This window comes from Aythya fuligula, chromosome 10 (assembly GCF_009819795.1).
Source record: "Aythya fuligula isolate bAytFul2 chromosome 10, bAytFul2.pri, whole genome shotgun sequence".
NCBI classification, from domain to species: domain Eukaryota; kingdom Metazoa; phylum Chordata; class Aves; order Anseriformes; family Anatidae; genus Aythya; species Aythya fuligula.
Genome location: NC_045568.1, coordinates 5191269 through 5335447, shown reverse-complemented (window position 1 = coordinate 5335447; position 144179 = coordinate 5191269). Strand labels below are relative to the sequence as shown.

The window sequence follows — 144179 nt, the reverse complement described above, 5'->3', positions numbered from 1 at the left end:
TAGTTGTGTTCCCCAGGGGTTGGTGTTGGGGCCCATCCTCTTTAATATCTTTATTGATTATTTGAATGAGGGAATTGAGTGCACCCTCAGTAACTTTGCAGACAACACCAAGCTAGGGGCAAGTGTTGATCTGCTAGAGGGTAGGAAGACCCCGCAGAGGGACCTGGACAGGATGGATCGATGGGCAGAGGCCAATGGGATGAGGTTCAACACGGCTAAGTGCTGGGTCCTGCACTTTGTCCACAACAACCCCAGCTCTACAGGCCTAGGACAGGGTGGCAGGTGCAGAGGAAAAGAATCTGGGGTGCTGGTTGATGCTCACCTGAACATGAGCCAGCAGTGTGCCCAGGTGGCCAAGAAGGCCAATGGCATCCTGGCTTGTATCATGAGTAGTGTGGCCAGCAGGAGCAAGGAGGTGATCATGCCCCTGTACTTTGCTCTGGTGAGGCCACACCTCAAGTGCTGTGTTCAGCTTTGGGCCCCTCACTACAAGAAGGACATCGAGGCCCTGGAGCATGTCCAGAGAAGGGCTACAAAGCTGGTGAAGGGCCTGGAACACAAGCCCTATGGGGAGCAGCTGAGGGCACTGGGGGTGTTTAGTCTGGAGAAGAGGAGGTTCAGGGGAGACCTTACTACTCTCTGCAACGACCTGAAAGGAAGTGGTGGGGAGTTGGGGGTCGGCCTCTTCTCACAGGTAACTAGTGATAGGACTAGAGGGAATGGCCTCAGGTTGCATCAGGGAAAGTTTAGGTTAGAATTTAGGAGACATTTCTTAGAAAGAGTAGTCAGGCATTGGAATGGGTTGCCCAGGGAAGTGGTAGAGTCACCGTCCCTGGGGGCGTATAAGGAAAGGTGGGACCTGGTGCTTAGGGACATGGTTTAGTGGGTGACATTGGTAGTAGGGGGATGGTTGGAACAGATGATCTTGGAGGGCTTTTCCAACCTTAATTATTCTGCGATTCTCAGATAATGACTGGTGTTGTCAGCTATAAGCAAAAGGTTACATGGAAATTGGATCTCGTGGAAAAATTTTAAATCTTTCTATTTTGTTTTTGAGTTTCCTATTCTTAAGTCACTCACTGCCTATTAGGTGTTAAGTTTTTAAAAGATGTGTGGTTGTGAAGCCCTAATTCTCAGAACACTTAATTAACCTACACACCGGAAGGTTTCTGTAGAATCAACCCCTAGGAAATATTTCCTTTACTAACTCCTATGTAAAGGAAACTGTTCCTACTGTAAATTTAACGTGTCTTACTTTCAAAGCTTTCACTGCTGCTGCCTGCCTTCTAAGCTGTTCTGGTTTTGCTTCCAGCTCTCTCCATCTTGCATCTTTAATGCTTAAGCTTCCCTAATTCTTTCCTCTGATATTCTGGCCTTCCTGGCAGTACTCATCTGCATGGGAGGGAAGCTGCCCCAAAGGCTCAGGAATCATAAAGAGTAGGCAATCCCTTAAAAGAGCAGGTTTTACTAAGGAGCTAACCTTATAGCTGTCAGGCAGGAGTCAGAGGTTTCCTTCCCCTCATTACTTCTGACATCACCAAAAGCAAGTGCAATTAAAAAGTCAAAAGAACAGAAAAAAACTGAAGCAACAACATATTTTGACTGTAAACTGTCAGACATAAAGGTGTGTGGGACTTCTGTCATACTGCACCCCAAGAAGACAAGATTTTCTGCGATGAAGGATGGGTCAAATATTTCCTTCTTCAGCTTGACATTTTCATATACTGATTAAGTCCTTGTCAGTTGTCCCTTTTCCTTGGTCACTTCTGACTGCTGAAAGTACTGAAGAATGAAAAAAGCTACCAAAAAAAATAAAAATCTCCAATTCTGTCTCACATGGTTTTCAAATGCTTCAACTTTGATTCTTGCAATAACAATAGTTTATAATTATGGAGTTATTTCAGCCAAACACATTAGTCTGCATTAAATCCTCCAATCTCTTATGGGCCCTTAGGGGATGCCACAGACAATGTGTTTCATGGATGGGTAAACTGAAGCAGGGGAAAAAGAAAGCAAGCTGTACAGCTGAGATTATAATGCCAGTATCCTAGGTTCCTGCTCCTTTCTGTGACTTTCAATCCTTCACAGAGCATGAAGTAGATAGAGGGAAAAAGCCTTGCCTTTCACACTTTTAGACATAGTTTATATTTGCAATACTTAAGACTACAAACAATGGGGAAACGGGGGGCAAAATGCAATGAGAAGCAGAGGCACTGGACACTGACTAAAATGATTGCAGCACCATGAAAGAAGAATATATCATTACTGCTTCATTCTGACGTGATTTGGCAACCTCATTTCACCCTAATGTCACTGGAAATCACAGTCCAATTTGTCTACAGCACAGTGTTAGTTATAAAGAGCCCTATCTATGTTTTGCATGTTTCACTTCAGAATAGAACAGAGTTAACATTTATAGGCTTTGTGTAGCAGGGACTGCCTAGAGCACCAAAACTGCCTGCTGTGTCCCCTCCCAATTAAAACAAAAATGGATAGGTTTTACTATTCCTGTGTTCTTTTGCCTTTTCACTTGACTGAGCATTACTGGATGCTGTCTCTCTGTCAGTCACATTTCATCTTATCCTCTTGCCTCTAGCCATTTTGGTCTAGAATTGATTTTCTCACCACTTTGAGCAGGAGCTGTGAGATCTGTATATCGGCACATTTCTTAGAGCTTTATGCAGTAGTGGCAGTGGGCTGCATCCTACATGCAGCTGCTGAATATCTTTATTTCCCTCTTGAAGGCAACGGAAGTTACAGACATTCAATAATTTCAGCAGATGTTGAGAATTTTCCATAATCAAATCCGTTTTTCATGCTTCTAACAAATGTTTCCATGAATGTGTATGCGTATGTATGTATAAATACACACAAATGTGCACAGGCTTGTGTGTAGCTGCATTTCTATACACGCATGTTTTCTGACTGGATAATCTTGCTTTTTAAGTAGTTTGTCTCTCAGCCATGGGGAAAATATTAAAAGCTCTCAGTCCTTTAAAGAAAACTTAACAAAACCACATTCCAATTATGTTCTAAATAACTAAAATAAACTCTGATTTAATTTGAGATGTGAATAGAGTAAGTCACTTCTATGTCATTCTTTGTGTGAGTAGCTTTGAGCTACCCCATATTGTGGCTGTTAGGTTGCTCAGGTAATCTGTACCTCATACGAGGTACACTTAGGATGCTTAAGTTTCTGCTGCAGCCCATTCCCTTCTCTAAGAGGAGATTGTACTGTTTTCATTTCTCTTTGACATGTTAGAAAAGCTGTGGTGCTGCAGTGGGATTTAAAGTGGTTTCAGCACTGCAAAGGAAAGTAGAAGATAGAGGGTAAAGGGCAGAAATGGACTGATATCCCTCCTCAGATTGAGTTAAATAGCCAAGGACACTACACCCTTACACTCACAGTCAGGTTGCATCCATCCCTATGTAAAGATACAGGGATTTATTCACACAGAACCCTCTAAAGAAGTGGGTCCTAGATAGGGTGAGGATTTTTGGACTATATCCACTTCAGAATCATGTTGACTTACTCAAATATTTGAACTAAAGGAAATGGGATAACCATTTTTTTCTCTATTTGAAATCTCACAAGAGTAAGCACAGGTCCCAGAAGTGTGGAGTACCTCATATGACAGTGGTTCCTCAAGGAAACAAAAGGGTGCACACGCAGTCCAAAGTGGGTCAGAGACCAGAAGCAACTCTGAGTAACAGAGAGCGCCTCACCTGGACATGCATTTCAGCAGGGCATGCCAAAGGTCTAGTCTTTATTCGGAGAGCACCCTTAGGATGATGTCCTGAGTCCTGCCTCTGTTACACCTTAGCTTAGCAAATAAAAAGAAGGGAGAAAAACAAGCAAGAATCATATCTTCCTATCATTACACACTGCAAACTGGTGTGTCAAATGCAAGGAATCCTGAGAAAATAATAAGCAGGAAGAATCTATTTCTCCAATAAATTGCAGTGATTTTTGCACTGACATACATTGTATCAAACAAGAGTGGTGGCTGTGCCTTGAGCTTTCAAGATCTGTCTCATTCTTGCTGCCAGAAGCAGTTAGGCCCCACTCCAGCTCAATGCTAATTCAGACCTTCTAGCCACAGCAATAGTAGCAGAACGAGCAGCTCCTGGCTGGACCTCGTGTGTGTATGTATGAAACAGCATCTGCGCACCTGCATAAAACAGAGGTGGTGTGTGCATGCATGTATTTATTTATTTATTTTTAATTTCACAAACATTTTGTGGAGCTTGCAAATATCAGCAACAGAGCAGGCAGGAATCTTTGTTATTCTGGTGTGAAAAGAACAATTTGAGTAGCTCTCAGATGCCACTTCACCTGCTTAATATTGGACTCCAGCCAGAACCGTTTGCTGCATTTGGCAGCTTATTCACCTGTGTATTCCAGTTTGACAGCACTCATCCAAGTTAGAACATTTTCCCATGTATATGTTCTAGATTCATTATTTTGGCATGCAATGGTATCCTTCAAGTGGTATTTGGAGTATTCTTTTGAGTTAAGATTTCTGTGGGCAGCTGGAGAGTCTTCCAGAGGGGATCATTTTTATACGTTGACTTCTCAGGGTACTGATACTTAGCAATGCCAAAGGAAAAATATTGCCATGTGTAGAGAAGGTTTTATGAACATGTATTTCGCTTGATTTAATGTCCTGTTCTTTAGTTTTATGTGTAATCGTCTTCATTTATTTTGTTCACAGTTAATGCCATGTAGGGGTGGGCATTATACTGCTATTGCAGTGTAAACCTGGTCACTCTAATGACATTTTGATGTTGTACATTAATTTCAAGCATCTCTTTGAATTGCAGACAAAAAGACAGCACACTGTCTTTTCCTGGTAAAGATCAGTAAAAATACAGTTTTTCTAGAATCAAATATGTTCACTGCAATGAAATTATCTTATGATGGTCAGTTCTAGTTACAATTCCTCTGCTTACCAAATTCTTACGCTGATTTGAAGATAGGAAGGACATATTTGGGAATAAAGTCTAATAAATAATGATAGAATGTGAAGGCTGCAGTTTAGAATGTTTTTATGCTTCCAACTGTTTCCATGTGTTAATCTCATTCAAAATGCATTCTCCAAAGAAAGCTATAACTTTGATATATATATATATTATATATATTTTTTCTCATTCACTACAAACATGTACTTTATACTCCACAAGGTTGTTATTCAGCTGGAAAACATGAAATGCCCAAGTAGGCTGTTCTAGTCCTGAAGAATTTTTTTTGAACAGTTTTCCCTACTTACTATCCAAAGTCAGAATACCTTCTGAATTCTGGGGAGAAAATTGTCTCTATGCTGTAAGTGGAGACATGCATTGTCTCCCACAGTGTCAGTATTTTAAAATGTTTATTAAATAGATGTGTAGATGGTGTAATAGTCCTAGAGCTTTTCTTTTCTTTCTTTCTTTTTTTTTTTTTTTTTTTTTTTTTTTTAATAGTATACTTAAGCAAACCAAAATCTCTTATATCTTAGCACTATATAGAAAAGTTTTGAGAGTTTAGGTGCAGCACCTTTTGCAGTTGGTTATGGCAATATTTTACTGGAATAAATTCTTTAATAGATTCTCTCAACCAGACTGTTTAAGTAATATGTGTCTCAATTTTACGATATGGATGTTTCTACATGAGATAGTGAACCAAGTTATCTTTGCAAGGAATAGATGGTCTTTTTCAGGACAGGTTTTCCCAGAACCTATTTTAGACATGAATCAATGTGTTATAATTTGCCTCCTGGACTTTATTGACTACTTAGACTAAGCTTCCACTGACTGTAAAGGGATCCCGAGTAATTCGTTCATGTGGAGATACCAACAGTTAAAAAGACCAATCCCATCATTTGTCTCAATAGTCATGAAAGATAAAGTAGCATCTTATATTCCATTTGCTTCATTTATGAATGAGAAATACCTTTGGTGTGGATGAAGTCAAAACTGAGCTGCCATGACTGATACATTGTTTTTCCCAAAGTCAATTCTTTCTTTGTGATTTCTATGATCCCCAGATGATATGAAGATAGAAACAAACAACTAGCAGGCAGCACTAAAGCATAATTGATCTACAGATGCATGAGTAATAACCTGCTGCCTTTAGTATTTTGGCTGATGAAACCTGCCTATGCAATTGCCATGAATTGTACAGCCTGCTCCCACAGAACAAAGGTCACTAACTTAATCCAAAATCCTGCCTTCCAGGAAATGTACAGCCTGCTCCCACAGAACAAAGGTCACTAACTTAATCCAAAATCCTGCCCTCTGTTACTCCATTTCACGACTTTACTCGGAGCCTGACTGTGCTCATGAGAACCTTTTTATAGAAGAACAGAAAATTGTACTCAAAAAGAGGAACCATGAGAATGATTGTTTCATGCCATGAGAAAGAGCCTTGCCCCAGGCAGCATTCATTCTATTATCTCTGACCTCATCCAAAGTTCAGCCTATATTACAATATCTCTTAAAATACTCCAGACTCACTAGCAGTTCAATTAAAGTTCATCTTGTGGCAACTTGAACAATATATTACAACATAAATTGAAAAAAGGCTCCCATCCTTTCACAGTTTATAGTCCTTAAGGGACACTACTATTTGAACACCAGTTTCAGACACAAATTTTTCAAATATTCTTTTTTGTTTAGCTGATGTATTCTGTATAATACATAATACATGTATATTTCCTGTATTCTCCTTCATTTTACACACAAAATATCATTTTTTACTATTCCTAAGTACAATGTCCCCAAATTAGAAAGTTTCATTTTGGAATTATATCATGCTTTCATTTAAAGTAACATTTTGATTTTCATTTAAGTAGTGTATTTACAATAAATTCTTCCTAAGCCACACAGAGAAAGAAGAGAGACTCCTCCCTGTGCTGAGGCCCTTTAAGCCTTAATGGCCCTAGCCAGCCTTACTTGGAACCTCCACCTGTATCCTTTGCCCACGGGCCCACGAGCCCTATTTAAGCTCAACTTAGTGGTAGCACCTGTAGCTTGTTAGAGTGCTAGTCTCTAATAGTTCAGTCCTATGCTCATACCAGGGCATGGATGTGTTGATCTTTACTTGTAGGCTCACTTTGCAGCTTGATCTCAGACCTGTCTTGTCACCACAAACTTACCTGGTGATCTGTTCTCCTGGTTGAGCCTGGCTGCTTTCCCTGGGTACTGTGAGGCTGGGCTTCTGACTATCTGACCAGCTGAACCTTGCTGTGACCTGTTGTTTTGGATGTCGTCTGTTTTATCTCTGTAACAACAGAAGGAGACAGGTAAGAGCTATAAGGAAAGCTTTCTAATAGAAGCTTTAATAAAACTTTTTTCCTAGTGAAACTATGTGAAGGCTAGATAGTTTCAGTTTAGTGTATATATAATCGAAAACAACAAAAACTGCTTCTTTTTTGTTCTGTCTTTTAGAGATTTTTCTATGTTCCGCAATAGAATAAACCAGAAACTCTAGCAATTCTTCTGGGTAATGTTGCCTTTGCAGATGCCTATAATGTACCCAGGCTGGCTCCCAACTTCTGGAGTATAAGCTTCTGGTGAACATGGCCTCTGCTGTAGGCTAGGCCTAAAAAGGGAATCTCAGTAGCAGAATAGGTTTGATCACATATAAACACGTGAACTTACTATGAGGTTTAAAATTTAAAAAAAAAAAAAAAAGGTTTCTCAGTGAAAATGATGACTGTAGTGGATGTATTTATCCAGTTAAAGCTTATCGTGCCTCTGTGCTTCTTGAGCATGAGTTCCCTGTGCTTGAAGGAGATCAACAGCTCTGCTTGAGGCAGCTCTTTGGCCTTTTTTCAGTACAGGGATTTGCAAGATGCTTGCTGGCATCCTTAGTATACCAAAACTGTTAACCAATGCATTCAAAATGGGTCTATTTAGTGCATATATGCTGAATGGTTCCACCTGAATGGTTCCACCTAGGTCTGTTTTGCTTCCTGGACACTTGTCATCAGCTATTATGAAGGATGTTCTTGGCAAGTAGAACAAAAGTGAAAGGTTGAAGAAGAGGAAGCCTGCTGGGAACGATTTTGATTGGAAGTCTGTTACTAACTCCTCAGATTTCTCTGTACAGCTTGAGAACTTCTCAGATCTTTCAGCTTATTGTGAACAAGCCAAAAGGCTGATCACCTATGATAGTTTTCTACTTTCCTTCCCTTTAGCATACATGGCTCATTTGAACCTCCATGGTGTTTTTGTGTTGTGATATCTGTAACAGTTTTTCAGTATTCAATTTCTCTGAACTTATACAAAAGGAGACCAAAACCAGATCTGTTTGAAGTATTTGAGGGTTTTTTTGTTGTTCCTGGTGATGTTGTGTCCTGGTTTGCTTGTGTGTGTGTTTTTTTTTTTTGTTTTGTTTTGTTTTGTTTTCCCCAGTAGAAAAGAAATAAAACAAGAAAGGGATGGAATTAATAAAGGAGAGAGAAGCAGGGGACAAGAAGTTAGAGACCCACTGTAAAGAATACTGTACTGAATTTGAAATTGTGCTGTTTCAGAAGTTTTCTTGAAAGAAATATGTTTTGAGCAAGAATAACTTTGTTGTGTTTAATAGATGAGAGCTGGCGTGTTTCAGTAGTACCTGTTTATTGAGTGTACACACTATTCTGGGGATGCAGTCTGAAGCCACAACGCTCATTGCAGAACAGCTCACTTGCTCCTGTCCTGGGAGCAGGCAGCTTTCCAGTGCAAACAAGGAGCTGTAAGTAGTGGAGATTAATTCATCAACCCAACAAACTGGAATGCTGGAACTCACTGAATGGCTCATTAACCTAAACCATATTAAGCTGCTAGCGCTAGTTAAAGTCACATATAATAATGACTGACACTAAAGGGAACAACCAACTGGTACATTCACCCCTTATTCATTCCTTAAATACATGTGCCTGAACCATCTAGTGGAGCGTGGAGTGGTGCATAGGCTAGCTTGGAGAGGCTGCTCAGGAATGCCTTGAAACAAAAGTTCAGGCTTTCATTTCTGCAAAGCAGAGCAATATCAGGTATTCTATGAATAGTAACACCAGTTTGACTCTAGATGGGCATGTAATTCCCAGGAGATCAAGAAAAAAGAAAGAGGAAAAAGAAAAAAGCCAAGTATATCTCTACTCTTAGGGTAGGCATATCTCAATTAGGGTTTGATCTAGAAACCTGGAAGACTTATTCAGAATGCCAGTTTTTCTGCACCTATTTCTCTACCATTCCTGTTTGCAGCTGAGTTTAAGTTGACAAGAGGTATATACTTCTGGTACTTAATTGAGCTGAAATGCAGTTTAAAATAAGCCCTTTTAGAACACCTCTCTCAGAATACAAACTATATTCATTTTCCATACTTGACTTTCCATAGACGTGACTGTTCAGGATAGTTAATTCTCTTTATTTAAACCCAGAGTCCATTACCTTTGTCTTGTGACTCTTTTGATAAATGTGGTTTCCGTGTCATGTGGGAAGCTTAAAAATATTCCTTTTTTTTTTTTTTTTTTTCCCTTTTTCTTTTTATTTTGCTTCAACATTTTTTATCGCTATTAGGAAAACCCAGTCACAAGTAATATTTCTTCAACTGTACAGTATCGGTGTGTGCAGAATTAGTCATGTGAGTCCCATTAAAGCTAATGGAAAACTTACACCGTGATGTCTTCTCCCATCAAGGTGCAATTTGCCCTTTGAATCTTTCTGGCCATAAACACTTAGCATTCCTAAACCCAGCTTCCTGAAGCTTAGTGGCTTTTCAGCTATAGTTAAATTGAATTTACAACTACATATGCTTGTAGTCAGCTGAACTGCAGGCTTGCACACAGATTTCTGCTATCTTCTTTTGACACAATATGCTGCTTACATTAGCAAAATCCCTGCTGTCATAATGTCAGTTATTCTTTCTAATACTGCATATTCTCCCCTTCTTATTCCCTCCCCACCCCTCTTGGTTTTATGTCCTATATCCTTCCTTTTGAAAAAAGCCATGTTTGCCCACCAGCAGAACTCATTTATATGGGTAAGATATCAGGATTGTTCACATTTTCAGCTACCTTTTAAAATAAATATAAACAGCTAAATTATTACCTGACTGTAAATGATTGCAATTAGTTCTGGACTGTGTTTCGGCTATCAGTACCCTTCCTCGCTGCCTTCTAATGGAGCACAGCAGTCTTTCCACAGTGAGGCTCTTTGGATGGCCACTTGTGAGCACTATTTGCCTAAATTCAACCCCAGCTCTCTAATTTGCAGCCAGTGTTGGAAGTGGCTCAAGAGGATACCTTACTATTTTACCTATTAAGGACCGATCTAGCACCTACCATTGTCCTGTGGTTTTCTGTTCTTGACAGCAATTTCAAGCCAGTATAAATTTCTAGGGAAGTGATTCTCAAGCTAAACCTGTGGAGGTTCTCAGATGCTGTTCTCCAGCTAGAATTCTTTGGCCTTTGAGATAGTAGAAGTGGACAAGGAAGCTCTCTGTACATCGCACCTCATGTTGGGGGTTGTGGGAAAATAAATCGCAGGCTCACTTTGAAATTGATGGTAAAAGGCTGATAAAATATGAACTTCCCTTTGTCAGTTATCAAAATACTTTGAGCAAGACTAAAATGTAAAAGGATGAACACAAACAACATCTGTATCTAATTACTGCATGGAAGCAAGAAGGGTTTAAAAAAACACTGCACAGGAACAGCAGCAGAGCTATTGGCAGAATGCTGCTTTTCTGTCCCTGTTTGCCCAGCATGGAGAAAGTTTCCTGGTAATTTCAGTCACTGTGGGAATGCTATTGCTTGTCAACAGTGAATGGAAAATGCAAACACTGTTTTCCACCAGAATCTGTATTTTTGTTTGTTTTTATAGGTGACTTACTGCAGTTTCCATTTAATAACATCCCCTTCGTCATGTAGGATTTAAGGGTATTTTTGTCAGGTTGTCTTACAAAAGTGCTTTGTTCTCTGATAACTCCAGACATGTCTCTGTAAACTTCGTATGTAATGAGGAGAAGGAAATAGTGCAATTCAAAGGGTTTTCTCTCTTACTTTCCATCTGCTGTTCTTATGGTACAGAGGACAATGCAGGACGCCGTACTGCATCCCAGAACCCCCATATCTCAAACGTATTCCCAGTAGAGTACAATTTGCCAGTAGGATTCTTTACAAACACACTCTGAGAGGTCAATATGACAACTCTGCTAAAGTGACCTGAGCTTGTAACTGTGTGGTGGTTGGAATGAAACCTGCAAATCACCTGTAGGTTTTAGCAAGGTGTGTTCAGGATTAAGGAGAAGGGTGAACGATCACTGAGGAAGGATTTGGGAAGGAAATGTCATCAAGAAACATTCACAAGCAAAATACAAAGTAAATAAAAGGACTACTGAGCACTGCTGATGGCAGATGCTGGTTGAGCAGGATGCAAATTGCAATCAACCCTTTACAAAAATAACTGGAACAGACTTTGTCTTCTATTTGGAGAATTATCCTTTCGCATTTGCTGCCATCCTTTTTTTTTTTTTTTTTCCCCCCTTCCTAGGATTTTCACTTTTAAATTTTTCTTACCAGTACTTCAGAATGTTCCATGCTGTCACAGATCAATCAATAGGTACATGTAGACAAAACTGCTCTCTTTCTGAGAAGGGCAAGCAGAGTGACTATTTTTTCATCTTGATATTCATTATAGAGTGGAAGAACCACACCTGCTTTTTTTCTGGTACCAAATAAACTAGCCCAACAACAAAGTTTGGAAGCATTGACCACAGGTCAACAAGTACTGAACAGAAGGCCATGAAAAATGTAATGCTTCCAGCAGAAAAGGCATTTTAAATTAATATCTCATCAATTAAAAAAAAAAAAAAAAAAGGAATTATTGACTTTAAATGACTTAAACCCATGTTTTTTATAAAGAGGAATGTATGCAGCTTGCCAAGTTGCTAATTAAGAATTCTCAGTTGCTAATTGAGAATTAAGAGGATAGTTAGACTTCTGATTTCAACTGTATAAGATGATGATCTAGTGTCAGAGCATCCTCCAAAGTCACATTGTTAGTAAACCTTCACAGGCCCTAGTGTAGCTTTTTTATTATTTTATTATTATTATTTGCAGGGGAATTGTGACTACTTCAGGGTTCTATGAACAAGAACTCAAAGCCCCTTTGGTCTCAACTCTTTGCAGAGCGCAGACAGCATCATTTAATTTGTAATTATGATTTTTATTTTTATTTTTTTTTAATAAGGAAGACAACTCTCTCTACAGGCTAAAGTATAAAGTAAATCTGGCACAGTATCATAATGTGACTGTTGCAAAAGGGACCAAGTTCAGGTCAGTACTCAAGGTAGCTGCTAGCAGAACAGTGTGGGGAACTGCTGAGCTCTCCCACAAGACTAGCTATTACAGATCCAGCTTCTCAGCAGTTGCTGTTGTCTGGAACAGATAGATAGCCTCTGTCTGAGTTCCTTGTCATCCCTAGGAGTGGTTCTGCTCTAGCTGTGGCCGTACCACATCTGGCAGAGTAAAAGAGCTGTTGAGAGGGAGCACATGTTAAGTAGCTGATCTGCTTGTTGGCATTTTGCTCATTCTAAAGCTACTTGCAGATTTGACATAAAATTTGGTAATCACAGAATCATCTAGGTTGGAAGAGACCTCTGATATTTTGTCCAACCCTAGGCTTGGAGGAAGTAAATTGTGGACAAGTCATAATGTTTACTTTTGGCCTTTTCTTTTCAAAGGCTTCAATTAGAAGCTTTAATTGGATTCTTAAAGGGTGTTTAAAAGGGAAAGAAAATGACCTGCCCAGGTCAAATAAAACTAGTTTGACCCCAAACAAGCATCCTTTGCTGAACAGTGTAGGTATGTGGCTCTGAAGTGATTTGTGATTACAGAGTCTGTAAGCAGGGAAGATCTCTCCATATTCATAGTGCTTTATATAGCACCATTTTAGAAGACACTAACTTCTGTTTATTAAAAGCATTGATGAAAATGAATAGCAACAAACAGCAATTTCCACTAAGTGAAAGCAACTGTCTAGCATGGTGGGGGAGAGGGACAAAAAGCCCCCCAAAACAAGGGAAAAATAGAACATCAAACTCCTTCCCCAAGTCCTGTCACAGTCTCCTTGCAAACAACTCTCCCCACTACTGTAACCTGGACTGTTTGTGTTCTGTTTCCTTCTTGCTTTTGCATGGCTCCTCATTTAGATGTTTTTGTAAGCATACAGGAAGGTAAAAGCACAGGTTGAATTTGCACTAAGTAGGAACCAGGTCCCTGAACTTCGTGGGCATTCTAGGAAAGGTATTTCCTACCACATAGCTTCTGAACTGGCACAGAAATGGAAGAGCTTTGTATCATCTCTTAATGAAATGTATGGTTAGCTTGGAACTTGAATATGAACAGGTGGTTATAAATGCACTGCAAGTAATGTCAGGTATATTCATTTATAATATTCATTTTAAGGAGTTGTATCTGATCTTAGTGCCTTCTGCAGCACCTCAGCCCCTCAGCATATCTGATGGGATGCTATAAGGATTATCATCTCCACTTTCTGTACAGCCAAGCTAGCCAAAACTAAGCGACTTGACTAGCAGCTTGTGAAACCTGGAAACAGGATAAGGGACTCCAAAGGCGAAATCCTGCAGACTTTATTTATGTGAGTAACTCTAACTGGTCTGGATCCTAATTTCATGCCTTACTGCCTTAATCACAAAATAAGCCTTTCTCTGGGTAACAAAGCAGCTCCAGAGAGAAAAGAGAGACATAAAGAGAGAAAAGAGAAACATAAAGCCTATCTCACAGAAGTCATAGCTTGCTTACTGAGCCCTCTGAGGGAGAGGGCTTTTAGCCTTGCTTTCCTAAGCAGCCATTTTGGGACTGCAGTTGGTAAACACTCCGACAGCTACTTCTGTCTTCAGCAGGGACTGTTTTATCTTTTGGCTGTTGGTTTTACTGTGATTGTGCACAGTTTGCTTTCAAATCAAGTTCACAATGTGGAATTAAGATACAGTGTGTTCAGAATGTAGGACAGAATAGTAATTTAAAAGGCAAGAAAAGGTCTGGAAAGCCTGTAAGGGATATCAGAGAGCAGAAGTGGTTTCCATGACAACAAATCCACCAAAATCTTTGCATTCATATTGATTCTAGTGATGGATGAGCCAATTTGGGGGCAGGGAGAGGAAAAAAAAAAAAAAAAAAAAAGAGAGAGAGAAATGTTTAACCCTGATGAAGAACTCATTTTATTGGGGGGGGGGGGGGGGTGGAAAACTACAGAAGTCTTTCTTCCTAAAGTCCTTAAGTCAGATCCCAACTAAAAGTGACTTAGTATGAAGTGTGGCTATGCTGGCTTATTCCCCTATCTTGGGCTGGTTCAGTATGTAAGGTGGTTTGTTAATTGTGACCCCTGGTTGAGCCACGTGGGGGGGAATGTCACTGCACAAAAAGGGACTGAAACAGTCCAAATAAACTTATAGGGATCAAGGAGGCTGCATCTCTTTGGAGAGTCACAGAGCTCAAAGCTGTGTGGCTCCTATGAGCAGCGAGCAGTGGTGCAGTCATGGAGCAGGGCAGCAATAAGCCATTTGCCACGCTGGAGCAGCTTTAAGATAGCTCTCTGCTGTGCTCAAATGTTCACAGAAGGCTTTTTGCCTTTTATCTGCATCTTAGCTGTTTTTGCAGCTCATGCCAGGCAGTGACACACATTTACCCCCATGCCAGTACGAGCATTTATGTGGCTTTTGGGGCTTTCTATTGGGCAGGTAGTCAGAAGTGCCTGAGGAGCAGATACAGCTGTTTTACTAGCTTTTACAGTCCTGGGCAATTATCTCCTCGTAAACTATTACTTAAATCGGTGCTTTTAAAAATGTGTGCAGGGAAGATTTTCAGTGTGCTGCTGTTGGTCTTAGTTGTGTATATGAGAAAAATAAAGGAAAATGGAACAGTGAGTCTCAAGGCTTCAGTGAGAAATGTATGAAGGGATGGAAAAAAAGTACTTTTATTTTGTGCCATATCATCTAATTTGGGTGCCATACATACTTCAGACACAGCATGCTTCTTGTAGTCATTGACACAAAGCAGCCTGGGTTTCATCAGTTAGTACTGATGCTCCATGGGCTAAATGCATGCTAGCTATGCAGTAAATCTGCAAACAACTTCTAAAATAATTATGACCACAAACTCTTCAACATCATACATCCTTTACATGCCTCAGACACCATTGTTCTTTAAAGAAATGGCTACATCTTTCTTCAATGTATTAAATGCTGTCTCAACGGGACTGAAACCTTACAGTAGTGGAGCTTTAGGGAAGGCTACATGGTCTATCATTTCCACCCCATGTGGAAAAGACAGGAAGAGAAGCCTTATTGTGCTGCAGTACTGAAAGCAGGAAAGCAGAAATTAGTACTAATATTGCTCAAGGCATCCAGCCTTGACACCTTAGTCCAATGCTTTCCAAAAATCAGTGTCTACATGTAGGTTGTGATCTTACTCTGCTTGTTAATATCCATTTCTAATAATTCTCCTGTAACAAAGGGATATAGATTAATGGAACTAACTTGTGTCCACTGGCTGCTGCGTCAGCAAGAAATGATGTACATGTACACACACAAGAATTTGGGCTGCAAGTAAGCAGGTTTTCTGGAAGGAAGATTGTTAGGGTGTAACCAGATTTCTGGTAAGTGAGAGCAAGGGAGAGGCATAAGAACTTCTGCCCAGAAGAGATTTGCTGAAGACTGGATTAGCAGGAGTTGAGCAACTAGCAGCTGTTGGGATAGAGGAAAGGTTTGGCTTTGGATGGCATAGGGGCTGCGAGACATGCTGACCCAGGCATAAAAACCTATCTTGCTTGCAAGGTAGTTAAATCATAAATCCTATTGTCTTGAGACTTTTAATTTCCAGGCTGAATTAATTTCAGTCCATAAGCAGATAATGAGCTGAGACACCAATATGGCTTATTGTGAAGTGATTGATTCAAAATGATGTTGAGGAAAAAAAAAAGGGGACATGAAAGGTCTTTAGTGTAGGATGTTGTTCTTTTTGCCATAATATATGTTGTCATGTTTGCAGTCAAGACTGAGACGGTACAAAGAGCCACTTTGGTCCAGTAATGACTGTGGAACAGCCTGTGGAAGTGCACGGTGGAGTTGCCCTGAGCTCTTTGTTAGCAGCAGCACAAACGGACCAATGATGCATCATATGAGACTGCTTCTTCAGGCAGTGAAGCTCAATTTACTCAAAACTGAAGATCAGTTTTGTCTGGCTTCTAATGGAAATATGTGGACACTTAGCAAATTCTTACACTCTTGCCCTGCACAAGGTAGCAAGTACTTTGGTTTCATCTAGTTCTTGCCACATGTATCTCTAGATTGAGCAAAGGATTGGCTTCAAATGAAGGTACTTTATCCATGAAAGTCATGGTTAAACTCACGCCATTTAACAGAGCCAACCATAACCACCAAAAATGAGAGGGACAAGGATGGTGAAAAATGTGGTTTGGCTTCCATGCAGGAGCACGCCATACAGACAAGGGCTTGGAAATTCTTGGGGAGTGAAGGGGAGGGAAAGGGACAGAGGAGAGGAAGTATGATTAACCAATAAAATCTTTAGCAGTATGGAAATAAACAGAGAGAACAAACATGCAGTTCCTTAATGTAAACAGAGAGCAACCAAGGAGAATAGCAGGAGGCAAACTTAAAAGCTAGTGAAAAGCACCTTTGTTACAGTGCATAATTAGACTTTGAAATTCCTTGCTAGTGCAAGTTAGTAGTAATAATTAAAAAGGTGGCTCTGAAACAGGAGGACATTCTTAGAGAGTGCTTATAGCCAGGCTGTGAATGCACAACCTGGAGCCACCATGTCCCACAGGAAGCATTGTTTCCCTCGTCTGGCTTAGCAGCTCAGGCTAGGTAGCAGCGTCTTGGTCCTACCAAGCTAACTGCCAAACCTCTTCTGGTCGCTTTGTCTCCCACCCCGTTTCAGGCAGTGCTGTCTGGGGGTTAAAAAAGCATTGTACCATGAATCACTGGATGAAAACACTATTATTCTGTAAGAGTGTTAACTTCCCATTTTCATTTATATATTTTGGAGGTCACATATGCTTGCAGTCTTACCACTTACACAGTAAAGAAAGCTTCAGTTGCATTTATCAAGTCTCTGATTTTAAATTCATAAGTTTTATTCCTATGGTGGGCTTATTGGGTGAATTTGTGATTTTTTTAAAATGCAAATGTGATTTATTTAACTTTTAAAAGTCCCAATATCCACTGAAAGAGCTGAACATGATGATACATAAACAGTTAGTGTTGCATCTACTCTGTGTAGTACAGAAATGGTTAATGTTATTTAGATTTCAGTACAGAATGTGTGTTAAGTAGCTGTCTAGTCAAAAGTCTCTAGAAATTCTCTGTGGATTAAGTAATTGAGTTTCATTTCACCTCCTCTTATAATAATGGAAGGGAAACAAAGCAGGTAGATGAGGGTACTTGTCACTGAGTTATTTAACAAGTCAGTGTTCTGCTTACACCATTTGGATCGCTTTTAGGAGGAAAAAAGTCTTTCTCTTCAAAGAGAGAGAGATAGACAAGTCATTCAGATCTAGGAAGAAGAGAATTCAGTGCCTGGACATCCAGATTCTAAGTTGTATATAGGCTTTTTACTGTCTCCCTGCATACAGAGATGTTGACCTTTAAAGAGCAATTTATCAAAGTTTCTGATTAAACAGGGCAGAACTCTCATCTGCTGTAACTTGACATAATTTCCTTGATGTCAATGGATTTAACTAGGAGAGAATCTAAATCATATTAGTTAATTTATGAGTATCGAAACAGGGCTAAGTTCTGGAAATGTATATAAAAACCCCAATTGTCCCTTATGAGAATAAACCAGGGCTCTCAAAACTCAGCAGGCACTATGCAGTGTGTTAGAGTGGTTTCAAATACAGTGTTGAACCTAGCAATGAACTGACTCAGAGTCATTTTTCACAGGAGCCCTGGAAAAACTTATGGAAGAGGTTTGTCTCATAGCTAAGTGGAGCAGGCCATTTTAGCCTGTGGTTTTGCACCATAATAATCTTTTAGTGTTAGTGGAGCTGACTCTAGAAAGTGATAATCATACTAATCCCCGCTTACAGGAATTAATACTTTGTGGGTATATACTTTATAGTTATAGTCCTCAGGGGTTTGGGCTCTATAATGTGATCTTCAATTAGTCCCCAACTATACCATCTCTACCATCCTAATTTTATTTATTTTACCAAAACATCCTTCTGCAGAGAGAAAACGCATATTCTATTTGTTTGGGTATCTACAAATTAGACATATACTAGGAAACCTAAAGACAAATCTTTGTCTTAATAGTCAATGTGGGAAAGATTTGGCCCTAGGGAATTCTGTGTCGTCATAAAGACAATACAGCTGTGTCCTTCTCCAGCTGCTCTGTGGGAAATTGCATCTGAGGGAGGGGAGCTGGGGGAGAATGAAAGGTAAAATAAGAAAAAAAATATAAACAGAATAATTTGAGACAACCTTAAACTGGTAAAAACCAGGCATCAGAACCAGGAGCTGGGAGCCTGACATCCTTTGTTAATCCTGGTGATCTAGTAAGTGATCGTGTATGATTGTAAATGATTGTCTCTCTTCACTGTGTAGACTAGAAGCCTGGACTCAGGCTCTCAGATCTTTCCTTTGCATATCATTGACTACAGGGGAAATGTTCTCATCGGTAATGTTGCAGAAACACTAAGGAGAGACTGGCAGTTACACACCTTCAAGAATTTCCAACTATGATGAAAATACATATTAAAATACCTCCATGTAGGTTCTGCCATATCGAATGTGTTTTTACATTTGTATATCTATGTAATACTGAGTGATAATGTGATATTCATGGTAAAATCTTTGATATTAATCCTATTAAATATGTAATTTCAAAAACTAAAGAAAAAATTGACCTTGACAAACTTTGTGGGTTTGTAAGTTAATGTAGATATATTGTTCCTAAAAGAGAAATGATAGCAAATAATTTTTATTCTTTTGTACAAAACATGACAACATAAAAAGCAACCCCTCAAACACTGTACAAGTGTCTGACATTAAATTCAAAATGTAAATACAATGCCAAGTCCAACCTAATTAAAACACATCAGGTATTAAAACATTTTTTCTAAGTTGAGTGCTAGTGGATATGGGATTTTTGCTAGAGGATAATGGTAAATGGATTTTGGTCCACTGTGCTCACTGTTTTGTTTTTCTTTGTTAGTTTCAATAAAAAAAGGGGGGGGGGGGGGAGGGACAGGAGAGAAAATGTGGTTAAGCAAAGCATTACTGAGATGGTCTCGATGTGTATGTTCATGCATGTTTGTGTGTGTTAAATAACGTATTGGTTGGTGTTTTTATTTTCCAAATAGCTAAGAAAAACTTAGGAGGAATAAGTCTGAACATATTCCATTATTAAAAGGAGTCATGCGCATGACTTTCATGTCATGAAATATAATCTTGATATATAAAATAGTTTAAGTTTGAAAATTACGGATACAGAGCCGTGGATATTAGCAATGATAATTGGAGGCTGTGAGATAATACATTGTATCACTATATTTACAAATAACTTGCATTTCCTTCAAAGAAGTCAGCTCTATTGTTTTTGTACATTATTGTTGGTATATCCCAGAATAACTCAGCAGGTGATATGTTGACTATTTATGATTTCCATGGAGCCATTAGGAGTAGAGTGCGTATGTCAATATACGTGTTGATTAGATTAGCACAGAACATAATGGTTTTAGGGGAAGAATAACCAGGATTTGTGTTATTTTCAAGCATATCTAAATTGCTTACAGTAAAGGAAAAGGGAATAGTAAGTCATGAAATTTCAAGGAGAGTTGAAATCAGAATATGATAATGGTATCAGTGCTGATAGCTTTCAGGAAATGGCTATTAAGCAGTGTGCTGTGCAGCTTTCTGCAATAACACTGTCTAAAACCCCCAGGCAATGAGCACCCTGTGAGGGTATGTAATTGCTACCTTCTGTGGTCCCTGAGGTTTTGATATCAGTTGAGCAGTCATGTGTGCTTCAGCCTATTGCCAGGGACTTAAAATTACATTATAGACCCAGAAATGTGCAGTACTTCAAGTAAATCCACACCCAAACCCCAGAAGACTATTTGAGTGTAGAAGCTTTCCAGATGGGAATTTAAATGCTAAATTTCATGTCATATTATTTAGCAGGTTAGTTTATCCCTCATTTGTTTGCCATCTGTCATTATTGCAGCAAAAATGCTTGTAATTCACCAGCACACACTCACACACACACACACACAAAAAAAAAAAAAAAAACCTACCTGAAACCAAACATGATTGCTCTAAGATGCAATTTCATAGTACTTGCAAATGATAATGACACGATTAGGGGAAAATTTGCTTGGCAGTTGTTTTTTGTTTGTAAAGTCATGACTGCTGTTCCAGCTTTGGTTTTCTTTTCTTTTGTTGGGTTGTTTTTTGTTTCTGCATACACAGCTGATCAGGTGTGAGAAAAGGTATGTGTCTAACAAATTTGTTTGGTGGAATGGATCAGAACCAATAGACAAAAAAATGGACTCAGATTACAGTCTTTAATGGCAGAGCTTTTACAGCTGAATTTATGGTTTAATTTCTGTCACTACCATTCTAAGAATAAAATTCTGTACATAAATCCCTAGCAGATCTGAAAAAGGGCAGTGATTTATGTACCAAAAGACAATGAGCTGATCTTTGCTCACATTAATTTCATTTTGGAGGCGAAAGACGGTGACTTTTCCCTATAGAAAAAAAAAAAAATGGCAAAAGCCCAATAACAATATAAAAGAAATAGCATGAAAAATAATTCAGTTTTTATTTACAGACATTCCTCTACTAACAAAAATGAAATGTGTAAACCTCAAAAATTAATGCTGCTTTCAAAAATCTAATTAAACAAAATAAGCATCATTTTAGTCTCCCTGTTTATGAGTGAAATAGACATTGAAGAACCCCATTTCTCAGATTTAGGTGTCAGTACACTTTTTTACATTTTTCTTTCCACAAATCAAATGTGAGAATCCCGCTGCATTGAGTTATGTTCTTGTCATTGATTCTATTACGCTGTAAATTCTATTACATTTATTGGACCAGAGGGAGTATTGTGATAATCTCCCATCCAGTTTTGGATTTCATGAGCTGCTTCTTATTATTTCATGGTCTGCTAGATTAAAAAAATTCTCTTTTCAGATATGTCATGGTCAAACTGCCAGCATCAGTGTTGCAGCTGCATGGTATCACTTGTTCTTCCTGACACAATGTGTGAAAATGCTTCGGCATAATTTCTTTTTTTCAGTGATGTGTGCTTGTTCACAGAAAGTAAATATCAAAGCTCTCAGGAGTAACATATGATAGTAGTAGAGGAGATGATGAATTCATCGTAAGACAATGTTGTCTCTAGAAAGCTGTGAGAGTTTCTGGAACTGCAGGTGCACCTGGGGAAACGTATTGCAAATGCCTAAAATGAATTCAGAACTATTCCAAAAAGCAGCTGGGGAAGCATAAAATGAAAGAAACAGCAAGAGTTTTTGTTGTTGTTGTTGTTGTTGCTTTAGAGAAACACAAGCAATGGATTATCCTTTGAAGAGACCTGTACCTTCAGTGTTACTAGCTAGCAATGCTGAGTGGATTACTTTGAGATCTATTTGATCTTTGCTCTCATTTGCTCTAGCTTACTTTGCCTGCCCATGTCTCTGTTTCCAATCTGGGAGAATTATATTGTCTAACTTCGGCATTTCTGACCTGTGTTTAGAACAGATAGGATTTACCTCGAGCTGTAAAACCTGCATGGATTTACCAATGCAACAAACAAAATCTGAAAATTGCTCTTGCTGGTAGAATGGAAGGAAATCAAAATGATGGCTTTATTATTAAAATCTGACTCTAGCTCTGTCTCCAATGGATAAAGATTTCATGCATCAGTTTATGGCAATGTGAAGGGTGCAGAAACTTACTGCTTCCAAAAGAACTAATAGGTAGAAGTAATTCAGTCACTTCATGCTAATGACCATGTCCTTCTGGGTATACAGCATTTCAGGGAAGAGGAAAACAACCCAAGTAGTCTGAATTACACGTTATTCCAACTAACAGAATTGTTTTACTCATTTTCCTCTTTGAATCATCTAATCTGGTGCTCTGAGGGTTCAGGAGGAAATAGAGGAAGAGTTCTGATCCATGCATGGAAAGCAGTCCCTTCAGGACCTTGGGATCTCAGATCTGCAGATATGCGTGTGTCTAAGGCTTAGAACTGAGCACACATACAACCAGGGGATCTTGCCCTCTGTGTGAGGAACTCTCTGGTGCATGGACACAGGGATCCCTGCACTATAACCGCACCCTGGAAGCCCCTGGCTGTTGTAATTTCCCTCACAATTTGGCAGAGACACCATAGCTTCATGTAGAGCTGACCCCGTATATAATATGCCATCTAGCAGGGCTGTATGATTAGGGACAGATGGTTTGGCATCCTGGCTTGTGTCAGCAAGTGTGTGGCAAGCAGGACATGGTGGAGATTGTCCCCCTCGTATGTGGCACTGGTGATAACACACCTTGAATACGGTGTTCAGTTTGGGGCCTTACTACAAGGACATTGAGTTAATTGAATGCATGCAGAGAAGAGCAGCAAAGCTGGTGAAGGGAGTAGAAAACAAGGCTTATGAGGACTGGCTGAGGGAATTGGGGTCGTTTAGTCTGGAGAAGAGGAAGCTAAAGGGAGACTGCAATCACTCTCTACAACTACCTGAAAGGAGATTGCAGCAGGGAAGCTGTCAGTGTCTTTTCTCAGGTGACTAGGGATAAAACTCAAAGAAATGATCTCAAGTTGCACCAGAAGAGGTTTAGAGTGGAAGAATTTCTTCACAGAGAACATGGTGAAGCATTGGAACAGGCTGCCCAGAGAAGTGGTGTTTGTCCCCATTCCTTGAGGTGTTGGAGACGTGTGAGTGTGTCACTAAGGGTCATGGTTTAGTGATGGGATTCTGTAGAGCAGGTTGCTGGTTGAACTTAGTGATCTTGAAGGTCTTTTCCACCCTGGATGATTCTATGATTCTCCTGCCTTCCCAGCTGTGCCCAGAACACAGCTTCTCCCCCATACAGATGCTTAAATTCCAACTCCTCCTCCTCATGTTCTTTTCCAGGATCCTGGTCTTTACGTTTGCAATGACTTAATTTCTTTACCCTGTGCAAATTCATAGCTTGTTGGCTCCTTAAACTGAACTTTTATGCTACTTAAAAATCCAAGGACAGATCTAAGGTGAAGAGGTTATTTTAAAAGGGTAAGTGAAAGTTTTTTTTTAAACCATAATTAACAAGAAAAGGTTGATGTTACATTTGCTGGAGAACTCATGTAAGAACGTGGAGATTCTGTCATTTCTATCCAGACAGAACTCAAGCATGTCGTCACGTAGCTGGGAAAGAGACGTGGTCATAAGAATCTGAGTAAGAATTAAGCCAGGGACTCTGCTGTAGATTTTGCCATGTCTTTTTAATTCCTTGTTGCCTCCTTTTCCCAGTCTGTACAACACAGGGTTATAAAATTTAGCTGGATTGAGCCTAAGGAATGGGATCTGAATAGGATGACATACCAAAATAGGCAAAATATAAATCTATTATGAGGGTTTCATCTATCCATCTGGTAGCCTGATCAAGTGGAAGGTATCCCTGCCTGTGGCTGGGAGTTTGGAAGTAGAGGATCTTTAAAGGTTCCTTCCAACTCAAACCATTCTGTGATTCTATATATATCAAAGTAACTTCTGAATTAAGTCCTTGAAGAGGGAGAAACCTGCTGATAATAGTAAGACATCATAAATGTCGTGTCAATCGATTATGCTTATGGCAAAAAAAAATTAAAGGACCAGAAGACTGCGTAAGACATACTGATATTGATTTCATGAGATTAAGCTATTGCACGGAGGGATACAGAATTAGGGTGTTGTGTTATTGTGCAAATAAAAAGGCAAAGAGGCGGTCTAAGCAGTAATGGAAACAGTGCTTCAGGGCCAAGGACTGCTGTGACTCCAGATGCCAGCAGTTTGTTAAACATAATACAAAACAACATAAAATGTAAAAAATGCAACTGGAACAAAAGGTTAGACCTTCTCACTCCATGTCTCAGTAAAAAGAATGAGAACAAAAACAAAGTCACTTAGCAGCTGGGGTTTCTTAAATCTTACCAGCACTTTTCAGTCTCCTCCACTATCAAAACAGTCATATCACTACACAAGCAGCACCCTACCGTTAAGCAAATAGGGTCCCTCTCATCCTCCTATTGCATAAACAGTCCCCTACTATGGCAAAAGTATCCTTTCATCGCCATGCAGCATCTCATTATTTCAAAGGCAACATCCCACTACTGCATTACAACTCCGTTACACAACGGGAACATCAGATAACTTTCTCATTAAGTGCTAAATTTAAAAAAGTGTTGCTGAACTAAACAGGCCTACTACATATTCTTTCTCTTTAAAGCTCCTCCAACTTTCTTCCATTTTCATGTTCTGCTTCAAAGGGTCAAGCTGATTTTGTGTAATACTGCTGTTAGGGGAATAACTTTATGGACCAACTTGGGTCACTGCATTCAAAGGTCTTACCTGGTACCTTGGGATTAACAGACTGTGTGGCCTAACTGTCCGCTTTGCTTTTCCTACCATTCCTCCAGGACAAATTTGATTGCCCCAAGTAAGAACATTACTTCTAGATGCGTGAAGGTCACTCCATCTCCCTGCTGTTGGACTCAACTCTTTTAACAGAGCTAATACTGCTATCTACAGACTAGACTCTTAGCATCCTTTACTGGACCTAGTTCCAGTATGTTCAGTTCTAGTTCTAGTGATGCATATTTATGCATCAAAGATGGTCTTAGAAATTATCTCACTAAGACATCAGGTAATGATGTGAAAGGAAAAGGAATTACAATTTATGTTCTGAAGGATAATGAGATTTCAAATTTTGGCTATATTTCTAAATAGAACAAAATCCTTACATTTTGAAAATCACGTTTTGAATCTGACATTTTATAAATGCCCATTATCTTCTACCTTCCCTGGAAAAAATAGTAAGAACTCAAAGCAGCAAGTCATTGCAAATTGCAAAATAAAAATCTAAGCAAGGTTTGGAAGAAAAAGCAGTAAATTTTATTATACCAGCTGCTATTATTGGTAAACAAGTCAGGTTTGGGGGCATGCAGCTTCTGCTTCAGGTCTGAAACAGCAACATTCTTTGACTCCTTTCCAGATGCATCATCTGGTCTAATAAAAGATATTGTCTCCCAGCATGCCTTGCCTTATTCATGTGTTTAGGCCTCTTCTGCTACAACAAACAGTAATAAAAGGATATTTCTGTACAAAAATGACATTTCCACAGAGTTAGTACTTTCATCAAAACATCATTCAAGAAAAGTGGGTTGATTTTGTCAAACTATCTTTTTCAGCAGGCACAGTCTTTCATATTCTGTATAACAATTCAATTTAGCAAAAATTATCAGTGTTCCAAAATAATGCATAAACATTGGTAAAATGTGATGATAGCTTTCATTTGGAAGAAGCTTAAACAAGCTAGAAATGGATCTAAGGAGAATAAAAACAGATACAGCAAAGGCATTGCATAGTCTGAGATCCTATGGCAGTCACAGCCTCAGGACATAGCTAAGACATGATATTGTAAGAGTCGAGTGGCAATTTTTAATTTGTCAACAATAGAACCACCTACTGCTGAATTAAAGAGCTTTGTATCTTTGAGAACAATCAAATCACCAGCTGTGATCAGAGAATGTTAGTGCTGCGGTATATCACAGGGAAATCTTTTCCTCTCTCTTGAGCAATATCGAGTATGAGTGAATGAGTACTTTTAGCATGGGGCCTTTTTACTGAGGTATGTTGCTATGAACTGCAATGCATATGTACATAAGCATTTCCTTTCCTCTTCTGTCATTCACATGCTCACAAAGGTGAAGGGCATGCTTTTGGGCAGTTCTCGTAGTATTTAAGATTTTGTGACTAAACATTTATACATGTATTTATAAATATCTAATGGCATTTCCCAGTTTCTGATGGAGCTCTATAAAATTTAGAAAGGTCTACATTCATTTTTCCTGGGCTTCTACATAGATTTAGCAGGGAATCTCTGTTAATGTCTGCTTGTTCTTCCTGGCTTTGTTTTTTTGTTCCCCCACTAGCAGCAGTCACATCTCATCTTCAGACATCAAACCCTTCCACACTGCTGCTTTCCATCTGAGCCAAAGAGACAAACCTCTTTGGTGAGGTTGAGTCTCCTGAGTGAGGGGTTGCAGTACTGGATCAAAGCTAAATATTCTGTTAAATTTTAATGGAAATGCATGTCCCTGTGGCCAAACTCCATACAGCTGCTACACTTACTCATCCTAGTAGCTAGGGCCTGTTGTGAGAGGTACACCTCCCCAGAAGAGGCAGAAGAGACTCCCAGTTAAAATATGATGTAAATGTCTTCTTGCTATTATATTCTCAACTCTCCATCCAACATGAGATGGAAAGAGAGCCAGAGCTGATAGCAACTCTGTTACTTTCCCAAACAGAAAGCCAGAGATTGTGTGGAAATATTAAATGCAATGAAGTTTCGGCTGCTGATAGGATGGCCCTTGTAGCCAAGCCTGTGCTCTCACTGAAGTTTGTATTCATAGGCCTTTTCCTATAGTTTTTCCCCATAGTGACCAGCCCCAGTTATGGTACCTTAGGTATACCAGAAACATTATCAGAGGCAAAATTGACAGATCAGTTACTCTAGTTCAGTCTAATTCCAAAACTAACCTTATTTTTAACCTTATATAAGTTGTTCATCATTTGTCAATATAGATAGTATATGGAAATTGTAAGATTTTTTTCATATAAAAGCATAAGTTTACATCTTCCTGATGAACAATAGGACAATACTGACAGCATGAAGCTAGACCTGGAAAAGAAAATACATTTGGGAGAGAGCTTATTGATTGATTCTATTGAAAAACACTTCCAAACAATGTACTATTTAGGTCATTTTCTCTCATGCTAGTCAGCAGAAAATTAGGACTAGGTGTTTTTCTTCAAATCGTAGATATTAAAACCACATCTGCACCCCAAAGCATTTCATAGTAAAATTCTAGAATTGTGCTTGGCTGCTTTGTTATTGGCATATCAGGGGGAAAAAAAATATTTCTTGTCTGATTAAAGAAATTCCTGTCTTTCTTACACTGTGGCACCCAAAACTACACATAGTGCTTGAGGTGAGGCCACACCAGAGCAGAGCAGGACTGTCCTCTCCCTTGACTGGCTAGCAGTGCAGTGCCTGATGCACCCCAGGGTACAGTCGGCCTCTTTTGCTGCTGACTCATATTCAGCTTGCCATTGACCAAAAGTCTTGGATCCCTTTCTTCAGGGCTGCTGTCCAGCCTGTCATCCCCCTGTCTGTATGCATAGCTTGGGTTGCCCCTTCCCAGGTACAGAATCCAACACTTGCTCTTGGTGAACTTAATATGCTTGGTGATTCCCCAGCCCACTGATTTGTCCAGATCTCTCTGCAAGGTCTCTCTGCCCCCGCTGGAATCAACCACTTATCCCAGTTGAGTGTTGTGTGCAAATTTACTTAGTATAGCTTCAAGTTCTTCATTCCAGTAATCTATGAAAACACTGAAGAGAACTGGCCCTCAAAGGGAGCCCTGGGGAGCCCCACCAATGACTCCACCAGCCTGATGTAACCCCGTTTACTACAACCCTTTGAACCTGACCCATCAGCTAATTGTTCACCCATTGTATTGTGTATTTGTCTAGCTGTACACTGGACATTTCATCCAGAATGATACTGTGAGAAACAGTATTGAAAACTTGCTGAAATGCAAAAGGCTACAACTGGCTTCCCTTGGTCAACTAGATGGGTGGCATAAAAGGAAATTTAGGTAGTTAAGCAGTACCTTCCTCTCATGAACCTGTGTTGTCTGAGACCAATGACCACCTTTCTTTCCGAGGTCTTCAATAACTCCCAGAACAATCCTTTTTTTTTTTTTTTTTTTTTAACTTCTTTTTCCCTGTCTCAAGTGTATGTAAAAGCAAATTAGACTTTACACAAAGTGTGAAATTTCATGAATTTTAGCTGATAACTCAGCGTGCTACAATGTCAGAACTACCTACCTAGGTCATCCTGGTCTTAACTAATATGCCCCACTGCTGACCAGTACCTGGGCTTTCCAACTGTACCATTATTATATGCTGTACTTATAATGTAAACAATTTGATGAAGGAAGCAGACTTTAAAAACTAACTTAGGTAAATTTGAATGCAGATCTCTTAAAATAAGACTACAAATTTAATTAGACCACACTTTCACCTTCCCTCCAGCAAGGGCATATCTTTGAAGATCATCACTTGCCATAAAAGCACTGCCACACAAGCTATTTTTTAAATGCAATTAACCAATATAAAATATTTGTCATTGGAGAAATAACACTTGCACTTCTTTGAGTACAGTTATTGAAAGGTACAGTCTAACTTTTTCTTCTATAGAGATGATCATGAAAGCAAACTTCTACGCGATACATGGTGTGTTTTAAAACACATTTCTTCAGTTATCAAAATTTACATTAATGACATTGTGATTAGATTTTAAGGTTTTTATTCTATAAATATTCTACTTTCCATTTAAAGCAGGAAAAAAATCTTCTTCTTAGTCTCCTACATACAAGGGGACATTTAGATGAATGTTCAACAGCAAATACAGCAGAATTTTGTTTTCTAACTTGCTTTAAGCATGGTTATAACCCCCAGAGCTTACATGTATGTTACTGATTCTAGGAGCCCTTTAAAAGACCTGAAATACCGCTTGTGATGAAAAAGTGGGGGAAAACCTATCATAACGCATCTTTTAATATGCCAGTCACCATCCTAGCTTTCACTGTCTCTTCAGCTAGCTGAGGAACTCTCAGCCAGCCCAAAATTGCAGAGGTATTAAAAATAAAAATTAGATTACATTAAAAAAAAAAAAAAAAAAAGTCAAGCAAGGTAAATACCCACATTACCCCTTTCTACTTTCCATATTGGCCTGCAGGACTGCCCAGTGTAGAAGGAGCAAGGAAGAACAAACAAATGAGCAGTTCATGAGCTGTCTCATCAGTGTCTCAAGGTCCTCCTGTGCATAAATTGCGCCTCTCTACTTGAATGGTGCAATTAAAATCAGGTATCTTTATTTCAGTGGTGATGTCTGGTATCTCTAATGTAATAGGCAGCTTCATCTGATATGGTTTGTGCCTGGTGTAACATTTGGTATTTCAGAGATGGATATGACTAATAATTTTATAATCTTTCTCATTTTCTCAAGCATCCTTCCCTTTCTTCTGTTGGGTATGGTGAGGCCCTGCATCTTTAGTGTATTGATCGTATGCTTGCACAGCAAACAAAGGCCTAAGCCCTTGTTGGCATGAACCTCATTCAGCCTAATCTAGCAAGCATGGATGGCAGTGGCAGGAAAGATAAGACATGGTTTCTGGCACTCATGCTGACAGCTTCCTAGATACCCCAAGCATACCTTGATTGCTTCTGCCTTGATAGTATTCTTGAGTCTGCTACACATGCTGCTAGATTTACTCCTTTTTCCTAAACAATTAGGAAAAGAAGAAAGCACAAAGCACAACCCACTGCTTATTTTCAATTAACATGCTTTCATATCTTCAAGTCTCTCCAATACTTCTGTGTCCCAACAGCTAAAGAATCTGAGTACCTGAATATATGTCTCTAAACTTCTAATAACATGGCAGTACGTTTTCCTGGAGAGCTAATTTGTGAGGTCAGGGGAGCAACAACTCCTAAAGAAGCAATTCACAAGAATAACATTAAAGCAGCATTGACTGCTGTAAACATCCCATTGGAACAGGTAAGATTTCCACTAATTATGCATTTTACTACCCATTGTTACTCATCACCTATCTTAGAGGTTATCTTAGAGCCTAAGTTCCACACAGATTCACGTTCAGTACTCTCAGTGCCCATAATGAGCATTTTGGGGTCCGAAGGGCTGCTGAGACTGGCCCTATGCACTGGGTGTTGAGGACTCCATGTGGTATTGATACCTTGCTGGCGTGTACACAATTTGCATTTTACTTGTATGGGTCTCTTGGTAATGGAGAGAAACAAGGTCATTTAGACTGGCAGCTCAAAAATATTGAGCTTAAGGAATGTTTCCTTTTTTAGACAAAATATCCCCAAACTTGCCTTGCTTGAAATAAAGCCAGAGCTCTCTCCTTTCTGAAAGATTTTCAGACCATATAATTGAGCGCTAACTTGGTATTTAGATATAAAATTGGATTTTGTAATGGATTTCAAATGACAAATCACTATTAGGCATTTGATCCTACATTTAAAGAGACAGGTGAAGCACCACTAGCTTTCTTATTTATGTGATGTACTCCAGTCAAAACTTTCAAGGTAGAAAATTATGCAATCTGCTTTAAAAATAAAAGAATAATAATAATAAAAAAATCCATTAACATTAATGTGAACAGTAGGTGGCCAACTGGTCTTCCTAGACACCTTTGAAAAAATCCAATTTTGATTTCAGCATTTGGAACTTACTTAGTGGAAAAGTGTCTCGCATATCTCACCAAACCTGAATCAGAATGCCTTCACCAGTTCTGCAAGAGACACTTAGAAACTGTAATTCTCTAACCTGTTTGCGTTATCTAATTGCATAGCTCTATGTTTCTTCCAGGAGATGCTAACTAGGGAATGATCCCTCAAGAGAAGCCATGTAATGCTGAAGCATCTGAATAAGGAGCATCATTTCTAATACTCTGTGCAATCAGGACATCATCATCCTGAACGGGTAAGTACTTCCATGCTCTTGGGCATTTCTCTTTTGCTTCAGGAATATTGTCCAACTGCAATTGTCAGGACAGCTTCCAAGGCATCTCTAGAGGTATAATACAGAATGTACAACAAATACAGATGTGACCTTTGCATTGGTAAAACATCTTTAGTTATAAGTTTATGATTGCTATTGTTTCAAATGACAGTGACTGTCAGTACTACATAATAGCTCTTTATTATTATGTCTTGTGATTCTAGATGTCCTCCTCCACATGATATTTTCTTACTCTGGTAATTCTAAGTATTTTAAGCTTTTGCATACAACCCTCAGATGGGTCACATTGAGGCCACATTTTTCCCCCTCTGGTACTGTTCTTGCAGTCTACTGTTCCAGCCACGTACTTTGCTTAAAACATTTCTTACCTGTCAGCACCTGGAGAGGAATTCACAAGCTTCTGACATCCAGTAAAAACACTATCAACCTCAATGATGTTTCTTTGAAACTACCACCTTACTATATTTATTTTCCCATCACAATTCCTGTATGAGTGCTTTTCTGCATGCAACTACTGAGGTCAGAGAAGGGGAAATAGAATTAAGTAGGTCCAGTTCCAAATTTCTTATCTAAAGCCAGTTAATTCATATGATGGCAAAATAAAGGAAGCTAAAGCAGAGTATTAAAACTGCAACTGCTGCTTAACATCAATAGGAACGGCAGGATATTTGTGGAAACCTTATTTAAAATGTGATTTCACTAACTCACTCAGTGGAGACTGCCATTCCTTACCACAGATGGTGCTGTTGGATGGACCTAGCTGCATTCAGCAACTCTATCTAAAAGCCTCTGGTTTCTTTCATCAAATAGTTAAGGTTTCGTTAATGCCCAAATGATTCTTTAATCTGAGGTGAACTGAGGATACTTTCTAGCAAAAAAATAGATATGAAAATTCTCCTTTTCCTATCATGAATTCCATTTGACACTTCAAATAGTCTAGTACACAAGAGAGAGCTCAAATCACAAGTAGAAATATTAGCTGCCTGTCACTAATTGCTGATATTTGCAAATGTTTCCAGGGTACTTACATCTCTCACCTCCAGGTCCAGAGCTCAAGTTAAAAATATAAGAAGCACTAAGAATTGAATAAAAGCTCCTTCACTGACACCTCTTACAAATGAGATTATGAATCTTGCTACAATTTTTTTTTTTAAGAAACTGCCATCATCTATGTCTTGACAGACATTATTTGCCACACAATAATGCTCACATAGAAAAGTGTGCCCTTCTGAGCAAAAAAAGCTCATGTGCTGTTTTATGTGATGGCTTCTTCTGAGCCTGGAAGTAAAATTAAACAGCTGCTAGCAACAGTTCAGAATGATTAACCTATGTCAGGACTGTGAATTGTGGCTCCGGGCAGAAGGTTAGATGTGGTTCTTAGGGACATGGTTTAGTGGGTAATATTGGTGGTAGGGGGATGATTGGACTACATGATCTTGCAGGTCTTTTCCAACCTTAATGATTCTATGACTCTCTGAGTACTGTGGCTGCTAATGCAATCTCAGTGATGTTCTTTGTCTAATGCTGCCACTCTGAAGTCAGTGCCAAAAGTCTTATGAACACTACAGTAGAAACTTAGTTAATACTTGTGCTCTGTGAAATATCATTGTCCAAAGCATAAAAGAAAAGTACAATACTTCTTTAGCCTGTTGATCTCAGCAGAAACTAAAAGTAAAGTTGCCAGGTTAGCCACTGGAAAAGGGGAGACTGACTCACTTGTTTGATTTTGGAGGAGGCTGAATAGGATTCATCATTATTATGTTATGGGATTAGACATCTTGACAGCTGGAATTTGACATCACCCACCAGAAACACACTGAACAGTCTTTTTAGAAAGTGTTAATAAACTTCTCCAGACAGTAACCAAGAGGAGCAGGTGCTTAACATTACTTAATCTTATCAGAGAGCATTTGCAATTGCCAAGTCTTGCTTTTATGACTGATGAAGAGGAAAGCAAACAGGAGAATGGAGGAAAGTCACTAGAAAATTAAGATCACATCAAACCAAAACAATTTTAAAAAAGCTAAAATGCTTCTGAACTCCAGCCATCACTGGATAGTGGAAGCCAGATATGTTATATATAATATAATTTACGTTCAGTTGAATCTGTTCTGTGCTGCCACATGAAGCAAGCATGTGTTAGCATAAACACCTTTGCTATCTTCTCTCCCTTCACTCATCCTTCTAAGGATGTAATTGCAGTTACAAGATCTTTTGGAGTCACAAGACTATTGTATTTCCCTACCCGCTATAAAGGGTACACACAATTACAGTTAAGATGTACCATGTTAAACATCTGAGGATAGGATCAATCTTAAATTATTTGACTTTCAAAAACAGAACCTCATTGTTCTACCTCGGTTATCAATCTTCAAACAAATTGATCTCATATGAGAATTTTAAGCCATCCCATCAACACCTGAGAACAGTCTGGAATCTCAAGCATATTTCTATGTTCTTGTTATGATTATTTTTGTTTACATGAATAGCTAATTTATATTATCAACTTAGGTTTTAGCTTATCTCGTACTCACCTTTATTTTAACAGTTCTTATCAGAGCAAAACAGAAATGATCTTCACATTGGCAGTCTCTTTAGTATGGTGACAACACTTCTATTTTCCTACTATAAATGAATTTTAGTAAGTTGCACTCTGAATTCTTCAAATAATTTCTAACAGCTACATTAAATCTGAATTTGTGGAAGTCATCAAATATGTCCTGCAAGAGAGAGGTAAATGGATACTCTACACTTGTCACTTGTCACACTGACTACAACTCTTTGTTGCTCTTTCTAAAAACAACACAGGAAAGTTTTTCAAAAGAACATAGTGATCTTGGGTCTCCAACTTAAAAGACTAAATTGGTTTTCAGAGCACAGCTGCTCAGTATTTCCTAGAAAGAAATTATTTTCTGATTTGCAGCCATGGATAGCTGAGACTGCTGGAAAGCAATGTCACATCTCACTTGTGACCTTCTCTTGAAGTCTCCTTCCACACGGACCTTGAGATATCTAAGAAGTTATATGTGGTTGATAGCCATGTAAAAACTGTGCTGTCATAGCTCACAAGATCAAGAAATCTGGCCAGCCTGCAGTGTGGAAATTAATAAATATTCAGGCATTTTCATTGGTATTGTAAAAGCATAGTTTAGAGAGTGGCAAGTGAACATATGATTGTTAATAACAAGAGAGAGGAATGTCAACCAGCATCACTTTGATAAAAATGCACACCATAATTTCTAGGAATCTGTAGTATTAGTAGCACAGTGTTGGAAATCTGTAACACAAGTGGCTTGGCTGTTGTGGGTGAGGGTGATGTGGTTGTATCATGGGCAAACGAGGGAGGTCAGAGGACATATTTAAAATGTTTATGGATGAACTTGGAAGGATTTTAAGACTGCTTAAACGAGGTTGACTTTACAGCTTTATTCATTCATAGAAGTGTGGTGGATTGAGAGGATGCTACAGCTGTGCCACTGCTGTATGGTACTGGCTACCCTGCAAAGGGCAAGAAAATTAAAGAGTTTGTGTTCATGTCTCTGTGAAGGACTAAGAGAAGCCACTGTCTGGTTGTGAGAAAGCAGGGCTTTCTGGGATCGTGAGACTACCCCTCTCCTCTAGGCTGTCTACAGGAGACAAAGACTGGCGAGTGCTGAAAGGTACTTTACTCGTTGAAGAAAGAGTAAGAGAAAGCACATTAAGATCTACTGCGTCATTTTCCTAACAGACTGGAAAAGTCTACCAAGTTTAGCAAAGAGCATTGTACCAAAACAACCTGACAGCTCCCAGGGTATTTTATGGGTTCTGCTCAGACAAGCTGCCTTACCTGGGATTTGAGGACACTTTTTGAATGGGATTTCAAGGGTTATTGGTGGAAGGAGATACAAGTTGTCTTCATCCTGAACTCCTCACACGTTAGAAGGATACACAGAAATCCATGCAGGCATTGGCTGTTTCCTAGCACTAGAAATGTGTGTCCAGAATGCCCTGCGCTGCTGCCACATACCTATACACAAGAACTAGTGCTTTCCAGAAGCACCAGGCAAAATTACTGTGCATGTGTAAGCCAGTCAGACAGCTGTCAAACAGATGGGCCGTATTCCAAAAGTCTACGCAGGCACAGACCCACACATTTCTTTTTACAAAACTTGGTTAAAATACTCTTACCCTCAAATAAGATACTGGTGCCACTTTAGAAAAATTAGTCACATTTCTGTACTGGACATTCTTCTTATACCACTAGCTTGTTCCCAAGTTGGGCTGACAAAGCAGCAGGGGGAAGAGAGATGTCCTTTACTGCTGCTTTACCAGCCACTGCTAGAAGATAGGAGTGTGTGACCATGAGGAAATTATAAACAGACTTTTAAAATTTGATTTTCTCACACATAAGAAAAGCAGTGCTGTCTTCCAATGTGCTTTCAACACTAACATTTACTGGGAAGTGTATGTGTCTGTGTGCACACATACGGTTTTTAGTTTGGTTTCTCTTCTTTTGACACATGAAATGTCTTTTGGATAAATTTATATAGATATCAGTGAAACACTGTGCTAATAGGAGCATGCAATCATCATCATCAGTAGAACCCAAGTCAAAACAGGAATAAATAATGTCTACTTGTTTTCCTAGAGAAAAACTTTTTTTTTTATCTGCTTAATTGATTTCTTCCTTCTCCCTACAGTTCTGCCAGCTAAGACTGACTTAGAAATGCTTTTGCAAGGGGTCTCCTATTTGTCAGGCACCCTTGGCCAATTGAAAAGAACATCATCACAGTTAAGCTATTTATAAAAATGTTTTGTTAGTGGGCTACAAATATCAAATTTGGAGTTAGAGTTAGGTGATAAAATAAATTGCAACTGAAAATTCATTATGGAGGACTTTTATGTATTTTCAAAGATACAGCTTTGAAAACTTCAGAAGAGGACAAAAAAATCTGGAGTACATTTTTCCAAAATGATAGTGTATTACCCTCTCCCCAGGAAATTAATCAGAATGCAATCAAAATACTTTTCCAGCTGCTGAAGTCTCTTCCTCCCTTGTGGATCTGTCTCACATAAATCAAATCTCAAATTCAAAGTCATGTTAACTGGACAGCTGTTCTCTTAAGCTACGTGAAGTGGCAAGTATCTGCTGTTATCTTTGTTGTGCTTTCTATAGCCCTACTTTATGGGACTTCCTTACAGAGATCACACAAGGGAGGAAAAAAACCAAACCCATAGCTAGTATTTTCTATGAATCAAGCAGAAACTTTGTAAGTGCCAGTGGAAAGTGGTTCTCACTTATTCAGAATTGTGACTTTTGCTGTGGCATTTCCACCCTACAAACTGGGATCAATGGAGCTTACCAATCTTTCCTCTCATGCCTTACTCATAAGGCTTTCCTCAGAGCAAAGCACCCATGCCCTGGTTATTTACTTACATCTATACGTATGTCTCTACCATTCCTCATCTTGCAAGAGCCCAGCATGGTTCGACAACTCCGAGACACTGTAGAGTTGGATTATCTTAACCTCTACACTAAGGCTGCCCACCCTGGAGAGTGAAATGAGGCAATTTTCAATAGCATAGAGCAATACCACACAACAATTTGGGTAGGAAATGAAGAACAATTACAGCTGCAGGGGAAATATAGGGCAGGCAAAATGTAATTACGCAGGCTGGAATATGGCCAGAATACTGGGGCTTAACGGTCCTTCTTATTCTTGTGAAAGGAACAACAAGGATACTTGTACCACAACAGCCAGACTCTAGTTTTGCTTTATCTGAGCCACAGCACATCCCATGGCATAGTTCCAGCACTGTAGTAGCCATGGGCTGGTGCTGCTCCGAAGGAACTAGTTGCCTTTTGATGTTCATTACATTAGGTATAAAGACTGAGGAAAGAGCCAAATTGATTTAGAAGTGACAGCAAAATCTTCTAGGTAGTTTAAAGGGACATGCTTTCAAACTGCAAAGCACAGCACCACTGAAACAAGTGGCTGTTGGGAATCCAGATTCTTCAGGTGACTTTCTTTTTCTGTATTGATGTCTAACTTCTTGAGGTATAAAATCTGAAGGCAGACCAGTCAAGTAATACTGATGTATTGGACAAAGACTACCTTTGTCTTTAAGGAACACTATGAATAAATGAAGGCTCGGCTATGTAGAAGTATATGAAATGTAAGAAGTTCTCCTCACAGGGAAGAAAATATTGACAGAGGAAAACTAAAGTGGTGCTACTTTGCTATTGGACCTTTCTAAGCCTGTTCAAGGGTGTGTGAAGGATGGACCTTATGCTTATACAGTCATCTTTACAGAGCTTGATTCCCCTCTGTATTAATAAGAAAACAAACCTCTTTCAAACCAAGCAGTATGCACACAGAGCTTAAGATTCTGCTCAACAACTCACACTGCTTCAACACAGCAAGATGTCAGTTGCACAAACAGGAGAAACATGCTAATGAGATTCAATTAAGCAGTATAAAAGAACTCATTCAATTGACCTAGTGCATTTCTAAGCACATTTCCCACAAAAAAAAAAAAAAAAAAAAAAAATCCAGAAACCCTCAAGAGTGCAGTGATCAATGAATTGAGTACAAAATCCTCTGGATATCTCAAATCCTCAAAATCCAATCAATTCTGAAAGATATTTGGTAAAGGACAAACAATATTTGGAATAGACTAGAACATTATGCACATGCCAAAGTCCTTGCACAAGTGTCCGGCAATCAGCAATCCACATATTTCAAGCAATGTGTTTTGCATGCCTCTACTGAGAAGTAAGGTGTAAGGTCTCACTTGTTCCTTTGTGCTCTTCACTGATAACTTAAGTAGCAGTTTAGATGTGAAAAAGCCCTAAGGAACTGCTTTTTTCTTCCCATAGAGTAGGGGAGTGAGTTCCCACTGTACTGCACCCATACCGTCTGTGAACTCCTATCTCGTCCTGGGATTTGTGCTGTTGCAGCAAAGTGGCACAGGAGCCTTATGAAATATCACCATGTGTTAGATAATATCACCATAGATGAAATATCACCATGTTGTGTAAGATAATGTGTTTCTGTGTGAAGAGAGGTTTTCTTAGACAGCAAGGTACTGTTCTTTCCAGAAAAGCATCCAGTACATTGCTCTGGAATGGGGGGAAAAAAAAATCATGGCTCCTCTCAGATGAATTTAACATGGTTTGCAGTATGAAAACGATGTTAATTGCAATTTTAAAATGATCTCTCTTTAGCTGTTATCAATGAACTCTAAAGATTGGTATTAATGGTAGGATCCCTGATGGTTTGAAGCACAGTGTGTTGAAGAAAGAGATTTTAAAACTTTTTTGGATGACAGGAGATGTTGGCACTGCCACCATCTTCACTTCTATTGTCCCTGATGAAACTGGCTTTTGGTACTTCCTCAGCCATACAAGGCTTCTATAGTCTCTTTTCTCCTTTATTTGAATGCTGTGATGAGAGACTCAAATCTTTTTGTCCCTGCTATACTTAGTATCTGTCCTTGTATTCAATAGTTTTCTTTCTCTTCCAGATGTTATCAAAGTCCAACAACTGGTCTTGAGAGCCAAGACAGATGTAGGCTATTTTTTAAAACACAGTTCAAGCCAACTTTCTTTCTTTGTGATGTAAAAATATAATGAAACGTTATGAATGCCTTTTAATGCTATAGAAATACAAAAATAAGTGCTATAATAATCATTAGATTATTTATCATCATCTGTCAAGGCCAAATCCTAGCTCTAATAGCAATCACTATGGCTAGGCTCCAATGTAATTATTATCAGGGACCTGCTCCAAAGACCATCATCAAAGTCAATGAGAAAGTTTTTTCCCACTGAGTTCAGGGTACTTTGGATGAGGCCCTAAACTGTCTAAGCCTGCAGAAGCCGTCTGCTCCTTCAAAGCCAACACTCACGGCGCTGAGGTTGCTGGTGGTAGAGATACTTCAAGGCAGCAATCTCCATAGTACTACCTAGGGAAGTTTGACCAACCAGATTTAGAAAGCAGTTCAGTCCTTTCCTTCACTACATCAGGTTGCTGTATGCCTTACTGTCACCTTAACAGTTGTGGTGATGCTGATCAGTTTTGTGGTTTGCACGAGAGGATCTTTCAGACTATTGATTTGCAGGCCAGAAATGCATTGCAGCTTGGACAGCAGCTTACTGAACAGTGGCAGCAAGACCTTCCTGTTTTCACAGCTTCTCCACTTCATTCTTGAATAAGACATAAGGAGCACAAATTAAATTGTAACATCTAAGTATTTCCAAATCAAAACCAATTTTGTTGAAATGCTATAAAGTTTTCTCTGCACTTTGACCCCATGAAAAGGTGGATAGGGGTAGTTTCAGTAGTCACACACGTTCCTGCTTGTTTTAATCAACAGATGATTAATAGCAAATTATGATCATAATAGCATGTTTTATCCCAAAGACTCCAAGACCTCTCGATAAAACATTGGCTGAGTGCTGCGCAAAATTACACTCAAGCAATTGAATTTCAATGAGGGTGGCCCTCCTTTAACCTCTGCAATGTGACCACTTTCAAGAGGGAGCACAGCACCTGTTCATCAGAACGCGTTGTTCCATGCAATGAGAAACAGCAAGAAGATTCTCTGAAAAAGTCAACTGGAACACTGGTGAGTACTTGAAAATTACTACTTAGATGAGTGGGTGAGGAAAATACGAGTTAGACTTAGGTTAGCTAGTACAGATAGGATGCTATGGGATCTTGCATTAAAAAATCTAGCCAGAACCTGAATTCAGCTGATCTGGTACCAACGTTCCGCACACCTTTCTGTTCAGTAAGTAAGGTCACACTGCACAACACCTGTGTAATTACATTTTTTATCCTAGTCCTGGCTAGACATAACCTTTTTCAAGCTTTTGAGAACTGGTGACTTATAGCCAAAAATGTAATAACTGGAAGCCTTCTCTCTATTTGCTATAAGTTAGTTGCTATCTGATATCTAGCTGTCAAAAGCTCTAATATAAAAAATAACAAGGAAAGGAAAGGAAAATGCTGACAACAGGGATGTATTTTTTGGGGGAGGGGAAAAAAAAAGTATAAATGTTACATTTTTGAAAGATTACACTCTGGAATTGTTTAAGCAGTTGACAAATAGAATGATCAGAGCAACGGTCTGTTCTTTGTGTCTTCTAGAACAGCATTAAAAATATAACACTGTAGCTTGTAAGGTTTAGCAGTATTAAAACTGGTGCGAGCACAGTGACAGCAATAGCTCTTAAACCTGCCAAAACAAGTACTGACTTGCTTTGTACTTACCAATGCAACTGTCTTCTTCCTTCAGGACTGCAGATAGCAGCTTCCAGTTTAAACTCATTTTCCTCAATTGAACTATCATATGTTCGAGGTTTCAGCCTTCAACCCCCTGTCCCCCTAATACTGGCTTTATTAGATTGCTAAGACACTGCCTCATAACATTTCTTGCCAAATGCACACTTAGACCCTCCAGATCATCCAGGTTATGCCAAATTCCAGGAAGTGGCAGTTCAGTCCCACTGGAATACTTGTCCCGCATGTAAAACTCTGGCCTGTTTTCTGAATTGAGTAGGCACCAGGACACTCCAGATTTAAAAAGCAGTTCAGTCCTTTCCTTCACTACATCAGGTTGCTGTATGCTTTACTGTCACTTTAACAGTTGTGGTGATGCTGATCAATTTAACCCTTCCTCCTCCCAGAAATGCCTATGTTAGAACATGTTTTCCCATGCCCACCCAATGCATACTTCAGGGGTGTCAGTGGTCAGTCACACCCCTGTGGGGACAGGTCTGTGCATCCAGAAACCAGGCATTCAATGGATTCCTCTAGCTATTTGCTTCTGAATCGCCAGCTTGCCAACAAAGCAGGTGAAGCCTAGCACATTTATAAATAATCTGTAGGAAACTCAGGGAAAACCTCACAGTTTTCCTCCCCCACAAGATCTTTAAACAGAAGCTCCCTTTTCTTAGATGTTTATAAGGCATTCTGCAGGATACAACAGAATTACAAATCAGATAGTAAGTTCAGTGGAGAGATGGACGTTTTTATGTGTAGGTACCAAGGGCAGGATAGCTACCAAGTGTCAATAGCACCACAAGCTTGTGCAGTCTGAACTGAAATCCATGGTGTATACTGGCTGGTTAGGCTAGACTTGATACTTCAATGTTAAATTGGACAAGTCTGTGTGCCTTGTGAGTCAGTATAACTGCAGCCCCCCAAATTTCTGGGTTATGATGACAGAGCAGTAGCAGATCTTTTTCAAGTCAATGAACTGTGTAGCATGACATACAGTATTGAGCAGAACTTTCCACCTGACTCTGTCACAGCTTTCCTAGCAACTAAATCTTAAATAGTTAGAGATTATGACTGCCTCCAAAACAAATTACATTCCTTTCAAGGAATGCAGTCAGGAAAGCAGTAGATTGGAAGGATGGGTCAGAAGGGAAGGCAGTATGGGCTAGCATTTTGGCTCTGTGATACTACAGTACATAAGCACATTTGTTTAGTAGGGTACTTGTAACTTTCCAAAAGTCTCAGGGATCATAACCTGAGCAAACTGAATCAAGGTGATCTTGAGATCTCCCATTCTAATAACTTGCACTGAAATGCAGATCACATGCAGTGACCAGCTCACGAACAACAATTTGGAAACAACTGTGCAAGGTCGCTCTGTACAGAATTGGCTGTTAATGGAATTTGCCGCAGAATTTATTTCCCTAATGCTGAGTTATTCTGCAAAGTTGGAACTTTCATGCAAAAAAGAAATGTATAGCCATAGCATAAGTATTCCCTGTAATTAATGAGTGTTAAACTCTGCTAACATATTTTCTACATTAAAATTCACAAGAAAATCATTCACGATCCTGAGCAATCTGGCAACCTATCCATATCTAGTTGGGTTTCAAAATGGCAATTAGCTGTTTTGTGAGATGTATCCTCTCTACCTGCACTTTCTAGTAGTAAACATAAGTGTTTGTGTGTATTGCTATGTGACGAGCACGTGTTAAACGTTATTTCACGCATAATACTTAACTTCACAAGAGCGATGTAGAAACAAAGAAAACGGAAAAAAACGGTGTGGGTTCATAATCCACATAAATGGTAAACGATAAATAAATAAAATAAATAACGACCCTCCAGGGCCTGCTTGGGAGGAAAAGAGGGCCAGGTCTTCCTGACTTGCTAAATGCACAACACTACAGTGCATGCTGCTGTTTCTGTTACCATCTTTGGATGCCAACAGTTCTGTGTAACAAACATGTTAGCAGGTACTCACAGAAGCCGTGTTTTAGTGCAGAAACTGTACAGGGCAGGATATGGGATTGACTCCTCTAAGACAAAGATGAGTACTTTAATCCTGCAGCCAGAGAAACCAGTTTGTCTTGAAAAACTCTCTAGAGAATGTTTTTTTGGGTTCATTTCTCTGAGCATTGGTCACCACCACTACTCACTCACTTCAGACAGCTACCTGGGGAAGTCCAATGTCTTTTCTTCTAGCTGTTAACACTTAGAGGCTATCTGGACTGTGGCTGTCCTTGGTGGGACACAGGAGAGCGTCTGCTCTGCCAGCTGTGGGACAAGGCAGCATCGATCCAGTGCGTCCCCACCGCGGGGACCTTGCCAGCTTGCGTCCCCGCCGGTGAAGATGCCCTCAGGGATGAGCTGGCCGGGGACTTGTGACTGGAAATCCTCCAGTGACAAGGTGTCATGCTGAAAGGGATGCTTTCAGCTTCACTGAAACTGAGGTTTTCTTTCTCCCCTTCCTCCTAGGAAGGGGGTGATCCTGCCTGACCATTTCTTTTCGTACACTTCGGGGTTTGGGGAGAAGTTTGGAAACGTGGCTGTCTCAGCATTTCCAAAAGACGGTTCTAAGCTCTCCTGTTTGATACAACTTTCCACGTAGAAACACTGAAAAACTCGGTCGGAGAGCGGTCAGCGCGCCAAGCAGACCCCAGAGTCGCGCTTCTTGACTTCTCTGTCCAACTTTCGGAAACTCAGCCGGGGGCTATCCGGCAACCCCGAGCCGTGCGGGAGCGGAGGTCCGCGGCGGCTCTGCCTGAGGCGCCCCGCCCGCCTCACCTGGGGCTGGTGAAGGGGCAGGGGCGAATGGATGAGCGGGGCCACCTCCACCCAGGGGATGAGGGGGCTGAGGGGGGCCGTCGGCGGCCGCTGCCCCCCCAGCGCCCCCTCTCCTCAGGGGCGGAGTGAGGGCGGGCAGGGGCGGCGCGGGCCCGGCCCCGCTGCTGCGCGGCCGCTGCTGCGCGGGGAGGGAGCGGCGGGCGCCGAGCTTCAAATGAACATTACCGGCGCTCGGCGAGGGCAGCGCCGGCGGCTCGGCCCGGTTGGCGGCGTTAGCGGCGGCACCTCGTCCTCACCCTCACCTTCCTCCGCCACGGCGGCAGGTAGGCTGTGCGCGTCTGGCGTGCCACCTTCCAGCCTCGCAGCCTTCCCCGCCGCGGCGGCTCCCCGAGGCGAGGCGAGGCGGGGGGCGCGGGGAGGGAGCCGGGTGGCGGCGGCGGGCGGCCGCCTGTTGCCGGTGGCGGTCGGGGAGCTTCGTTTCTCGCCGCTGCCCGACAGCTTTGAGCCCTCGGAGCTCCCCCAGCTGCGGGTGCGCCCCTGCCCGCGGACGGGAGGAGAAAGGCGGGGCCGGGGGCTGGGGGCTGCGGGGCGCTCCCCGCGGCTCCGCGCCCTCGTTCCAGCGGAGGGCTTCGCCTCGTCCCAATAAAAGTTGTTTCCAGGGCGGGGAGTGTTTTCTTTTCTTTCGTTTAGCCCTAATTGTGCCGGTGTGCTCCTAGCCCCGAACGGAGCCTGGGTTTGCAAACGCCAAGCGCCGGTCCGCGTTTCCAGCTTGTTGAGAGCGTATTTAAAGGTTGAGTTACAATTTCAGCTCACGTATTACGTTTGCACAGCTCCTTTGGAACTTGTCTAAAAGGCTTTTTCAACAGAGGAGGGTGAACTTAAAAGAAAACGGGGTCAGGCGAAGATCCCGGGCATCAAACCCTCCTCGGGTCCCAGACACGGGCTGGGGCGCAGCGCGGTTCCTGCTCCCCGCGCACGGCTCGTTTCGTGTCTCGCTGGCGTTTCTGACAGCCCCTGCAGCCCCTCAGCCGGATGGTTTTAGCTTAGTTTTCTGCAACAAACATGGTTTCTAAGCCTGTGTCCTTACGCAATTGTATTAGTCGTCCTTGACTCCAAGGGGCTTGAGGTTCTGGTAGGGGTTGTGGTTGGTCTTAAAATAGTAAACTCTGTTTAGCGCAAGCTTTTTCTCTTCACAGTTTTAGGGTTTAGATTTGTAGAAAAGACTGTGACTGTGAGGGAGCATGCTGGGGAGAAATGATGAGCTTGGATATTAATTGAAAATTGAAGAAGGTTAAGGGGTATGTTTTATTTTCAGTGTTCTGGGCTGGACACAATGGAGTTCTTAAGTTATTGTCTGTCTTGTGAAGTCTGCAACCAAGAACTGACAAATATTTCTCGCCCAGTAAGTGGGTCAGATGATAACATCTTCTATTGGACCTTGTACTTCTGTATTGGACAGCTTTGGTTGCTAAGTAGCTATGAATTTCTAATCCCAAAGTAAATGATGTCATAATGACATCACCACGTCCTTTCACTTGATTGATTCTCATAAGAGAACAGTAATGAGATTTGATATACATGTCCCATCTCCTTAATATTCTTCCTCTGCTTCAGGGGATTTCCTGACCTGCCTGGCAAATTCCAATGAATCGCAGTGAGCTCTAGTAAAAAGACATTGCTCTGGAGACCGGGTGGAACATTAAAGGGACAGTGGCTGATCCTGGTCGCCTCCAAACCCGAGGAACTTGGCAGCTAATATTTTCCGTGTGGAAATCTAGAAATGAAGGACAGCAATATAAAACTTGGAGTTTTTAAATTGACATGCAGGTGCTAAGGGGACTTGAATTTCAAAGACGCTCAGCTTGTTCCAATTGGCTTTAATTGGGTATGTGGAGCTTCAGCACTTCTCAGGACCAAGTCACTTAATGTGTGTGAATCTGAATGTTTTGGATGGGGCAGGGGGACAGGGAAAACATAAGCTGATATCTTCAGTTGCTAAAATAAATTTAGTCATAAGGGTAAGTAGGTGAAATCAGTCAGAAATTGCCATGTTGCTATACTGTTAGGATTTTTTCTTTTCTTTCTTTCTTTTTTTTTTTTTTTTTTTTTTTTTTTTTTTTTTTTTAAGCTAACATTGTTTAAGCATTGGTAAGCTTGGGGCATTTTGATATGATCATTGCCATCGTAAGAAACTCCTTGTAGAGTTCTAAATTTCTGGAGTATGTGGAATGCGTAACAACCTGATGTTCTGTGTTTCTTCAGAGGCTAAAGGTATGAACGATGTCATTTGGTGATGATCAGGTGTTTTTACAGCTTATCTTTATTGTGTGTTTGTTCATATGAGCTGGGGTCTGCATAATTACTAGGCGCTTGTGTTCATGATAAATAGCTGTGTTGTGATAATTGACTTATTCATACCCAAAGAGTCTGCAATATTCCAGATAGGGCTGTGCAGGTTTTATGGGTGTAAATCTTCCTATTTCACAGGAACGTGGAAATGGGGGAAAAACAAAGCAATTCTCATGTCTGCCTTGTTCAATAAGTAGTTTTGTTTGGTGAAGTTAAATGCTGAGTCTGCCTCTGGCATTTGGGGGCTGCATGCTCTGATCTTGTTTGATTCCTGAATATTGTGGGTCACTACAAATGCATTGCGAAAGTAAGCACCAATTTCATAGCAAGCAAATCAGTGGTTAACGTATTTGCTTAAGGTTCTGGCTGCTGATGTGATGCTTCTATTATTGCTAAAGTACCGCAGCGCTGATGGCACTATTAAGTATAGCACAGTAGTAATTGAACATGAGGACTGTGAACAAGTGAAGTAGGGAGGTGGTGGGGGAAGTGGTTTTTGACTATATTTGAATCTATTCATTGTGTAAGGGCAATCTGAGCTACAGATGCCAAAAGGAAATTTCTAAATAATCTGTAAGAATTCTGCAGTCATTGTCCTATCTGCAGTGACAAATTTCCACAAGCTTTAGATGCTTTCTGAGATGATTCAAGTATGAACAAGTGATTTGGAAAAAAATACTATCCCTGAAGAGAATCCTTGGTGACAATTTCTTTTCATGTTATCTTAGGATTTTCTACTTACCATGACTACTTCTAACTCAGGCTTGCATTGAATGTTGGAAGTGAAAAATGAATTTGGACTTGGGGACATATCTGTGCCTTTCAACTGCATGTTAGATGGTCATCTGTGACATTTGCATGGTTGTGCTTTTAATACGGTGACACATTTGGTTACATAAAATGCAGGAAGAGGTTCACCTCAAAGCCTTTGCGAACGTTTGTAATGCAAGGTTGATGCTGCAGTCCTGACCTCTTTGAACAGGCGATGACAGCACAGACGTGGCCAAGCAGAGAGATGGTGAGCACTTCCACTGTCATGACAGATCTTGCCTTAAAAGACAAGGTCAATTGTTGCAGTGGTTCGGTAAAGCAATGGACAAGGCGACGAAGTCTTTTGTTGTACAAATAGCAATAAGAAATGCAGACTTCAGACTTGTGCTATCAGCTCTAAGGTTAAGCTGTGTTCAAATCGCAGGTGAATTATCTGGTATCTGGCTTTAGGAAACAACAGTTCATTTGATATTAGTGAAATTCTAGCGCCTGAGATGTGTTGTTCCTTTGCTTCCAGAGGTATGTCCTTTGGCTGTCGGTGTAAGGATAGCTCATGCCTCAGCTTCGTCTTTTGTAGTATGCTTTGTGTCTGAATGGACTGAAGTACCAAGTGGATTATTGACCTTTTTTACTTGTATTTTAAAGGGGAAAATAACGTGCACATATCTGAGACTTTCACAGGTCACTTGTGAGTGTTTTATAAAAGAAATGCCAGAAGTTACATATTTGAAATGCAATTTGCTCAGTCAAATTGAAAGAGATCGTGAAAAGCAAATCCATCCACACCTGGGACTCCTTTACCATTGAAAAATCTCTGCTAGCTGTATAGAGTGCTGTTTCAACAACGCAGGCAGGATTTGGTCCCTGACATAAGAGCAAACAAACAAGAAAAAATTATCTTTGTACCTGTACTCTCCTTTCAGTTATGAGGGAATTTGAAGAAAGAAAATCCAATGGTGTAGCATGAAGAACAAACTGCTTCCAAGAAGAAACCCTTTGGCTTTCCCCCAAGTGTATTTTGAAGTAGTCTCAACTGCTCAAAATCTGTCCGACAGTCCAGGTAGAGAATGCAGAAGATGATGTCCACGTCCCCTGCAGGCCAAGTGCTAAAGGCTGCCCTCAGTTGCACTGGTGGAGCTGGAGCAACATTGGTGTGAGTGGTCATGCTCTGGCTTTACCCCAGAAAGAGACCCATCCCATTCATATTTAAATTCTGGTATTTCCATGGTACTACTCTAATCAGACTTAAATGTGCAGAAAATACCACTTCCTCGACAATAATTCTGCTTTGTGCTGGGTTAATTACAGCTTTTCACTACAAAAGATGCTACAGGGAACCCACGAGGCATAGCAGGTGCGAGTCCTTTGACTTCAGCTGTAATTGCTGATCTGCTTTGAGTAATCACTTCGGTGTCTCAGAAGTCCTGTGTTTGTCTTACTCTGTAGGAATTCTGATGTGCCACTGTTATCTGCAGAAATCTAAAAGAAATAAAATCAAATCCAGATGTCAGCCTTATATGCTGTAGCTAAACCTCCATATTAAATATGACAAGGTTTAAGTTAGGCTTGCTGAGGCATCAATTGTTCCAAAAATCACTTCACATCATGAAATCGCTTCTGAAAATTCATTGTCTAGAAATAGAAGTATTACTTAAGGATGATCAAGAGAGATTTATTATTTTTTTTTAAGCTAGAAAAATCCTGATTTATATCTTTATTCACATTTCTATATTTTAAGAGAGATGTTGTTAGCAAACTTAATGCTGATTTTAGTCTGAAGTGCCATCTTAAAATTGTCTTTGCATAAATTAAATCTTTACTTTGTACAGAAACTTAAAGTATGCTTAATTATTTTAATGTTTAATTAGCGATGTTATAATTATCCCTGCCCAGGGCAAGGGCGTTGGAATTAGATGGTATTTAAATCCCTTCCAACACAAATCATTCCATGGTTCTGTAATGGAAAGCACACAGTGAAAAATCAGCCCTTCTGATACCAAGTGTTTTCATATGCCTTCCAAGCAATGCCTACACAAACTGAGGTTCATTCTGGAACTTTGCAAAACTGTGTAATGAGACCAAAATCTAGGGCAGGAGATGGGAAGGAAAAATCATGGCAGCTGTGAATAAATACACAACATTTTCGTGTAAAAATATACCTTTTCAGTTACTGATCAGTGTATTTCTTTCAACAGGAACTACAATTTCTTAATATAGACAGATAATTCCCTTGAATTCTGCTTGTGCAAGGAATTACTCCCCCCTAAGTAGGATAGATACAGCTAAGCTCAAGATACAAGCTATTTTCTCAAGGAAGTTCGCTCAGCATATTCATCACTTCTGAGTAGTTTTTGGAGGGGAGGGAGAAAGTTTGTGCGGTCGCTTTTCTCCTTATATCACCTTTCTCATTCAATTTGCCCTTGAAAGTGAAGGACCCACACCAGCATCTCTTCATCAACCTGAGTCCTGGAATTGGTTAGTTTGGGGTTCAGTGGTGGAGTTTAGGGGAAGGGGCTTGTTTCTCGTGGTGGTTTGGGTTATTTATTTGTTTGTTTTGAGCCTGACAACCGATACGCTGCTTAAAGAAAATATTTTTCTCTGTCTAGGTGATATTGCTATTTAACACATCTTAATTTCAGGCTCTGCCAACTGTTTCCCCACTGCACGACTATTTTCTCAGTGAAGCTGAGATGAAATGAGGCAGCTGTTTTAAAACAAGTGTCACACGAATAAAACATGGCCTCCAGTTGTGGTTACAACAAGGGGGCACTGTTTAGTATTCTTTTCTCTACCTCTTTTGTTTTTAAAGGCTAATGAAAGCCTAAGGAGATGTTCACAAAACCACACGAGCACAAATCCTTATTATTGCACTGATGATGAGCCGTGATGCTGGAGGTTTTGCGTGCTGCATCTTTGCCTTCTGTAAATGCTACACATAGCAGGAAGGGAAAGATAAAGTGACACAGATGCTTTAATTATGATTTGATTACAGAACAGCCAGAGGAGTCTATTCTGAGGAATGTGCAATTAGATAAAATTCTTAGGACCAGTTAACCTCTGAAAATAAAACTATCTGGGATAATCTGAAATGTGCTTTTACATTCAGAAAGATTATCGTTCTGCAGGAATCTTGCCTTTAGTGTGATAGATCATGTCTAGCTTACCAGATGTGTCTCAAGGTAACACAACGTCATCTTCTTCCTCAATTGCACCTGGCTTGCTTCACCCAGCAGTCCCAGCTTAGAGTCCACTGCCGGTCATGTGTGCGAGTGTGGCACAGAGCCTGCATTTGAACTGGGAGCAAGCAGCCATCTCTGGGCCGAAGCACAAGACAAGAGGAGCATTTTAAGCATTCTTGGAGCACCTCTTCTTTTCCTTTTAAGGACTAAAAGCTTCCCAATCTCACGAGCAAGAGAACTGGGGCTGTGTAAACTTGTTATGCGTGTTCTGAAGGGAAGACATAGCAGGAAAACTCCCCCCCCCCCTCCCCCCCCCCCCCTTTGCTCTTGCAAACTACATAATAACAGCAAACCACATGGTTAAAATATTCAGCTTCTTTGTGGGTTTAAACGATACAAGTTCCATTGATTTCACTAACTGTCAAACATAAGTAAACAATTCAAAATCTGTCCAGAGCTAAATAGCAGCATGTCTTCAGCCTAAAACATAAAGGCAGTTAAACCTTACGTTACATCCTTGGATGGTGATTGTGTTGCCTTCACTTTTCAGAAAGGAGCTTGCCTGTATCAGGCGTGCAGTTGATTAAATGGTGGCATGCACCTGCCAGCTGGGAAACAGGGAGGTGAGAGCATGAGCTGTGGTGCAGGTCAGGAGGCTTTCAGGTGGCAAACAGTGGAAGTTTTTCTTCTATTTTCTGTAGAATGTATACCGCTTCTGCTTTAAAATCCTTCTTCAAGAGTAACATCAGTTGCTCTCCCTGAACTACTCACCAGCCCAAAAGAGCAGGCCCTGCTGGAGCCCTCCAGGCTCCAGGTGGAGATGTGGTGAATATGTGGTTGGAGTCTCCAGCATGTGCGAGACCTGCTCTTCCCTCTGTTCACAGAGGCCACGTGAGACTGGGCTTTGCAGATCTTGATGCTTGGATGCTTTCTTGGTTGCTCTTACAACCCTCCACCCAGTATTGCCTGGTTTCATTCATCTCACTGACATGTCTGTTCAAAAGCCTGACCTTGTGTGCCTTCAACTGCAAGAGGGACACCTGCTACTGACTGGGGCCGAGGCAGCTGGAAAAGACTGTGTCCAAGGTGCTTAAAGCTTACTGCCCTTTCTGAAAAGGTGCTGAGCACAATTAAGCTGAAGCATAGCTGAGCTGGACTGTGTTCAACAGCCTGTCAGCCTCCTTTGTCAGTCAGAAGGGCACTTCCTAGTGTAGTGTCTTTAACGCTTCTTTTTAAGAGCCCTGAAATGCTCCAACCTCGAAGCCTTTCTGTTTGTACTGACCCATGGGTATTTCAGGGTGACGAAACCACTAGCTAGCAACTTAGGGATAATTTGTCAGGGGTCACTTTAACAAACTGGGTTATTTGTTTTCTGCCTGACATTCCCCAGTTGGTGACTAAGAGAAACTTTGCACCGAGCTGTGCAGAGCATAATGATGCTGCTGTAATGCTTTGTAGAAATGCTTAAATACTGGATACCTCCCACCTTCCCCACCCCCAAAAAAGAGTGGGGTTACTGATAGAGAAAGCAGCTTTAAAATATCTAGGGAGAATTTTATATGAAGTAAATAGAGACTGCAGTATAAAGACTATAAATTTTGATAATAGTACTTTAGAACTTTAATACTGGACACAAATTAGAAGTGAAATTATTTTCTTGAACTCTGCAGGTAGTGACAAATGCAATCCTTTCCAACAATAAAGACAGATCTTGCTATCCATCTATTGCAACATTACTCAGATAGAAGATTGTCCATTACAGAACCATTCCTCAGCAGCAAACTTCATGAGCTGACTGTTATTTTGTCAGAAATTAAAAGGCTCGAGCGCATTGGCGCTACGTTCATCTGCCCTAATGAAGACAGTTATGTAAGCGTTGCTTCCCCTTAGCTGATTGAATTGCATCTCCCATGCCACTCCTTGCTTTCCATGTTGCTTATAGATTAGCAAAGCAGAGTTAGCTGTATTTTCTGCTTTTCTTGTATCTATTCTTGAGGCTTATTAACACAAAGTAGCTCTGAGCCGTGGCTTGGACACCAGAGATTCTGAAAGGCTCCAATAGCCATAATAAGGGAGCTGGATGAAGGATGCTGGTTGCCATGGGAACGGTGCATGTGCCACACAAGATAATGTAACTGCTGTAGTGCAGAGATCCGTGCTGCATATTGATTGCAAGATTTCTTCAATTCCTTATAAATGTGGGGCTTTGCACTCTCTGTTCCGCCCAGCAAGTGAGAGGAGCTTAGCAGCTGGACTAAATCCAGAGTGGTTTTTGCTGATTTGGAGAAAGTTGGCTTTTTTTATGTGAGGGGAGAGGAGAGGGTCCCAAATGCTTGAGATGATTGCTCGGTTTGCAGCCTGTCCTTGTGGAGCTGACTGCGACCTAAGTGTTGTGTTAAATGGGATTACTGGAGCAGTGGAGCTGAGGTGCTGTGGGTGGGTGCCAGGAGTTAGGGGTGCCAACAGAAGGCCCTGAGACCCCATGTGCCCCTTGTGCAGTGTGTCACCCACGTCCCTGCCTGTGACTGAGCTTCCAGTCTGCAGATTGGTACGTGGTTTGTGTGGAAAATAAGGATGACACCGTGCCATTCTGTTTACCAGCTCTGATAGATCCAGCTTTGGCCTAGGCTTCCTGGGGATGACAGCAGTGCCATTATCAGCAGCCTGAAGACTGCATCCCCAAAGAAGCAGCTCTGGGAGGCCACTCTGTCCTATGATCTCACAGCACTGGAGCTGAGCTCTTCCCTGTACAGTGTTTCACAGAGTGGCTTTTCCCCGGGACGCCTGCACAGTATGTTATGTCTCGATTGCTCTTGTTGGTAAGCAGCTGAAAAAGTCCTCTGTTTCCTCTGTTTCGGCTTATTGAGGAGGAGTCTCAGTAGTGGTGTAGCTGTGCAAAACATCTGGGTCAGTCACTGTCAGGAGGATGAAGGCAGTATTAGCCATTGGGGAAAGATAAACCAGGTGTTTTAATTTGGAGGAATTCTGAGTGAGCATGATCACCCTTGGTTATGGTTTTGGATGAAGTAGGGTCGTCATCCTCTATAAATATCTGAAAATCACACTTCTTGAGGTAGCACTATCTACAAGGTTGGCATAATTCTGGTGGGCTGCTAGAATTGTCTGCAGTGGTCTATATAAATGAATGAATCAGGACAGGATTTGATGTCATTCTTCAGCCTAGGTTTTCTGGCTCCTGGAATAACAACACCAAACCTGTAATAATTAACCAAATAGGTCAGCCCCTTGCTGGCATAAATTAGCGAAGGTCTGTCAGTGGTCTCATTAGTGAAGTGCAGCATCACTGCAGATAAACTCTTGCATGTGATCTCAATGAATGCTCATATTCTGCTTTGGGATCCTTCTTCCTTTTCTCATATGAGATCTGTGCTGCATTCATTCCTCAGCTGTGTAATTACTGATCCGATGGGGTCTTTTGAGATGATGTATGCTGCTTCATGCCTGCTTCACGCTATTTGAATCTCCAGCTGTTGTCTGTGTCTAACTTGAATGCATGAGAACTTCAGGAACTGAGTTGGTGAGGTTTTCTGGGTCTGTGCTAAAGGTATTTATCCTGAAGGAGAGGCAGGTAACTCACAGTATGTGTGAGATGATATTTGTCAGAAACTTGGGCACATTTAGAAACACCAGGCTGCTGTGCCCTGGGGGCATGGATTGCAGGGTAGTGTGGGTTTGATCAGTACAGGTCAACTCAAATGTAGCGCTTCAAACATCCTTTCAGTTTTTTTTTGTTTTTTTTTCTTTGCTGCTCACTATTCTTGGTTTTGGGTCCTGCCACCATGTCCCTGCTGCGTCAGTTCACAGACCTGTTTGTACAGGATCAGCTCTTCCAGAATTCCTCACGGCCAGTTTGTCATCTCTCCTGTAATGCTTTAACGTTTTCTGGGATTATGTAATAGTTCACAGTTGAAGTCTTCAGTCTTTTTGAAAACAAAATATATGTTCAATTTAGCAAATGACCTAACAGGTGAACCTGGACGTTTGGCATTGCCTTAGATGCCTGTAAGCCTCCTGCCTGAGTGAAACCTGCCTCTGGCAGCATCAGTCACCCACCAGTTTGGGAAGCACTACAGCCACACACAACACCTGGGGCTTCTCCTGCCCCACAAGCCCTTCGCAGGCAGCTCTTGCAGAAACACAGCTTCAGACCTGTTGTGTGAACAGGAATTAGCCACTTGTGTATACGTACATATGTACGCACGCTCTACGTGCATATACTCTACAATACTGATCTTTTCCTCCTGTTAGTTGCTTTCCTGCCATCATTTGCTGATGTTTAAGATTATTGTGTGGATTAAACAGTGTTTCAGTTGAGACAGATGTGAACAGACTGAAATTAAGTGTCACTTGTAGCTTCTGTTTTGACCTCTGCTGTGCACCCAGCTGGAAACGGAGTGTCACAGTAATGAGGTGGTGATATGGCTCTGGGTGAATGTGTAGCAGTGGCAAATTATTGATTGTCACTTGTTTGTCCTTGGATGAAACAAAATGCATCTTTTTTTTAAAGAAATACTCAGATTTTAACTATGAGCATATATGTGTCTAGAAATGAACACAGCAGCCTGGCTGGAAGTGCCTGTGAGGAACACAGGTGAATATATTTGCTCTTCTTTGCAGTGCTTTATGGTGCTGATGGCTGTAAGTCTATTGTATTGGTCCCAGGAATTCTCCGTGCCAAAACATTGCTGCTTTTGATAAAGGCAGGGACTGAGTTTGTAGTATGATGCTTTCCTTTTTTTCCCTGAGTAAAGGAGTACTTGAGAGGCTGGATTACAAACACACATGAAAGAAAGGGAACCTCCTGCTGTCGCCTTGATTGCCCGATGTATGAAGTTTCCCATTACTGTAACATCAGTGTGATGTTAGGTGACTTGGTGGAAGTGTGCTGATTCTGGCAGTGGCTGGTTCTGTGTAGCACTTTGTGTACAACATCTGTAACTCTACCTTGTTTCCTAAAGCTGTACAAATTGAGTGATGCTAAAGGAATGACTAACACCCTGAAGGTGAGCAGATTTTAGGGGTGCAGATCCACTAAGAAATGCATCTGCCCTCCCCTATACCACCAAAAATTACCAAAAACTCTGGTGTGTGAGATGGCTGGTGGATTGAATATGCTAATGTCCCAATAAAAGGCATGTGCAATTGAGAAGGGAATAAGTATGAATTTTCTGAAGAGAAGAGCAGGGAAGCAAGCCAAACCCTTGCCTTGGAAAGGTCAGGGACAATGGACCATCAGTAGTTTTCATTAGCTGTGAATCTGACCCATAGCATCTAGAAACAGAGGAAGGGTTTTTGCCGTTTATACCCGTACAACCAAGCAGAGACTACTTTGGCTTGTATCATCCAGAGCTCCATCTCCAAGTGCTGATGCCATTAAGCCTTCAAGAGGAAGCAGTAATACTGACAGGGCATATATATGCTTGGCAGAACTTATCTTCATGGCTGGCTGTATAAGATTGATAGTCCTGCTTTGCAGTGACACTCGGAGGACTGCTTAAGGAAGATCATTTTGCCATGTTTGCATTCAGTTACTCCAAGGATATCCATTTCCACTGAGTGTAAGGATTACTTTGATTTTATGCAAGAAGAGTTTCCAAGAAGGTGCTAGGTTTATACAAACAGTTGCTAAGGGTCTCCAGGGGACCTGACAGATTTACAGACCGGTGACATACCTCTGTATAGTTTCAGTGGGAATCTGGTTTGATTATAAATAATATAGAATTGGAGGTGTTCAAGGACAATGCCAAAAAGCAAATTAGCCCGTAGAACACTTCAGCTTGTCTCCCCACAAAAGGGAATTGAACTGGGACTGGTGGAATTTATTTATTATAACTTTATACCTTTTTTATAATTAAATGAGCTTCAGCATTATGTTCCATTTCAGTGTGTCTTCATGGTAAAGCAGATTGCTTAAAAATAAATGGGTAGTTTATGAAGCTAAACTCATGGGAGGAGTTAGGGATGTTAAATGGAAATTACCAAAGAATGGGTTTTCTTTTAATCGAGTGTGTACATCTTAGCCAAGTTTATAATGGACAATAATGGGCTTGGGGAAAGCTTAGGTGTACCTTAGGTACTGCCTTAGGGTGAACTTCAAAAAGATAATTAAACTGCCATGTGTGGGGTGGTTTTCTGTTTGCTTTTTTTATAAACCACTATTATTTGCAGATCATGTCTTGCTAGCACTGGCAGTATTAGAAAGGCAACCCTATTCAGTTTTTCTTTTGTCCTTTATATAAGGACTTGCTGCCTTGTCTTCTGAGTAACACAAAAGCTTTTTTATTACTGACGAATACATGCTGTCTGAGCAAATCCTCTGCGATACTGGTTTCATTGCATGAAAGCATTATGTCTTCCTTTTGCAGCTATTTTGGAAGCTGTAGAAAATTGCAACAGAAATGCATCGCAAGAGCAGAGCTGTGGATGTGGTGATTTGCTTCAAGCAGTTAAAGAAAAGTTCTCAGAGGTGCTGAAGATGTGACACCTAACTATGTGAATGCCCACGTACCTGCTAGTTAAAAGCCATGTGTATCATGGCTACAGATTTATTCTCTTCATTATAGCCGCACTGATGCTCCCACTATATCAGGGGTGAGATGGGAGGTGGGCGAATAACCTTCCTTTACAGGTTATGTAGGTGTTGCCCTGAAGTGCCTTATATTCAGGCACCTTCAGAAGCTAGTGCAGCTTATTTTTGCTACAACATATTGTGGGGATTAATCACATTCGTATATTCCAGTCAAGATTAGCTGCTTGTTCGTTCCATGCAAACAGGCTACAAATCACACAGGTGATGGGTAACATGGGAAAACATGCAGTAAAGCAAACAGAAGTGTGCAGGGGACTTACGAGCACTTTTCTCCATCTCCATCGTGGGGGATAGAGGTGTGCAGGTTAAGCACAGTTAGGCTGCTCACAAATAGCTTTCTATTCTCCAAGCGTTTGAACTTGCAATTCACAAAGATGTATCAGTTGTGCGTCCCTTGGGGGTAAAAAGACATGTAAATAATTAACACTACACAGGAGCGGCCACAATGAGAAGTGTACTGTTATTCTATAGCAGGCCTTGGTAGCTTTCTCCAGTGTTTTAAAGGACACCTGCTTGTCTTGCTGCCCATGGGAAGCTTTTGGTAATGCTGGAAGAAGCGATGCAAACCAGTGCTGGAATGATCGCTGCTTGGCGTTGCAAGAGCGATTGCTCCTCTTTGGACCTGTTGGGTTGAAAGAATAGCCAAGAAACAACTGCAGGCATTCTTCACATTTCGTTCACTGTTTTATTCCACTTGGTCTCCTACTTTTTGACTTCATGGTAAAAGGACATACTGCTGTAAGTAATTTAGCCTTTCCCAGGAGGTGAGGGATTTGTTGCTGCTTGTCTTGAAGAGGTTAGTTCTGAGTGAAGAGCTGGCAGCAGAAGAGCTTTGAATAGCAGCAGGCAACAAGTAACAACCCAAATGGCAGTACATTGGGCTTGCCACTATTTCTTGCTTGCTTTTGGATTCTGAGCAGCAAAAAGAAAAAATGGGTTCAGAAATGCTGTGGCCTTTAATAAAAAAAAAAAAAAAAAAAAAAAAAAAAAAAAAAGCCAAGTTGTTACTTGAGAGCTAACATTGGGTCAAAATGTGGCGCACAAGTGATTGCTACACTTCGGCTGGCACATGCCAGATGCTATCTTGTGTGAGAGCAAAATGTATTGCTGTCTCAAGATAGCTTTTCATCAATGCTGCATTCGTGCACTTCAACAGAGAAGATAATGGCTGCTGTAACATTTACATGGGTGCCGTATGTTCTGCTGTACTCATGCTATCAGTTACTACACTGAGGTGGTTTCTGTGAAACACCACATGAGTCTTTCCGGAGGTTCATTATGCTCACGTGCCTTTTCTATGGGGCTGGAGTGAATAATTAACATTCTTCTGCTTGGGACGGGAGCAGAAAGGCAGTTGGTAGGTTTGTGGGAAGCACTGCTTTTCCTGAAGTGTTTAACAACATGGTAGGTGGCTGTTGGTGTTTCTTCATGATGTTTCTGCCTTCGGGATGGAGGATTTATTCATGGCTGGTAGAAACAAGTGCTGCTCTTCCAGCAAGAAGCTCCAGCTGGGAGGCTGGAAGTGTCAATGAGAAAGCCCAGGGATTTCTGCAGAAAGCTCTAACTCCACTGACCTCAATACACTTAGAGCAGTGGCCAGTGCAGTTCTATGTCTTTAGATGTGGTTACAGGGAGCATAAAATATTGGCTGGAACACAGCTGTGCTGCCATGCTGCTCTGGGTCCATATTTTCACTAGGAATGTTGAATCGATCAGTGTTCTGTCTGGATGAATATGGCTATCATGAAAGGATGCTGCTCCCATTTTATTTTTTTTGGGGGTGGGCAGGGAATTGTGGGGGGGGGGGTTGGGGAGGACTGATTCATTCCCTGCTACCTAGTGTCAGTGTTGCTGCCACAAATTATTTCCCCTTCTGGAACAGCAAACCAAAAGAATCTGCATTCACTTTAGAGCAAGGCTCTATATTTCATTTGAATGATGATGACAGCTTCCATAAAAGCAGAGGTGAAACACTCTCTCTGGTTGAATGTGCAGAGGAATCTGAAATTCCTAATACTCCATTGAATGATTTGTGTTTGAGGATGTCTAAACTGTCTTGCAAACAAATGTCTTCAACATCACGGTTTATTTCTAGGGAGCTTTATTTAGCAGGAGCATGAGTTATCACTGCCATGTAACAGTCGGGATTCACAGTTTTTGTGAAAGATCTACTACTAGAGGAATAAAGACTTCCTTTGTTTACAGGAGGGGGGGAAGCACCCTTCAGGCTGTTGTTTATAGCTGCTGACATGTGATAGAACAGGAACATGCCTTTGCTTGTAGAATCTGAGATTGGCATCTTTAGAGGGAGGGGGAATCTTCAAGGGTAGCTTACAGCTGACACTTTGTCATCTTGCAGTGATAAGCCCTAAAAAGAGCTGTTGTATGCACTGGAGTGTGTTATGCATAATAAAAACTGAGCGCTGCAAGAGTCAGAAATGATAGTTTGCATTCAGCAGCTGAGTGAGGTGAGGTATGGAGTGCTGTCTTGGGTGCAGCTTTCTCAGTAAAGGGGAATTTTGCTGCTAATAAAAGGCTTCAAGATTTGGTCCAATGGATCTTAAAAATTGTAGCGCTATTTGTGGATGTGATTGGCAGAAGTAATCCCTTTCCCACTCTCATCTACATCTTTCCATTCCTAGTCTGTGCCAGCCATTAGACCATAACATAATTAAATCTAGTCTTTCAGAACCAAAGGAGACATAAATCATTTAGGGTACTTTATTTTTCCTCGAAGTGTAAGAAAGATAGACACCTTAATCCCACCGGAATGTGCACGTTTCTATTTTTGGCTCTTTTGAAAAATTCAGTCCAATTGTTTATCATAATCCAGTGGTGATCTTTTATAAATACCCTTAATAACACATACATCTTTGATATTCCCTTTACAAAAATAATGAATGGATGGGAGAGGTCATGTATTGTTTTAAAAAGAGTGCTGCCATAATTTTATGGTTTTTGTTTGTTTGTTTTTTCCTAATACATTAATTGTAAGAAATAAATGCTTTTTTCTCTTTAATTGCACTGGTCAATACCTGCAATTGCTTCCTAAGCATGAGAAAGCAGCTTCCTTGAGTTTCTCCTTATGTTTCACTGAGGCAAATGAAGGCTTGCTGCTGGCCATTGCCTACTACTTTCTTTTTTCTAAATGCACACACAGGACTGTAAAAAAATGTATGAGGTAGCATTGGTCCTTCTAAATTGTGGCAAGCAAGTACAGATGTTTGCCTTGTTAAGCATTGTACCACCCTTACCCAGAACACAGTCCTCCCTCGGGGTGGTTACCCCAGTTCGGTATGGATGCTGTTGCCTCTCTTTTAAGAGGTAGTTGTGTAGGAGGCCATAAGGCTTGAGGATAGAAATGAAAGGAACCTTGATCTGGGGACGTATTCTTGTAACCTCTGTGCTACTGGGCAAGGGCACCTGAGGGGTTATCAAGAGAAGCTGCAGTCCTTGGGCCTTGCAATATTTCCCTCATTCCCCAGGATCTCTGAGCAGCATGCCACCTCCAGAGATGTGGCGGGGAACATGGGATCTCTTGGTACACAATCAAATAAAACTTAGATTGGGAAGGACCCCTGGAAGCAATCTCGTCTGTGCGAGTGCACCGAAAGTGCTGGTTTTATTTGTCTACCCTTGAAAGGCTTATAAAAAAAAAAAAAAAAAAAAAAAAAAAAAAATTGAACAAATTGGGAGATTCTGTGCATGTCACATAGGTTGCTCACTTTCTCTGCTTTGTCCGATTTGGTCATTGAAAGCCAATTTTCCAAGCAAAGCATTGGAAGTAGCTGTAGAGAGATGACCATTCCTCTCCTTGCCGTAACAACCTCACGGCACTTTAAGCTTGCTAGAACTTGCTCAACACAGCCAAGTGCTCTGTGCCTTGCACGTAATGTGGGCTCCCAGTGGGTGCTGAGGATATTCACCGTGTAACACGGCCAAGCCCTCAGTTTGCACAACTTCTACAGTTTGAAAGTGTATTTGGAGCAAGTCCATTACCACTGATTTGGGTTAACTTAGAGCTAAATTAGAGGAGAGAACACTCCACTATAGCTGTGCTGTGTAGGTAAGCCAGGCTTCTTCATAAATGTTCGTTCTTGTCCTGCCACTTTCTGTTTGAATTCTGTACCTGTTGGGGACCACTTGAGGGTAATAACTGCTGTACATTATTCTTAGGGATCCCTACTCCCTAACTAACACTGGGAGCTGCTGCTCCAGAGGAGTCTAGGAGTGTGGCTTGGCTTCACTGCTATGCGGCACAGATTTCTTTTCTTGTGGAGGGAAGATGCAAGGAATTGGCTATTGTCTAATAGGCAGAAACAGATCTTTCTTTTTTCTCTTTTTGTCTTTAGGCAAGTGATGCCTTTTAGAAAGGAAGTGGTTAGTGGAACGAAAAAATAAATAGGAATGTAAATCACTGCTTTATTATTTAAAACCAGGTTTTATTGTATTGGATTCTGGGGAAAAATAAAGGAAATGAGTGTGCGTGTGTTGGTATGAACAGGTGCAGCAATTGCTCTTGAAATGAGTCCAAGCAAGTAACATTAAGTCCTCATTTTACACCTCAGTGAATGCTGTGCAAAGAGCAGAACTTCCCAGCAGCATAAGCAGATATAATTCCATTGATAGCTTTGGCACGGAGCCTATTCACTTAAATCAGTGAAGTGGTATCTGCTCATGCCTCAGTAAATAAAACCTATTATATTATATAGGTCAGTATTTGTTTTGGGACAGCTCTCGTTCTCTTGAATGCTTGCCCTTCTGAGGTTAACTCTGCGTTCCCCAAAGGATCCTGTATTTCTTCAGCGTCCCCTCCCTGAGACTGGGAGGATTGTGGGACCAATGTTGTCTTCCTTCAGCTGAGACTTTTGAGGCCTGTATAATAGGAAAGCTACTGCAAACATCTCAGAGTTTCAGTCAAGCTCTTGGTGGGAGAGGTTGGGCTCCTGGGGTGGGTGGATGGATGTGCTTGCTGGAATGAAGCCTGAGGGACAACTTCAGCTCCTTCAGGAGTACTGAGACTCTGTAGGAGCACAGTGCAATGTGTTCCCAGCTTGAAATCCAGCATTAGAGTGGCTGTGGATCCTTTCTAAAGCCAACTGGTATTGTGGTGGGTTTGCTTCTGTCTCGGTAGATGAATTAAGAATCAGTGGAAAATTGTCTGTGTAGTCACCACCTATAAATTAGTGAACAGAAAAGTAATTTAAAAAACCATGACTGTAAAATACCAAGTTCTACAAACTCATTCCCCGTAGGGTATTGGGGTGGTTTGGTCACCAAGTTTTATAACAGCCTCTTGTGAATGGAGACTGGGGCTCTCTGTGGTGAGTAAGGAGATATTCTGCCTGCTGTGGGTTCTTCCAAAATTTTCCTACAAGGGACAGTGGAGAGAGTGGAAGGGATTTCCCTGGTGTGCTCCCTATGGCTGCAGTTACCATCTAGGAGCTCTGCAATGAGCTCTGTGTTGTTGGCCAGAGGTCTTGCATTAGGTTCAGCGTTTGCCTGTATGAGTACGCACTTTTCCTTTTATTTTTTCCTAAAAATACTGGTACTGAATGTTATCTTGGGGTTGTTTTTTTTTTTTTGTGTTTTGTTTGTTTTAATCATTGAAGTATGATAGTCTCTTGAATATCTCTGTTAGGGTTTGCCTAGTCACAAAAAAAGACCACTTCTTGTTAGGATTTTCTCCCCTAGTTGCTGTTAAGCCTTGAACCAGTCATCCAAATCTTTCTTTGCATTTATTTTTTTTCCCTCTTATAGAATTAAAGGGGCTAAAACTTTTCTTCCACCCTCACTGCAAATGTTTCATGTGTAATGATGGACTCACTGTGGGTATTTCAAAACTACTTGTTCCACAATTTTTCCTCTTCCTCTACTATAAAGCACGACAATCATGTGGACTCAGTGAGTGCCCAGAAATAGGAAGCTATTTTTGACTGCCAGCCCTCCTTCCCCGCCTTTTAACTGTTCCCATCGCAACACCAACAGACAATACAGAGCAGCCCCCAGTTGATATTATTTTCAGTTATTGTGCTTGTGTGGTACAGCTGTGGAAAAGAAAAACTGTGGGGGTGGTGATGGACAGTGCTTGCTTTTATTTTTTTCCTGTGGGTCTTGCTCAAATTCCTGGCTTTGTGTTTGCTGTGTTCAGATGGCTAACAACAAAAAGGAAATGCGGCTGAGGGCTGCTGACATCTATAAACGCTGGTAGCAGATGGAGCAGAGATGCTAATCCTGTCCACATCTCCTGAACTCCAGCCTACTGGCCAAAGTGACTTTGCCGTGTTTGATTCAGTTATGCTAAACTTCTTAGGTGTTACCTTAAGGTGTTACCTTGATATGCAATCACATGCATATCACAATAATCTCACTGGTTTAAAGCAAACCTTATACATTTTATAATGTAACTTAAAAGTCCTGTATCTTGCCAGTGCCATCCCAATAGGAGGAGAAGTGATGCTCTGCTGCAGGAAGCTGTGTTCTCCTGGAGCTTGAGGAGGCAGCCGTTGCTTGCTTCACTTTTGGAAGGTCACCTTCCCAACTACCTTGCCTAGGAAACTGTTTTCAGAAATTAAGAAAAAATAATTCAGGGTGGTTATTAAACATCTAGCACTCTACTTTGCAGGAAATTTCCAAATGCCTGGCAATACATGACACTGACAAGTGCTCAGCCTGGGGGTTTGAGCAAGACCTGAGCTGTTCAGGACACCTATTCGCTTCCAGATCTCAGGCGAGCTTGCAGAATTAACGCTACAAAAGCCACGTTTGGGTTTTTTTTGGAAATCCATAAGCAGAGCAAGGACATTCCGTTGGCATACAATGAAGACAGCACCTCGTAATGATGCAGGTTTTCTCTTTCTTTTTAAGAAGTGCTTTTCATAATATTTTGTACTCAGTTCCAAGTTTTTTGAAGTTAATGGACACTGAATCACAACCCAAGGATAGAAAGCCATTTATGTCATTGGGGGGCTTTTTGTAACGCTGTCCATGTGTGTCAGTCCATTTGGTGCCCTTGTGCTTTTCCTAGACAGGGCTGTTGTGTTACTTGCATCTTCAAACCTTTTTTTTTTTTTTTTTTTTTTTTTTTTTTTTAACTTCTGCTCTAAAGTAGGAAATTATACCTTATGAAAACCCTGCAAAAGGAAACAATGCATAATTCATTATTCCAAAATAGATAAGACTTCTGATTCCATTTAAATTTGTTTGACAGAAGACAGAGTTTGACACTATTACCTCTGTGGCTGTGGGGACTTTTTTTTTTTTTTTTTTTTTTTAAAACTACTTTTCAGAAACTTTTAAATGGGAGATAACTAAACACTGCAGCTGATGCAGACTAAGGGAAATGAGCTTTAATGTACCCTAGGTATTCTCTCTGGGTTCCTGACCAGTACTTCAAAGAGGAAAATGTCCTCAGAGACTTATTCCTGTGATTTCTACTGAGTCCAGCTATTGTTGGGATGGGATTTTAGGAGCTTGCAGAGAGCATAAAAAACCTGCAGAGCAAAGACAGGAGAAGTAAAGCTTGTAAGTACTTATTATTAAGCTAGTCCTTTGATTTAACAGCTTTCTGGAACCTGGGATATGACACCAGTCACATCTGGGGTAAAATTCATCAGCTGTTAGAAAACAACTACAAATGTACAGAATGCAATTACCAAAATTGAAATTATGCCATGACTCTGGTTATATTTCTCAAACTGCATCTTTAACAGTCACAGATCACAGCACTCCCCTTCTGGATGGGACGCAACTGTAAGCATACTGAGAAGAATACAGTCACAGAAATAATTTGCCTGGCTTATAGATTGGTTTTGCATGAAGTAGTGCACTTGTGGTGGTATTCCTCAAGAGGAGAGAGACAGCTGAGCTGCCAAGCAATTTGGATGAATTGTGTCTGAACAGGAACAGTGGTGGTTATGGAATGACAGAGGGAATTAGTACTGTATGTTGTTCTAAGCTTCTTTCTTCAACTGAGCATCTGTGTATCGCAATGCATATAGCTGAAACTGTTTTGGATTCATCTGTACGTTAACTCACATGCCCAATGGTACCCCACTGATAGCTTTGAGTTCCTTGGGACTGTGAAGAGTTTCTTCCAAAAGTCTTGTTTATTCACCTTCTCAGATAAAACAGGAGGCATTGCCTAAGCTAGAGAAATTGTGACACAAACAAATCCCACTTGTGAAGCTTTTGAGCATCATGAAACAAGAAATACTTTGAATCTTGGTTTTATTATTTATTATTTTCAGTTCTAGAGGAATCTTTTCCATGGCCTCTGTAATGAAAAGAGGCTAAAATGGGCTAAGAGGCAGAAATTAGAAGTGCTTGAAGAAATACAGGACTGAGTATTGTACGAAAGGGATGAGTTGTTAGGCTGTGCTTCAAAGGACAAATCTCTTACCCTTTAATGCACTTTCTGGAAGGTTCTTTTTACTACAGAGTAAGGAATACTTGGATCTGAATACTCATTCAGATTTTCATATGTTATTTTGACCTCTGACTTTCTGAAGGCCAACGCAAAAGGACTTGTCAAACCCTAGAGGACACGCTAGTAGTGAAACCTATTCAAATGGCCTTTCAGATGCTAAACACACTCGCTCACTCTCCTCTTGTATCCGGCCTGCCTTTTCTCTGGCTGGCTGAGTAACTTTGGGGGTGTTGCCATATGATGGTGTTTGTCCTCTTTGCAGACTTATTTCACCTATCTAAGGTTTCCATTTTGAATGAGTGAAGGAATAATGCTGCAGTGTTGCTCTCAGCTATCTGAAATGCTTCCAAAAATGTCAGTGTGGTCCCCTAGCATAGTTAGGGTAGTAGCCTGGGATCCATTAATAGATTCTCTCTTGACACTGTGCCCTATCTTTAAAAGCCAAAATCAACTTGTCTGCAGGATTTGAGAACTTGCACCCTGGGTTCCCATAGAGAAAGCATCTTGATACCTCTGGTATATGTATGCTTCTGATACTGCTAACATCTTTCTTCCATGATCGCTGCATATGAACTCCTAAATAATTGTTGTTCCCTTTCCATAATCTGCTCTTGGTAGTGGTGTCTCCTCACTGCTTCTTGTAGCCTCATCCCACTTGGCATGGCAACATAAAGTGAGCATATTCTTGAACTTCACGGGGGGCTGAGGTGATCCCTGCAACCTGGGGAGAGGACGGCCAGTTTGTGAGTGGTCTGGGCATAGGTAGTTTTTTCTTCAGTGTTACCTACTGCATTCAGACATTGCTCCTCTTCATCTGGGATCTGCACAAATCCAGCGAGAAGCAGGGACAAGCTAGCAGCATTTTGAACAGAACCCGGAGCTGAATAAGGATGTGGAGGTGCTGGAAATTCAGAAGCTATGGGACTTCCTATGCCACAAAACAATCTCTTTCTTACTACAGCATATAGACAACTCTGGCTGCTGCCATGGTTGTCCCATTCAAGCACACAGAGGCTGACTGTATGGATGTATACTCTGCCTCTTAGCATTGCTCCTGCTCACATTTTTTCTATCAGTTCAGGATTCCCAAAGAACAGCAGGGTTGAAAAATTGCAAACCCGGCTGTCCCAAGGAGGATTCAATCTTCTGTGATGTGTTTGAGCTGAGCCAAGTTTCAAAAGTACTTGTTGTTTGAATTCTTATCAACTATGTACCTACATGTATTTCTTTGCGTCGCTCCCACCCCCAGTACTGCCAGCTGTTGAACCACAGCTGCTTGTGGAAGTCAGCTCATGCTTAGTATTGGTGCTGCCCGCTTTGAGCTGCTTCATGTCACTGCAACTGCCGTGGCTTCTCCTGGCCTCTGGGACCTCTTGGGTCAGGCCTGCAAATGGAAACCACAAACAGGAATGCTTAGAGTGCACCTGGCCGTAGCTTTTCCAGCATAAATCATGAATGTTTGCCATGATAAGGTTTGAAGAAAGTGAGTGGTGATGGCTTTGGGGAGGGTGTGGTGGGTTTTCTCTGTGTGTGTGAATGTGGTGTTTTGTTGTGTTTTGTTTTGTTTTTTATAATTCTTGTGGGTCTTCTGGGGGTTGATGGTGTTATTCTTGTTGTTCCCTGCCTCCCCTTTGTTGCTGCTTCAAAGAACTGCACACCCTAGCTGGAAGATGTAATGGATGTATGAATTGCTATTTAATCAGGGATGCTAATTAAGTCTTAGCTTTTAATGCTTCCATGGGAGAACTGTATATGGCTTGCAGTGGCTGGAATTGCAATTGCAGGCAGTTAGGTTGCTCTCAGCTTGGTAGGACCTGAAAGTGCTGTTTTATGAGGGATATTCAGGATATTTGGAGCTTGGAGAGATTTTGCCTTCTTCAGTGTTTTCCTTGGTCTGAACATAATATTTGTTGTTGCTTTTAAAGGGAAATAATCTAAAGCGGTGAGGCAGTGAGGAAGAAAAGGGAATACATTCATTACAGACTTCTAAGTAGTGTTTTGTATGTGTATAATTACAGTAGTACATCTGACTTTATGACATAGAGTTAATATAATTATTGGTTAAACACAAAGCCCGTTCTTAGCAGAAGTCTTACTCCGCTTTTCAGCATTGCTTGTTTAGTTCTATAACGCAATAGGGGAACTAAGGTTCTTAGCCATGGCTATCTATCTCATCAGACACCAAGAGGGTTCCTGCTTACAGGCTCTGGCAAGTCTTTTCAATCAAATGGATCAAACTCGCTACAAAGGATGGTCTTAATGGGAGAGATTTTGCAGATACTGGCCTAAAGAACCATAAGAGCTATTAGCTGAAGTGGGAGAAAATCTGTGGGGTATTTTTTCAGGCTTATGTGCTGCAGACAAAACCAAACCAGGAACTCATTTCTGTAACAAATAACATGCAGGTCTGCTTACAGATTAAGGATGGGATTGGTTTTTGTTTTGTTTTCTTTTCTTGTATCCCACAGACTTTTGACTTGCTAGTTGATATCAAGATATTCTGTGGTAATTATTGTAAGTCTTTTGTCCCATAGGAGTTGGTTCAGTAATGAAATACTCTGGTATTGAATGATGTGTGATTGTTATGTGGCATAAGGGACAAAAAGGAGAAGAAAAATATACACATATGCCCTTGAAGTATGCTTGGAAAGGCTGAGTACCTCAAAGAAAACATAATTCAGAGAAACTTTAGATACTTGAGGCAGGAGAAAGAACACAAGATGGACATAAGGTGTCTTAGATTATACCATTTTGTTTTTTTTTTAATCATAACATCAGCAGCTAGAGGAGTTTTCAACTTTCCTTTCACCTTTCTACCTTGTTACTGTGGCAATCATTTCTCTGTAGGGCAGGAGCTAGTGAAAATGGAAATGCAAAAACGAGGCGGTGAGTGGGCACAACAGTGTCCTAAGGAACAGCATCAACGGCACCGAGGAAACGTCAGTGGTTCATCTATACCTACATGGTGACCACAGGTTAGGAAGCTTTTCTTTTCCTTTGTCCCAATGTATTTGCACAGTGTGCAGTATTCTTCAGCAGCGTGCCACTCAATTATGCTGCTAAAGTATGCTAAACTGTAACGCTGTGATGAGAAACTGCCAGATACTAACGGAGGGCAACACAAGCTGTGTACTGCAGTGATGCAAATAACATGGAAATTGCCAGTGCCAACATAGTCAAGCAAATCAAGCCAACTCAGCAAATGAGCCTGGGTACTAGACATGCTACAGTGCGTTAGCTGATGAGCTTATTTAACTGGGCTGCATCCGGTGGCTGAGATAGGGTTTGGTTTTGTTTTACAGAGCTATTTTAACTGTCTTGATGCTGGACCACATATATTAGTGTAGTCACTTTCTGTGGCTTCTGCTGAGTTATGTGGTATGTTGGATTCATAGGACTATTACCACTAGCACCCTGAGTTGGCCTCATCCGTGCCAGAGTGAAGAATCTGCAATGGTGCCATCTGGACTTTAGTCCGCTCTGAACTAATTTTAAATAGCTACATAAAATAAATGCAGAATTCTATGCTAGAAAAGCAGAAATGATGATTGCAATAGTTAAAACAAAAGCAGAGTCTTTCTGCTTTGCGTTTAAAGCCTGTGCCCAGAGCTGTGATTAGCTGGTTTTGTCATTCAGGATCCTTCCAGGTCCATTCTGGGTAAAGCTTCTACTTGTTTAAGTTTTGGGATTACTCCTCTCCTGCCCCTCCTGTGATCAAGCTCCATAGGTGAAGAGGGAAGTCCTGTGCGGCTGAGTGCCTTGGGTTTGTGAGGTGGGCACCCAGCCACCTGGGGAGGTTAGCTCACCACAGAGACGCCAGACGCTAAAAGCTGCCCAAGAGTCTGGATGCCCAATTGCTATTAAAGTGGTCATTCAAGTAAATGGAACTTGGTGAGTCAAGTCTTTTGGATTCTACAAATTGCACTTGCTTTTTGTGAGAGGAAAGAGATGTGTTTTATAAGTTTATTCTTTTGAAGTTCACAGTCAACAAAATTACTGACCTTTGAAAACTTGAATGTTATCTCTCATAGACTGATTGACCTCTGTGTGCAAAGTGGTTGCACTTTGTTGTGCTTACAGCCACTGAACCAGCTATCATCAAGTTCTAGAAAATGTATTTTGACTTGTGTGGAAGTCTTTATGGTGTAGAGCAAGAGACAGCCTCTGTGAAGGTTCCAGTTCCAGGTTGAGTGGTTCCTGTTGGTCCTGGGCAAATGGCTCCAGGTGTCCCTGCTTGAGCAGGGGGTCAGACCAGGTGACATCCAGATATCTTTCAACATCAGCCCTTCCATGGTTCTTTTAGATGGTTGTGGTCATCTTATCTTCCTGAGTCTGTTTATATTGCTGTAAAGTAGACAGACAATCATTTATGGCTTTTGAATGACTAAAAGCCGTTGTGTATAATATTCAAACAAGGGATTATTGCTGGTAAGAGAACTCATAGGCATTGTACAGAAACCATTATTTCCATAATTTGATCCAGTGGGGAAAACGTGTTTTTCTAAGATCTGTTCCACATTTTACCTAGAAATCTGCATCTGCTTTGAAAGGTTTACTGGACAGAACTAAGACGTGAAGTGATGTGGGATGCAGCGATTCTGAGGAGCCTCTATGGAAGGAGTAAGTGGAATATTTGAAGAAAAGTGTGGACTAGAATGTGTACTAGGACATGGGAGCAGGGGGATAGGTGCTAATCCTGAGCATACCCTCAGCAAGTTTGCTGATGACACAAAGCTGGGAGGAGTGGCTGATACCCCAGGGGGTTGTGGTGCCGTTCAGAGGGACCTCGACAGGCTGCAGGGTTGGGCTAAGAGGAACCTCGTGAAGTTCAACAAGGGCAAGTGCAGGGTCCTGCACCTAGGGAGGAATAAGCCCAAGCACAAGTACAGGAGAGCAGCTCTGCAGGGAGAGGCCTGGGAGTCCTGGTGGGCAGCAGACTGACCAGGAGCCAGCAATGTGCCCTTGTGGCCAAGAAGGCCTACGGGATCCTGGGGTGCCTTAGGAAGTGTTGCCAGCAGGTCAAGGAAAGTGATTCTCCCCCTCTGCTCAGCCCTGGTGAGGCCCCACCTGGAACACGGTGTGCAGTTCTGGGCTCCCCAAGTCAAGAGGGGCATGGAGCTGCTGGAGCGAGGCCAGAGGAGGGCTACGAAGATGATGAGAGGACTGGAGCAGGTGTCGTACGAGGACAGGCTGAGAGAGCTGGGACTGTTTAGCCTGGAAAAGAGGAGACTGAGGGGAGACCTCATCCGTGTGTATCAATATCTGAGGGGAGAGTGTCAGGAGGCTGGAGCCAGTCTCTTTTCAGTTGTGCCCAGCAACAGGGCGAGATGCAACAGGCACAAACTGAAGCACAGGAGGTTCCAGCTGAATATGGGAGGTCATTTCTTTTCTGGGAGGGTGACAGAGCACCAGAACAAGGTGCCCAGAGAGGCTGTGGAGTCTCCTTCTCTGGAGATCTTCAAAACCCACCTGGCTGCCATCCTGCGCAACGTGCTCGGGGTGACCCTGTTTGGCAGGAGGTTGGACTAGATGATCTTTGGAGGTCCCTTCCAACCTCTGCCATTCTGTGATTCTGTAATCCAACCTAAATAACTTCAGGAGACTGGAAACGTGCTGATCAATAGCATTCCTCATCTCTTATCCATAAGCAGCTGAGAATACTAGATTGGCAAGAAAATAAGTGTCCCAATTTTCAGGCTGTTTTCTCAAATTAAGAGAGTGCTATTGCATCTGTGATTGCCTGAGGACACCTTTCTCAAATCTTCACTTGAGAAATCCTGGCATGATAATCCAATTTGGACGCACTGAAATTAGGGGTCATTTGTTAGTGCATGAATACCAGAAATGTGCTTTGTAGCACATCTGTGCATGACTTCTTCCAGTGAAAGTCCTCTCTGCCAGCTCAGAGCAGAGCTTGGGGACAAGCATATTTTACAGGTAGGGTTAAGACTGGATTAATTTCTGGATGTTCTTAAGATCACACCTGAAATGAATTCCTGCTGTTTTTAGGATCATTGTGTGCTTAAATACCAGTTATGGACCTGACTCAAGGTGGCATTAGAAGTGAGTAGTACAGGATTGTGGGTGATGGTTCACATTGGGGTGTCTTTTGGATTTGGTTTGTGGTGTCAGTTGCTTGTTTGTTTGTTTTGGGGGTTCCCCCTGTCTCTGCCTGGATCCCATCCATATATGCTCTTTTAGCTGTATTAGCATTTGTGGGGCTTGAGTAATTTTAGAGAAACTGAGAAAAATATTGATTCTTGGGAGAATCTGAAGTAGACTCCACTGATTGAGAAGAAAGTAGGTCGGCCTTTTGTAAGCACATGGGATGGGGTGGTTGATCATTGGCTCAAACCAAAATTTTGGCTGTAGCTAGAGTTCTTGGAGCAGTCCATCTAGGGAGGAGGTTTGAGCCATGTTTGTTACTGTTAATTTTATTTATAATAGGCCTATTGTTCAGAAAGGGACTAAATTCTTGAACCTATAATATGCACAGGTTTTATTTGCTTCAGTGGAAAGGTGACTTTATTTACTCTGAGAATGCATTCATCAACGTAGCTTGTGTTCCAGATATTTTAATGTAGTTTCTATACATGCTTACAGTCATTAGTTTGCAAATGATGATTGAATTAGCAAATTAGATTCCTTCACCCTTGGCAAGTGCTACAAAACTTGCAACTGTAAGGATGTAAATGGCTGAGGGAGGGGGTGAGCAGGAAGCAGTTTCCTAAAGGAAAAAAAGACGCACTGAATTATTTGCTGCAGCAAATAAGCTTTTGACTGGTATAATTAAATGCATATAACTTTTTTTCCTCTAGACAGTCAGATGGGATTAAAGTGGAGTTGGTATGAATGTTCAAATCCCAAAGTGTGGGGTTGAAAAAAGTATTTCTTCATGTGCTGCTGTTCAGGTCAGGTAGACAGAAATAAAGCTGACAATCTTGCTGACTGGTGCAGGCTCATCCTTTCTGTGAACAAGGTAAGCCGCGTGTGCACTTACCTGATATGAAAACACTTTTTTTTTTCTTTTTTAACCTGATTTAGTGCGTAACTTCAGAAAAGATCTAGCTTCACCTAATCTGCAGGCAAAAATCATAGAATTACAGAATGGTTTGGGTTGGAAGAGGCCCCAGTCCCAACCCCTGCCACAGGCAGGGCCCCCTGCCCCCAGCCCAGGCTGCCCCCAGCCCCATCCAGCCTGGCCTTGGGCACTGCCAGGGATGGGGCAGCCACAGCTCCTCTGGGCAGCCTGGGCCAGGGCCTCACCGCCCTCTGAGGGAAGAATTTCTTCCTTACAGCTAAGGAAGAAATTTTTTTTTTTTTTTTTGTTTAAACCCATTACCTTTTGTCCTATCACCACACCCCCTGACACAGAGTCCCACCCCAGCTTTCCTACAGCCCCCTTTAGGCACTGGCAGGCCACTGTAATGTCTCCCCAGAGCTTTCTCTTCAGGCTGAACAACCCCAACTCCCTCAGCCTGTCACCACAGGAGAGGTGCTCCAGCCCTTTGATCATCCTCATGGCTTCCTCTGGACTCATCATAATACTTCTGTGTCCTTGTGCCTTCTTGGGGCCCCAGAGCTGAAAGCAGGCTCCAGGTGAAGTCTCACAAGAGCAGAGCAGAGGGGGACAATCCCCTCCTTCGCCCTGCTGGCCATGCTGCTGTTGGTGCAGCACAGGGTACGGGTGGGTTTCTGGGCTGCAAGTGCACATTGCTGGCTGATGGTGAGCTCTTCATCAACTAACACTCCCAACGCCTTCTCCTCAGGGTTTCTCTCTATTCATTCTCTGCCCAGCCTGTATTTGTGCTTGGGATTGCCAGCCCCAGTTGCAAGACCTTACACTTGGCCTTGTTGAATTTCATGAGGTTTGCACGGGTCCACCTCTCAAGCATGTCAAAGTCCCTGTGGAGAGCAAAAACAAGTTTGGAGGAAAAAACAGTAAATCATCTCTCCCACCTGTATTGTATTTGCTCAGATGGCTTATTCAAAGAAAATAAAACCAATAACCCCCCCTCCTTTCCCTCCTCAAGAAAGGTTTTTGCCTTCCAAGACTCTAGCTTGGAATTCATACTGAAAGATATCTTCGTACCCCTAGATATCAAGGAAAATTGTTTTGCACTGACTGATAGTCAAGAATTAAATTACTGCCTTTGAATGAACAGCTCTCCTCTTAGAACATAAACAGGCGGTGGATTGAAACTGAAAATTTAACATTTTATTTTTGACAAGGCCTGACATTTTACTATAAAGGCTTCTCAAGCACCTCTAGTGTCTCAGAAAAGCCTATTTGCCTAGCCCTTGTGAAGAAGGAACCTGTCACTTAACCTACACAGATGGCTTATTTTGTATGGGACATTCAGGCTTTCTACTTGGCCTGCTCATGGGTCTGGACTCCTGATCATCCTAATTACCCCAGTTAATTACTGGGCAAGCATGGCATAAACAGTTCTTTCAAGCCAAACCGACAGGTACTAGTTCCGGGACACAACAACTGAGGGGAAAACTGTCCCAGATACTGGCTGTAGCTTTTGCCTTGCATCATTAGTCTTTATAGAATCATAGAATCCCGAGTTGGAAGGGACCCACAAGGGTCATCAAGAACAACAGTTTAGTTCCAGCCTGTCCTGTGTTCTCCTTGGTAAGTGGATGTTCACCAGATAGTGTCCTGTCTGATAATAAATAACAGCAGCCTTTCTTTCATGGAAGAAGGCAACATCTGTTGTTACCTGGCTTCCCGACCCTCTCAGTTCCAAGTAATGTCAGTGGTGTTATGTGCATATATCCTGCTAAGTTTAAAAATTTTGTAAATAAATCTTTTTTTTTTTTAAATTTGTTATTTAATAATCAATTCTTTCATGTGGTAGAACACAGTCTATGTTCTGCAGTAAGTAAAATGGGTATTTGGTCTCCTACTTTGGCTGACCGGCTGTGTGACAACTAGTTGTTCTTAGTCCCAGCTCTTCGCTAGAAAACAAGGAGAGAGATGAGTGTGCAGGGGATGCACAAGAAGATTGCTAAATTTGTTTCTGCTGACCAAAACAGCAAAGCTCCGAAGCTTCTTAACAGTTAGAAACCTAGAAACAGGTAAAAGCTAAGTTACAGCGACTGGGTTATAGTGTACATGTAGTCCCTACTGGAAACATTTTCCAAAATAATTCTGTGTTAAAAGCTGGCTAGGATTATCACTGTAGTCAGAACAGTGGTACCTGGCCAAGTCCAAATATGATCCTCCAGTATCTTGCATAGAAGACCCGCTACCGTGAGCGTATGGAGAGTAAAAGAGAAGTTTTTTTTGTCTTACGGGATATTTAGCTACAGAAAGTTGAGCCTGAGTTGCTGTCCTACTGTTATTAGGGGAACTAGGACTTAGGTGTGTAGACACAAAAACACAAAATGTGTTTGTGTTTTGTTCAGCCAGTTTTTTAGAGTCCGACTCACTGGCTTACAGAGTAAGCTTAAAATCACTTTGGGCGGGAGTGAAACCTTGTCGTGTTGCTGTTATAACTCCATTGAGTCATCAGTCAGCAACAACAGGTTTTTGCTTGCAGATTCTCAAGTTTATCATAAAAAAAAAAAAAAAAAATGCTTAAGTGAAATGAAAGCAAATTGTTCCATTTATCTCCTACCTTCAGTGAGCTTCCTGATTGTCCTTATCGCTTCAAGCCAGAAAGTTTTATGGATTTACCAGGCACCTTAGTATTGCAGCCTCAAATTCATGATTTGGCAGGAGGGGAGAGTGGAGAATTTCTTGTTTCCATTTAAATAGCTTTGAGTTCAGAAAGAAATCCCATTTAAAATTAAAGGTTTGAATTGAAGTTTGGAGATCAAAGAAAAAAAAGAACAGAAAGGAAGTGTGGCTTCAGCTTGGAGCTGCATTTGAAAAGACTAGCCTCAGATTTAGGGCTTTTCTTTTCATTCTATCACTTCCCACCTCCTATCCTCCAAAAAGGATGTTTCCTCTAGGTTTTTTTTTTGTTTGCTTTTTGCATTTTTTTCCAAAAGAGGCTAAACTGCATTAACATGTGCATGTTCCTGCAACCTTTTTTTTGCATGGTTTGCAGTACAACTACATGTAATAATCAAATGTATTTTATTTATTATTTTTTTAATTTTTAGGATGAAAATAGGGCTATTTAAAATAAGCCATGATCTAAAATCTAGAGGCTGCACCAAAATTAGAATCACTTTGAATTAGCAGTGCTGGCAGCTGCTTTTGTCAGTCAATAGGCTCGTAAACTAGGAAATAAGAGCATCTGCCATAGCTGCCTCCTCTCCACCAGGCTTGGGGAAGTTCAGTCCTATGTTGAGTGTGGCTGCTAAAATTGGATAAGGGTTTTTGTGGGTGTTGTGGGGAGAAAAAATAGGAATTGCAATGAAGTGATGCAAATTACAGGAAGCTTGGCTTGCACAAGGATGGCATCTACAGATTTAAAAATGCAGACTGTTACCTTTGTTTGTCAAAATGTATTTCTACCCTGAACCTGATGGATGGAGCTCTGTGGGTCCTGTCTTCTGGGTGACTCTCTCTAAGTTTTAGACAACGTACTGCTCTGGATGCATCCAAAGTGACTTGCCCAGTCACACGGAGAAAATCTGATCTTAGATGTGCCAAGGTGTCATCCTATGAAGAACTTGGGCATGAAGCTTTTAGGCACTATTTTCAGATTTAAAACAAACCCAAATGTCCCAACATTTAGAAACTGGAGGTGGCAGAAGAAGAAAACAAACCAAGGGAAGCATCTAGGACAAAAATGCAATTTTATTTTTTTTTTCTTACACAAAGTCTGACACTTTATAAAGCAACAGCTTTTGAAATTTTGTGGCTTATCTTTGTTTTTTTCTAGTCCTTTTGGCTTCATAGTGAACCAATTTATTTTTTTTTTATTTTTTTTTTTAGGCTAATAAAAAGAATCATAGACAAATAAGAACAAACACTGTTTATTTGTGAAGAAATCTTTCCACTCATTAACAATAGCCTCTTTGGAGTAGATGTCCAGTTAAAGATGGTATCTCTCTAATTTTGTTCTGATTTGGCAAGGGAAATTACATGGAAAACTTTATAGGCTTAGGGACAGTGTGCACTTGGTCAAATTCAGGATGTTTGTACCAGATTTTGTCCATTTTGGTTTTGCAAGCTCGGTCAGGGCATGCAACTTGCAATCCCATCACCTTTGCTGCAACTTCCCCCTTCAGCAGTGGGCTTGAGTGATCAATTTCATGGCGGTGATCAATAGTCTGTGCACGTATTACATATGGGAAGCTTCAGGCTTGAATGATGCTCTTTATGATGTGCTCTGGCATGTAGATTAACATGTTTGTGACTATTCTTGCCCAAAATAATAATGCTTTGAAGAAAAAAAGTAACGTAGTGACAGATGGGATGTGTTTGCAGACCTCAAACAAATCTCCATCCCAAGAGCCTTGTTCAACACATACAGAAGGAAGGCAAAGTGTTTAGTATTGCTTTAATTAAAAGAGATATGTATGTCTTTGGGCATGTAGCAGGTGCCAGAGAAATAGGCAGCGTGCTAGTTTTTGTAGCCTTCTAACAATGTTTGTAACCCAAGGACCACCTGGGGCAGGCTTGGCCTGAGCCCCTAGGCACTGTCACAGCAGACCAGCCTCATGCAGTTACCTCTTCTCACCCACGTCCCCCAGCCTGGGCAAACGGCAGGTGCCCAGCCACCTCCAAAGGAGCCCCCTGAACAGCTGCTGGCCTCACCAAGGGGCTGCTGCCCTGCTCTGCTCCAACTTGTGTGGTGCTGCCCTTCCAGCAGCCCTGCACGACTGCTGCATCCACCTGTATTCCCCCCATCCACCTCCCTGGCAGCACCCAGACCTCATCCTGCTCCCCTGGGGTGGCTGCTCCTGGGGCTCCAGGCTGCTGCTCCCTTCATGGCAGCACGGGGAGACGGCACCAAGGCCTGGCTGCCGCCTGCGATGCCTTCCTGCCTGTGGGGTGTAGCTTCTGCACGCCTGTAGCAACTGCTTCTGAGCTGAAGGTAACATGGTGGTGGCCTTTGCAGCTCTGGTCGGCTGTGTGAATGAAACCCTTCGTTTACATCTCGAGTGGTGAAGGAGGTTTGGAAGTGGAAGGCTACCCGCCAGCAGGTGGGGCTATGGCAGATTAGGGTATTCTCTTCTTTGGGAAGAACAAGCTGTGATTTACCAGGTTGGTAAAAATGAAATAAAAATGCTACCTCCAGTTAATTACACGGAGATTTATTTATTTATTTATTTTCATAGTGGCAAGCTGCAATGCTTTTCTGGAGCCTTTGTATGTTTCTATTTGCCTTTCCAAGGCAGGCAGTCACACAATCCTTTCACACACAATCCTTTGTGTATGCTGGAAAAAAAGAAGAGGCTGTTAGAAAAGTGCAACGATGCTGTTATTAAAGGCTAGGGGGTTGTGCTGGCACTCGGAGAAAGGCTGCTCTAAATTCTGCTCCAGCTTATTGCACGGGCAAGTGACTTTACCTTCCTGGTGTGCTTGCTGCTGCTGTTCCCTGTCTTGGCAGCCTGCGCTGCTGCGTGCCCAGGTCCCTGCACAGCCCCAGGCTCGGGGCTCCCAGGCAGGCTCAGCTCTGCCCAGCCCAAACGGTGGGCACAAAAAAGAGGGGTGCAGAGGGTGCTGGTCCTGCGATGGGTGGTTGCTGTGTGTTTGTGTTTGATCTCTGAGGTTCAGAGCAGGATAGTAAACCTACTGCACTGCTGGACCTTCCTAAATATTAATTAGGGCAAAAAATGATACTGATGTGAAGATAATGCACAAAACCACTGTTATACAGCAGTAAGATTATTACCCTGCTCTACAAAAGATCAGATCTTGTTGAAGGTGGAACTGTGGAGAAGCTGGAAGTGGAGGTGTGGCTGTGGTAGATGGTGGTTGTACTTTGTTACGGTAGTCAGTTTGAAGAAGGTAAGAGACCATGATAATGACATTATTCCAAAGAAACACGACAAAGGAAACAGAGAAAATGCCACCTTCAGTAAGGTAGGGATCACAGAAAATATCTAAGCCAAGTACTTACCCCAGACTGTGAGGGCCACTTGGTTCTGATTGTAAATGCTAAAAATCTGTTCAGACCCTGGCCTTTGGGTTACTACTGAGAAGCAGGGGCAGATAGTGCTACCGTGAGCTGAGCAATAGCATGCCCAAATATTTAACTGCCCATAGCCTTGCTAAAACAGTGGGCTTGATGGGAAAGTAGTGTTAGTCAGCACAAGAGCTATGTAAAAGACTGATCAGCAGTTGCTTAGTTTTGGTATCATTCCACAATGATGAGAAAAGCTTATGTCTCCTTGCACCTCCCTCCAGGATCAATTGTCTGTTTTAAAGTAAATCTGCGCAGGGTCTCGGTGGGAAGATACCTGCAGGATTGCTACAGGCTTGTAAGGAAACACTGCCATTCGTTAAGCAGGCTCCCAAGGGGGGTCAGGATAGTTTTGCACTTGTAGTGTAAGAATGTTTTCCTTTATCTTTACTCTGATGATAACAACAAAAATCCCCACTTGTCCCCCAGCAAAAAGACCCTTGCTTTGGGCTACAAGGCCATTGCTTCTCATGATTCTGCATTTCTTTCTGAAGGGAGGAACTAGCGAGAAATATGAAGCACATTTGTGGAGGGTTAAGGGCCATGTGCTTATTTAAGGATCTGACCATGATATGTCCTGGTAGCAAAATGGCAGACAGGCTGCGAGCTCAGTATGTGTTACATCAAGGGAGAATTTCACACCAGGAGAGCTCTGTGCACTCTGAAGATGAAGTAAGGCTCAGTGCTGAACTGAAGTTAGACTACGAGAATAAATGCTCATGGTTTGGGCTCAAAATTACACAGATCATCTCAGCAGGGTGCTCTGTATTCCATAGAAACACGAGAAGTGCTAGTGATGTTGTTTAGCTTTTGTTTTTCATCTTTCCTTTTGAAGGTCTGAGCTATTCTTGCATGGGAAGAACAGGAAATTGAAAACTTGCTGGTTTTACTTCTTCGTGGTGGTGTGGCCGTCTTCAAGTCACGGATATATGCCCCATCCCTTATCGTTGCTTTGCATTCTTGTGTGGACGTGTGTGTCCCGTGAGAGACAGATAAGTGCCGGAACACCTGGAGAACAGGCAAGAAAACATAACTAGGAAACTTTCATTGGTCTCCTTCACTTGTAGGCTTTGCCGGGTATCCAGAAAGACAGGAAAGTTATTCTGTTAAGGGTAGCTAGAACTGGGAGCAAGTAGATGAGTCTCCACATCATGTCTTAGAGCTGGAGGGATTAGATGTCTGCATTTTTCCAGTAGGGGCAAAATCTTTGTCTCTAAGTACCTGTGTTGACAAATGGCCAAGGGAAAGAATCTATTGCTGCTTCCATTTTTCCTCTCCCCATGTTAAATCCCGCTGCAAGTTGCAAGCTGGACCAATCTTTAGCAGTTTAAAAGAGTTCAGAGCTACTTTCTTCAAACACATTGCTTTAGTTTCATTACTATCAATTTGTTCAGAGGTACATTTCTGTCTTCAAAAGTTTTTTTTTTAGCCAGCCTTGGCTCTTGTTGCTGGGATGACTATGCTTGGTACATCAGGTAGGTGATGTGACAATATTTGTTTAAGTTGTGTTACTGGGTTTAAAAGCCAGGCAAACCTCCAGCCCAAGCAGCACTTGTGGGTAACTTTCTTGAAGCAGAGGTGACTGGTGCGGGGTGGAAGAGAGAGTCTGATGCACAGGATGTGCTTGTATGCCTCCTAAATGTACAATAAGTACTTCTTACTCGGCTCATTTCATAATTTTCTATTTAACCAAATCCTCATACGCTTTTTTCCCCAACTAAACCTTATTGTTCATAAAGTGTTTTTGGTGCAGTAAGTCATTTTTTGTGCATCTTTTATGCTTCTGTATACCTTCTGAAGATTCTCCAGGACACAGCTTGCCTTCTCTCAGCTGGACGGTGATACAACAGTTTACACCACCTGCAGATGTGGCAGCTTTCAAGGATCTCCATCGCATTTTTAAATGTGCATAGCTTTCTGAAATACCTCAACAAAGCAAATATATGCTATATAAATAGTTAACATATGCATCTCCCTACTCTTTCTTATCTACATACAGCTCACACTTCCTACATGTTGTAGAGGTTCCAGTTCAAATGGACAGATTTTTAAGAGATATCAGTAGTAGCAGTAGAAGTTAGTGGGAGTGTTTTTCATCACAGTTTTTGCTGTATGTGGTATAACAGCACGTGTGGTGTATCGCCTGGTGTGCACTGTGTGGTTCCAAACAGTGTCCCTCCTGTGAAAAAATAGTAGAACAAAGCTCTCCTTGTAGACATCTCAGAACAGATGTCCAGTGAGCTCAGTACTCTTCTTTATACTTCCTATATTTCATTCTAATTTTACGTGCTCCAGGACGTTGCTGACATGGGATATATGTTTTGCGATGAGACTTGGCATATATATGGTGTTCTGTTGACTTGATTGCTAAATACAAGCAGAAATGTGAGTGCCAATAACTCCTGGCTGCATTGGGCTCAGTAGGAGTCCTGCTGAGGTTAGAGCAATAATACCTTTGGTGTTTCATGAAGACAATGTGGCATTTTATGTAACAGCATTTCTTCAGAATTTATTGATTGGAGCTGCCCCAGGCTTGCCTTGTGTGGAGCCCACAAAGCTGCTGCCCTCCAGGGAAGGAGGCACACGATGGATTGGAGCAGAGGGGCGCTGAGCTCTGAACACAACAGAGGTTCATCAGTTCAGGGGGCCAGGGTTTCCAGCTGGCAGTGTGTGATTCTGCACTGATCTTCGTAGCCTTTTGATATCACTGGTGAAAGATGATAGTAATATTGCTGTGCACTTTTATTTTATGCAACCGGTTCTAAACTTTTCAAATCCAATTTTATGCAAGCCAGGAGAGAGAGAAATGCTTTTGTTAATTGTGGCACTCTCTTTGTCCCGGTTTCCCTGGCTGTGCTTATTACCTTGGCTGCTATGTGTGCTTGGCTCTCTCAAGTCATTCTTCTCTAACGTGGTGGTGATGCAGGACAACCAGATGGTATCCAAAACCCACCCTGTTTCAGAGGGCTTTCTCCTCTTGGCTGAGCAACCCTAGTAACTGAAGTCAAGGAAGCTCTATTGTGCACTGGGGAATGCAGTGGGAAGCTACCCTGCCCTTCCTAGTGCACTCAGTGTTGGCATGAAGCAACTGCGGGAGCAAAGACTGATTTAAAGGACCTCTCCATCTTCTTCCCGCCAGGCGAAACATTGCATTGCAAATGTCTTACCTGCTCTGCTGGCTGCCAACTATAATTTGTCTTCCTTTTGCCCAAGCCAACCCACAGAGCTTACGCAAATATCTGTCCTATTCTGTGTTGAACTAATTTTGAATTTAAATCCCAGTGATGTGAAATATTGTCTAATCAGATGAGAGGGTGTGTACCAAGTATCCTTACTGCCATAGTGCTTACTCGTGTTCTGGGTTGTTTTATGTAAGTCCTGATTTGTCAAGTAATACAGTGTACAAAGGGGGTTGGTTGGAGGCTAGGGGCTACTCCTACTGTCATTGTTTGTCATTACAATTTATTAAGCTTGGGGAAAAAATGTTTTTCATAACATGGGGAAAATCATACTTTCAAGCCTATGGAATGAAATCAGATTTCCATTGTCTGATGCTGGTTTGTTGTATCGCCATATTAAAAAAAAAAAAAAAAAAAAAAAAAAAAAAAAGTCTGTGCCCTGATACCACAGGCATTAAAGTTTCCAGTGTGATCTCCAAATGGGATAATGGCATCAGCAGTGGTAGGGCAGGACAGAGGCGAATTGGCCAGTCTCCACCTCCACCCCCGGAAAATGAGCCTCCGCTGCTGAATGCTTGTAGTGTGGAGCTTGCCTAAAGCTGTGCTCTATGAGGAAGTGATTGTTTTAACCAAAGCCTGCAATCTCTTTTAATATTAAAACACCAGGCTGTCTGCCAAAGCCCCCTCACCCTCTACACATACGTGCACGCTTTCTTGGCTGTCTGGTGAAGTTTCAGCCCCACATTCAGCATTACAGTAGCATTGAAATGGACGTGGGCACCTTCTTCCAGGAGGACTCTCAAACCAACAGTTTCTTTGCTTTACTCCTGAAGATTTTCTAACTAACCCTCTCAATTGTCTTTGTCACAGACTCTGACCCTGGACCAAGTTACTCCCTTTATTCAGCAGAGGTTTTAATGCATACCCAGAGCCCCCAGGAGCCTGATGTGGCTGGAAGAGCAAGGGCAGCCCAGCGCTCACCCGCAGAGCCAGTTTGTGGGTACGAAGGAGCGATCAGCTGTCCATTTCAGAGACTTAGCACAAGGCTGTTCCTGGAGTGCTGGTTCTGAGGATGAGTTTCTCCCTTATTATCACCTGTATACATATAATATTGGTTTATTTGTTGGTTTTTGGTTTGGATGGCTTTTTCTACCCATCATCAATGCACAGCCTTTTTCATTACTTGAAATCTCTGGCAGATGCTCGACCCAAATGTAAATGCCAAAATAAATAATAATAAAAATATCTCCTCTAGTACGGGATCTGGTGGAAGCGCTAGAACGCCCTGATAATTTTGCCTTGCACAGCCCCCCTTGGCCAAAAGCAATGCTCTCAGTTCTGTATCTTCATCGGTAGGTGGTGCTGGCAAACTGCACATGTGTTACTGCTGTCCTGCAGCTGTCTACACCTCGGACTTAGACGTGCAGGCGAGGAGGTCGAAGTTTCAACGGGGTCTCAATCCAGCCTCAGAAGAGGAGCCCAGTTTTGCCCACACGATGATCCCTGTTACCTTGGGCAAGCATTAGTGTGCTTCTGAATGACTACCTGAAACACTCAAACTTCTAAGGAGCAAAAGATTTATTCTTGTTTGGTGGGTAGCAGGAATCAAACACAAATCCTGTTCGCATGGTTTTCTGCAGGCTGCGGTTCTGGATTTGGCTAATGACACACTGGAGAACTACATTGTGCTGTGCTTTTTGAGGGGGGTGCAACAGTGATTGTAATTACTGCTCTGAACGTTTCAGCACTTTTTAATGGAGTTGTGATGTTGTCCTCTTTAAAAGCATTGGGCAGGCTGAGGGAACTGGGGTGTATGAGGGGCAGAGGGGTGGCTAGTGTTGTGTGTTGTCTGCACCCCCCACCCCTCCTCCAAGATGACAGTGCTAAGCTTCTTCTATTCTTCTACTTCATTATCTATGATAGGGGCACAGTGCCAGCCATGTCTCATAAGAAGGAAGTTTTCCCAAGCCCCAAAACAGTAGTAGATATTTTCATCTAACTGATGTAGAAAGCTGGAGATGAAAGGTCAGAGGACACTGTCCCCCCAGTAGAAGCATCAAGGTGAGCGTTGTACAGGATGGGGAAAAATCAAGATGAAACCTGTTCTCAAATCACATGGAATCTCAATTCACTTTTAGGAGTTCTCATGATTTGTCCTAAACAGGTACATATTTCCTGAGGAGTAGTTATTAAGCAGAACCTAAATTATAAGCAGAAATGGCATTTATTGGTATACAAAATGGGACAGGCTTGCACTGGAATGAGGAAAGCTAAGTCCATGGTTTTATGAAGGGAAGATGTATGCATTCAGGAGGACTTGAGGACATGAAAGTACACAGACTGAATTTCAGTCTGTGGGTCCAGTCTTGAAGTGGAACAGAAAGGAGTTTTAAAAGCATGATCCTTGTTTCTGTACTTTTTCCCCAAATCCTACAGCTGATTCTTCTATTCCTCAGCTTCCAACAGAAGTCTTTTTTTTTTTTTTTTTTTTTTAGTTGTTTGATATGACCCTGAGCTTGTGGAGGACAAAGAAATCATTTTCATCATGTAGCAACCTGAAATGAGATCTGTGTTCATTTCTGTGAACTCTATGTCCATTTAATTTTCTATGTTCATTCACTTAAATGAAGTCTATGTTGAAGAAAAGCACTTTCTGTAAAAGAGTCTTTAAGTGATTTATGATTCTTTTTGGCATAATTTACTATTGGAAGTAAAGGACTGAAAGTTTTGATCTATCTTTACATAAATCTATAACTAGAATTATTGTTGATCTTTGCATGAGTTCATGGCCAATCTTGACTACCTTACTATAATGCGTAGCTTCACACTGGAAAATATTTCCATTTTTCCAGTGTTTGGTTTGATTAGTGACTGGAAAATGGTAAAAGAAGCTAATAAAGGAGGAGTAGCCAATAAATCTATCATGAATGGGCATACAGCTGACATGCAACAGACTAGCTGATGGTGTTTTTTCCCCCCTTGAAATAGAGCTGTGGAAGTCTGCAGGAGTAACACGTGCTTCCGAGTTGACTGAAATATCCTAGGTTGTTTTTCATAATGCATGTTCTCTTCCTTGTTATTTCCTTTGTTTAGACTTTGAAAGTTTGTATAAAACCAGTGATGGTATTGAAATAGTGCAAGAATCAGGAAACAAACTGAGTAGTGATTATTGCAGTCTGTTGTCCTAAAGCACTTACAATCTAAGCTTAGTGAAACATCTGTACTGTATTAACAACTAATTATAACTACATAGGAAACCTAACATCATTACCCAGCATTAAGTCCTGCTGCTTAATCTGTTTTCTTTTGAATTCCTTTGGGAGTATTTTAGATGAAGATGTTTTAGATTTTTGGTGGCAAGTACTATTTCTTGATAACCATAATAATAGCGTCACCTTCCCGTAAATACAGAAACTCTGCACTTGTGGGAATTACCCTTTAGTTTGTTGAATGCAGAGTGATTACACAGAATAGTTGCATTGGTCCAAGTTCTAGACTGTTAAAGAGAAATCTTATTACTGACTTGTTTTTTCAAGAATCAGGGATATGTACTTGAGCCCATGTAGTTGATGAATCTTTGTAAAAATGAGTTAAATTACTCTAGTCTTGACAGCAGAAGTGCTCCAAAGGTTCTTGGCATCAAAGAATTAGGATTAAGCATAGTGGTCCTCATTTACGTACATGTAAAACTTTGTTTTTCCAGCTTTCATTATAACTGCTGCTTGTCCGTTATGTGTTTTAAGCATAACATGTAGTAAATGTATGCCGTGTCCAACACAATCCTACATTTTAGGATTAGTTTCTCTAGAGTCATGGTAGATCTATAAGGAAAGAAAAAATGAGTAACTGTGGCTTGGCATTTGTTTTGGAGGGCTATGACAGTTCTGCTTCTCTTCCTACAGAGTCAGCAAGAAAAAATGCCGAGGGCAGAGCCAAGCTTTTAGGCCGGCCACCTCATTGCAAAGCTCCTTCGGCAGCAAGGGCCACTTAAGCTTTTCAGTTGCCCAGGGTAGTGTTGAAGCATCTCTGAGCTGTGTGGCCTCGTGTTTTGCAGACTGACCTGGAAACTGTACGGGAGCACCGAGCAACTCGGAGCCCGCCGGCACCTGGGGTGGGCGTTGCTGGCTTTGGCTGCCGCCCGGCCGGGTGAGGGTGAGCCGCAAAGCTGCTGTCCACGTGGACCACTGCCGAAATCTCCCGTCCGGCTGCTGCCAGAGCCTCCCCCGCCAAACCCAGAGACATGGCAACAAACGGAACGAAAGTTGCAGATGGACAAATCTCCACAGAAGTCGATGCTTCAATCACCAATGACAAGCCTAAAACTTTGGTAGTAAAAGTGCAGAAGAAGAAGACGGATCTTCCAGACCGAGACACCTGGAAAGGAAAATTTGACTTTCTTATGTCCTGTGTAGGTTATGCCATTGGCCTAGGGAATGTGTGGCGATTTCCATATCTTTGTGGCAAGAATGGTGGAGGTATGCTTGCTGTTTCATTCTTACCCCATCTGCTACACCTGGATATTAGAACTCACCATAGAAACTATTAGGAAAACACTACTTGGTTTTAATAGCTTTTTTTTTTTTTTTTTTTTTTTTTTTTTCATCTGTATACATGTTCTTATTTGATAGCTTTTATCTAGTTCAGGAGGGTTGGAACCATCCCGGCTGCTTTGAAGTCTGCTATGCCCTCGAGTTTATTCCAACATCCAGTTGGCAGGTGCTTCTAAAAGACCTTAAGGCATTAGAGCAGAATTGAAGCACGTTCCCCTCTAACCCTGCAGAGCCCTCTTTTGGATTGAGTTTTTGAGAGGATTGCATAAGGCTTGTAACACTGACTCTGAGCTTACCATCAAAGGCTGACTTCAGCTGGAAAGCAGCCAGTTCTGGTTAAAGCCTTTATGATATCTGCATGCTTCTGTGATAAACGGAGGCAACAAAATACACAGTCCTTTGTATTTTAGCTTTTTATTTAAACAGAAAATATTTATATGATGAAGAGACATATTTTTCCTCTTATCATCATATCTTGAGAAACTGGTTCAGAAATGTACGCGTGCTTCTCTCTAGCTTTTATGGAAAGCTACACTTCGGAGGAAAATGTGTATATCTTTTCAGATATAATAGCAATGGAAATACTGGAAACAGTAGTGGGTTTTGTTTATTTGTTTCCCCACTGTAATAGACCTTTTCATTACTTCTTTTTAGGTGCATTCCTGATTCCCTATTTCCTAACTCTGATTTTTGCTGGAGTGCCGCTATTTCTTCTGGAGTGTTCCCTTGGTCAGTATACATCTATAGGAGGCCTTGGAGTGTGGAAGCTTGCTCCAATGTTCAAAGGTACTTCTTTCTATTTTTTTCCAAGTTACAGAAGTTACACAAAGTGACACGGCAAGGACATTTCTTTACACCTTCATTTTTTATGTATTTTACTTAAACTGTAATATCCTACAGAAACTCCCGACTTTGAGAGGTAGCTAGCAACATTGAACCAATCTTGGATATTATTCATTTGCCTTTAAAAATAGCAAGAGTTAGGCATCAAAATCTCAACAAACTTATTTTTAAAGCTTAAAATCTTTCACATTACTTATAAACATAAATTTATAAGAACATATAAAGACTGTTCAAAATAGCATTATAAATATAGCAATATTTGTCTGAGCAGGTAAGGAACTTGGTTCCTCAGTTCATAGTGTTTGGTAAATGCTGTTTCTATTCCAGGTCACAGAGGTTTGTATCCTATTGTTCTGTATTGAAATGCAGAGGCCAGACACATGCAGAGTTGCTTAAAATAAGCTCACTCCATGCTTAGATTTCCAGCTAGTTTGGATTTCTCACTGCTAGAACCTTAAGATTTTAGTCTAGATTCTGCACAGACCCAAAAAACACACAAACTGTGCTTTCCATCCTCTATTCCTAAATCCTGTGGCACTACAAATCTTCTGAGCTGACAGTAATCCCACAATGATCCACACGGATCATTGGGGCCGACTCCTGGCTCCACATAGGACCACCCAAAAATCAGACCGCGTGTCTGAGAGCGTTGTCCAAATGCTCCTTGAACTCCAGCAGGGTCAGGGCCATGACCGCTGCCCTAGGGAGCCCACGTCAGTGCCTGAGCATGCTCTTGGCAAAGAATCTTTGCCTGACAACCAGCCTGACCCTCCCCGCTTGCAGCTCCATGCTTTCATGATATGATAACATTATGCTAAAAATCAAGAACTTTGACTAGTGCACTAAGAGCTAGCTGGTCTTACAGCTCTTACATAATTTGACTGCATCTGCCAGAAGTTTGTGGTACTCTTGTTTCAGAGAATTAACTGATTTAGCTCTTTTCCTTAGAAACACCTCCTGTAAAATCTCAGCAGTAGCAGATGTGACTGCTCACTACAACACACAAAGCACTGGTCACTACAACTAAATCTATGGATGACTGAAGTCTTGCACAAATTAGTGATCTTTTTATAATTGTACCTCTAAAATTTGAACTTCACTTTTAGAGGATTTAGTAAATTGTTTCTGCACAATACTTAGCATTTGCCCTACTGAGCTGCAGCACTTATACTGACACCTGTACAAACGTTACTAAAAGTTACCTTATTTTGTTCCTTTTTCTTTTATTTCCAGGTGTGGGACTAGCTGCTGCAGTCCTTTCCTTTTGGCTAAATATTTACTACATTGTGATTATTTCATGGGCAATTTATTACCTGTATAATTCCTTTACTACTGTAAGTATGGGGTTGGGACAGAGGGATTGTTTGTGATATCAATAGCTTATAAATGTATCTCAATGTAAAGGCAAGCGATAAACACATAATGAATATAAGTCAATAGGTTAAGCTATTTTTTATCCAAAGCAAATTAATAAAAAATAAAATAATAATAATTTTTCTCCTTCATGAGAAATATAGAATAGAAAACTGAATGTCAGTGGAGAAATGTGATAAAAGCATGTTTTGGAACCACAGGCTTCCCTTCCTTACTGATTCATTTAAATTTTCCTATCTTAGTCCTCAGAGCTACAGATCTTTCATCTGTGCCCATTTAGTCTCACTTATTACCTGTCTGCAATCATGAGCATGCCTGCTTGCTTCTCTGACAGACAGCTGCAAAGACTCAGTGCTCAATGCTTGGGACTGCTAGTCCCGGCAGTGCACCGGTATCCCCTTGCCTTTGAGTCAGCAGGCAGCCAGTCATTCCCCTGAGAAAAATTCTAGTTAGTACCTGTTTGTTTTTTTTGGAGGGCTGGGTTATTTTTGGGTTGGTTTGTTTGGTTTTCTTTGTTTCATACGAGAAGCATTTCCAAGGTTGGCTATCAAAAGTATATCTCCGTTGTATCTAAAATAGATACAAATGCTATGCATTACAGTAAATCCCTAACTAAAGGAAAAAATTGAACTCTGACTAATAGCCATCATGTTTTTATGACCTCCAGTGCAACAAGAGGTAACAGGACCTCCAGGAGGTCCTTTCTGCTGCCCTTGTTTCTTGAAGCATGCTCAAGGTACTCTCACATGCTGAAAGATGTAGCAGACTCTAAAGCATTTGACTTGATGTGGTAAAAAAAAAAAAAAAAAAAAAAAAAAAAAAAAAAAAAAAAAAAAGGATAAAATGTTTTCACGTGTATTAACGTAATGGATATGAAGTTAAATAACTTAAGTGGCAAACACGAACCCTGGGGAGATCAGTAGGCTGCAGAACTCAAAGTATGTTCTTTCTCCACTTGAGAGATACCTGAGATAATGCTTACTTAAAAATAAATAAATAATAATAATAATAGTAATTTTGACTGCTTAAGTTTTTCTCTCTCTATTTTGTAAACAGACTCTTCCTTGGAAGCACTGTGAGAACCCATGGAATACTGACCGCTGCTTCTCCAATTACACCTTAGCAAACACAACCAACATGACAAGCGCTGTAGTTGAATTCTGGGAGTAAGTTGAGAATTTTTCTGTATATCATTACTGTGCATATGCAAGGATTATGAACTTGTTATCATTCATATTGTTTTCTGAGTCAGTTGTTGAATACACCATTCTGCTTACTTATTCTAGACGCAACATGCACCAAATGACTGATGGATTGGAAAAACCAGGGCAAATCCGATGGCCATTAGCAATTACTCTGGCAATTGCCTGGATTCTGGTGTATTTTTGTATCTGGAAGGGGGTAGGCTGGACTGGAAAGGTAAGATTAAAAAATACTGTAAATACAATTTGATTAAAAATGACAATTTTACTCATATTTTGAAAATTCATGAGGTAAGATGCACAGGGAACATTTTTTTTCTGGGATTTCTGTTAATTATTGCATCTCTGTCCCACTTGAATTGACACAGCACCGTGTTTTTGAAAGGGTTGGCTCCTCCATAGCTGGCTCTGGCCACAGTCTTGGATGGTATGTTTATTTATACACTTCCTGGCTTTGCCATATATAAAAAAAAAATAATAAAAATGTGTCTGCTTGTTCCTGAGGTGGATATTGTAGCTCACTTGGGTAGCAATAGAGTGAGGATGCAACATTTTGGCTTCAGTGGCAAGTATTTCTTTATTACAGAACTCTTGTTGGACTTAGATAAGTGGTGAAGCCCTGTGGTATACAGGAGCTTCTCCTTTCTTTCCTTGCGCTGAGAGCCAGATGTGGTTGTTGCCACAGGCATGCTTGCACGCTGTACTTCCTCGAGTCTGGCTGGTTTCCAAGTGCAAAATAAAATGCACAAGTGAATTAACGAAAGTAATACTGCTGTGAGAGACCCTTCTCCAGGAATGAAAGGGTGACAGCATTTGACACCCACATAAACCTCTCCCCTAAATGGCAGGAAGAAATCTTGGGGTAGTGAATTACCACAGCCATAAAGCCTGCTGCCAGCTGGAGCTGTTACTGGCTGGGGTTACAAGGGCTCAGGCTTGGTGTGGAGACGAGGATTTTTCACGCAGAAAGAACAACTTGTTAACTTTTGACAAGATAGCTGCAGCAGTGACCCACTTCAAGCTTTGTGTTAAACTTGGCTCAGCTGAGCTCAGCCCAAAACATTTCATGTCTCCTATCTGCACAGAAGGTGGCAAAAAGAAGGCAGCTGGCTGCATCTTTGGAGGCTGACTTTGTCGTGACTTCTCATAGGGCTTTGGGAAGACAAAAGAGTGGGACCCTGTATGGCAATTATACCATCATGTTGACGAGGATAGGATGTAAAAAATATAAGAGCAGCTGTGTGAGAGTATGAGAAATAATCTGATGTTCTACAAGCAGAGTAGGAATACTGGAACCATGAACCTTGTGATTTGGGCACTCCCCTCGTTGAATACAAAAAAGAAGCATGAGCCCCTGGTGCAGAAGCATCCTAATCCACCTTATTCCACCTTCAGGAAAGTCAGCAACAGCAACCTGCATTGTAGTCAGGGTGTTTAGGAAATTCAGCAGTAGGCACTACCCTTTCCACACTAAGCTTTTTCATTGATAAATGCTTCAGTTTTACAAGTCGGTTTAGTTGCCGTTATGGTATTTTTTATGGAGCAAGTGTTTACTGAAGTGTTAACGAGCACAGATCATTCTTTCTTCCACACTTACAATGTCTTGTTTCTTCACATCAGGTGGTATATTTCTCTGCTACTTATCCCTATGTTATGCTGCTTATCTTGTTCTTCCGTGGTGTAACACTGCCTGGAGCAAAGGAAGGCATTTTATTCTATATAACTCCCAACTTCAGTAAGCTTTCAGACTCAGAGGTAAATATCCAGTCTTCGTTATCAAAAGTTTCACTACTAACTGTTCACCTTTCAGACTTATGACCATCTCCTCAAGTGCAGAAACAGATTTTTAAAAAATTATTTCCTGCAATCAGGTTTGGCTGGATGCTGCCACACAGATTTTCTTCTCCTATGGTTTGGGTCTTGGTTCACTGATTGCCCTTGGAAGTTACAACCCTTTCCACAATAATGTTTACAGGTAAGCAGATGACTGTACAAATTACAATGGCACTTTCCTCTCTCAGCTGGAGCTGGATTCTGTCTTTCTGGGTCGTGTATTGCTGAAATAAAATGTAGTCTCTGATCTGAATATTCAATGTAATATCTAAGTGGGAGTGAAAGGTTTACGCTAGCGGGACAGACAACATGACTTGTCCAGTGTGAAAAAGAGCCCACACTATGAAATCCAAAATCATGAAATTCATCCACAAATGCTTCCACTGGAGAAAAATGCCAATACAATGATGAGCCAGTATCATTACCTTACCTACTTCTTAAAGCACCTTATCTTTATTCCAGGGACTCCATCATAGTGTGCTGTATAAATTCGTGCACAAGCATGTTTGCTGGCTTTGTCATCTTCTCCATTGTTGGATTCATGGCTAATGTCACAAAGAGGCCTATTGCAGATGTTGCAGCATCAGGTATACAATCTGTTTTTCTCTAAGTTACTCAGTGACATCAGTTATCTTTTGTTTGTGTGTCGTATCCAACTGCCTCATGTAACCATTGAAAATCCCTCCCTCAAAACTTTCTTTAGACCCCTGTCATTTCCATGCACTTACTGATTGCAAGAGAGAGAGCATTGTTCCAAATCTCTTGAGGCATCACCAGCAACATCATTTCGGATTTAGCAGGCTGTCTGCATGCCCAGTGCTCACAGACCTTCAGTGTGGAGAGTGGTCAGCCAGAAACACGTACTGGGTTGATGCAATGAATAGCAATGAATGCCGCTTACAGGGACTGCATTTACAAGAGGTGGCAGGATAGTGAGCTGTTACAGTCCTTATCTGTGACATCAGATTAAGAGCCTCTTGCAACTGAAATTCTTAAAAGCAACCTGAAAAGGAGGACTGATTGTCATTATGTTTCAGAAGCATATATTCGCAAATTCTGTTAGGTGTTTAAATTCCCTTTGCTATTTCTTGAGGTTAAACCCTTTGAGTCAGATCCATTTCTCACCTGTTCATACTTATAGCTCTGAGCCAATTTTATGGGACCCCTTATTAAGGAAGTCATTTTATATAGAGCAGAAAGATGTCCGTAGATGAATTCTGCTGTATTTTGCAGTTCTTTGCCTTTCTTCCAGATGAAAAAGCTTAAAGGAGCAGAGCAGATGGTTGCCTTAACCCAGCTGGTGTACCAGATACTCATTTAGCAGTTCTGGCCACAGGGAGGATTCTGATAACTGAAAGCTTGGTTGGAAGACACTGGTGGACAAAATATGTCTTATTATACTAGCAAACATATCCCATTGATGAAATATTCTTCTAGTTAGAAAAACAGAATTTAGTCACCAAAAATAACCTTCAACAAAATATAGATACAGAAAAAAGAATTCAGGTGTCTAATGCTGATTCTTGCTTCTCTGGTTTTAAAGCTAGATATGTCCAACCAGTTAACACAGACAGACTAACTTCTAATTAAAACTGAAAAATCAGATACCCACCTTATGTGAAGCACGCTAGTTTTATTTGTATTTCTGTAATTATTTAGTTTCTACAAATTTCATCCTTAATCTGACATCAGTTGTTTTCCAGTTACGCTGTGTCAAAAAAAAAAAAAAAAAAAAAGAGCTCTTTCTTTCATAATAAGAATTTATATTCTCCTTCCACAACTTTGCCCCCTCAGCAGTTAGTAGGAACACAAATTAAAATGTTTTCCTTTTTACAATTACGTAGCTAATTTAAAATATGTTTTATAAGAAAATTCATGATATAAAGTAGCAGATGGGAATACCGTAAATTCTGCAAAGTGCCTTCTCCATTTCTGAGCTGTCTTTAATTCTCTTCTGAACTACTTGGTGCGAATCAGAAGATTACAGCCAGCAAAAGCTACTTTAGAAGGGGAGAAAGCTGACCATGCCCAAAGACACTTTCTTAGCCAAGGATAACACTCTGCTATACAGAGGTGTCTCTGAGGAGCAACTTCTGAACTGTATCTAGTATTCTCCTTGGTTGGTTGGTTTGTTTTTTGTTTTGTTTTAGTTTTAGTTTTGGTTGGTTGGGTTTTAAAGCAAGACAAGTGCCCTGACTTCTTGGTCAGGGAACACTGATTAAGCTGAAATCCCTGGTCAGATACTGCATCCATGGCTGAGTCATTCAGATAAATGTAAAATCAACTGGAGTAAATAATATCCCATCAATCACATTGATATTTTCTCTTCTTTTTCTCCTCCCAGGTCCTGGACTGGCATTTCTAGCTTATCCAGAAGCAGTGACACAGTTACCAATTTCTCCCTTGTGGGCAATACTGTTCTTCTCCATGTTGCTTATGCTCGGAATTGACAGTCAGGTAACATTGGTGTAAAAATTAGTACCAATTATAAAGGCAAGTTGTCTGCAACTGCAATGTCAGGTGTTAGTGTTGCATGATTTTTGATATAATCAGATAAAGAATAGGAGATACTAAGGAAGGAAAGAGTTTGAGGAGCCTGTGATAGTCAGAAACTTTGCTAAGACACTTTCATTTTTTCATGAATTGTTGGAATCATATGCCAAATATGCAGGAAAAATTATTCTGCAGTTAAAAGAAACTTTGTTTGGAATGTTAACCATTCATTCACAACATTAAAATTACCTTTGAGGTGCTCACGAACATGAGAAACACCAGGATATGTTTTACAGATGTGTGAATCTTCTTGCCGTCAGTTATAGTTGTCAAACCAGTGCCTTACAGTTTTGTGGTTTTGTACATGCAGCCTGTAAGCACAGGCTGTGCTAGTCTTCCTAACACATACAGGAATATGAGAATTCCTAGCTTAGTACTGTACCAGTCTCTTTTAGCAGAGAAAATCCATCATTTTCTGTAAAGCTGACTTCAGCCTGTGAACCAAAATATTAAAAAAAAAAAAAAAAAGTTATCCTAAAACATGAAAAGAAGCTGCACATTTGTTTTCTATTTCTTTGTTTTTCAGTAACCTTCAAGCTTGACATTAAAACCTATTGCTTAATCTGGGGGGAAACTACTATGAAATTAATTGGGTCAAAAATATTTTTAAAAGAACTTGTCTCTAGGCAAGTAAAAGCTGAGGAGAGTAGCTTAATATTATGAACAAGAATATATACATCTACATGCTGTCATGGCTTTTTCATTTTCTGTCCATCAGTAAGCATTTTGTGCCCTACAATTTATAAGAACTGTAACTGTTGGTCACATTCCAATTGCACCGTTGGAAATTAAAGTCAGGATGTATGCAGAATTTTATTCATTATTTAACCCATCATAATGAAAACATCTAATTTGAACATACACATATGGGGAGGGGAGGAAGTGTTGTCTTGCTTTCCTCTTGGAAAACCACATCCTCAGCAAAAATCTTACTATTGCACTGACTTTTCTGGAGCTACAAAAAGTATTCGATATATAATATTTGAGAATCAATCTTGTGTCTTTAGTCTTCACTCTGAAGCATTAATCTGATCAGACTTTCTGAGTCTATTGGCTTTCATATATGTAAATAAATCACAGGAGAAGTGTAAATTTTTGGAAGATCTTGGGGTCAAAGCCTTCATCTGCAGGCTTCCATCACAAGAAAGAGCACTTTATCTTATTAAGCACATGCTATAGGTCATACTTCTGAATGCTGAATGTTTTTCTAGCTGGAAATCTTTTTGCACAGATCTTTTTAGACAGAAATAAGGATATTCAGAAGCACTGCTACCACTAAAGTCAAGTGAATTTTCCTTTATCATTTAATGGATGCAGCCTTAGGCCAATGATGATTGCTATTGAAAATTCCTCCCCTAAATGTAATCCTGTTGTTGCAGTGCATTGCATTGTATTTTATTTGTAACTTTACTTTCAGTTCTGCACTGTAGAAGGATTCATAACAGCTTTGGTGGATGAATTTCCGAAGTTACTGCGCAATCGAAGGGAAATCTTCATTGCTGTTGTGTGCATTGTTTCTTATCTGATAGGGCTGTCCAATATTACTCAGGTATGTTCTGCAGAAGAATGTGATCTTACGTCTGTTGTACCACACCTGCTTTATTTCCCCCTCTCACCACACCAGCCAGAATTGTTGCAAACCCCTGAAGTGGCTGGAATCTGTCACTGACACTATCTAAAGACTTCAGGCAGCACACATTAGCTTACCAGGTGTATAATCTCTGTAGTCTGTGGATGCAGTGAGGGCAGCTAAATGGTTCAGGTGACAAGAAAATACACAGCTCTACAATCCCTTTTACAGTCCACAACGCAGTAACTAGCGGTTCTGCATTGCTTCCTGTGATCTGGTATGTTGGAAACTATTTCAGGGAAATGACTGAATTATTGAACAAAAAGGAGTAAAGTGAAATCCAAACAGTTAATTTCATTCTAGCAGTAATTATTTTTTGTCAGTATTGACCTCAAGCGTTATAAGACTTTAAGCTGTTAACATTTAATTAACTTACATTAATATTTTCCTAACCTATCCACCATGGTTACTTTGTTGCTTGCATTTTAACTGTCTTGAAATTGAAGTCCTTACTACTTATTTTAACACTTCCTTCTTATATATTTTAGGGTGGAATCTATGTGTTTAAGCTTTTTGACTACTATTCTGCCAGTGGAATGAGTCTTTTGTTCCTTGTGTTCTTTGAGTGCATCTCCATATCCTGGTGCTATGGTAAACTTTTTTTTTTTTCCTTGATAAGTTTTGCTTATCATAATGATACTTCATCTGCTATTTTTTTTTCTTTTGTGTGTGCAAATCTGAGGGTGGAATTGAAACCAGCCTTGGTTTATATATATATAGCTCTACTGAGAACTCAGAGGTGGTGTGTGGAAGGTACTCCTGCCTCTTTAAAACACCCTATGTATTACTTAGTCACATGGTCTGAACTTTTGGGTAGACCTGTGCGGTGTCAAGAGTTGGACTTGATGATCCTTAAGGGTCCCTTCCAACTCAGGATATTCTATGATTCTATGATTCTATTAGCCTGGAACTGAGGAGATTCAAATTGTTGTGGGAACACTAAATAGGTGACATCAGCCTCTTCCTCCCAGTCCCCATTCCCCCCCCCTCCTTCAAAGGCTGGATCTTCAGAGGTATTGAAGTACTGCTGTTCTTGACATAATGACTTAAGTCTCTTGGACTTCACAATGCTTCATTTCCAAAAACGACTCTGTCACACTAGGATCTTGCAGAAAGAGGTCAATTGTCTTGCATAATTGCCCTAAAATGTCCAGAAGCTGACAAGGTCTGGGTATAAAGATAAATGAATATAGATCCTATTCTTGCCATAGTATTTGTATATTTGACCTTAATTCTGTGCTAGCCCTTCCAATGACCTTCACCTGTGATTACTAAGGAACTTTCATTTATATTGCAAAACCGATTCAGAGATAGATAACTGGAGTCTTTCTGCTGTCTTTAAATGGACTCAAGAGAAAGAAACAGCTTTAATAAAAGGGAGAGGTACTGTATATGAATCCAGCAAAAGTGAAAGGAAAAATGCACCAGCTAAGTAATGAAGAAATCTAATTTGAAGCTATAAGTAATGCAGTAGCTGTACCTTTTGGAAGATGATGGAATGTTGGCAGGCAGCAGTAGCAGAAGGACTGCTCTTTGCAGTACTGCATGTATATGGTGTGTGTATATGCCCACACAGAGTGAAGCCTGTGCTGTTGGCTAAGGCTGGTATGGGTTTATTTATTTATTTTAGTCTACTTTGCAAAATGTCATTCTAAATCTTTCATTTTAGTAAGATTTAGAGTGAAATATACCAGTGGTGATTTATTGCATCTGACCTTCAGATGTGTAGACTTCCTCAGCCTTTGCAAGGGAATAAGTTTGCTGGTTGATGATTTAATTAATTATGATATAGAAAAATGAGAGCAAATTGTTTTTGGAGTTTCTGAGTTTGCACATTTATTTCCCGTTCAAGTAGGTTAAAAGTTATGTTGTCTGTACAGAGCTTCCAAATATGCCTCATCATTTATGATAGTCTCTCTCAAAAGTATTAGCCTTTCAACTGAATCAATCGTCTGATATGTTTCTATTACTGTTTCTTATTTTTATATGTAGGTGTTAATAGATTTTATGACAACATTCAAGAGATGGTGGGATACAGACCCTGCATCTGGTGGAAACTCTGCTGGTCATTTTTTACTCCTATCATTGTGGCAGTAAGAAACAAACTTTTATAATATGATTTAAGAGAGATAAATGACGAAATGAGGTACACTATGTACTACAGTATTGTCATTTCCATCCCCACAAATTCATACTAAACCTGACCTTGTTCCTTATTTAGTTAGTATGTGAGCAACATCATTAAAGGCAATAGGTAAAACCCAGTGTCATTAGAGGAAGCCTGTGCCCAAAGAAAAGAGGTCTTGCACAATTTCAAGGTTTGTATTAGTCCTCTGGAAATGGTAACTAGTCAAAAACTCTGTTCATTGGCACAGACAGAAAACTGTAAGAAACACAATTTTAACCACTTTCTGTAGTCTTACATAAAAATTACAATTCTTTCTAAAGTCTAAACTTTCCATATACACAAGAAATGGCCATATCTCACAAACTGAATTCCTTCAGATGTGCTATTCTGGTAACAGATTGGGATTATAAACTGAAGATCCTTCATGGAGTTCTGCGGAATATAATATCCAGTTTATATGACATTGCTACTGCTTTTTCTGGCAAACCTTGCAAGAATTTTGTGCCCTGGAAACCACAGTACCATCTTTTACTGATTCTAGGCTTTATCCATTTAAGCCCATGAGTACATTTTGGAAACTATAAGCAAAGAAATATAAATTTAATACACAGACTGTAGTAAACCCAAATGCAATATAAAAAATGTTTTCAAGTAGGTACAATTGTACATCACACAATACCTTTCACTTACTGATATTTCTCTGATATTCCCATACAGGTAGACAAAGGCCATACAAAAACAAACACTAAAGAGAGGTACTAAAGGGAAGGTTCCTTGATTTATCTCTATTCAAATGAAGGCTTTCATTTTTCTGAAAACAAATGTTCAGGAAAGCATGAAAAATACATCTTGTTTATTTCAGTGGGATATAAAGAGAATAGCAATACTTTACATAAAACCTATCAAATTTCTCCGTTCTTTTAAAGTCTTGAACAGAATTTGTTGTCCAATAAAAGGTCACGGGTGGTGATGATGTGTTAATAAAATCTGCCACTCTACTTTCTCCTGTCTGGGAAAACATTCTGCACAGGGCCTGAAACTGGGATCAGAATAAGCTTCTTTCTTTACTGATTCAATTTAGCATATTTTCCCAAATTACCACAGGACATGAAAGACAGAAGTTTGCCTTGGGAACTTAGAGTTAAAGAATACCATGTTGGCAGGTCATCTGTTTGCAAACCACAAAAAAAGCATCCAATAAGTGCTGCAGTTCAGTGGTACAATACACACGTGTATGCAGGTATTATTGGGGAAGTAGTACCCAGAACCCCTGTCTTTCCCAATATCCCTCTTCCCTCTAATTTTGTGCAGCTTTTCTGAGGACTCTGCTAATACCAGTGTATTCCCAACACCAGCATATCTGAATAATCTGACATACAGATGTGTATATATGAAAATAGTGTTTACTTGAGACGTTAATTTTGGTAAGAAGCTGCCAGGTAAACTATCTCCCAATCTCTTGTTTTGGAAAAAACTCAGTGGTTTTGGAATTTCATAAGCCAAGTTCTTTCAGACCAAATCTGTTGCCACTCACTGAACCATAAGTTCCCTTCTGTCTGACCTCATTTCCATTTGCTTGGAGTGCCCAAACAACCTAAAGCCTTTGGGCCAAACACTCAAAATACTAGAGAGGTCAGATACTGGAGAGCCAGGCTTTAAAAATAAATAAATACTAAGTTTTCATACAGGAGTCTGTTGCTAACCAGTTCGGTAGAGCTGTACTGAAACAGAAACTTGGTGTAAACCAGCAAGCAACTTCACAACTGCAGAATTACAATTCAGGTATTTACAGATTTGCACACTAGAGAATAAGGAAGCAGGGAATCAGTCAGTGCAGTGTGCTGACATTTGCCTGTTTTCTGCAACCTCCATCTGGAAGACTGACCTGCAGTCCCCAGTCTCCAAGCTAGTGCCTGGTGGCTTATCCCCAGGGAGCAAAGGAGCCCTTTTCTCTGTGTTTGGATGTCGAAGGAGGCCTGAGGTTCAAGTCAATCCAGAAAAATATTTGAACATAGAACGCTCTGGAAATCTCATCCAAACCTTTTTTTCCCCCTACTGTATTTTGCAGGGAGTGTTTATCTTCAGCGCTGTCCAAATGACTCCTCTCACAATGGGAAGCTATGTTTTCCCCAAATGGGGCCAAGGGGTTGGCTGGTTCATGGCTTTGTCTTCTATGGTGCTGATACCAGGCTATATGGCATATATGTTTCTTACCCTGAAAGGCTCCTTAAAACAGGTAAGTGTTTCTTTTCCTGTCTACATCATTGGATCTTGTACAACCTGGGCACACTGACAAAATATGGCTGGGCAGTTATTTCTAGTTATATCTGTTCTGTGGCCTCACCACCTTAGCCAGTTATTTTGCATCAAGATGAAAAACACAAAAACACGTACCAGAGAAACAAGAAGACTTTGTCTATAGTTCAACACACTCCCCACAGTAAATGTAGTCTTTTTTCCAGGTTTTGACAGTTCCAGACACTTTGCATCCAAGCTCCTTACACCTAGAAAACAAGGTAGCAATTTATAATAACACAAGACATACTGTCATATATCAAGGCAGGTGATGCTCTAAGGAACTGGAGCCAAACTCTTGGGAGTGAACTAAGGTAGCTCTTGGGTTCCACGAGTCTATGCAGTGACCCTGCTCAGCATCTTCCTGCAATGTGACCAAATATCTGAGCTGTCATTCTACATTTTACCTGTTCAAAGTTGCAGAGGCTGCCGTGTATTGCAGCTGAGAAAAAGTGAACATCAAATCTTGGGTGTGTATCTTATGATTATACTGCATTTTCCTTTGGTCTTCAATTAAGGGATTTCTATGAATAGTTACTCAGTGAAGAACATTAGAAGAAGCCATTTTCTCATTGAATTTTGCTCTTACTCTCTCCCTGATTCCTTTTTCCATCTGTTAAAAAGGAGGTATGAGAGAGGCAGCTTTCTTCCATGTGAGAGAGGCATCTTACAGCTTAAATCCATTTTAAATTCATTTTAAGATCCTCAGGGAAATGCCGCTAAAAGAGTGTGAAATGCTAATGAAGTTATTGACCAGAACACTGGACAGTTATGTCCAATTGCCCTCCGTAATTTTTTAAAATCTGTGTGCACCCTCAGTTTTCCCTCCCCAGGCAATAATCTCATTCTGTGCATGAGACACATCTTCAGCAGTTGAAACACATATCTCTCTCCTCCATGACTGTGTGTCAAAATAACTTTGTGAGAACTTCTGGAATGTTCTGAAATCAGCTGACAGAGTCATCTTTGAAAGAGACAGATGATCTTAAGCAGAATTGACGAGTAATGCCTCGTGAATTGCTCAGACCTGTATCCAAATATTTGTCTTCAGCAAAGTTGAAAAGATTCAGCCATGCTTCAAAGAAGCCTGCAAAACATGCCTGCTTACCGATACATTCTTGTTCTTGGCTCCTACTTCTTGAGTATCTTTACCTTGGTCTTATGGAAACATTTTTGTGCAAAGGGAAAATTGTTGCCCTGACCAGGGTTATGGAAAACCACACAGCAAAAGTTTGTCTCAGTCTTCCTGTGGTTTAAGGTCCCATTTTTGTCAGTATCGGCAAATGATCATTAGATTAGAGGAGAAGCTTACAGCACTCAAAAGCTTTAACATTCAAAACTGGACTCTCTTTCTTGGTACAAATGTGAGCTAGGCAGATAAGCTTCATGAATGGAGACCCCCAAAGGATGAGGAGAGACCAAACACAAATAAAAAGATCCTAAATAAAGTTTACCTTACCTGTTGTGTTCCTGGAGGTAGTAGCTCCCAGAAGCTGCAGCTAGTTCTCTTGCATCCTTTCTGACCCGCAGGGTGGGTCACCACCACTTCTGAGACCCAGCTGGGTCTGTGCTGCCCACTGCAAGCTTTTAGCCTCTGCATTTGACTTGTGGGCTTGCAACAGAGTCTCTAGTCTCCTACTCCATTCTGTAGTCTCTCCAAATTTTTTTCCACTAGGCATTGCATTAAACACTGTCATCCATTTATGCCTGCTTGACTGTCATAAACTAGCAAAAAATCAAAATAATCCAATACTTGTGCCTCGACTTTCTGCATAGGAACGAGACTGAGACGAATTGTTTCTGTGCATTTTTGCTCCCATTCCAGTAACGCCATGTAACAAAGGGCTTTAAGTGAGAGCCTTAGCTTGTGTGTTCAAGTCTCAGGATGTGCCGTGCTGTTTATCAACAGCCATTCCTATCATCAGTAAATTTTCTTATTTGAGTGGAGTGGGCTGTTCTGTGACTTTGCTCAATATCAGTAGTGTTTTTTGATAACATCTTTAGTATATGAGACTTACTTCTTTTCTAGGCCATTGGGAGATGGACTTAGTTGTTCATTTTAGCTGTGATACCTAGAGAGAAGTGTTTAGAGTGGCCTTAAAATTAAAACAAAGCTTAGGAACATTTTTTTTTTGACTGCTTCACATCTTTTGTTCTTTAAACAGCGCATCCAAGTTATGATTCAGCCAAGTGAAGACATCAGTCATCCTGAAAATGGGCCGGACCAGGCACAACAGAGCAACTCTGCAAACAAAGAAGCCTACATCTAAACGTCTATATTGCAAAAGTAACCATACTACTCCGGGAGAAAAAGAAAAAGAAAAAAAAAAAAAGAAAAAAAAAAAAGGTTGAATATGACCACAAATTTATGTCTGAGAATATAATTACCTACCTCTAGTGGCAAAAAAAAAAAAAAAAAAAAAGGAAGAAAAAAAAAAAGAAAAAAAGAAAAAAAAGAAAAAAGGTCATCTCCACTATAAGGGAATCGCCATGGGTATGATCCAACCATTGCGCAAGCTCAGATGTTGACAGTATTTTGTGTTCTCTGGCAATCCACAGACTGTTAATGTTTTTATCCTTTCACCATAATAGTTGCATATCTTGGAATTTGTAAATTGATGTGCAAGACCTTTTTAATCTACCTTTTAGCACGACTATTTGAGGTTTTGTGCTACTGATTTTTAGTAGTTTATCAATATTTCTTACCGCTGAATCCCAAGACTGTTATTTCTGACTTTGCAGGAGTAAAATTAAGTTTGGAATTGTTTTGTACAAAAGAACGAAGTATTTTGTAACCAAGTGATTTCCAATGAAAAAGTCTGCCCTTAAAATTTGTTCTGGTCAAGGCCATATGAGGGGGAAGAGACTTCTTTCAATTAACTTAGCCACAGTAGATGCAGCCTTTACAAACATTCCTACTACAAATCAAGTTTTATGGCAATTTGTAGTAATACAGCATAGAATGGCTGTAAACACTACCTGTGCTTAGCCTTTCAGGATAACTTTCACATAAGATTGTGAATTTCTTTTGAAAATATATACTGTGTCTTATAAAAAGAACCTATCTCTGTGAATCAATGCTATATGAATTGCAGATGTTAGAGGCCAAAAATGTGACTTCTAACTTTTTTAGCAAAATGAGAAGTAATATCCAGTTCTTAAGAGCTCTTTGAATATTCCCAGAAAAAAATAAAAAATAAATAAATAAAAAGGCAAAGTATTTGCAATTCAAGCTCAGAGTACTTGAGCTTTTATTATGCTGTTATTATTACACTATTATTGCATTGCCACCAAAATAGAAGCCAAAACAATGGCTTAAAGATTGAAGCTCATACTTGTAATTCTAATTTAGGGTTTAATTTCACAACTGTCCTTTTTAATCTATTACAGGACTTGAACAGTTTGAAATAAGCAAATTATAAAATATGGATCATTAGCACTTTGAAAACAGTCTTATTTTTATTTACATATTATTTGTGGTGATGAAGGCAGGAGGGAAAGCTATTTCAATAATACAAAAATTTCTACTCTGGGCTCCATCTGCATTTGCCACATAGCTAGAAACCCCGTTCAGCTAATGGAAGTTTTGCCCTGTGTGGAAAATGCAGTTAGTCCCGTATGGCATTTCTTGTTTGGCAGCTATATGACAGACACAAAGGACTACGGAAAATGCAGTATTTGATGTTTGATTGTAAATGACTGTGACAGAACTGTGCAATGAAACATGCTTTTCAGCAAATTTTTGTGCAACGTACAATGTTAGATAGCACAATTTATGTAGAACTACTACGTGAAAAACATGTTAACTGTGAATGTTGGGTTTTTCGTTGTTTTTGTCTGAAGGTGACAAACATGTTCTTGCAATAAGGTATTATTCTCAGAATGTCAAGCACATTATTGTAGAAATAATATATATAATACACTTGTATTTCAAACTACATCATAAAATCTCAGAGTATGTTTGGTAGATTCTAAACTGTTTCATACATAGATCAATTGTAAAATACTATGAGATCTAAGCTGCATCCTAAGTGTCTATAGATGAAATGCAGAAGTCCTGTAAGTCTTTGGGATTTAGAGAAAAAACGTACATCCTACACACCCATTATACATGATACATGCACATTATAATTGTGAATTTCATTAGACTAAGGATAAAAATTCCAACTTTATCGTTTAATGTAATCAAGTCCCATGTTGTTCTAAGAAAAATGCAGTATTTAATGTTTGATTGTAAACAATTATGACAGATGTTTGACAGACCTGCTCTTTAGCAAAAAGCTGTACAAACTTATCATATAGCACAAAATAGTGTTGTAGAACTACTGTGTGTAAACTGTGAATAGCTGTATCTTTTTTGTAGTACTTGCCCTGAAAGAAAAGATTATTGTATGATCATATATGCTTTTTGCAATAAGGAATTATCTGAACACCAAGCAAATCTATCTCTATATAAAAATATATATGTAATATATACATATTCAAAAATATATACAGAGCCTGTTTAAAAGAGTACAGTATTATTTAGTAAATTGCAACCTGTTCTATGGACCAAATGTAAAATATTTATAAATTAAGATGCATTTTAAATGTCTATAAATGGTGTCATAATTAAAGCACGATTGTTATGTAAGTTTCCAAGAGTTTAGAGGAAAAAGAATAAAGGTTATATTATACATTAAATTCAGAATTATGCAGTCTTTCATTGGACAAAACCCACGTGTGTTAAATTACTTTCTGTGAAGCAAGTTCTAAATGTTTTGGGTATCATTTTTAAATATCAAGAGCTGTATTATATTTGTGATGTGTACAATTAATCTATAATGCTATTACTATAACTTAGTAGGTATGTGCACAAATCATAAACTTACTGTATAAGGTGACTGTTCTTGATGCATGGTCTCCAGCAGAAGAGCAAGCTACATCATGTTGATTTCAGAGTTGCATCTCTGCCTCTCCCATACTCACTGTTGGTTCTAACTGAAGAGAGATGGTCAGTAAGTTCTTACTCTACAATTTAAAAAATTAAGAATAATAATAATATATATATATATTATTTTACCAACTCAAACAGCAGCTAAAAAAAATCACATTAAAAAAAAGAATTTAATTTCTGAAACTTAATCAGTTTTGCCTCATAGTCTGAAAAGTCTGAGTATAGGTTTAATTTTGTTAAATTCCCTGTGGTTGGCAGGAATTCCAGCTGGTGTTTAACCACCTGATGAATTGAGACCTGGCATCTATATCACATATATTACTCCAACAGGCAGGCAGGAGAGGAAGCAGGGCAGCTGGCGTAGACACACCTCCACACTGGAGGCACTGTTAGACAGAGAAGCATAAAAGTGGTTAAATGCCAAACATTTTAGAGTGATGTGATCTGTGAGTGGATCCCTCTGCAGCACTCTGACCCTGTACTGGTGGCAGGCAGGGATGGGGGGCTTGCTGGGCACCTGCTTCTGCTCATAACACTGCTGTCCCTATGGAGAGAGGGACCTTTGGGTATTTACAGCCATGCCCATGTCTGCTGGACCTTTCTGCTGGTACACGGGGGTGTGAACTGCAGCACCTGAACTCACTGATTTCTAAGCCTCTGCTGACACCAAGATGAAGCCAATGGGCTGGGGAAACAGTGGCATTATGCTAAACAGAGATGGAGATACTGCAACAAAAGTAATTTTTTATCTCTATCAGTTGACATCATCAGAGACTATGTCATGCGAGTTCCACAGCAGTTTGTCTTACATCTGGGTCTAACGCAATACCTTTGCTAAAGAGCTGAATGCTCCTATGCACTGAATTTAATTATCTAACTAGAAAATTGGACATCATGCTGGGAAAGAGTCAGAGCAATTTAGAGAACATGATTAGAGCTGAAAATGTTCCTGATAGAAGCGTCCAAAATCATAAGCTTCAAATTCAAAATGCTGCCCTGAAAAAGGAGCACTCAAATGTGCAAGTAGAAGGGGAGGGAAGTTCCTTGCCCTGCTTTCAAAAAAAAAAAAAAAGGGCTGGGGAGGGCAGAAGCATGTAGGGAAGACCACAGTTTATTATAGTTTATTATTTCTGGAAAAGGGTGAAGGAGCAACCTCAACGGTTTTGAAATAGAGATAAAAATTTAAATCATCCTTAAGGTTTATTTCATGGGCATTAAGATTTAAGGTTTATTTATGTATTGTATCGATGGCTTTCAGAGTATGTTGTAAGAAAAAAGGAGTTGCATTGGAGAGAAGGAGACGCACTGTTCAGAGCTGCGTGGTTGTCCAGATGGCAATGCAAGGGGCAAAGAATGGCTGAGGAAAAGGAACCTGGTTGAAAGATATTGCGTTAGTGCTGTGATATTTCCATGTTCTCCTGGAGGAATTTTCTCTTGCCGTGCTGCAAAAATCCCGACAGCAATTCAACAAGAAAAATGCAAATAAGGTCACTTCTTCCCTACAGGACTGCAGGATGCCCTGAGAGAAAGCCATGTCCTTGTTCGTCAGGAGTATTAGTTCAGCTACATGTGCTTTTATTCTAAAATAACACTATGTCGCTCTTGGGGTTTTTTTTTGTTTGTTTTAAGCCTGCTTATTTCTGCTCTGTTCTGCCCTGGACACAATAGCATTATTACAATTAACTATTACAATTACGCAGCTCCCACCGTTGGCTGGTTCTCCAGGGAGGAGGAGCTGGGATGGGAGCTACAGCCCAGAGGCATGGCCGTGTCCAGGTGTGCACAGTCTCACCTTAGGCTGGCCGCAAGCATGCAGCAGCAGCTCCAAGCACCTTCACCTGCCTTTGACAGCCACCCCTGAAGCCAGCCAGGCACAGCAGCAGGTGGCACTCAGCCTGCCGGACAGCCACAGCTCGACCCAGCCACTCCAGGGAAGGGGCACAGTAAAGAAGCCCGGTGGATGCCTACCTACAAACAGACAGACTTGGTGAGGAGCTCAGCATGAAAGGCTTATTGCCCAGGAACCTGGGCTGCTCAGCTCAAAGCCAAGCATTAACTGAAGCTGTAGCTGCTACCTAGGAGCTTGTAAGTCACCCAAGATACCACAGCTCAACCAGTCTCACTGGTCACTCATCAGAACAAGAAGGAAGGCTCCAGGCTTGTAATAGTCTGAGTTCTTTCTACTTTTTTCATTTTTTTTCCCCAACTTCTCATACTACTCAGGGCCATAAATCATGGGAAGGAAAAAAAAAAAAAAAAGCACGTACGTACACTACGCATGGCCACTTAGCCCTCTGCTGCCGTGGAAGAGATGGGCAGCAGTAATTTCTGCAGCACCTTCTGATCATCACCCATCGCTTCGCTGCTCCTTCGGGTCTTCTCCCAGCCAGCCACAGTGACTGCACAGTGGCTGTGGTGGGGCAGGTGTAATTCACATCTCCTCCAGGAAGACAAAGCAGCCCTTCAGTACAGGAATCAATAAAAAAGTGATGACAAGGATGAAAAGAGCAGCAGACAAGATTATTTTCATGACAAGTGGCACCAACTGAGTAGAAAGCCGTTTGAAATAAAGCAGATAAGAATGTCACATTTCTACCCACATGCAACTTTTCCTTTTTTTTTTCCTAGTCTATGTCAGCCTTACTTCTTCTCTTGTTGTGAATTAAAAATAAAAATGAATGAGAGAGAGAGACCAGAAGGATCAGAAAACAAAGAGAAATTAGAAAGGGTAAAGTGAAAAATAACTTGAGTCACTCTATAGAGATTACTCTTCTTCTGATGCTGATGCAACTATTGCCACATCTTACAACTTCCTCTATATGCAAACAAGTTGAGGCCAGGCAGTAATCCTGCCAGTCTTTTTTGCTGACATTTTATGGACATCGAGATTATTTTTTTCCTATTTTCACAGAACGAAATCCAATTCATTTTTGGGGGGCCGCATATCTCGATTGCTGCATTTTCATTCTGTTTCCTGATCAGACACTTAGGTCACTAGCTCTAGCAGCTCCACAGCCCACGAGCGCTCCTTAAAACACCACCATCCATCAGCCAGGTTACAGCAGAGGGAACCAGCAATGCTCACTACCAACCCCACGCGAGCGCACACATTGCAACTGCATTCATTCAAAAATTGCCCCCCTATTTTAAAGTTTATGAGTTAATGGGGGAGAACTTACTTACATTATTTTTCAATCTAACATTTGTTTGTTTTGTTTTGTTTTGTTTTTTCCTGGGTGTGTAAATGGTCTCACATTAAGATTATGGCAAATATTCAGTTACTATCTTAAATGTCAAAGAGGCTGAAGTAATCTGGTGAGTTATTTGTGAGTCATAAGTACATGATGGTGCTAAATGTGTCCAGCACTGCCCAAGAGGAGGACACGGTGCATGAGGCAATGTCACAAGGACAACAATTAATGTGTTTTGCCAGCAATGGTGCTTTAGTCATATTGGGATATCTGCCTTACTTGACTTCATAGACAAATAACTAAGAAGTGTTTATAAACATTATAAAGGACCACTGAGCAGAAAATGGCCAAAACTGACAATTTAAAAACAAATTACTACGCCACAAACATTTTGCCGTGTCCATGACTACTTGTTCCTGGTGAATGTCTGAGGATCTCGGGGGGCAAACCAGGCAGACACCACGTGTCCTGGGGCCAAAATGCCAGGAAAGGCAGAAGAGTGGGCTCCTAGGCAGGGTCATTTTGGCTACATGAAGGGGTCTGTTTCTTCTTTAACCAGTCAGCAACCCCAGGCAGCAATCCCCTCAGAGCAGTACCTGGGTGTTTGGCATCAGGGAGATGCAGCAGCACACATTCGTGCCTGAGGCCCTGCCGCTGCCAGCGCTGACTGCTGAAGAGCAGCTGCGATTCCTGCTGCCGTGGCTGTGCCTCTGTCCTCCAGAGCTCTGCAAGTGCAATGTCTGTCGCAACACACACAACATCCAAAGAAGGAGTCACTACATATTTGCTCATGTATATAAAGCAACCTGGGATTGAAGCATGAGCATGAAGTAATGAGTAAAAGGATAAGTGCAAACCAATAAAAGATACAGTGAACAATAACTTGCTAAGACTAGAACAGTAAAGCTCTCTCTGGATATAAGCCAGAGTGTCAGGTTCTGTTAGGGAATTATTTCTAGGTCATTTCAGTTCACTGCACTGCACTGCAAATATTTCACTGAATGAATGACCAAAATAATTAATCAAAACCCAAGAGAGCCACACCAACTCACACCGTAGGCAGCTCACTGTGCCCTAGAAGTGACAGAGCTCAGCATTTTTAACCTGCTCTTTACCAGTTGTCATACATCAGCAACACATGACCTTTACTGCTGATCTTTCCACAGGTTCACTCCTGGTCTGGGGGCGATAGGGGTGACCTTTCCCAGCTGGGGTGCTCCTGCTGTTAGCAGGCTGTATTGGGACAGCACTTGCCTGCCAGGAGCTGCTCCAAGATTTCTCCCTTGGACTTGGGCTTTGGCTAAAAAAACACTCTATTCAGCCCTCCCACGCTAGGCAGATGAAATATATCGCTCCTCCTTTTCCACTTTCTGCATTGTTCTGCCTGCAGCTGACCCCAGTGGTTGATAGGGCCCAACATCCCAGCTGAAATAAGAAAGTCCAGGCTGGGAACTAGCATGAGAAAAAAGACGGGTTTTTGCTTAGCTGACTCTTCACTGTCACACTTACTTGTGGGCGAGGGCTGCAGCTGGTCAAAAGTAAAGGGAGAAAGCTATCAGCTAATAAGTGAGTTAACAAAGATTCATTACAAATCTGTAGTATCTATATCAATCTATTGTAGTTGTTTGTTTGGTTGTTTTTTTGGACTGAGCAAGATAAGACAAAGAAAGCTAGAGTGCACTGTGACAGGGATATGGGCCCAAAATCACTATTTTAATGATACGGTATGGGGTTTTTTGGTGAAAGACAAAGGCACAAATTCAAGGGTCTGCAATTAACTAGTATAATATAAGCAAAACGGTATAACAAAAAGAGAAAAAAAAAAGGAAGTAGTATAACAAAGCAAGTCTAGAGAATAGTAAGGTATCAATCGACCTCCTTTTGCTGTTGGAAAATTAAATATAATTAATAAAAATCATTCAAAGTTATTCAACTGTCAGCATGAGGCATTGTGGGTACTGCTTTTAAGTCTTTCACTTTCTTTATAAACAGAAAACATCCACAAATATGCTCAAAGTGTTTTTCTTAGTTCTTTACATACTACGTATTACTTAACACTCAATATTTTATGAGATGGTTTAGTTTCTGCTCATAATTTTCCTTTGTAACTCACATTATCTTCTCCAGGGATTTCTGGCATGCTTATTTTGTATTTCCACATTCTGCTTTGATTTTCTTTATCTTAAGAAACTAAATTCCCCAGGACGATGAAACTAGGACTAGTGGATGAGGTTCGTTTTTATTTACTGCTGGCTTTTCAGGAAATATTTCTTTTTTTTTTTTTTTTTTTTTCCCAAGATAAATGATTGCTATAGGAATAGCCTCATTAGCAGCTGACATTAACGTAACAAAAATCAAGAGCGCTATCACAGCACTGTGCCACTCTCAAAGTGTGTTCACGAAGACCCCCCTTTTGTGTCAAGAGTGCACGTGCGCGTGGCCTGCCTCAGAGGGATTTTTATTTCCCCCTTTTAGCACCGGTTGCTAGCATAATTCCTGCAAAAGTCACTTCTTATGACACCAAGCTGAGTGGTGCAGTCGATACAAGGGAAGGGATGCCATCCAGAGGGACCTGGACAGGCTGGAGAAGTGGGCCCATCAGAACCTAATGAGGTTCAATAGGGCCAAGTGCAAGGTGCTGCACTTGGGCTGGTGCGATCCCAGGTATTTATACAGACTGGGAGAAGAAGAACTTGAAAATAGTTCTGCAGAGAAGGACTTGGGGGTCCGGCTGGGACACGAGCCAGCAGTGCAAGCTTGCAGCCAACTGTGTTCTGGGCTGCATTAAAAAAGGGGTGGGCAGCAGGGAGAGGGAGGTGATTGTCCCCCTCTGCTCTTGTGAGACCCCACCTGAAACACTGCGTGCAGGCCTGGGGCCCCCAGCACAAGAAGGATGTGAAGCTCTTGGAATGGGTCCAGAGGAGGGCCACTAAGATGATCAGAGGGCTGGAACACGTCTCCTATGCAGAAAGGTTGAGGGAACTGGGCTTGTTTAGCTTGGAAAAGAGAAGGCTCTGGGGAGACCTCATTGTGGCCTTCTAGTACTTGAAGGGAGCATATAAACAGGAGGGGGAACGCCTGTTTATATGTGTTGATAGTGACAGGACAAGAGGAAATGGTTTTAAACTGAGACGGGGAGATTTAGGTTAGAAATTAGGAGGAATGTTTTCACTCAGAGGGTGGTGAGGCACTGGAACAGGTTGCCCAGAGAGACTGTGGATGCCCCATCCCTGAAGGCCTTCAAGGCCAGGCTGGATGCGGCTCTGGGCAGCCTGCTGTGGTGGTTGGCAACCCTGCCCACAGCAGGGGACTTGAACCCAGATGGTATCTAAGGTCCTTTTCAACCCAGGCCATTCTATGATTCTACAATTCTCCCCCTGCATGCGGCTCCTGCTGGCGAAGCGGCGCAGGGGCAGCGAGGCGCTGGGGGCATGCAGGCCAAGGGGAGCGCCACAGGCCTGGCAGCAGCACGGGGAGCTGGGGGCAGAGCACAGCCCGTGCTGCGTTAACCGGGAGCGTTTGGGAACACAGACCTCCACGGGCTGTCAGAACAATGTTCCTCCAATGCTCTGCACAGACCAGCGTTTTGTCAGCGTGAGTACAAATGCCAAGACTGGCTAAGCCTTCAAACGAGCTGTGTACATTTTTTTAGTGACTGATGTGAGTAAGGGAAGACCAAAGTGGAGGGAAAATCAGTTCCCTTAAAATCCCTGCCAAAGGCACGTGCTGGAGAGCTGGGTGGCCCACAGCCTGTGGCTCGCGTCTCAGGCCAGCTGACCCCGGTGTTAAGCTGCCTTCATGCAGGCCCAGCTGGAAGGCGCTGCCCTAATGGGCCTGGCTGGCATTCACACAAATTATAAAGGAGAAAAAACTGCAACACTTGGAATTGTACCAGAGCTCAGTTAGTCACCCATACTGGGTAACACCCAGTTACCCAGAAGTAACCTACAGCACCTCACACCAGGCTCCAGGCTGGAGGAGCCTGGAGCGTTCCCTGCAACGCCAGCGTCACTCAATGGACCTGGGCCTGGTACTGTACTGCAGAAAGATGAGACCCTGCTGCTCCATGGCTCTGCCTATGGCCCTTGCACAGCACAGCGGAAATTTCAGCAATCTGCTCACATTACCAGTGGTTATTAACAGCTTGATTATTATACACAAAATGTGGAGAAAAAAGAAAAAAAAAAAAAAAAGAGAGAGGAAAAAAGAGAAAAAAGGCTTTGGGAAAACAATAGGAATTCTGCTAAAGAAGATAGCAAGTGCATCATGTCTGTTTGAATAATGTTAGTCTCCTCCAGCAAAGATGATTTATAGCTGGACTTACTGATTTGACAACAGCTAAAATACTTCTATCAACACCAACACCTAGTGTAACCACTCTATCATTCACTCTCTGAAAAATACACCATGAGGAGATTTGGTAAGACTAGACAATATCTAAATTTTGAGATAGATAAAGAGTTCTTTATGGGGAAACTGAGAAACAGAAGCATAGAAAGCATCCATACCAGAAATTGTCAAAAAGACTGTAATAAATAAACTAGAAGCATGCTGTTCTCATATCAAAGAAGAAACCATATTCACTAATATTAACACATGCTAAAAACATCACTATGACTTTTAGTATTCTTTACACTATCTTCCATCTGTCACACGCCAGCTACACCTGATTAGGCCATGATTTTAACATGATAAATTTAATTTGCTGCTGAATGTTAAGCACAATTGCCTTGGGACATGAGAGAGATTATGTTCAAATAAATACTATGAAGTTATTTTAAAAGTTAACAGGCTAAAGAAAGCCTTTCTGCGTTGAAAGACATCAACTCAGGCTCCGTTTTTAGAGACTATGATTTTCATTTTTTTTTTTAAGCAGAATTCTACTTAATAATAAGAATGTGTTAGAAATAACATATTCAGATTATACTTGGTATTTTTATAAGCAAAGTTGATACAAAATAATGTTCTATGAATATATATATATACGTACATATATATATATATATATATATATAAAGAAAATAAGAAATTCAGTCTGGACATACTGTATTTACACTTCAACAGCAGCCGGAGCCCCAGTCAGCAGCCAGCACAGCCCTGAGCTCTGCTCTGCCCGCACCCGGGGCAGACAGCCTGTTTCAGCTGCTTCTGTCCATAGCCCCCAGGCTGACGAGACAAGAACACACTGATTTACACCAAAACCAACATAACTGCAAGTTAGAAGGCACCTGAGTATTTTTTCTTGGGCATGAGACTCTCAGGGCAGTAAGTTCCCGGGTGCCTCCCAGCACAGAGCCGTCACTGGTGGTTGGCAGTGCTCACAGTGGAAACCCCGGGGGCTGTAGCCACAAGAAACACCACCGTGCACAAGGAGTTACCCACTCCGTTTGAGGCTGTTTTAGGATTAAGCTGCTTCGGGGCTGTGAGACAGCCCCTAAATGAAAAGCATAAAGCTAAAGCTCAGCTCTGTCACGAACACTAAAAGCATGTCTACATGCTATCAGAGGTGTTTTCCCTTTAATGCACTGGCACATTTCTTACTGTCTTACTTCTTACCAGCAGTGCCTTTTCTGGAGAGCTGCAATTCTTCTCTGTAGCAAAATACATGGTTTGGGAGTTGGAGATCCTCCCGTGCTTTTCTCTGTCTGTGCCAGGCTTGCTGTTACAGCTATTACCACATTTTTTATTTTTTTTAATAGGAGTGCTTGGCCATGTTTTTAATCAACAAGCGTGGGGGAACAACATTAGCTGGTATAAACTTTCATAGGAAGCTGAGAGTGAAGCCACAAGAAACAAAGACTAATTTATGCTGCCAAATAGTGGCTCTGGTATTTCAGATGTGCAGAGTTGATGTCACAAGACGTTAATAGCACCTGAACAGCTCACAGCCATTGTGCTGGCTCTGCAGAAATATCAAACACGGGCTATGAAACCTTCTCTCCCAGCCAACCTGTTGCCTCTCTCCACTTCCCCTGCTTTTGTCTCATTCTCCGATTCTCCCACCAACACCTCTGCCACCATCAAGCTCAGCTAGTCATCACCACTCTGAAATAGCTTCCTGCTGTGCTTTCTGGGCATGCACAGGCCACACGAAGCGCCGATTAACAAAGCACAAAAGCAAGGAATTTCTCCAATTCACAACCAAAGAATATATTCACACTTAGAAGAAATATAGAAGATACCCATGTTTAGCTGGGGAAAAAAAAAAAAAAAAAAAAAAAAAAAAAAAAAACAAACAAACAAACAAACAAACAAACACAAAATACAAGACCAATATTCGTGTGCCTCACAGATCATAAACAAAGAAACTTGTGAGACAAAAGAGGAGAGTAATAACATTCTCTCTGCTGTTGAATTATTGCACAGAGAGTATGGCTGGTTGGATTTTCTTTGCTCTAATTGAATGATTATTCTTTTGATCAAATAAATCATTATCATTGATATTTAATCACAGTGCTATCAAAATCTACATGAATTCTGAAAGATTCACCAGTTTCCATTCAAATTTGTACTAGTTAAAAAGAATGAACACATTGACACAATGGGCTTGATTTACAGCTAAAAACAATTAAATTAAATTTTGCTTGCTTTTTTCCTTCCTATCTTCCCCCTTTTTTTGTCTCAGTGCCTTCTGTAAATGCTTACAAACACAACGAGGTGGCCTATTTTTGGGTGTCATAGATAAGATAGTCAGCTATGTGGACTGGCACATACATTCACTAGTGTATTATCATTGACAATGGCAAGACAACAGATACACACCATGACCAGTGCAAGCACAAAAGGGCAGCAAGAGGATCAGCAGCAGAGCTCCCCATTTCAGAAAAATTAAGCAAGACAACGGAGCAGTGCACTAAGGCTGCAGTGAGGAAGCCTGAGCTGCCACAGGTATCTCTGCATGGCACTGCACACTGTCCTGTCACACATCCAGAGGAGGAAGGGACTTCAGGCAAGTCAGTCAACCCGACTCCGCTGCCAACTGAGACCCCAAGGAGACAAAAAATTCTTCCAAAAAACTCTTCCAAAATTCAGAGGAAAGGTGGATCAAGGAAAAGAATCAGACCAGTCTTCTTTAATTAGAAACAATTTGACGTGAAGAAACACAAAACAGTATTGTTTTTGTATGGTCTCCAGGTCTCTACTGTTTATATGAATCAGAAACATTTCCTCAGTGTTACTGCTAGACAGGAGGATCCCTGAACAGATGTTCCTCCTAGTCCACTGCTTTCTTGTTTTCCAAGTAGTTTTTTTTTTAGAGATGATGCACCACTGTTTTTGCATATAACTGTCATCACCTGCCCACAAAATGGACTGCTGCTGCTTTGCACATCTTTTTCATTTAGCAGAGGAAAAATTCTGACCTTGAATTTTTGGTTGAAGCCCCATTTGAACTGCTTTTCCTTGTTCTACCCTCAGAAGCTCTGTTTGGTACAGGTGGTAATTTTCAGGTTTCAGCTTTGTCAAAAGAAAAGTTGCCGCAAACTTCGAAACTGAACACTGCCTCTTTCTAATCACTGCATTTTTCCTTTAGCCTCATTTCTTTGAACGCCACTAAGCTACTTTGTATCCCCACAGGAACCCAGTGTTCTATTAGACAGTGCTAGAAATTGAGAATGCACTTTTTAATTAACAATTTCATAATGCTCCTCATTTAGAAATGAAGAGGCAAATCCCATCTCCCACATCTGATGGCTACCAGACCATTTTTGTCCCCAACACACATCCACAGTCCAGTAGAGATAAAAAATACTCTCACAGTTAGCAGTGTTAAGCTCACTGCACATGCACACAACACTCCAAATGCCACTGCAACTAACTGCCCAGCTAGCTACCTGAAAAAAAAAAAAAAAAAATCTTCAGCCCTCTTCCTGATGGTGAAGGTGACCACAATTTGCACTGGCAAAACTACCAATGTATCTTCACAATTTCCTTGTAAGCCAGGTCTTGAAGAGGCTTTTTTACAGATGCAGTTTGCGTGCACACATTCCTCATACATACACATTGCAATGGTACAAATCCTTTAGGGTTATTCACTCTTGAAAAAAAATGCATCAAAGTCCTTAGTTTCTCTAATATGATACTCCTAAAGATACCTGGACTTAAAATCGTAAGAAATATCTTAGTCTTTCCCCACAGAAAAGCTACACTCTCCTGCCCTCCTCCTGGCAGTACATACTGGTGCTCTTTTCCACTTTTTTGAATAGCAGAAGATCCTTGACCCGATGGATCCTTGCCAGCCACGTCCTTTCAGGACTCAGTTCAGCCAGGGATGTGCCACCAGGCTGAACACTCCGTGTGTGGTCTCACCATCAATGAGCAGAGCAGGAACATGCCGAGTCCAACAAGGAAACTGCCTGGAGACCTCAAGAAAACTTTGGCCTGGATGTTTGAGCAAAAAATTTTGTCTTTCTGTGCCAAAGGCTTCTTCATCTCTTCTTCATCTGATTTGATACTTACAAAACAAACCCTTCAGGTCACGGACTGTGTTCTTGTGAGTTGTCTCTTTCTGATGCACATAAGAAAATTGTGCTTTGCTTTCACTTGTGTCTTTTTACTGCTGCTGTGGCACTGGCAATAAGACAGCATTACTTGTTCTGTAAGTGGGCAGCCCTGTGCTAAGGTATTGCCACTGCTGGTAACAGGCCCTAGGTTTTGTACAGGGTTTGCGAGGCCTCGGAGGTGAGGCCTGGCAGGGATGCTCCGTCTGAACTTCTCCTGAGGTGCCCGCATCTTTGATTTACTTGGTTTCACTGTGGCAGCACTTTCTCTAAGTGAATGCTTATCTATGGATAATCTGCCTTTTGTTATCTTGGTGCTCTATAACCACAGTTTTACAGAGGCAGCAGTAAAAAGCAGCAATTCTCCACAGATCAGAATATTTAAGGACTAATGCAATGGTGAAATGTAGAGCAAGAGAAGACTGGTACAACAGCAGGGCCCTTCAGAACTGGAGACCCAGGACACGTCATGAAGGAATATGGACATGAGATGGCAAGATGTGGGGCACAGGAGACCCACAAGAAATGCAGACCTGGAGGCGGTCAAACAAAAAGAATAACAAAATGCAATTTAACTTACAGAGAAGGTGCTACATATAGTAATTCAGATGTAATGGGCAGACACGTGAAGAAATGGAGATCAGAAAGGTAAAAGCATGTCAGCAGACATATAAAGACCTACCACTAGTGAATTCTAGACTGAAGAAGAAATTGTCAAGATCCATACCATCTAGACTACTAATGAATCATGAAATGGACCATTAAGATTTTAATTACACTAAGAGGACATTCTTGACTTTGTTTACAAGGCGTGTTTCCCATTTGCCCATCATAAACAAGATTTACAGTGCAACAGTTACACCAGCTCCCTCTCCCCATTGCGAGCTTGCAAGCCAGGGCCAGTACGTGACAAGCTTCATCTTCCCTGAGGATCACAGGCTGTGCTCAGCAACTCCCTTCTCAAGTCACACTAAAGCGTGGTCACCATGACATGCCATCTCCCCAAGGACACAGATGAAAAATTCAAACGGCAGTGAGCACACAAAGGACCAAGATATTCCTTTACATTCTCCTTCTTCCTAATGAAAAGCGAGGGTGTCTGGATTTCATTATTTCAAAATGCATCATGGGTCCATACAGGACCAAAGTTCAGGAGCAGTCTGGGGATCGAGGGGTAGGAATGTAAGGAGAGGATAGATCTTTTCACTTCAGAGTCCTCTCCAGATGCCAAGCAAATCCATTTTGCACAAAATAAGTTAAACTAGCCTCTGCAACATCATAATTTTCTTCATTAATCTGTCTTAGAGTCATCTTGTTTTGCCTACCAATCAAGCTAATAATCATGTCATATGAGTTTTGCAGCTGGGACAAAATTGAGGTCTTGGGAACCAGCTGGAGTCGAAAACCAAACACTATAAAAGGTTCCTTGGAGTACATGTCGTCAGTTTTGTCTTGTGTTTAAAAAAAAGTCCAAAGGCTGAAGAATTTCCATTTCTCATAATTTCTCCCAGCCTGTTACAGATGGTTACTATATGCAGTTGCATTCATCCCACACTCTTGAGGGGAATGGAGAATTCTGCTTTGAAAATCAAATATATTCTGGAATTCTTGTATATTTTCCCTCAGTCCTTTCTGCCTTGGATCAAAGACAAGAGGCAGGAGTTAAAATACCTGCTAAGGCACTATGATCAGTGCCAGTAGTGCATCTGGGCTTCAGAATCTGAGAAACGTGGAGGAATTCTCAACACAAACAATTTGCTGCATCTTTCTCAGATGGACAAGATAAAATCATAATCCATTTAGGGAGCAGAGCAGGAGTGCTGTTGTAGACAACATTAAGCATTTTTTTCTTTGTTTCTATCCAACAGAAGTTTTGTATTAGCAACTGATTTACGTAAATCGATGATATCTGCTTTACAGATTTCTACAACAGAAGCTGGCCCAGTGCTCAAATGATGCTGTGGTAGCTCTAATACATCAATCTGCAGCCACTTACTATCTTGGCTCTATCTTTCTCTCTCCCAAAAGCTGTGACTTGTTTTCATCTAAATTGGTTTTTTTTTTTTTTCCTAGTGGAGCTGCAGTTATTCAGATCAGTAACAGTACTTTGCTGTGTTTCATTACATTTCATATTTATATCAGATGAATGTGCTATACAAATATGAAACAGAAACATGTCTGAGAAAGGTCAAGACTAATGGGGTACTTAAGGATCAACTTTTAATATAGATGTATAAGTAAGACTTCTACCTGCACAAACAGGTTGCATGCATTTTTAGGAGCAAATATGAAATAAGGCCTTCAAGACAGCTAAGCAATACTAATTTAATCTGCTTTCAGAAGTGTTTACTTTACTGCTTCTTTAAAGCACATCCCTCTTCCCATCAAAGCAGGGTCACAATGACTTGGGATCCTGCTTCTCTTCAGAAATTCTTTTCATTCCTCTCTAGAGATTTTTACATGCTGGGTTTGACAATGAAAAATTAAAAATATCTACTTGATGTTATTTGTTATGCTGAACCGATAAAACTCCATTAATTTCACTCTATTTGGAATAAAAGTCAGCTTTGAAGTTAAAATTCACATGCAAGAAAGCATAGATTAATGTGAAAAGTTCATGAACCCTATTAACATCTGAAAATGTTGAACTCCTAACAAAACATGGAGCAAGCAAGTCGAACTGTGACATCCCTGATTTCACTCATGCTTTTTCACACAGCTGTAGTTCACTTTTATGTTAGACACTTGGCTTATAATGACCTGATGCAAGGATGTATTGAGGAAGCCACTGCAGCTACCAGGAAAGGACGGGTAGGATGGCATTGTTCTGAGCACTACATTTAGCTTTTACTGAGGCAGCCCCACCTCTGCCTTGGTGCTGGCAGACAGGATGGGGAAATGGTGGGATGAGACAAGTTCCTTCCACTTTCAAGACTTTCCTGTGTTTTGTGTGAGAGCTGTGTCAGAGCACCAGTGCAGTGTGCCAGGCAGATGTCAGTAACAAGCTGTTTTTCCTTCTCTGTCACTCAGGTTTTTTCCTACAGACTGCTTTGTGACACCCATTTGACAGCAGGTGAGAACCCAGTTTACCCTGGCTGGAACCACTGGATTTACAAATCACTACAAAGGAAATACAAAAATAGTCGTATTTAATTCTCCACTGGCATTTTGGTACAATTTAAGGACTTCAAAGGGAGACTATTGCATTTGTACATTTGCACGTGAGGAATGGCAGAAATGCAAGAGGTGGAACAGGAGATGTGATTGCCAGCCATTTGTTTGGATGTTTGATTCGTCTGCTTTGGGGCTCAGAGCTGAGGCTAGGTTAGAGCTTTGAAAAGCTGTGAGGAGTTTAAGTATTGAGTGGAAGAAAGCTGTTTGTACCCATTTGTATTTCTATGTGTTATTTGCTATTTGCATTTGTATCATTCCTAGAGAACTTTGTCTGAATACGTTGCTTTGTCAGTTGTGAGGCTGTTTTGTTTAAGTCCCTCTCTCAGCATATGATCAACAAGCAGCCTGTGTGTAAGGGCATGCAGTGGTTAACTCTGGGCTCTCAAAAAGCTGTGATGTGATATCAGATGTCACGAGCAATTAATGTTGCTAATGTTTGTTGTTAAGATATTTTTCCAGTTTTACATATAACCAATATAGATTTAAATTCAACCAGCGTGCTTTCATAAACAATTTCAGTATATTAGCTAATATCCTCTATGCTCTATCTAGAAAGACAGCTTTGTTAAAATTGATGCTGATATTGTTTAAAGATTTAGATGGATGAGGTCATGCTGTACTTCATCTAAAATGGCTTTCTCATTTGAAATAATACAATTGTTATCATTTAAGATAAGCACAGAAATTTTTTCTCAGAGGCATGCTGGTTTTGTACAAGTTTTAGAAGTGTTTCACTGCAGTTACATCTTTTTACAGGGAGAGCCTCGTTGGTAGTATTCTTTTTTTGACCTTGGTACGTCCTCAAGCTTTCCAGACAATGTTGTTGAATTGCTTAGAGGCTAGGCTCAACAAAGAACCTCCTGTACGTACGCTGTCAGATCCATGCCAGAAGGCTTATAAGGTGAAGAAAACTTACTCTATTTTACAGTGAAAGACTTTCTGAAAAATGTTTATTTGGGATAAACAAAGATTGCCATTCCTGGGTTTCAGATTTTGTTGAATTCTTTTTTTAAAGAGGAAGAAAGATATCAGTGGCAAAATGGGAAGAGTGGGAGAAAAGATTGGTAAGGAAGGATTTGAAATTACTTTCCAATGTATTTATAATTTGCTAAGCAGAAGAGGCTATAAAACACAAAAGACTTGTGATTTAAAAAATAATAAAAAAAAAGGATGCAGTAAGACATTGCCAGTGTTCTTATTTCAGATTAAGTTGACTGATCAAATAATTAGAACTAAAACGTGTGATCTGTTCTGTTCATAAACCTATCTTGGATTAATTAAATCTGTCATTTATTTAAATACATGTCACGTTGTCATATTAAGGTTTCTACCTAAAACAAAAGGGTTGTCAGGAAAATTAGAATACTTTGCTTTAAAATCAAAGGCATGAAAATAAGCCGTAAGTCAGTAAATTTTACAATATCCAAATGAAGGCTGCCTGTGGTCTTTGATCACGTGGAATTTATCATCCCTTACAAATCAGTTACATGGGCAGTATCCTTCTTGTCCTTAAGCTCTCTAGGAAATTACATTTTAGTTTAGATGAAGCCTGTACTTATTAATACTTGACTCCATGGTATTGTTTCTGCTTTGCTTCTAACAAATGACCAAATTATTTTCCTTGCAACACCCAGACAAGTTTTGATAATTTTAAAACCTTAATTTGTGATGAACTTTGTGGAGTTACCTCTCTTCATGAGCAAGACAAATGGCAAATGACAGTGAGAAAGAGTTCTTGTCTCTGAATCTAGCAAAGTTGGCAAGAGCTGCAAACTGAACAGAGACTGAAATTTTTACAACACGCACTTTTGCTGTCCTGGATACAAGCATAAGCAAACACAGACTGTTTAATTGCCGTAGTTCCAGGGCTATCACAAGAGAAGGGCTACTCAGGGCACCACATGCATATTTGCAGAGAAACTCCTTGTATATATAATTTAAAGCACCTTTTTTTTTTTTTTTTTCTTTTTTTTTTTTTTCCACATTGCTTGGACAAGCTGTCCACATGAAGAGCAATGATATGATGCAGACACAGACATACAGACATTTCACTGTGTTTCAAGCAAGACTGGGAAGGGAAGTAAGGCTGCATGGGTGTCCGGCCACTGGAACAGGTTCCCAGAGAGGCTGTGAGTCTCTGTCCATGAAGATATTGAAAAGTTGTCTGTCTGGACATGGTCCTGGGCAACCTGCTCTAGAAGGCCCTGCTCGAGCAGGGTGGTAGGACCAGATGATGTTCATGGGTCCCTTCCAACTTCAACCATTTTGTGATTCTGTTGGATGGGACAGGACAGGACAGGAAGGGAAGTCTCCTTTCAAACTGAAGCCCTGGGATCTGCTTTGTGGGTGCTAGATGATGTTTTGTAAGGTTATTTTCTATGAAATCCATGCTACAGTCTGGCTTCCACTAAGTGCAATGGTAATATGCTTTGTAGTGGGGAAAAGTTTTTAAACAGACTGTATAAATGAACCATATTCTGGCAGAAGGTAAAAGCTCTTTGTGCACGTTCCAGAGAGACACGGGTTACACGTGTGGTAGCAGACAGTAGTTGGCTCTACAGCTACTGATGGTTCATGGCCTGATGTGCCCAGGGAGTATTCACTTTTGCAGCTATTCACACAGGTTTTGAAAGGAGAATCACCTCGAAGGATTTGCATACCTATGGGAACTTTAGCATTCTGGACCATTAGAAAGAACTGGAGGCCTAGCCCACCAGAACACCTCTCTATGAACAACAGCACAAAAAGCAGTTGAAAATTGGGTCATTCAAGCCACAATATTTCCCAAGTTTCCAGTAACAAAGGTAAGGTTTCCTCATGCCCTTTGCAGAGCTGCCAGCAGGAGGTTCTTTGGCTCAGATCACCAGAATTTCACAGGTGCTCAACCTCTCCTGGAATCAACAGTAATTAGGAACCTACTTACCTTAGTGGATCTAAATCTTAGCAGTCCAGTGGTAGCGAAACTCATCTGGCTGCTTACTTTGCAATGATCTGTGTTTAAAGTACATGGCACTAGTAAGTCTCAGCTTTGCTCAGCGTGAGAAACAATGTTTGGTGTGAGTTCATAGCAGATTTGATCTACAAAGGCACCAAGACAATTTACCTTAGGAACCATCCCCTCCTCAGTTCCCACCCAAACAGGAGCTCAGCAGAAACTCTGGGGAGTGAATGCTGGAGTAACTCAGCTCAGGAGCATGTACCTCAACAGCCCACACCTCATTACATTTTCCAGGCTTGCTTGGGAAAAAAAATAAAATGTGTTTTTCAGAAGTAAAAACCAAGACATTTTCCAGAAGGCAAGAAAGTAATGGGGGTAATTCTGTGAGCTGGTTAAGTATTTTGATCTCAGCATTAGGTCTTCTTGCATTCCCTGATACACACTTCCAGAGCTAATTGTTAATCTGCTCAGCACTCTGTTGCAAGACCTGACTGCACGAAGTGTTTTGCATACAAATACTATTTGCAGCCTCTTTTTCCATCTCCTATTTATATGTAGCAAGGTAGAAGAGCAATATTTCAGCATATGCATTTAAACACAGACATGAATTCCAAACAGCTATTTCTTCAGGGGTTTTTTAAAGCTAGTGGCCTTCTAGGAAATCAGAGGCCAGTTTGCACTTAGTTATTCAGCTTCCACCTACAGAAAAAGCAGTAAGTAGATAACACGTGTCGTTTTAAGTCTGTTTTGGATGGTTGCAGATGTGACTCTACAGTTAAAGTTATCTGATGATGAAGAGCCTGGAATAGATACCTTCCGTGGCTCTTCTCCCTAACTAATTTGTAAGAGGTGAGCTGAAGTTTTCCCTCTGCCCAGGGAACCTGGCAGTGACACATCACCCTTCTGCATGGCTCTTAACACAGGACAGAGCAGATAGATGGAGAAAATTTCCTGAGACCAGAATTGTAATAAGGGACTTTGTCAACAGGTTCTGTCTCGTCTAACACCTGCAGCAATTAAAAGAGCTTGTTCCAAGCTACATCATTCCGTATTTTCATGGGAGGAGTCTCCTTCCCTTATTACCCCAATTCATCCCAGACTTTGCAGAGTTCAGCTCAAACAACACAGCTTTTTTCAAAGTAACCAACATTTACTCCAGTGCATTTTTGCATTGTAGTCACTCTGGGGATCCTAGAGTTTGTGACGGTTTCCACCAAACCCCTTTACCACAACAGTACATCAGCCAGGTGCACCCCACTCCGTAAGGAAGGCAGAGAAGGTGCTACTTGGCTGGGGAAAGAAATATAGGAGAAGAAGTGAACCTCAGCAAAAGATTTCCTGTCTCATTTTGAAAATGAGCAGCTGAAATACAGGCCGTATATATTCCTGTTCCCTCCTCATCCCCTGCTCTTTTTTCTCTTCACAGGTTGCTCACCTCCAGTTGCTAAGCAACATGCTGTCTCACTGCTCTAAATCCTAGTCCACAGCAAAAAAAGAAAAAAAAAAAAAAAAGGAAAAAATAATACTGCAGGGGCAAAATTATGCTGACAAGTAGGGAGCATAAACTTTTCCTCTCCTCTCTCCTTTTTCTCCCGTGCTCAATGTCTTTCACACTGCATTAAATCTCATCTCACCGTTGTGCACTAAGGCAAGCAGCACAACCTTTGGCCACCCAGAGCACACACTTAAATAAAATCAGGAGGATGGGGGGGAGCAGAAGGAAGGAGGTCAGGTCATGAACCCTATTTAATGCTGAAAAGTATTGAGATTTCCTCTGCATAAATAATGACTTCCAAAGGATAATTGCTGGTATGAATGATGAAATTCTGCATGTGCCACAGTAATCTAGGACAGGTTACAGACACAGAATATTATGTATTCTGCACCAATGTAAAGTCCCTCTTCTGTACTTTTCTTCTTCTTATTAAAGGCTTTACAGTTTGAGCATAAAGCTTTACTCCTCCACACTGTCATTTACTTCTAATGGAAGGTCTTAATGCTGCCTGAACTCCTTTTTCTCTCCTGTTATCCACCCAAACAGGCTATGAACATTTTAAGGAAATAATAACAATAAAATTCATTTAAGCTATTCAGCTCATTTGAAAAGTTAACATTTTTACATGCTACTCCATTCCTATGCAATCCAATTTTTTGAGCGGAATCTCACAGAACTAAATTTTGAAAAAAAAATAAGCTTACTTTACATGTGGAGATATATTTGTATAGAGTAAAAAAAAACATATACCTGTATAAGATCAACTGCATGCTCTGCTTTCCTTTATTAATACTCATTCCCAGCCTTTTTGGTCTGTAGCTTATTTTCAGTGCTCAGCATTTCCCTGCGAACTACCATGGTGTCAAGCTTTCATTAATATACCATTAAGTGTGAGATAGTACTGTACTTCAGTACCTGCCTTGGTTTACAGGAGTGCTGCATCCAGACCACTTTTCATGGCCTCTCAGCCCAACAGTGATAAAAGGATCCATGTTTGGAAATAGATTGGCACGAGTCTGTTCCTGAGCTTCAGCTGGCCATCAGTAAAATAGACAGGGTACTTTGCTTCACTACTTTCCCTATTTAAACTACACAGTATTCAGCGCAGAGAATGACTTTTGCTATTGCAAGAGCTACATTTGCAGCAAATTATACATATTTGCCATCTGAACTATCTATAAAACAATCAAACTTAGTGTAAGTTTCTGCCAAATCAAATACAAGATTCAAGAGTCAAAGCATTTCACCTCTGACTGAAGCCACCTGAACATACTTCTGAAATGAAGCAAAGACAAATTTAGCTAATTGAAATTGTAATTTTCTAATTGAACTGAAAGATTTTCTAATCTTCTGAGGATTCAGGGCTGAGTCATTCATGTTCGAATGAGATATTGATTGAAAGACTAGAAGAGGACACAGCACAGCAGTGACAGTCAATACACCAATACCCCATGGTATCATGGTCTGGCTGTGTGTGATGGTCCAACGACTGGACACAATTACTATTTCAGAATTCAAAACAACAGATGTGTCCTACACTGGGGTGACCATGTTATATTTTCCATCACCTTTGCCTATTCCTACAACTCACTGTAAAATCTCTCCATTCCTGGAAGCAATGCAAGACAAGAAAAAAAAATAAAATAAAATAAAAAGAAGAAGAAGAAGGGATAGGATCTCTGTCCAGTGGACATCAACACACACCTTCTCCATAAAATGGAAAAAATCAGCAGACATGTGAGTGCCTGCACCTATTCACTTTGCCTCACAGGTTCTTCTTTGGTGTCAAGTTCCTCAAAAATCAGGCCCAAGTCCAAGCATCTAACCCCACTCTGGACGTGCACTAGCTGCCATGCAAATCTTAAACAGACTTACAGTTCCAAGTTTTATTAGCTTGCATGTCTATTAGCTTGCTCCAGGTGACTTCAGTAAGTTTATTCACAATCACTCCCCCACGACAGGACAGCTCTATATCCTGTCACATGGTGACATCCTCATATCAAAACAGAGTAATTAACACCTTGTATCGATTCACAGGATTAAAAAAATGCACAAGGGTGACTGAATCATAACAGATACTTGATTTCCTATACAATACAAACAATGAGGAAAGCAGGAATAGAGAAAGATTTAGGATGCTTTGCCCACAGACATAGAAATAATATATGTTATTTCCAGTTCTGGATGGCAGTCTCAGCTTGCAGGCCAGAGAAACGTTTGGCTGTATAGCAGTCATTGTTCTTCAACACAGCACTATTCTGTTTCACCTGCACAGTCAATGACAGCGTAACACAAATCGTGCCTGAGAGGACAGAAATAAGCATTCAGTTCTGACAGCGTAGTGGTTGAAATTGATGTGTTTGCAGGGAAAAAAAAAAAAAAAAGAAGAAGAAAAAAAAAGCACTTTCACAGCTTATAACTTTCACAAAATAACAGTGCAATCCATTGTGTACTCCTGATAGGATGCTCTTTAAAAGTGCTGAAAGAACTCAGGGTAGAAACAAGACCTTTAGAGCTAGTTTAAGGTGATTAGAGGATTAATAGGTTTAGTCTGAAAGAACTGAAGTTCAAGAAGAAGATTTTGAGAGTGTGAAAGTGTATCTTACAGTTATCCCCCGTATGAGCACAATAAATATAGAGAGATATCTTTCTGAACTACTCTATATAAATTCAAGAAACTGTTTCCCATACAGACATCTCGGTAGCAATGAAAACAACTTAGAAGGGAAAACTGCCTACTGCTGGCCTCTGCAAGATTTTCTATAAAGGTACATCTTCTGTAGAAACCACATCAGAAATAAATTATCCAGGCAGGTCTACTGACATCTTAAGACAGTAATTTCATGGACCAAAGATGTCAACCCAGAAGGTGTCTGTCTTCTATCTCACTTTCCACACCATAACAACATTGAAGGAAGGCACCTGTACTTTCGCAGGAAATCACATTCTCTCTACTTATTTCTATGGTAAAGACCTTTCTAACCATATCTTGATTAGCAAAGCATCTAATGTGTTCAAACTCACAGAATCACGGAATATTAGGGATTGGGAAATCTGCAATATTTGATCTGAGCCACCTGTCCTAACAATCAAAAGTACCTGGGTACAAGCCTGTAAGCCAAATAGAAGAGAAGCACCACGCCTGCATTTTCACTTCTGCAAACAGCAGCAGAGGACACAGCAGAAAGTCTTCGGCATGGAGCAGGAAAAACCCACATGCAGGGACACGAGGAGGTGTGCAGCAGCAGCTGTCCCTCTCAGGAACAAATGTTTCTGTTGATAATGGCACTTGCAAGCCATACCAGAAGACTGTGGAGGAAAAAATGTAAAAAGTATCTTAAAAAAAAAAAAAAAAAGCTTTCTTGCCAGTGACTGTGTAGAGACACAGCCAGGGCACCTGTGATGCAGAGCTGGGCCATGCTCGTTCCCTAAGTGCATTGATAGGTAAGACTAGGACTGCCAGGATCTGTAAGTTTAAGCCTTTAATAAGCTAAGTTAATTATATTCTCATTTTACTGCAGCTGCAGTAGTGATATATTTGAATTCTCTTTACATTGCTGAGAAACTAAAGGCTAACGGTCCTTAAATGCATGTCTATAACCTTATTTACTTCACATAATCAGGAAAATCATCTGTCAGTCTCTGCATTCTGTAGATTTATCCCATTGACTTGAACAAAACTGTGAGAACATTAACTTTGGGGAGGCTCCGCATAATCTTTATCTTATTCCATTATAATGATGCACCCATTAATGGATCTACTGCATTACACAGGAACAGAATACCCATCTGTGTGTGTGTGCACAAAACACGTGGTCTCCTATGGCCTGACAAGCTGTTTTGTAATGAATGCAGACAAAGCAAAAATTTCACCATAAATTTCACTAGCAAATGAATGCTCAGGTATCTGAGGAATAAAAGGGCAGGTGAAAACGCTCTAAAAATAATTAAGGCTTGTAAGGCTGGCCAAGGCAATTAGCAGCCAAAATGCTCACAGGCTGCTGAGATAGGAGCCTGCAGTTTCTAAGACCCTGTTGTAATTTGGGCTGGCTGTGTGTCTGAGACAGCAGGCTCTGCTGCTGGACGAGCAGGACAATGAAGAATCATCACGGTTCCACCATACTGTGAGATTCCATCACAGGCAGCATTAGCACCCACCCTTCTTTCCTTTCTCATACTCTCATTTTACTGTAAGGAAAGGAAAAAAGTATGGAGAGCTGCTAAGCAGCTTCTCAGCACGTGCACATCTCCCTTGGCCTGTAACCCGGCATCCTGACTCAGGCACAAAGACAATAAATAAACAACAACAACAACAACTTTGGAACTAAATTTGGTAAAAAACAACACCAGCTCCAAGCACTAATCTGCTCTCCTCTGAAGAAGGCATTCTAAGGTGGAGATTTTCACGTCCCAACAAGACATGTCACAGCCCAGCCAAGGCTCGGCAACAGTGGTGTTGTACTGAACAGGCAAGGGCTGCCCTTTCATCCACTGATGACACTTTGGGTAATAACATCTGTTAATAGATGATGGCATTTTCTATCAAGGGTGTCACAGAAAGGTCAGCTCCTTCACTGCAACTTGTACATACGAGGGCAGGCTGAACCCTTAAGCAACACTAAAATCCTGCTACTTCTAGACAGCTCACACCGAGTGCAGCCCCACTCTGCCAGGTGCTGGCTGGGGGCAGGTTGAGGTGCTCAGCCTTGCAGGTCTGAAACCTGCAGCTAAATGGAGGCAGCAGGAGCACCCAGCCACAAGGCAGTCACAAAGCAGATGATTTTTACAGCCTTTTCTTCTTCCTTTAATCGCTTTTTTAGAAAATAAACATTTGTATCTCTTATTTCCAGAGTAGGTCCAGATGATCTATGTATGTATCAAGGTCACGGAAACTGCTCCTTAAGACTGCTTGTTGTAGCAGTCTCTTCTTACATAAAGTATTGTCGATTTCTGTTTGTTTGACTGATCTGAAAATCATCCAGATGACTAATTCCTAGCCTTAAGTTTGTGGTCTGCGTGTTTATTTTGTTGCCTCTTTTCCTATGAGTTGTTCAGCTTGTCATTTAAAATTCCACTGTGTTAGTCTTGTTCTCTCGGTGGAATGCTGCTTTCCAAACAGCAACTGCAAATATTCAGAAGTACCTTTTTAGGACTATTATTCATACTAAGTTTAAACAAACATAACCAATCATGAGTACCAAGCACGTCTCAATACGCAGATCAGAGAACTGTAGAAGAGAAATTGAACTCAACCTTGCCATGCATGCACGTATTTTTATAAGTTTTTATATTTTAATTGATTGATTTGTTTCTATATTGATTAATTTGTCAAAAAATACCACAAATACTTCTTCTGATGCCTTCCATATTCTTTTTTGAGCTCTACAGTAGTTTTTTTCTCAGCTCATCCTCATTCATCGATCAACTAGTGATTTCAGTTTCTTGCTCTGAATTTCTCTGATGAGGTTCTGTTGAGAAATTATGATTTTGTACCTACAATGCATTAAATAATAAAGTCTGTAAGATTTTATGTATGCATATGTATATGCATACTTAGAGAGCAACAAGAAAGCCAAGAGCTTGCTAAAGCAAAATAAAATGCTCGAGTAGGTATGCACTGATTTGCATTTCCCTTCATGCATTTCTGCTGGTAAATTTATTGGTACTGCAGGTCTGCTGACACTCACCATAATTTATGGCAAAACTGTTCAGCTATCACAGCTAGCCATAGCTATTTCCTCAGGGCATTAATAAAGCCTTTGCTTTCCTCTTTTGACCTAGTCCTCAGAGCAGATACCTAAACATGTCAGGTAGGAAGCAGAAATGAATGTAATAGTGTTAGCTTTCCTTCTTCAGGGTCAGTGATGGACTGGGACTGGCTTACACCATCTCCAACTTTTCAGAGTTAAGTACACGGTCAAGACACCACTGTTAACAGTGGTCTTGAGAGCAACACCCAGGAAAATTATCCCCTCCACCCCGCATGAGAAACAGGGCAGTCCTTACTCAGCTCTGCCAAAAGCAAATGATTTCCTTTTTTCTCGCTGCTGAACCCTTCCAGAAATCAACGAGGATAACTACATATTAGGGAACTAAAACAAGGGGATAACAAGCAAACATTAAGCAAACTATTTAGGACTGTTGTATACATTGTCAAGATCATCAAGGAGCTAAAATGTTTAGAGTTGAAGAAGCAAACCATACAAAAGGATTGCTTCTTTATACACAGTGGCATTACGAAGTACAAGCAGTGTGCTGAGCGTAGGCGTTCTCTAGGAAACTGAAAATCATAGGCAGAAATTTTGAACCTTTTGAACATAGGCAGTTTGAACCTTTCAGGACAGCAAGAGAAGGGCTCTGCAGTTCTACACCAGCTCGACTAGACATGAAGAAAGTGGCATGTGCCACTCTGAAGGGAGACTGAGAAGAAGGGCTGGGAATTCAGCAAATACTGAGCAGCAGCATGGCAGCTTCAGGACGGGGACGCTTGACAGCACTTCATTTCTTTTGACCTTTTTGTTCTGCCCTCCTCTGTCAACAACACTTATCCAGGCACACAAAAAGGGAAAAAAACGCAAGCAAACTGCCTTTTCCATTCCAAAAAGACATCATGTTGGTACGATGGCAGCTGCAGTAACAGGTGAAAATGAGCTCTATTTGCTGCATTAAAGCTCTAATTCAATTTGGCAGAAAATCACTTGCAAATCAAGCAAATGTGACACAAGCATTTTCCCCTGTGTTTGGCCATGTCCAGAAAATTCAGCCACAGCTGGTTTGTTTGCCACACACTACTCTAATACAGTATCAGTGAAAAAATAAAAACACATTTTCCATTGCTACGCAACACTAGCTTCCCCTTAGGACTTACTCGTATTTTTCTTCTATTCAGGCTCAGCCTTTACCCAGTAATACAAATAATCCCGATCAGTATCTTCACTACGAAATCCGTAGTTGCTGCGTGATCTTCCCATACAACACAACCTCTATGCTCTTTACAGTCTCAATTATTCCATTTCAAGCAGTGCTCAGCTGCAAAGACTTGATTGTTGCATGCCCTATGTGTGTCGTACACTGCGAAAGGCTGCCACTAGCACTGTCCTCTGCTTATGTTTAAGAAATGATTTGTGAAGTGAGGGCTTACAAAGGATTTTAACAACTTCTCAGGTTTTAGGAAAATCTCTGACACCTGAGAAAGTTGGACGCTGATATATACCTTACATTCAAACCTGTTGATGTCCCCAAAATGACATGCCAGATGCAAGCTGTAGTGAGATGATTTTAAAAGCTAGGAGAAATTTGTTCATATGTTGGTTTTACATCCATTTACATTTAAAACATACTTATTTTAAATATCAAGCCTCATCAGGATTCTTCTGGTTTGTGGGTCACCTTGTGTTTGAACTCCCTTCTGTACCACTCTTGCTTAGCTCAGTGCTGGAAGCTGACCTTTTACTGCAATGAGAAACAAGGCCTTGGGCAAGGGAAGTACAAAATAAATGGACCAAAGTAAACTCTGATGGATTGCTTGAGTTATAACATCAAACTGCTAATGCAAACTTTATTCTTCATAAATCATTTCACTTCCCGAAACTTCTATGCAAAATAGTCTCTACATGTTCACAGCATTATATTTATTGATACTTTATACTCCAACATTAACATTCCAGCATGACTCTTCTAAAGGATATTTTAATCCTTTCAGAGAAACTGTGAGTGTTAAATTCTTTTTTTTTTTCAAATGTTCTCCTTCCATGACCCTAAAAAACAACCCAGAGCTACATGTCGCTGCTCTGTGTGCGTTGGGGATGAGCCATGAAGCAGCCACTTCAAAGTGGGTACTGTCGAATGCTGCTAGGTGGGCAGTTCCTCTCAAAAAGAGATCAAGTGATTTTACCAGTGGATTTGTTTCTGAACCTTGAATAAAAGTCACAGTGGTCATAAATTTCTACCAATGCTAGCTCCCAAAAATTACAGAAGTAGTATGCCAGGCAGCATTGACCTGATGGTTTAGGCTTTACTTTATTCCTCTGAGATGTCGCTTCACAAATCTAGTGGGACAAGTTCAACCTGGCAGGAATGCATGATAGTACTCAAACAGGACAACTGACTCTTTCATACACTGATCCTAAGGCTGTGGAGAGCAGGGGTAAGTCCTCCTGATGCAAGTTTTGTCAGCCAACTCCCTCTCCAATTCAGCAGTCCATGAGTATGTACTGAAAGCAGAAACACAGTCTGATTTGAAGAAGCACTAAGTTAGCCACTGTCTTCTATACTTTGCTAAACTGGGCAGAGGGGGAGAAGGAAACATGCCACTGGTATGCAAAGCATACAAAGTAGTTCCCTGCTGGCAATTCAGCAAGCTCTAAGATTTCAAGGGGAGATTTTCAGGTCAGATGCTGAAAAAAACTATTTTAAATGGGCTAAAAACGAAGCATCAAAAGAGTTCCATGAACAGGAATCTCCAGAAAGTACAGCTTTCCTAATGACTCTTCCCTCAGCTCCCTTTGCAGATTTTCTCAGAAATGAACTTTGAGTCTCCTTACAGCACCACAACAGTTCCCTTCACAGCCAGCAGGATCTCTCTCAGCTGGAAACCTTCAAGTTCAAGCAGCGGCTCTGTAATAAATCCAGTGTGGCAAGACTGGATTTTCTTGATCTCAAGAGAGACACTTTAATAATGGAACACATTTCATGCATATAACAATTTCATCATGAATACAACTCATTGCTCAGTGTTATCCACGCTGATCAGGCTCCTGGCTCAAAGACTTGTTTTCTGAGTGCAAAATGGTATTTTCCTCTAATGTCTTAGGGATATTTGCCCTCACAGGCCAAACTCTTATTCTGAACAGCTTTGTTTGATTTGTCTTGCTCCTGTGATATCAAAATGTTTGGGAGCTGGTATAAGCAGCTACTTGCAGTGGGATTTTTCCTGGTAGCACAACTGGGAAAACAGGCGCTGTCCTTTCAAGAGTTACTCCTGATTTACAGAGTGCCAACCCACCACACAGCCACTCCTCCCTCGTCCTTCCGGAGGGGCTATTGCAGCCATCTCTGGTGCCACCCCCCTGTGCATTGGCATAACACCAGCTTTCTGTCAGGCCTCTGTCTTTTTACACCAGGCTCCTTCAGCCCCCTGGCTGTGCTAGCCGTCAGTTATGCTCAGGAGCACTGGACACTTTACAAACTGCAGAAGATAACTGCAGCATCCTAGATGTTCTTCCAGCAAATTTACTCTGAACAATGAAGACACTAATGGTTTCATTAACCTAATCTTCCCCTAATGCCTGAATTATATTTTTGGCAGACCATACTTACTCAATTGACCCCTCTTTCTAGCACAGGCAGACAGCATCTTGTGTGCCACCATGTTATCAGCACTTGGTATGAATACTGGCAAGAGGGGAAGCCACTGTCAAACCACAGGGAAGAGAACTTCTAATTAAGCTGTGAAAACACCAGGTCAGAATCGGACAAAAATTGCGCTCATTTTTTTCTGGGTTACTAGGCAAACAAATATGCCAAACTGTATTTGGATTAGCTTCTCTCCCTCTCATATTCTCCCTCTCCTTCTCTTTCTCTCCACACAAAGAAGCACATGCATAAAACTGAGGAATGAGGAATGCTTTCCTGTAGACACAGGTTGGAACATCCACTCTGAAGTTTTAGGGGATTGAACTGACACAGCAAAAAAGACAAAAAATTGCTCAGCAATCAACTGTGAGAAATAACCACTTAGCTGGCTGCTAGCTTACAAATACAAATCCATAGAGTGCAAAGCAACTAATTTAGAGCAACCTTGAATTATTAGCTGGTGCCACAGCTTAGGTAAAAATAATAGTAATAAATAAATTGAAACAAACAAACAAACACACAAAATCGTTCTCAGATGCACATCCCATAAGTTTTTCTAGATGCTGGAAAACCAAAGTACAAAGTTCACCTGTAACTACATAAAGATTTGGACTGTTTTATACACAGTGCTTACTCAAAATCTGATTGATAATATGTGACATTATGGGCTGCAGAGAGCCCGTAATGATGATATGATAAAGTTGTTAAAACCATGATGATTTAAGGATTTAAGCAAAGCAAGGATTTTAGAGAGAGGAAATGCAGACACATTGATATTTTCATTAATTATTATTATTATTATTATTATTATTATAGTCCAATAAGGTTGGGATAAAGAAAAAGACCTGTTAGACCTCTTAGAGCAGATCCAGAGGAGGGCTAGGAAGACAATCAGAGGGCCAGAGCACCTCTGCTACGAAGAAAGGCTGAAAGAGCTGGGGCTGGTCAGCTTGGAGAAGAGAAGGCTCTGGGGAGACCTCATTGCAGCCTTTCAGTACTTAAATGGGGCTTATAAAAAGATGGAGAGCAACTTTTTACGCAGGCAGTGAAAAGAAGAATGGTTTTAAACTAAAAGAGAGTGGATTTAGAGTAGATATAAGGAAGTAATTATTTATCTGGGGGGGGATGAGGCACAGGAATAGGTTGCCCAGAGAAGCAGTGGATGCCCCAATCCAAACCCTTCCAGCCCAAACCATTCTATGATTCTATGAAAAAGGCTCATTTTGTACACTGTAAGCCTTCTTTAAGACTAGAATTGAAGAAGCAGTCTTCAAAGCTAAATGCAAATTGAGAATGTTTCTTGAACCTTCCAACAGCCAAAACAATTAACTCTCTTCATATTAAAGTTATTACTGTTATTATAAAACAACTTGTTTTCCTGCAAGAAGGAAGGTAAGATGCTAATAAATTAGGGTTAGTTTTATTTGCTGGTCTCTGCTAGGTCTCCAAACAAAAGACAATCAACTTCCCATGAATCAACAAAGAGTCTTTCCTCTACCATGTTTCTAAACCCAGTGGGGGAAAAAAAAATAAATATCTCATTTAAATGAATTCTCTGAGAACTAGTGCAGAAAGCCTGAAGGGCTGAAGTGTTCTACAACATGTCTGTCTTTTTGCTGTTCAGTCCTAGGCATGCTGTACAAGTTCAACAACTTTTTCTTTTCCTTGTGCTATTCAGTGGAGGGATTCTTTCAATCTACTACTTTCACGTGCTCTTCCAATTTCCACATCATGTCTCTGACTCTATTTATCTTTTTGCTGTATAGCTTTGGACTCTGACAAGTCTTGGCAAATATAATATATTAATTCCTGTAATACTGGAAATTTTCCTGAAGCATTTACTTCCAAATGTCTTCAGATGTCTGCCTGTATCTTTGGTAAATTCTTAGCTTTTTAAGGTAGAAATACATGTGAGCCACTGTCAGGAAACAGCAAAGTGGAGCTTGCCTTTCAATTGTAGATTTTCAATAACCAGGGCCTATTTGGTCACTGCAATGTCTTGCCAATTGTATACTTTACTTTTGAGTTTCTGCTTCTGCCAAGATACGTCAATTGGCTATCCCCAAGTGTTGCTTTACCTTGTAAAGTACTGCTACCATGGAGAATTGAGAGCTCTGAAGAGTTTTTTTTCCCCTGCAAGTTATTATACCTTTTGTCATTTTTCAAGTGCTAATAGTGTTGCTCACTGCACATGTGTTTTGTAAGCGGTGACAGAAAGAGCTAGCTTGTCCTAAAAACCTGCCTCCTAGCAATCCTCAGCTGCAGCATGCAAAGCATGGATTGGATATACCCATGCTCTTCATCTGATGAAGTCAGCATCAATTACAAGACAGGAGAGGTGAGAGAGTGCAGTTGGTGTTTCACACCAGTGTCTATGTTAACATAAATACAGACTGAATGTGTGCTTTATCTGTGAAAGCTGACCCTTGTCAGCATTCCTAAAGATATCAAAAATATCCCAGAATTAATTACAGCAGCTTTTGTTAAAACTTCTTAATGTCTACAAAGTTCATAACAAGACCCCTTTGCCATTCAAAAATGTTTTGAATATACTTCTCAAACGGAAAAAAAAAAAAAAAAAAAAAAAAAAAAAAAAAAAAAAAAAGTAAAAGGTCTACAGACATTCCGGACTAAACTCTAGTCTGTTTTTTCCCTTAGCTTCACCTTATTGACCGTTTTCTCCCCCCTACCTTCTCTCTCCCCCAACCAAAGGCTTCTATATCATCTGCTACCACATTTTGCCATTTTTCATGGCATACAGAATTTCTTTTCTGACAAAAAAAAAAAAAAAAAGGCAGGAGACCACAAAATCCAGTCATAACTATCCAGTTGAACACAAAAGCAAGAAATTTATTATACTACTTTCAATTACCCAAAGAATTAAACAGCAGTTAACAACTTGTCAGACTAAATGATCGTCATATGATGATCACTTTATGGCACATACCTCACTGCATTTAATTCCCCTTCCCCAAACCATATTCATTTATCATTTGTTTTCACCTGGGAATGCATCAACTTACTTTCCTATACGAATACTTATTCCAGAAGTAGGTTTGCTTATAGCCCATTTTTTATATACTATTTCCAAATTAAGAGAAATTTAACTCAGGAATGACTTTTTTTTTTTTTTTTTTTTTTTTTTTTTCCTCATCATAAGCTTTCGCTCCAGAAGTTATGCAGGTCTTTGCTGGTCATCATCTCTGACCAAAAAGTTCATGAAAACAGGCTAAGAAAGTAGAAGAGCAATCTGGTTTCTTGATTAAAAAAGCAGAGTTCACGAAACCTGATGTCTGTTCTTATTTCTGCCACAGACTTCCTCCTATGAGACCTACAGCTGATAGCTCTCTCTGCTCCATCAGCTTCTACACATCCATGTCTGTACAAACCCTTATCACAGTTACAATAGCAAAAGTACACTTACATATACCTACAGCAATAAGAAACCTAATCTACTCTCACCTTAAAGCAAAAGCATGCTATCATCTATATATATTTTAAGAAGAGATATTATTGAAGCATTTCAATAAAAATAATTTCAATAAAACCAAAAATTGTTTTGTTTTGATATGGAACGTATGTGTCACTACAGCATCTGTTTTGACAAATACATAGATATTACATTAATAAATTTATCAATTGACACATTATTATTTTTCCCTAGCTCAATGAGCTATGGAGAGATGCAGTAGTACTGATTCAGTGCCCACTCTTGGGTACCAGAGAAGGAAACCCCTTTGAGCATACTAGTAGTGCACATAAATGTATACTGCTTGGCACCAAATAGGAACAAAAAGGAAATTCACATCTAAAAGGAACCCTTGTCATGCACTCTATCACTACTGAAAATGCATGCTGAGTGCCCCTTGCAAAATGAGAAAGTTCACCTACCTTATTGGTGAACCATCTACTGCCTGGCAGGTCTACAGCGTTACTGGAAAAGGAAGCAGCCAAAGCAGTAGGATTTCGGGATGGATACCTCTCACAAACTGCACTTTGCAGTATTTACATTTGAGAATTCAACTGACATTGTTCCTGTGGTGCGTAACAAGAGGCGGCTCAAGGCTCGTATGGCTTAGCTAAAGAAGCTGGATGAGATTTGGTCAGTGATGACTTCATGCTGATCCTGAGGTATTGCAGACATAACAAATAGACTGGCTGGCTCTGATGTACCTTGCCACAGTCCACCCCTACAGAGCTAATAGTACACTATTTCTTTATTAGATTGGATATCTGTGGAGAAGAAATTGTTGCCTGTCTTGCTTAGCAGTGATAGACATCCACCACTGTATGAGCTTGGAATTAACATATCAGTGGAGAGCAGATTAATTCATAATCTTTGGCTTTGGCTGTGAAAGGGAGATTGATCTCACTGGAGCAGGTTAGAAGGTGTTGTTCTGCAGGGGTTAACATTACTTGATGCTATCACACAGACTGTAGCCACTATGGGCAGCACATCTCCACATACTCCTGGACTTGCCAGTGGCAGTTCAAAACCAGAAAACGTCAGGACAACTGCATTATGTTCACTGATCTACCACCTACACAGGCCACACTAATCTGTTTGTATTTTTTTCCCCCTGTCTGTCACAGAAGAATCATTCTTAGCCACTGATGAACAGTAAAATTTAATTAATATTTGTAAACTGCTGCCTTGTAATCATACGGAATTAAACAGAGAACGAGCTAATGTTGAGGAGAATTCAACAATTCAAAACAAAGCTGAATGTAACATGTAGGGCATATAGACATGAATCTCATTTTCCGCTTATGCATAGAAACTTTAACAGTACATTTTTTGTCTGCCATTTATGTAGAAGGGTACAGAGACCATGCAGCTTTAAGTAAATGAGTTTCAAAAATAGGTGTGTATGAGACTAACTGGCGCATTACCAAAAAGATAATACAGTGGTCCTCTCTACTCTTCTACCACCTTATTTTCTTTTCCCCCAGCCTGCACTGGTATATGCATCTCAGCAGCTCGTATACCCTTGCTCATGTCCACCCCATTGCAGAGGACTCAGTGCACCAGACAGACTGGGCTGTTCCTACTGACCTCATGTGAGAAGCACACAGTGCCAAGGCAGCGCTCCCAGGCTGCAAACACGAGGGTGTCAGCTCCATATGAACTGCAAAATCAAAGGAACCAAATGTGAGATGTAAGTCACTAACTGCTGCTTAGCAACACTGCACTGATGTCACACACATCATGACCTTAGCAGCAGAGTCAACACCGCTCACACAGATATCTTCAAACAGATCATCTGATATGGCAGAAAACAAACAAAAAAAAAATAACCATTTTATGCGAGCTCGAACATGCATAGTAAATGCTGTAATGCCACTTATGGGCAAAGAGCTTCCTAATAAGCTCTAAGAATACACATGGTAATTAAAGGAATAATCTTCTTAAATTAATAAATTCTGACCTCAAAGAAAGAAACGGCAGCTGGAGTGTAATAATTAGGCCGTGACTCAATCAGATTTGCATGGCAGATATTAGAATTCTATTGAGAAGCTAACTTGGGCAAGGTAGACTACAAACTGTTTACCTCCTTATGCATTGAGTCCACTGTTTTCTATTTCTCACACAACATTCGTTTCTCATATTCTAGCATTTTAACCTTTAACTCTACCCTTAACAGGGTGCAATTTTATTTTTTTTCAAAAGAATTTCATAGCAAATTTTCCTTCATTAAAAACCAATACTCAAACAACAGTTTTGTTTCTTAGTAAGACCAAAAACAAATGTATTTTTTAAATCATATCCTATATTCTACTATTCTTCTATTATATAAAATATGCATTTCATCTTCATTGAGTTGGTCTATTTAAGAATCAAAGAGAAGCTATTCCAACAGGTAACATTATACTGTTGATTTTGAATTCATTCCAGCATTATATAAAACAAGTGGGAAAATTCTGCATAACTAATGCAGAAATTTATCTCAACGTCTGTGGTGCTCAGCCTATTTCCTCCACTTAGGAATTGCAGCCTTAAAGAAGTCCCATTTAAAAAAGCTTGATCCGTGTGTAAGACTGAAGGTTTTTAAGATTACTATCAGCTGTTTTCAAAATTAATCTGCAATTAATTAAAAAGGTTTTGCTGTACCATGTTATAAATTACAAAAGAAAACAGATTTCCCATGGAAATACAGCCTGAGTTAAATGAAGATTTCTGTAATTTTCATATGATAGAATTAAAACTGAGAGCTTTCTACTGAACAGCAAAAATTGATTATTTTAAGATCAGAACACACTTGCATTTTGTCCTTTTTCATTTTAACTGAAAATAACATTTGATTTAATGTCAAGTTCCTATTTGGTGTGAAAAAAAAAAAGGGAGGATCACATTTCATCCTTTATTCCAGACCTTCAAAGTGTGGAAAACACTCAATAAAGAAGTAAAAAAATTCTGCTGAAGGAACCCACTAAACAAGCATTCTTGTCCCTAAGCTAAGGCAGCTACAGGATGTGGCTGAACAGGTCTTAACACAACAGTCAGTTAACAACAGTCAGGAATATGAATTGGTCTCAACCCCTGGGTTTTCTAAGCCAAAGCTTTCTTCTCTGTATTCTTCAGAAATGTATACCAAAAATCTGAAAATGTGTCTTTTTCCTACCAGCCTACCCATACTTCAACACACAAAAAAGTTCCTGGTTTCCTGAACACTTAAAAACTAAGCTAAAGCCATTGGCCCAAACTAATCCTAAGCTTCATTCTAGTCATCTGCAGCCTAAAACGTACAGCCAAAGCCGTGATCTTCCACCCTTCTTTTTACAAGTCCTAATGCTTACTCAGACATTAGCATACACCTGGCTGTAGGTGTGGAAACTAAATGATCCCTTTTGGTCTTGGATATTTATCTAGTTTTCAAGCCTATGCAGAATCCAGTAAAGTCATTTGGTAAATGCTTCTTTAAATATTTATTTTCCAAACCTTAACATGGACCCAGCATGTCTTCCATTACACAAAATTTATTTATGTGAAAGCAGCAAAATAAGAATTCTTCTCCAGACACGTCAACTATTTAGGTGCCATAATGTCCAAAAATGAAAAGTTGGAGCACCTGCTCCCTAGCTGGAACACAGATCTCAGCAGATGGTAATGACAAAATGGTCGCTTTGGGTAACGTTAGCCTGAGTGTGCCACATGTAAAAGGGTAGCCTCTAGATGGCAGCTTAGGAAGTAAGCAGCTATACGTGACAGGAAAAATAGCAACTTGTTGGCTATTTCCAGTAGAATAATTGCCAATGCATAATAGTTTTACTGGATTTTCATGGAGCCTACTGCCATAAAGACACATCAAAGTTCACTAGTACATCCTTTAAAATGTCACATGCCACTGACACCAAAATAACTTACGTTAAATGCCAGAATTCTGGTTAGATCAAAGCATGTTAGTCCTCAAGAAAATCAACAATCATGTGCCACAGCAGAGGGTGACACAGGCCAAAACTCCATTAGTGCCCAAGACCCTGCAGTGGTAAGAAACTGATTTGAGGAAACATATTCAAGTGGGCTCAGAGACAAATTACACCCTGTATTAGAGAGGAAATCTAAAAAATAAATAAAAGCATCTCTTTCCCTATCCTCTAATCTAGAGGTCGTTGCTGATCTGCGTACATGATGGTCCTCTGATCAGACATACAGACAGAATCCATACCAGTGGTTCACCCATTCCTACTCTTCCTCTACATGTGAAAGGAGAGCAAACCCTTCATCCATTTCTCCAGGATGCACCTTCCCAAGACAAACTGCAGAAGCATTTCTTGAATCCTAAAAGCCCACCTGTTAAAGTCTGGCTGCACAAAAAGTGATGATATACACTGGTTTACATCAAGTGTGAAGAGCATGCTGAAGGCAATGTGCTTGATTTATAACAAAGCATTTTGTAAAAGTAAGTCTCTACAAAAGAATAATAGTAATAATAAAAAATAGATAAGCTATCTGATGATAATTGAGTTATGAGCAATAAACACAATAGAAGACTTGGAAAAAGAAGGAGAGAGAAAGAAAGAAAGAAAAGCAAAGCTGCTGATGACCAGGACAATTACTACATCCCAGTCATTATTTTTATGCATGTATAGGAGCACTTAATTCTGTACAAATCCTGTACAGTTGAAAACACAATTTCACATAACAAGTTCTGTGCACTGATTAACAGGAAAAAACATTAACTGCAGCCTGCCCCTTCTTTCTTTGGAGGGCTCAAACAAGAACCCAAGTGTCTGTACAAGATGTGTTTGTCTTCTCTTTCACGCCGTGCTATTTCAATCTTAAATTATGTTTATCAGATCTCAGTCTCCCCCTGGTCTCTGTCACTCACAACAATGATTTCAGTTTAGACTGCATGAAAAAAGTACAGAACATGAGAAAAACAGACACAGTGATTCTGAAACTACACGCAGTAGGCTGCAATGAGTGCGTGCTTTGATTTGCAGCAGGGTGTCCAGTCAGGACTAAAGAACCTCATATGCCTTTTATCCTTCAGAAGAACCACACATCTGAAAAAAATACTTCAGCTTCACATCTGAAGAAAATACCACATTACTGCTGCATTTCTTGTCAGAAGTAACTGAATGCCATTCCTGAATAACCTGCAATCTGAGTGCTACGCAGTGGCTTCATGTGCAGAAGTGAGATTTCAAGTATGCCACTGCAGTCATCACGATAGCATATGACCATCTTCAGCAGTATGGCTAACTTCTCTCGCAGATGTACATTTAGAATGTAAGCTCTATGAGGCATACATGTATGTTATTAGCATAATATGTCTCTAATTGGTATGTTTTATTTTAATCTATTGTAAATGTTCCTGTTGACCAATTTATTCTGAAGCTTTTAGGAAAAAAAGGGTTAGATAAATTAATGACTGTTTCAGTGGAAGACCTTGTAAACCACCCCATTTTTTTCAAAATCCTAACTTCATGCATGAGCATGACTTTCTGAAATTTTGATCTAACACAGGGGATTTTCCACCAAAAAAATCTGAATCATGTTTTCAAGTAATGGAAGCCTATAACAGGTGACTAGACTGTACACAAAAGGAAAAAGAGTGCTGCCAACAACAGTTTTATGGAGGCTAGCAGTATCTGGTGCTTTTTGTAAACTTCAGGCTTCTAAAGTCAGGATATTAACATAAAATAAATCCAACTTGCATCAAGTTTTGGTTTCAGCCCAGTGATGTGGAAGCAAGCTTGAAAATTTGATTTCTTAAACACAGAAACTAAAGACACCAAGGCATGAATTTAAAAACAAATTCTATTCATTTTAATAAGACTCAGGGTTGATTCTCAAGTCACATCGCTGACACTTGGAGCTGAAAATCATTAAGCTATTATTTACTTGCTATTCATATAAAGATCTATATATTATTGTTGTCCTGCTTGAGGCATTACAGAAAGGAAATGTGAATGTGCCCTTAAAAGCATGTTTCAAAAAAAAAAGACCTTATGATTTTCTACCAAAGCTTCAGACAATTACCTTATACAGTTTTGGCTCTTCATAAACCTCAGGAAAATGAAGTCTGCTGGCAGCATAATTCTTGGGCCTGGCTTCCAACCGATGACATGTCCTCCTTTCTGACTCTACTGCCTACCTGAGCTGCTTGCTTAATGTCTGATTCTTTATTGCTTTCTCTTCGTTAGCTCTGCCATATTAATTCATCTCTGTAACCTCCTTCCTGTACCTACAACCTACTTGTTGCAGCCTTGGATTCTGCATGTAGTCAATGCATCTGTACTGTTTTTACCATCACATCACTAAGAATGGAAGCTTCTCTGCTATCATAAATACCCTTCACATACTGAAATAGGTATTATTGAGGGATTTCTCCAAAATTACTATTGGCATTACACACATTGCTCCTGCAAGACTGAAAATATGGACAGCCTCCTGCCTTGCCAGTCAATTTCTAAATAACATGAGAACAAACTCTGGAGGATTCTACAGCCTCTGATCAAATTTAAAATAGATTGCTGTGATAAATACTGGAGGCAGTGATGGGACTTAAAATCATCAAATCATCAAAGCGATCTAAAAATAACCAACTAGCAGCTTGCAGCCACTTGATTTCAATTTATAGTTTAAATAATTGAGAGTTCTAACTATTTCCACATTGCATGTTTGACTTCCTGCTTTTTACACTGTTGTAGCTCTCATGACATTTACCAGAAGAAAGGAATGCTGCCCATCTCTCCTTCACCTAGGGGACAAATAAAAAGAACGCTTCCAATATTTAAAACTACAAAAATCATGGCTTGTTCTTCTGTAGCAGTCAGAAATCTGGGCAAAGAGGACAGGAAAGAGGTATTCTTACAGTTACTGAATGCTTTTTGTGGTTTAGGTTGGAAGGGATCAGCTAGTTTCAACCTCCCTGCTGTGGGCAAGGACATCTTCCACTAGAAGAGGGTTGCTAGAACTGTTTCCACTCAATTAGGTTGCTCAAAGCCCCATCCAACCTGAACATTTTAAGGGATGGGGCATCCACTGCTTCTCTGGGCAACCTGTTCCAGCGTCTCACCAGTGTTCTCTGTGAGATGCCTTTTTTGCCTGCAATAGTGCAAAGCTCAACTTTGCAGTGGGAAGCGCTGCGCTTTGAAAATGACATCACAGCTTTCTGAGCTCTTTTTAAACAGCTCCAGCAGTTTAAAGGGAGGATAGCTCTGTGAGCAAAATGCTTCCTAGGACTCAGAACACAGAGTGCTGCTGTTACAGCTCTTCAGAGTCCTCACACGGACATATCTATGTTAACAGGACATAGAGCAACTGAGCTAGCAATGAAAAACTCACAAGCACGCACACAAATTAAACTAATATTATCAGTTTGCACACCCCGTGCCACTAGTACACTAACCTACCATCAACTAAGCCTACAGGTACACTGAGGAAGATGTTACCTTATATAATGAAGTTCCTCAGCTTTGTAAAGCAAGTACTTTGCCGGTGCTTTTTAAGAAAGAAGAAAACCTTTAAACAGCCTCTCTGCAAGGTGCTCTTTCCATTTGCCCCAAAGCTTCCATGTTTGTCATAAGAAAGGAGATGTGAGGCAGACATTGTAGCAAAGAGATTGGATGCAAAGGATGGAATGTGAGGAATTCCAAAGGCTTTGCACATTCTACATTGCAAATAACTGCATACTACAGATACTGCTTTTTAACACCAGGTTTTTGGCATCACGCTGATGATTCCTGCCAGTGATGTTTTCCATGCTAACTTGTCTCCTGTCTGTCATAATCAGAAGGTAGAACATTTTCATCTCAGTCTGACCTTGAACAGGAACAGCAGCCTCAGCTTCATCAGGAATTCAGTGGAGGAAATGAACCTCTCTCTTATCAGTACTCTTGACGGTTACTGATAAGCTGTCTTGTTCCCTTTGTTCTCTTCAGCGCAGCTCTTAAGTTTGGATTTATTTTTCCCTGTACTATCAAATACAGGAAAGTATTTCTGAGCTATTGGCTGTGCCTTCTGGCATCAGGCTGGTACACCTGCATTTTCCTGCTCAAAATATTGGGTAAGTATGGTAGAATTTAGAACCAAAACTTCCTGCTCAGACCTTGTGAATTGAATTCTCATGCCAATATTTAGATCATCAGGTACCTCCTGCCCTACTCAGGAATCACAAGCCCATTTAAAAATGGCC

General features: G+C 40.7%; 1 protein-coding gene across 2 annotated transcripts; it reads left to right on the top strand.

The window, feature by feature from the left end:
• Window positions 1-43135: 43135 nt before the first annotated feature.
• SLC6A1 (solute carrier family 6 member 1) lies at window positions 43136-103631 on the top strand. 2 transcript variants are annotated; one of them, XM_032193884.1, is made up of 15 exons: window positions 43136-43250; window positions 84595-85015; window positions 85745-85876; window positions 87167-87267; window positions 88364-88473; window positions 88594-88726; window positions 90130-90264; window positions 90381-90484; window positions 90805-90929; window positions 92687-92799; window positions 94313-94444; window positions 95014-95116; window positions 96518-96618; window positions 98722-98889; window positions 101114-103631. In XM_032193884.1, the coding sequence occupies exons 2-15, from the start codon at window positions 84781-84783 to the stop codon at window positions 101216-101218; spliced, it is 1797 nt and encodes a 598-aa protein (XP_032049775.1). In that variant the 5' UTR covers window positions 43136-43250; window positions 84595-84780; the 3' UTR covers window positions 101219-103631. The 2 variants fall into 2 exon arrangements, with proteins under 2 accessions (XP_032049775.1, XP_032049776.1); XM_032193885.1 differs by lacking the exon at window positions 43136-43250 and adding an exon at window positions 44549-44812.
• The last annotated feature ends 40548 nt before the right edge of the window (window positions 103632-144179 follow it).

Bases quoted from the DNA above. Each gene is read 5' to 3' on its own strand.
- SLC6A1 (XM_032193884.1), top strand. From the start codon at position 84,781: ATGGCAACAAACGGAACGAAAGTTGCAGATGGACAAATCTCCACAGAA. The intron at 85,877-87,166 runs GTACTTCTTTCT...TTTTATTTCCAG, and splicing joins GCTTGCTCCAATGTTCAAAG to GTGTGGGACTAGCTGCTGCA. The intron at 88,474-88,593 runs GTAAGTTGAGAA...TACTTATTCTAG, and splicing joins GCTGTAGTTGAATTCTGGGA to ACGCAACATGCACCAAATGA.